Source organism: Squalius cephalus, assembly GCF_949319135.1.
Source record: "Squalius cephalus genome assembly, chromosome: 10".
NCBI classification, from domain to species: domain Eukaryota; kingdom Metazoa; phylum Chordata; class Actinopteri; order Cypriniformes; family Leuciscidae; genus Squalius; species Squalius cephalus.
The window spans coordinates 10,181,330-10,301,598 of NC_137131.1; the positions used below are offsets into that span (position 1 = coordinate 10,181,330).

The following is a 120,269-nucleotide window of genomic DNA, read 5'->3' on the forward strand; positions in this document are numbered from 1 at the left end:
GTTTCGGACACCCAAATGAGTGTTCCCTCAGATAGTGCCCTATTTAAAGGTTTTTTTGGCTTTTAGTATGAATATGTTAGCCTTACTGTTAAGCTAGTGTGCTCGAAAACTATGACAAAATTCGCATTTAAAAGACCAAACCCAACGCTGAAAATGAAAATCAGGTTGATGTCAGAAACCAACATCAGATTGACATTAATCTCCAACGTTGGACAGACGTTGAAAATGAAAATCGGGTTGACGTCAGAAACTAACATCAGTCGGGTTCTGACGCCAAACCGACTTTATTTTCCAACCAAAATGCAACCCCTGCAACCAAAATCATCCCCTGCCTGACGTTACTACTTTCTACTCACTGACCTTGACAGAATTGTAGTGGAGTAAAAAGTACGATCTTTGTCTTTCAAATGTAGTGAAGTTAAACTAAAAAGTTTCCAGAAAAAAGACAGATACAGATACTCAGTACAGATACTCAAAAAGTGTACTTAAGTACAGTACTCAAGTAAATGTACTTTGTTACTGTCCAGTGTCCACCTCTGTATTTACCCTTGTCCTCTAGTCAACCTCCTCTAAGTTATTTGGACTTCTGAGTGCAGTACTGAGGGTGAGAGATTAATCTATAATTTCACATTTTTTCTGGATAATATATCCCATTTAATAAAGCAAACTGATTGGTTCACACACAAATTTCTACTTTATATAAGTTTAATTGTTCATTTAAATGATTTCATTAATCTACTGAAATTGGTCTATCCACCTTTTCAAATCTCACCAAGTGTGACTGCATTTTCTGAGTATGCACTCAGGCACACATTTTCTATAAACTGCTGTTTAGCATTTAATCAATACAAAATAAGGAGCTGCAATATTACACATGAATTAAATTAGTTTATGGTGTTAGTTGATCTGAGGGTCATGTGCTGCCTGAAGCTGGAATTGTTCAATGGTAGAATATGGATAATAATATAGATGTGGAATTCGTGTCAATTAATTTTTTCAATCAGACAGTAGTAAACAGTTTGGCTTTGGAATCTTCATCATGACAGCAGTCATGTCAATGCAAATATTCATGCTTGCTGAAAGTGTGCACAAATATTAGCAATATGAAAAGCATAATTTTACTTTTCCATTACATTTTTGACCTACACATACAGTATAATGTATATCATGTTATGATTAGATCAATGTGACCAGTCATAAAGTATTAAATAATAATAAAAACTACACTATTGTTTTTACAGCAGGTTGCCAAAGTCGTGCAGTTTTTACCACAAAATAATTATGTGTTCTGAAGTGCTCATCACAAGAAAGAAAATTCTCAAATACAGTTTTATTTTATACCCATCTCTGTACCAAATAGACAGAGACACAAAAACAGTGTACAAAAACAAACATCAATAGAAAAGTATGCTTATATCCAAATGTCAAAAAATTGATCAACGTTGTGACATAAATTGCAGAGAAACAACAATTTGTCAGAAAACAAAAGGGTAGAATACCAAACATGTACACTTTTCTATGTGCATGTCTTTATACAAAAGTGTCAATGCAACTCTGTTTGTATATGGTTTTTATAAGATAGGTCCTTTAAATGACAGATTTTTCCTACCCATCGCTGTTCACAATCAGTATTGGGAAGGCACTTTGCAACATACAAATATACAAATACACAAGCAAGAAAACAAAACCAAAAAAAAATGTTTCCAGTGATGTAATAAGCCAAAACACCATACAAGACGAACAAATAACAACAATAAAATAACTGAACAATTCCTTACAACTTCAAATTTGTAAAATAAATAAGGGCTTCAAATATTCAGATCACACTTATTGGGCAGACAATGATTTTTACTATTAGAAACGTTAAATTCCAATCAATTAACAGATGTTATGATCTGATATTAGCAGTGATTAGTCGGCTGCACAATAAAAGCATTAAGTCGAACAAGTAAACATGGTAATAAAATGTGTACTCGTTTTGCAAAAAAAGAAAATACTTTTTTTTTGTGTGTGTACATAATGTCATTGATAGCATAAATCATGAGTGACCGCTTGCAACACCTCTGCATTATTATTCAAACTGCCATTCCAAATACTCCAAATAAGTTCACGGTACATTATACTAATAATCTGCAGGGTAAAATAAGGAAAGGTAACCAACATTAACACTGCATTTAGAGTAAGAGGAACAGGCAAACACCAAACACACACCCAAATACTTGCATAATAATAAAGACACAACAAAAGTATGGATTTGTCAGTATCGACTTAAAACAATTCTCTTAAAACATACTCTTCCAAAAAAAAAAAACAAAAAAAAAAACATTCATTCAACAAGGCCAAGGGAAGTACCTACCTATATACAAGAATCCTGTTCACATAAACTAACATAAATGGCCATACATATATACATATTTGTATGTATATATATATATATATATATATGAATGTTACACGTCATGTATAGTGACTTTTAAGTTAAGCAGGAATGTACTGAACAACTTAGAAAATCTCTGATATATTAAAAAAAAAAAAAAAGATTAGAAAGCCCTCTGTTTATATTACATTCTAGAGATAAAAGACATTGGAGAGACTGCAGCATTCACACGTGTACACACACATATACGTCATCACTCTCACGCTGTCCTCCTGTCGGCTGCATGATTCAAGAAGAAAATAGCACGTTGCAACAAAACTCAATATATACCTTTTCGTAAAGGAGACTTGGACACCGGTATCAATAAGTTAATAAAATATATTCTTTGCTTCTTGCTATATCTTACAGTGAAACCTGAAATTGGTCCCTGTTGGACATTTAAAACTGACATACTTTTTGTGACCCAAAACAAATCGGTCTCAGAACTATCTCAATGATAAAACAAAGAAACAAACCACAAAAAAAAAAAAAAACAATTAATGAGATAACAGCCATTATTGGCCTGAAGTTTTAAAGGATTTAAATATTTATCAAAGTAATTCATAAAGGAAAAGACTAAAACGTTTAAGTTGCTGTAGGTTTTCTGTCATTGGACTAGAACAGTTGCACAGATGACTCCATCTCAGTGTTTTCTGATTGTAAAAACTTGCTCACTGTGTAAGTCTGGACACGAATAACCTAGAGGTACATTCTGAAAACGTTTAGGGCATCAGTTTGTCTTTTAAAGTGAACATCATCCTCAAACCACCCATCTGGAAGCAGAAAAGCATACATGTCAAAAGTAAGATTTTTTTGTTTTCCAGGATAGACCTATGAAATTGAGGATTTGTCAACAGTGGAATAAACAGATTAGCTGCTTCACACCAAGATGGAATCGAAATGGCATCCATAATAGCAAAGTCAAATTAATAACAAACATAACAGTGAGAAATGCAAAAAAAAGAAAAAGAAAACAAAAGTAGTCTACATATGGCGTCAAGGAGAATGAAACAACAGACTAAACTCGCAGTTATCAAAAGTTTGGTTGTCCAATAAGGTTATAAGAAATGGTTGTATTTCAAAGGGGTCATTTCTCCCCTAAACCCATTCCACTGCTGCCCATCTCAGAGTCCACTAGTGAAGAGGCAAAGGCTGACTGGACGATCTGAAAACCAAAAGATTCAAGAAGTGACATGTTCTGTTGGGGGGAAAAGGGCGAGCCGAGATCACCGAGACCGGAGCCGGCCGCAGCGCGTTTCTTGTGAACCCGGTGATGGTGCTTGTTGAGGTAAGACTTTGTGCGGAAAGTCTGGCCGCATTCGCCACAGGCAAACTTCTTTTCGTGGTCTGTTTTTTGAATGTCTTTGGATCCCCCCGGCGAGGTCACGATGTCTTCAGGTTGGCCGTTGAAGATGAAAGACGTCACCTCCATTTCTTCTCCCTCAACTTTGTGTTCAGCCTTGAGGTCCGTTCCGTTGGAAAGGTCACCGAAAACCGCATCTGATCCATCAGAATCCTGATGAGGGCATTTCCCAGCATTCTCCTGTCCGTCTGAGGTAAACACAGAGTGGGGAAGGGGATATCAGGGAAGGAGGGGGACAGAGAGAAATATAGGAAGAGAGAAGGAGCCTCACATTAAGCAAAATGTCTACAAATAAAAAGATTTCCTTTATACCTGAACCCTCATGACCACAAAAACTACATGTGAGAACTTGTTTGTGTTCAAAGCTACTTGCTATCTGTTGGCCATCTATTACTGATCATTATATTGCAGCTTTTGTGCTTTTATACTTTCTGTAATAAGGAAAATTGCATCCTATTTTGCACAATAATATCTTAATATGTCAGATTACTCAGTTCACCGAGTACCTCTACGCTGTACAGCAGTGGCACAAATGCTTAGTTTACGAGCAAAAAGGACAAATTCCTTTTGTTTTCAAGATGTAAATATGAAAAACGCCATTTGAACGCATACTGAATTTTATAGTGTCAATTTATATTGATCTTAAAGGGATAGTTCATTCCAAACCTGTATGAATTTCTTTCTTATTTGGAACACAAAGGAAGATATTTTTCAAAACTCTGGTAACCAAACAACATTGGAGCCCATTGACCTCCACATTTCTCAAAAATATATTATTTTATGTTCCACAAAAGAAAGTAAGTCATACAGTTTGGAATAACGTGGGGGTGAGTATGTAAGGGTTAATGCCCGATGAGGTGTCCATTGTCAGGTATTAATGGACGACGGCGAGGCGTGAACCGTCTGACGCGCAGCGGAGGTCCATTAATACCTGACAATGGACACCTCGAAGGGCATTAACCTGCTTATACCATGGTCACTTGCCAAATAACACATTTTTAAAACATTAGTTTATATTTTAATTAGTTTTACAATCGAAATCTAAAGTTTTTACAAACAATAACTTGGTTTCCCTGGTTACGCCTGACGGTTTATTTACTAGGTGTCCTCTATCACTTTTTAATGGACACCCTGCAGCCAATCAGAATATTCACCCAGACCATGGTATAAATGATGACAGAATCTTCTTTTTTGAGTGAAATATCCCATTAAAAATTGTGAGAATTCACTACCACAAATTAGACATGCACATTTAGAGTCCTAAATCTCTACTCTGCTCTGAATGATCAGTGCTCACTGCTCAGCTTTTCTTACATGCATGTAAATGAAATTTAGCCTTAACAAGCTAACTCGTTCTCCTGGCTACTAACAACAGAGTGACACTTGAGAGCATGAGACCTTAGAGATCATTTCTGATTGGCAGAGAAGCACCCTATTTGGGGGGGAAATTAGTCATTACAGAGTCTTATGACCAACCAGGCTCCAGGCAAGTCCATTCCACTATTTTGATTTACAAATCAAATTCCAGTCGGATACAGGACATTTTATATACATAAAAGGACACCCGGGACACTAAGATTAAATACAGTCCAGTTCTTCTAAAGTATCAATTATAGACAAAAGAGGTCAGAAGTGGGTGCTGTTAAGGCAAATGGATGAAAATTAAGCAGCGCTGAGGCCCACCAGACAAAAAAGCATGAGCAAAATACAGACCAAGCCAATTATTAGGTAAGAACTGAAATCAGACCAATATTTTAATAATAAGGTCAATGGTGCTTTGGAGATATTTGCACCAGGCTTATCAGTTACAACATCCAGACATCCACAGTTCTTTGGCTCACCACATTGCCACCCTCCTAACAGCTCGTACTGACCTGTAAGAGGTCCATGAAGTGGAAACCCTGGTGCTCCAGAAGAGCGGCACTCCCAGAAATAGGGAGTTGGACCTGGTTTGCCCAGGAGCAGCTCAGGCTGCAGGCCCAGGGCCGGAGGCACAGGCTGGGGTAGAACTGGCCCAGTTAGCCCCCGAAAAGACCCCTCTGTCTCAGGAAAGGTAACCAGGAGTCGGCGACTGGTGCAAAGGTCTACACCGCCAGTAACCGCCCCAAGAGGTAAAGGTAGAGGAAAAGACAGAGGCCAATGGGGACAATTCGTAGTCAATACAGTCAGATGACCACTAGCTTCACATCAGTTCAGAAACTATGAAAATTGTTTGTTCAAAGCTAAAATGACAAAAATAAATTTTAAATAAATTTGAATGAATCTTTTTCTTTCATTACATGCCAAGCCAGCAGCTCAATGACACTGTTGGGAGTCATACTATAATGACAATTCTGTACTGATGTAAAGTTAATGACGCCTTTCTGATGTATTTCTGCATTACTTTTCGCATATTATCTGCCAAAACCTTAAAGCTTGTATTACAAGATCAAAATAATTTTTCTTCCACCTATTTTAGTCGATCTACATAGTAGTTAGCATCTATAACCCACTTAAAACAAAACATTTAATGTACAAATTCTAGGACACTTAGTCCTTTAAAAAAAAAAAAAAAAGCTGACACCATATTGTCCCCCATCATGTCCAATAAGGATATTACCCAATCACAAGCTGCTAGATTTTATGGCAATAAATGTTTGAAAAAGGTCCATTAAATCCACAGAAACAATGCACAGCGTGTACATGTGCACTTATATGTGGACATGCATGAATGAAGGCTCAAAAAACGCTTGCATTATGCCAGCACTTGATGGAGATGATAGTAAGCGACACACAGAATGGGACACGTGGCCATGCTAAATTGGTCAGCCGCAATGTAAGTGACTAGCAGACAAATCTGATTGATAGAGCTGCAACTATTATTTCATTTATGCCCTAAATCAACTAGGCCTATCTCTCTAACTGCAGTTTATTTAAACTAACACTACCACAGAAACTTCAAATAAATCTATTTAGGTTTCTTTTCATATTTTGCCTGTAAATCAAATATTGGCCTGGTTTCACAGACAGGGCTTAGATTAAGCCAGGATTAGGCCTTAGTTCAATTAAGACATTTAAGTAGCTTTTATAGACGTGCCTTAAAAAAAACATTACTGGTGAGCATCTTGAGACAAAACAATGACACTTGACATATTTTCAGATATGTCAGTGCAAGTTGCTTTCAGTTAAAACAGCTCAAACATGCAATTTAGTCTGGGACCAGCTTAAGCCTCGTCTGTGAAACCTTTAAAGAAGCTTAAATCACTTGAATAACAAACTTTGAATTTACGTCCGGCAGCCTCTATTATCATAAAAAACCTTGATGTCTGCAAAACAACAAGGACTGCATACATATACAATACTCCATCAGATATCATTACATCTGCGCATTTTGGTTGCCGTTTTACAAAACTCACTTGAGATAAAGAAACTCTTCCTTAACTTTCCTCATAAAAAGTGAAAGCACAACCCATACTTTCAGCAACAAACATCCTTTCTCATCCACTGAGAGAAAAGTCCTGAAAGATGGTGCAAGATAAATCAGAAAGGCCAAATTTTGGACAACACATCCCTGATTCGCTGCAAAGTAATGTTGCAATAAAGATGAAAGATGTGCAGCGCTACAATCTGTGTTTTGCGGGTGAGTTTTTATGCAAGCAGATGCAGCATCTGATAAGCAGCAGTGAAAAAGACAGCAAGTGAGCGAGCAACAATTTGACGCTGTGGGGAGAGGCTAGCTTGCCTTCCACTGCGCACTGGCGTCCTGAGTGGTAGGGGGCGCCGTTGTGCATCTGTGGTCTGTTGGTGCGTGGTTCAGGGAACTGATGTGCTGCAGAGGAAGGGAGCATGGACGAGCTGTGGTGCGTTTTTACGTGCACCTTTAAGTAGGAGGCAGTAGAAAAACCTGAGACCATCGGAAGAACAAGTAAAAAAATAAAATAAAATAAATAAAATAAAAAAACAGAACAATACTCAGTCTGATTAATCAGATTTTCAGAAGAAAAATATAAAGTATAAGCCACAAACCTTTTCAGTACTACTATGTAAAACTTGAGCTTTTTCCCCAGTTTTCTGTATTTATAATTAAGCCAATCAGTTTTTGAGAGCCTAAACTAACTTACGAAGGATGGTGTCAGTGGCAATAAAAACATGGATCATTAGCTGGGTATTATGTACACACAAGTTTTTATTAAATTAGTTATTTTCAATGCATAGTTGACCAGTACCTTTGTTGCATATTCCACAGTAGTTATGAGGTCCTTCACTGTGTTTTTTCAAGTGGTCGGTCATGTAGGCAGCACGGAGGAATTTCCCACACACTTGACATGGTATCTTATCTTCATGGCATGCCAGGTGCGACCTCAGGCGATCTCGTGTTGCGAAGGATGCGTTGCAAATCTGAGACATTTCAAGATATGGTTTATAAGCATTTTCCGAGAGATAATTTTTGTTCGAGTGTTGTCGCAAACATAAGGGTGATTTAAAGGAGGAATTTACTAAATTCTACCATCATTCACTCCCGTGCCATTCTAAACCGGAGTTTCTTTGTTGCATTTAATACAGAAGGTGATTTTTTTAAGAACATCTTGGCCACTCTTGTCCATATAATGAATGCGAATGAGACCTTGGCTGTCAAGCTCCAAAAAAGGTATTTTGATTACAGTACAGCTTTGTGTGAAGAACAAACTCAAATTTTAAAGTCACCATGAAACCAAAATGGACTTTTGCAGTTTATTATAAATGATTTATCCATAATCCATGTGATTTTGTAATCTTTGATTTAATTTTTTTTTACTTCCACTCCCCCTCGCAATGACATCTCTACTCTGAAGATGTGCAGCAGCACAAAGACTGGCCTATAATCCATCACTTAAATGAGATCACAGCAATTTGCAAATTACAACAAATCCAATCAATGCTTGATGGACAAAATCATTCCCCTCCCTGCTCATTCGAGAAGCCATTTCACTCGGATATATGTCACAGTAGGATAGGAAAATTATCACAATTTTGGTTTCATGTTGACTTTAGGTCATTATTCACTAATTCACTGCAGCAAGTTGCTAACCACTGTGCCCATCAGTGTGTTTACATGCACTTTAAAAGCGATAGTTCACCCAAAAATTTAAATTCTTTCATTAATTGTTCAAGACTTTTATTTATCGTCAGAACACACACACACAAAAAATATTTTCACAAGGAGATCTTAAACCGAATTCATATGAATTGAGTCCAGATTTTCTGAAGAGACACAAAAGCTTTTAACGATGACCAGATTTAATTTAGTCTTTTATTCACATATAAACATTCATCAACACACACATCAGTTGTGGTAAACGGAAGCTCAATCACGCTTGCTTGACGTGGAAACCAATGAGGTTCATTCTCTTGTGTGTTACGCAGCACGTTTGAGCTTCCGCAAGAACCAATGAGGTTCATTCTCGTGTGTTACACATCACGTTTGAGCTTCCGCAAGAACCAATGAGGTTCATTCTCGTGTGTTACACATCACGTTTGAGCTTCCGCAAGAACCAATGAGGTTCATTCTCGTGTGTTACACATCACGTTTGAGCTTCCGCAAGAACCAATGAGGTTTGTTCCCGCGCTTCAAGCAAGTACGGGTGAACTTATGTTCCCTGAACAATTTTAATATGCAAATAAAAGCCTAAATTCAATCTGTTCATCATATAAAGCGATGCCTTGTGTTTCTCACACAAAATGTTAAGCTTTCATTTAGCTTCATAAGTTGTATGGACCATATTTAAGATGTTTTATGGTGCTTTCTGTTGTTTTGAAGCATGACAGTCGCAGTCCACAGTCATTTGTTATGGAAAAGAGTTGCTGGAATATGATTCAGAAATTCACCTTTTGTGTCCCATGGATTAAACAAAACCTTACAGATTCAGAACAACATAAGAATGAGAAAATAATAGTATTTCTTACCTGACACTTGTGAGGTCTCTCTGTGGTGTGCACCTGTTTAATATGTCCATTCAGATGGTCTGGCCTGCAAAAACATCACACAAACCATTTATGATGCCAAATACATTTAAACGAATGATATAATAAATGTACCTATAAAAGACTGCAGTCACCTGGAGAAGCCCTTCCCGCAGCTTTGACAGACATACGGCTTACCCACCGAGCCGTCGTGAGAGCGCACATGGTAAGACATCCTATCCTTGCGTTTGAAGCGCAGCCCGCACACCGGGCACGCATACGGTTTCTCGCCCGAATGTGACAGCTTGTGCCGGTTCAGGTGGTAGACGTCTCGGAAGACCTTCCCGCATAAATCACACGCGACGTGTCGTCTCGTCCTCTCGCGCTTACGGTTGTCCGACGGCAGTCCGTTTTCCTGAAACCTCGCCTGGGAATGATTGATCATCGTCGGGCCGTCCACTGCGACCAGCTCCGCTCCGCTGCTCACACCGCCGGTGAACGTCCCGTGCTGAGTCTCGTGGTTTCTCAACTGCACGTCGTCGGGAAAAATCTTGCCACAAACCCCGCACGAGAAAAGGCCCCCGTCTTCGTTTTGAGCAGTGCTGTTATTGTAGGAGATCGGCTCTGTTGTGGGCTCTTTTTTGGGTCTTCCTCTGCTTCGCTTGGAGCCGTCGCTGTTGAGGTGGCTGCTGGGAAACTCCAACGGGGAAACCGCTAAGTGATCGGCCGCTTGTGCTCCGGGCTGCGAGCTGTTACTCGGCTGCGTCGGATCAGCACCGTCGCTGTCATTGTTGTCGGTAAACACGGCGCCGTTGGACACGCTTCCGTTTGACATGTCCACGGGCAGGGGGTATGACAGCTGCTCCGCGGCCCTGAACAGGCTGTGCTCGCCTCCTCGAGGCGGAGGCACGAGGATTTGCACGTTGGATTGTTTGATGACCTCCTGACAGATCTCGATGACAGATCGCATGAGCAGAAACTTCGCCGCGGTCATCAGCTCCGGGAAGCACTCCAGGCGCACCACGATCTTGGAGGTGTACGCGAAGTCCAGGATGTCTCGGAAAACTTTGGGACTGATCGTGTGCATCTCCAGCTCCTTGCCTTGGCCGTCGTCTTCCGTCTGACAACTGAACACCGACTCGAAATACTCGCTGCACGCCGCCAACACCGCCTTGTGCGCGGGGAAGCTCTCCTCTCCGACGCGCAAGATAACATCACAAAACCTGCCTCCATCTTTTCTCTGGCTGTTGAGGTTGTGTAGCATCTCGGCGCTGTGTTTGCTCACCTGGTACGTGTAGGAGGAATTCCACGGCTGTTCTGTCTTCTCCATACCGCCTTCATTCAACAACCGAGCCTAACGCACACGACGGAAGAGGTAGACGAACACAAACGGATGGCAAACACCCAATAAACAGAAGCATTCAGCAGCGACCACCACTCCTCGCCTTTTTAGCATCTAACATGTTAGCAGGGGGAAAAATGGCAGCCCCCCAGCTTCCTGTGAACTTTGACCTTTGTTTGAAGGGAGGGGGGTGTCGTCCGCGTTTAATATTTTCGGTTTTAACTGTTTAATCCATTACTTTAATTCAAAGAGAAAGCGCCAGTACTATTCACACACCGAAACTGAAGTTTGCTGGATGCATGTTGTCCGTCTTCCTGGTTCGCAGCGTTATGAATTCATATCCTTGTTTTCCAGTGAGCCCCCTCCCCCAAATGTACGCCAGACACTGAATACATGACAGCAGACTGCCTCTTTCTCTCTTTTAGACACTGTAACCACTCAGAAAAAATATAGCCTACTGTAAACAAACGAAATTCAAGTGACCAGGGAACTCTTTTGAACGGACACTAGCCCTAGAGAGCTGCTCTCCTGACTGGTAATGAACAGATCAATCATAAAGACACAATAGAGAAATTAAATTGTTGTGGATTGTAACACTGGCTTTAATCTATGCGTTTGGCAATCAAATCCTTTAGGGAAACATGACATTTAAAAAATGCTTTACATTTTTGACCAAAAGCATACACTGCTCCTTGGGTGGACTTCTTCCTCTTTAAATAGAGCATGTTTATTCAGTTATTCTGATTTTTTTTTTTTTTTTTCAACTCATACTTGCAATAATTTTTTTCTTCATTTTTAAGTTTATTCTCACGCTATTGTATCGATGCAATTTGTCTATTTCTGGCTGCCTTTTAGTTTCAGTTAATGCATCACCCAACTGAAAAGCCCCATACAGGACAAAACAATATTGTGCAGGAAAGAAAAACAACACCTGGCCAAGCGTCCATGAGATAGACTACTGAAGTATGGCAAGGGGAGTGTGGCTTGAACCAAATGTGCAAAGATTAAATTTTACAATGTTCACCGTAAAACATTTGGAATTTAGAAAATATACTTGGCAAGATTAGACAAACATGACTGTCCAGTTACACTGAAATATAATGAACTGGGGCATAACAGCAGAGAACACTGCAATAGACCTATCAATTAAATGCAGAGGTTTCCCCCCCCTCCTACTCAACCATCTGAAAAGTACACTTTTGCCAGGCAGACAATTTATACCTTGAAATCAATGAGTCATAAATGCATTTATGTGAATGATTTTTTTTTATTTAATTTTTTATATTTATTAACTATTTGTGCTTAAATTAATAGCACATTACTTAATTGCCAACCCCTGCCACCCTAAAACAAATGTGATTCAGAGCAGTGCTTCTCATACATTGACTAAGAAGACCAGCTAGAGGAAGGATGGGAGGGTTTTTTCTTAAAAAAAAAAAAAAAAAAAAGAAAGAAAAAGGAAACAAAGGCACAACTAGCATTCACTTCTTGGGGTGGAAGTGTCCCCACTTGCAGAACATTCTGTCTTAAATATTCCAGCAAAAGTTTTAAGGGCATGCCTCTCTGAATCAGGGATGCATTAAATCGCTACAGACGTGGACCTCTTTCCAATAAAGCAGCCATCATCAGTGCCACCATTTCCCACCAAATCAACCTTCGAGGGGAATCATTGTGCAGACATTGTGACTGGACAAAGAAAAAGCAACTTTTTGGTTCCTCAACAGCAGGACAACCATCCCCACAAAGTCAGAAACAGGAAACGAAAAAAACAAAAAATCTATGTACAAGGTGGAAAAAGAAAATCAATTCCCATAATCTGTACAATCCAGGCCTATACATTATTTACTTAACTGCAAAAACTGAATTCAAAACAAACTATGAGAAACTACTTTATGACAAAAGCGGAAGGAAAAAAAAAAACATGTCTTTTCCCTTTTTTGCTCTCAACTTTAGGCCTTTTCAAAAAAAATAAAAATAAATTCAGTAACTGCAAGGGCTTCAGACAGAGCACAGAAAAATAGACAGGGCTCTGACATATGTACATAATGGTAGAAATGAAAGTTTATATCTCTCCATCTAGAGGGTAGTGGGGAAGGGATGTCTTGCTTCGCTCTTGCTGACTTGTCACAGGATGTCATCACTGGTGAAACTCGAGCTCGTCAACACTGATTACTTTAGTAGAAGGCATGGAAGGGAGGGGCTGTTGGAGCACATCAGAACCAAACCACTTGGCCAGGCCCAGAGGAGGGCTACCACCTCTTCGCTGGGAATGGTTTGTCCGATGGGGACCGTGACTCTGTGACGGGAAGCCTCCTGATGGAGCCACATGCAGATCTGTGAAGAAAATAAAAAACAATTTGCTTCTGGCTGATATCATGCTGAAATGGTTTCAGCAATTGTGTAAATCTCATTTTGTTACAATTAGATTGTATTAAGTCACATTTTCATCCAACCTTATATCTAGATTTATGTAATCGATCTTTAAATTCTAGTAATATTTCAAAAACTTAAAACGTTTTACTCTATTTTGATTAATTAAATGCAGCATTGGTGAGTGAGCATAAGAGACATTTAAAAACAAATCTCCAAACCAAATCTCAAACATCTGAACGGTAGTGTTTATCATTCTAACAGTCATTCTAAAACACTGGTGCTATACTTACTGGGTCTCTGCTGTTGTTGAAGCTGTTGCTGCATGACTGCTAACTGCACGTGTGTTCCTGCGGCTCTAGGGGCCATAAGCGGATGTCCTGCAGGACCAAGGGGATACAGAGGCTGCCCTAAGAGGGCTGGGGGCAGACCCTGAAGCTGAGACAGGTCTACAGCCTGAGGGAACATGCCTGTTCATGCAGAGAAAGAACAAAAGCTCACTACCTACTGTTTAACAACAAAGAAAGGTATGAACAAAGAAAAACAAGTGTAATTCCTCATGTCCAGCAAAGATAATTGATTTTCTAGGCCTTTTAGAAATCTACTGAAGTCACACGAACCAACCTGCTTGTAATAATGTGGGTCCGAGCTGTTGAGGCTGGATACCCTGAGCCAGCATCCTCTGCATCACACCGGGATGAAGCTGGGGTGGAGGTCTGACCAATGGGACGTGGGGAAGCAGAGGGACTGGATACATCTGGGGTCTGGAGAAGGGAGAAGAGGGCCCTGGGGATAACATAGTAGGAGTGTGGCGGCCAGTTGTCGAAGGAGGCCTGGGTCGGTCTGGGTCTTTACTATGACGATTCTGAGCAGGATTGGGGGTGGAGCATGCCTTTACCCCACCGGTCTGAGGACCACTGGTGTCCACATCTTCCAGAAAGGAACTGGGGGATGGAGGCCCATCTATAAATGAAAGGAGATAGTTTTAGGGAATTAAAAATATAAAAATGAGACAGCTACCTTTTTTTCTAGGGGTGCATGATATATCGTTTTAGCATTGATGTGGATGCGTGCGTTGCCACAATCACATCGCAGCATGCGCAATGTCAAGTATAGGGATCGTAATTGATCTGCACCACAGTTTGAAATTCTCAGATTAACCATTGTTTATGATTTGCACATGTTTTAGGTCCTGTCAGTTAAAACACTGAAATGATTTTAAACCATTTGAGCCCACAAAGACGCGAAGTAACTCAATTCAGAACTCAGTTTTTTGCGAGCCGAAAACACAAAATTCTGTTCTCTTTGTGTATTTGTGCTTGAATGGAAACATGCATGCAAAATTGTCAAGATGCCCACCTTGGCGAGTATCCTCGTAAACAGTCGCTTATGGGCTTACGTGAACGCAAACAATCGAGAAAAAGATATGGTTGTGTATTGTTATATTGGATCCATGCATTCGGTCTTAAAGTGACAGCAGCCTAATATACCCACTGCTGTCTGAGTCATTAAATGTTAATCAAACAACAATAAACAGAGAAAAATCACTTTTGTAGCTTTAATAGACTAATTATAATTTATACAGTGAAGACTATGCAGTGTCATTTTACATTTGATTCAATTTCTGTCCCTGGATATTGTTAGACTTAACTGAAAAACATGGGCTAAAGCATTATTTAATTTGCATCTTTGTTCTATTGTCTTTATCTATGCTTGTAATTTGTTGATTTTCTATTAGAGAATTATTACTTTTTTCCAATTAGAGGCCTTCGTCTGGTGAAACATTTTCATATCACAATCTATATAATCAGAGAAAAACAAAATATTGCAAAGTCCGTTTTTTCCCCAATACCATGCAGCCCTATTTTCTTTTCCACCCTTCTCTGGTCTCTTGGTGTATGTACATCATTTCATACCCTCCTGAGAGTTATGGGAGTTCACGGTCTCCTCCTTGCTTCCTGGTCTACTCCCAGGATCATCTCGACTTTTCTCTTTTGACTCGTACATTTTTTTGATCACGGACGTGGGAGTGAAGGATGGAGACAACTGCAGCAGAGGGGAAAAAAATAAAAATGACTATTCAGTTTTCTCATCGGTCATATGGTCAAAAGAGGGAAATTTAAAGTACTTCATGACATTAAGTGGCTCTATAAAGCTATAAGTTGATAAATACATCAGATGTATGATCAAATGCCTCCATGACAGTTAAATTAAATGCCATTGATTTGACTGACCACACTAGTAACTGTATTGCCAGGTGAGGTCCGGCCAGGAAGGTGAGGCCCAGGTGAACGGTTCATCCTGGTTTGTCTACAAAACAGAAGATACAGATTCAGATAAAACACACTGTACACACCATTATCAGCCACTTCCATTCATTATGCTATTCATTTGGATGGAGTAGTTACACAGTCATTTGTGTTAATAAATGCATAAAAGCAGGATTCATATCTGGGTATGGTATCTTTTTTTAAATTTATTTACAGCTCTTAAAACTACAAAATCAGGAACGTCTGATACAAGATAAAAACAAAGTACTAAAAGACATCTCAGTAATTCAAGAGTTTGACAGCATTAGAAGGGCTTGCTTTGGTGCAACCAGCCTGTGACCTGCTATGGTCTCGGATAATCGAAATTACCTGTTACGAAACTTATCTTGAGCCTGTTTGTTGTAGGCTTGTTGGTACTGTGAGCGATTAAGAATTGCCAGATCCTGCTGAAACAAAGCTTCCAGATTGGCCTGGTCCACTCCCATTGGCAAAGCTCTCATCTAAAAATAAGGAATTCATCTGATTAACAAATCATGCAAAACCAAGGCCATACTATATTACATGTTATGGTCATCCCATGTTAACAGCCTTTACTCTCAGAGTAATCATTACAGGAAACCCCAAAATATAGCTTCAGAAAATCATTAAATATACATTTAACAATGTCATGAAGTGTGATTTATGAATTTTAATATTCAGATATGAATGTTTGTGTAATGAATATTAACTACTAGATTTATTTAAAAATAATAAATAAAAACATACTTAAGACTTCTTGAATTTTAACATGCATTGATTATTAAAAGCAAACAAACATTTTAAATATATCCCCAAAGTATTTGAATTTTACCTGTGGTGTATTCCTGGCCCGATGCAAGTCTGGAATTTGATCTAACATAGTTTGTGGACCAGCAGGAAATCCTGAGATTCAACAACAAAAAACATTTAAAAAAAAAAAAAAAAGGTGAGGGGAGGCATGCATGTAATTTGTTTAAATGTTATGCCATGTTTCACATTCAACATCCCTTTGTTGGATTAAATTCAATAACATTTAACTCATCTCACCTGTCGGTGGTGGCATGCCTGGGAAAAAGTCCTGCATAGGGGCTCTCTGTGGGAAGAGTGGGGGAGAAGCGCGATGGTGTATGAGGCCAGACACAGAAGCGGGAACAGGCCCATGAGGAGCAACCAACAATTCCTAAAGCACAAAAGCACAATATCTTGCATTATTTGTCAACACTCTTTGTGTGTACTTTACTAAGACAGTGTTTTAATAACATTTATATATTACTCTTATTGCATAAGCGAAGTAACCTGCTTCAGCTCCACTGTTAGTGAAAGCTGACATTGCTTCAATCCTGCAGTGTTGAAGCAAAATTATGTCAATCAAATAGATCAAACTGACTGGCCCCTTTGTGTGCATGAAGTTCTGGTTATGCATTACTGACAATAGTTTACTTAATTTGTTACAGTAGTTTACAGATAGTCATATCAGGTCACTGGGCTTACTGATGTCATGACAAGTATAAATTATTTCTATTAAACAATGTCTTCAACAATGAAAAGGGTAAGGGACTTTAAATCACCTGAAAGATGTTTTTCTGCTGAGAGGCAGGTACCTGTGCCTCTGATAAGGACACAAGAGCAGGATCCACTGACTGCTAAAAACAAAAGCAGGGAACAAGTGATAACAGTAAGTTAACAGTTGCAGTCTGAAACAGACAAAAATGGATCAAATAGCATGCATGCCATTTGGTCCATGTTTTGTTAGCTAGCCTTACACAAACTGATGGCGTCTACATCATACCAGGGACGGCTTGAGCACAAAGTGTTAAAAACAGCATGTAACTACTCCCCCCCCAAAAAAAGTTCACGGTCAGAGCGGGATACGCCAAGTCATGCATGCAAAAGTTCACTGCCTAGTCAGCTACAACTGCCAAACACAAATTTATGCCCATCACTAGTATAAACAAAGACTTCATTTACTACCCCAGACCAACTAGCAAGTAAAAAGCACTGGCATGAGTTGCATGCAAAACCCATTAAAGGCAGATAATACTTTTGTAACAAGCTGTGCGACCAATGCATGCGTTTCAGTCTCGCATGCAGCAAGCACTTACAAAACTTTGCAAACGACGGCTGCATACTTACATAGCTCCCGCTGGCTTTGGGGTGAGTGGGCAGGGTTCCACTTGCCTTCATGGTGCTCACTAACTTATTAAATGCAGACATGTCAGGGTCTCGCGGTCGTGATGCAGCCCCGGTCCCTCCCGTGAAAGCCTCTTCCAGGTGCTCCGCCATGAAGGGAGTACCCCCACCTCTGCTGGACTGCCTTTGAGGTAATGAAGCCGGTTCAGTCTGCACCTTCAGACCCTTCAGACCCACCTCCACCTCCTCCAGAGACAACACCACCCCTGAGTTTGCTATAAAAAGGGCAGACAGATGTATTAAGAATCATTTGTTTGTTTATTATGAGGGGAAATTTGACATTCTGCGTTAATGGGCAGCAGGCCACAGACACGGTGTATTAAACTACTGTGTTAAACACTTTATACAATATTCTAGCAAAAATAGTAAACTATGCAGGATGCTACTCACTGCTCTCCTTTAGGTGAGCCTTGTTGACATTCAGACTGGACAGTAAAGGTTTCAGGTCAACATTGGCTTTATGCAGCAGTTCCAGTATGTCCACCTTCTCCTTGCGTTCCACTGAAGAAATGGGGGTGAAGTACAAAGTACCCTGATTCAGAGATCCAGTATGTGGATCGAGACCTGACACACAAAACAATTGTTATAACAAAATATCCCAGTAGACAAATGTTTAACATTTTATATTATATATATTTATTCATTAGAGTTAGCATTTAAACTACCGTTCAAAGATTTTTTTTTTAACAATTTAATACATTTATTCAACAAGGATGCATTAAATGGATCAAAACTTTTGCACTTTCTATTAAAAAAAATCTTGAACAAAATGAATCACCTTCCACAAAAAAATGAATATATAATAATCATAATCACAATCATTATTATTATTATTATTATTTTGGGTTCCCCGAAATTTTCAATTTCATTACGGCGGGAATGAAAGTCTTTAAAGGACAAAGTCTATGGCCATGACACAACTATAAAATTAGTTTAACACAAGACCTTTATTACACATTTGTCAACTGGTTCTCTGTACCAATTTCAATAACATAGCAAAAATTATTGTAACCACTTACAATGTTTTGTTTATCTTTGAAAAAAAAAGCAAAAAAAAAAAACAATTATTAATACTATAAGTAAATAAATTAAAATACTTGAAGGCAACCTGCAGATATTTTATACATGTAGCTTTTAAATATATATTTTTTAAGTAAACGTTGCTTTAAACAGTTACCATTAAACAAGTGAAATTTGTTAATAATAAAATTAACAAAGAAACATTACACATAATAGAACAAGTGGCAGGTCAATTAATCTGCATTCACACAATGCACAGATCTATTTTGACAGACTTTTTGTCCCATCTGTTGCTATGGTTATCACTGTCAATCAACACAATTTTGGATTCAATCTCGCATTTAAACAGCTTTGCAGTGTGCATTTAGAAGGGGTGCGACGGATCGCAGTTGAGCCGGGTTCCTTACGGATCAGGCCCCACGGTTTGCCACGCATGTAATTGGCGAATTAATTGCTCAGTTTAACCATTATTGAGTGAAAGTTTATCATTTGCACGTTTTACGCACTCAAGCAATTTTAAACCATTCAAGTGCAAAAAGCAAAAGAGAACGATCACGCACCGTTATCTGAGCGTACAGCTGCACACACCAAGCGTGCGCACAGAGGTTTCATCAATTTTGTGTTTGCTTGCGCTTGAACGGACTCATACACACAAAATTGTTAAAAGCCCCGTTTCAGCAAGTATTCTCGTAAACAGTCGGTTATGTCTTAAGTGAACGTAAACAGTTGAGAAAGAAATAGGATGTGTTATTATATTGGATCCATTCATTAGGTCTTAGTGACAGCAGCCTATAAGTATCTGCTACTGTCTTTGTCATTAAAGTTAAAGGGGACATATGAAAATCAGACTGAAGTGCTATAATAGGGTCCTCGGTGCATCTACCAACCCTGAAAATGTGAAAAGTAGCAACCCAGTAACTTTGTTTCGGTAAGCCTTTCTCTGCAAGCATATAAAAAATAAAGTCAATCCGATTTCGCTCCCCTTCTGACGTAGTAAGGGGATTTTATAATAATAATATTACCACCCCTTAATCTGCACGTTTCCACCCATGGCGCCACCATTTGTTTAGACGACAGTGTAACCAGTTCTAACGTAATGGCAAAAGTTTGAGCAAAGCATGCAAACTGTTCTGTTGTTGGCTGCACAGAACACTATTTGACCCACAGCTGTCTTATAAAGACCTCAGGGAACTGTCAACTTGTGTAAAAGTTAAATATGGCAGTACATGCAAGTCGATAAGATTAATCAATGTAACTCAACTACATCCATGCATCAACTAACCATTCAGAAACGTCCAGGGGCCGTCTAAAAGCTGCTACCTCTTCCTGAGTCTCTCTGTAAGGCTGCACTCCGCTACGTGTTATTTCAGAGATTTGACTAATATTATGTAAGTTTTGACTACGTTTTTTTTTAAATCGCTGGAGCATCCGAAGCTCGTGTAAAGGATCGGCCCTGTTCTGAACGGAGGAGGGGAGCAGCAGCTCATTTACATTTAAAGGGACTAGTGTTGTCAAAGTACCGGTACTTCGGTACCAAGTCGGTAATGAAAATGTGACTATACCAGCATTTCTGTAGTACCGGGTAATATTCGGTACCCACTAATAGGCAGCTGCTTTAAGTCGCTTCGGTGTTTTTATCTAAGCACAGGGCTCCAGACTAACTTTTTTACTTGGAGCACTGTGTGTGTGTGTCTGTGTGTGTATTTTTTTATATATTATATTAATTATATTTATATATATATATATATATATATATATATATATATATATATATATATATATATATATATATATATATATATAGTGTCTGTGTATATTAAACTGCAAAAAGACTATTTAAATATTAATCCAGAGCCACTCTGAGAGTCACTTCATGAGCATTTTACCATTTAATTTGAGGAAAAACTTTCATCATATCAATCATACACACACAGAAACTCAAAGGTCTTCACGGCAACCCGTCAAAATAAAAGTTTGGTTTAACTTGAAGAAATTGACAGAAATAATTATATTAGGCTACTGTACAGTAGATTTAGCTACGTCTCCATGGGATTTTTTTTATAAGCAATATTTACGTTTAAACAGCATGTGGCCTTTAATGCTTATATGCATTTACTTATGATTACCGTCAGAAATAAAGTCATTGAATTAAATGTAATATTTTTTTCAAATAGTTAAATAAAATAGAAAAATAGTTCCAACAGATTTTGCTGTGGTACCGAAATTGGTACCGAGAATCGTAAAATTTTAATGGTATCGGTACCGACTACCGATATCGTCCATCGACTTTTGGTATCGTGACATCCCTAAAAGGGATTCACACGAAAACTGCGCAATTTGTCACACCCAAAAAGGGGCAACTTTGACAAGCTATAATAAATGATCTGGAGGGTATTTTGAGCTGAAATTTCAGACACATTCTGGGAACACCATAGATTTATAATACATCTTGTGAAAAGGGGCATAATGTCACCTTTAACCAAACAAAACCGCTTTAATAAAGATCTATATGAATTTACAGTGAACACTTTCTCTCAGGAGAAATCGTGTGGAAATCGTTGATGCACGTATGGCCGTGACTCGCATTGTGAGAGGAATTATGAGCAGAGTACGTTACGAGTACCTCCCGACAATTTTCAAATGAGTTTAGTCAAAATTGAATAGTCTCCCCAAATTTTTTAGTGTATAGGCTGTCCCCTATTGCCAAATCAAACAACCACATCACATAGCCAAGATCTATGAATATTATTATAGCCCAGTGGCTGCAACCCTACATTTTCACTTTATCTGAAGCTATAGCAGCAACATTTAGAGCTCCAGTCTCAGTGGTTAATGTGAAAGCTCATGTGACTGCCGCTGGTTTGCCACGATTATCGGGTTTACTGACTCGCAATGTGTGCAATTGCACACGACCTCCCGAGTGTCCGAACTCATACAGTGTATGCCCGCCTTAAAGGAGAAGTTCACTTTTAAAATGAAAATTCTGTCATCATATACTCACCCTCATGTTGTTTCAAACCTGTATGAATTTCTTTCTTCTGCTGAACAGAAAGGAAGATATTTAGAAGATTATCAGTAACCAGACAGTTTTTGGGTCCCAATGACTTCCATAGTATATTTTTTTCCTACTATGGAAGTCAATGGGACCCAAAAACTGTCTGGTTACTGATAATCTTCTAAATATCTTCTTTTCTGCTCAGCAGATGAAAAATTCATACAGGTTTGAAACAACATGAGGGTGAGTATATGACAGAATTTTCATTTTAAAAGTGAACTTCTCCTTTAACACTGCAAAAACATTAAAGGGGTCATGAACTGGATTGTTTTATTATTTTATAATGTTGCCTGGGGTGCCCTTATAATGTTAGTATGATTTTTACATCAAAAATTGTCATAATTTATAAATTTTTACTATTACAGCTATCGAGATTAACAAATCGTGAAAAGTATCGTTTAAAGCATTATATTTAAATCTATTTCCATCACATGAAAGGTTGCAGCATGATGAGCACTGAGCAGATGACAGACAGTCTGTTGATCGCGTGAATAAAGATCTTATCATTGCAACGCAATTTTTGCACTCTCACAAATGCTTACACCAAATCACAATGCAAACACGATGGGAGTACACAGTAAGAGCTTCGTTGTGTAGTGTAACAGTGTCATTATGTCATCACGAGTTTGGTAAGTGTCCAGATAAGCTCTCACGGCTCGCGCTGTGCTGTTTGATTGACAGCTTGGGCGATTGAATAGGGATCGTTCTTTGATCGCTTTCTGTAGGCTATATAATTTAATAACAGATTAAAAAAAGATTATTTAACTACGAGAAATTATGTGAAGTTGATCGTTTAGTCACTGATGCATAAACAGAATTGAACGATTTTAAGAGAAATATCTGAACTTGAATAATTACACCGAAATCACTGATCGCAGATCAGGCATTAGAGTACACATGGTTACTTACATGTTGCTGGCAGATCCGTGTCGGGAAATTGTGATTGACTGATTTAATAAAGTTTGACCATGCTGGAATCCGAAGGAAGCTTATGCAGACTGTCTTCTTCCACAAACAGGCACGCACAATATTTAGTAAACAGCATGTTTATTGCTTGTAAGTAGCTCGATCCGGTTTAGCAATTATCATGTCGTCCTATGTTATTTAGCATGTTTGGGCGAATCGGTGGGCGGGGCTAAACAGGCCGTGTTGAAGTAGGCGTTGATCTTTTGTGGAGGCAGTGTTTTATCCTCTTTGACGTCATAGTTCCCCACTTTGAAAAACGAGTCATTTGCTGAGCCTGATGTCTATAAAAGCTTTTATTGGACTAACAAGGTAGTTTTCAGTTCTGAAACTTACAGGATATTATTATAGTATGATGATCTCTTATATGTCAAAAGCTCAAGGAAACTTTGATTTCTCAGTTCATCACCCCTTTAACATTTGACGCTCTTCACAAAATGCTCACAAATACAAATGGGAGTCACCCGTAAAGCAGTCGCCTATCAACAGGTACCAGATCAACCTGGTACTTTGCACTACTTTGGTACCAAAGTACCAGAGTAATAAATGAATACAATGGTTATTGTTTATTGGTGAGCAACCTTACACCAGGTGAAGAGAATGGATTAGGAAAGAGTTACCTGCTAGTCTCTCCAACTCCTCGTGCGGTGTGGAGCGTAGACTGCTGGAGCGGCTGCCAGAGGGACTCCTGTTACTGGAGAACCAGCGGCTGAAACGACTGGCCATGACCGGACCCTCAGCAAGAACATCTTCAATCATCTGTAGGAAAGAAAGAGGAGTACTTGTTTGTACTGTATTCTAAAACAGAAGCAAGAAACAGCCATGGGGACTAAATGACACTTACGTGAAGAGTGTCTGCAGACTGCTTAGCGCAAAGGGGGTGGAAAATGGGCATTGTGGAGCAGTTTCATTTACAGGATCCCCCTCCCAAAAATTCCTAAATTAATTGGCACAACCGAGATGTGCAGCCAATCCCACACCTCCCACTCAAGAGTATCAATATAATCCTTACAAGTCTGATGGGCATAAATTTGCATTTCATTGAGCTTTCTGTATAACCAACATAAAACCAACAAATAGCTTGACGCCACACAACCGCAAAAAGACAATTTCACATTTCTAACACCAAAGTCGTCAGGCGTAACATATGAACCTTAAACAGTCCTGCTGAACCATTCTGCAAATCAGCAAAAAAACACCTAACGCTACATTAATTTATGTAGTAGGTGCTTTTATACAAAGTTACTGACAAGCGAGGAGAGATTTACAAACGATACATTACATACAATCACATTAGGAGAAATCAGAAGTGCTACAATACAACTCTGGCCAGAAAATTACTACTAAAGAGATATAAAATGTAAAAGAGCACAGTAAGGAGCAGAGTAAAAAGCTTAGATTAAGTATAGAGTATAGTATAGACTAGTAAAAAGTGCCCAGAAAAGACCTAATAAACACATCATCTGATGGACCACACATTTCTCAAAGCCCCAAAAAACCTTGCGTGATTTGTTGTCTATTATTTCTCCCTTTAAGACAAGCCAGCTATTTTGTGTCCATCACCCTTAGAAGCATGCAGTGCTCCCCATATCTTACCGAAGCCAGGCCAGGCATGGTCTTTTCAAGATTGAAGAACTCATTGAAATCAAATTCTCCAGGGGTTTGCTCAGGAAGAACCTCGGCATGTGGAACCTCTTGATCAGCTCCAGACTCTTGAACTACTTCAGGGTCCTCAGAGAGACCGCCATTACATTCAACTGTAGGCGTGGAAGATTAAAAAAATAATAATAATAATTAGCACGCTGATAGATGCACAGAAGCATTTCTTAAACATTTGCCATAACATTTTACTGCACATGCCTCCTTTAAAAGACTCTGGCTTCTTCCTGGAACGTTTGGACCTCCGTTTGTCATCCTCCAAAATTTTGTCATCAAAGCCAATGAGCTCAATGGTCTCAGACTGACTAGTGGGTCCACCAGAGAACCACTCTGGCTCCTCTTCTGCATACGAGTCATTTCTTCTTCTCTCACTGAACACTCTTTTGTCTCCAAAGTCTCTCTGTAGTGGAACACAGGAAAAAAAGCTTTATTCTTTGAACACTGCAATAACAGCAATCATTTCTTTTGCATCTAACCCATAGCACAATACCCTAAATCTCTTGTCCTTATAGTCACGCTCTCTGTCTCGCTCCCTCTCCTTGTCAACTCGTGTGTCCCTCTCAAATACGCGTGAGGCCATGATGCGGCCGCTCCCTATGCGACGTGCTCCCCCCAAACGGAGTGACTCATTCTCTTTGTTCTCCAGAGGGCTGATGGGGCGGCGAGGGAGGGCAGTGGGTGCCACTTGACAACCACCGCCAAAACTACGACGCTGAGGACTAAGAACCACTTCCAGATCATCATCTTTTACACGTTCCCGAGGATCTGGGGAAGGCAAAGTTAATTCAGGTGTGGAAAAAACAAGGTTTAGATAGTCAAATAACTATATAATAATTAGGGATGTCCCGATCCGATCACATGATCGGAAATCGGGCCCGATCACGTGTTTTCAGACTCGATCGGAATCGGACGTTACCTCCCGATCAGGACTCGGATATATATATTCTCATTATTTTTTAACACATCAATATTTATGCGGTGGCACAGAGTTACGCCGGTTTCACACTCCACGCGTTAGTAAGCAGCGCAGGAGCAGTGCGTATGGTGAGCAGGAGCAGGACACGTGCGTTTTGCTTTCACACTGGCAGCGTTTGTCACGCGCGGCTGAACCGCGGGTTGTGTAGCCTACAGACAGAGTAGGCTACTCCATAATGGATAAGTTGGCATTGCTTTTTTTCGTTTTCAAATACATTTAAGAGAAAAGACTTGTCAAGCTTATTTTATTAATAATTTCATTTATAGAACTTTTGTTTCATCTTTGATTTTATTGTTATGGCAACAAGTTTGTTTTTGGACATTTGTTTTCTTTTTAAATTGCTGTTGGTCATTTGATTGACTGTTTAAAACACAATAGATATCATCAATGCACTTTTTGGATAAAACTGCGGTGTATTTTGGCCATGATCAATGTATTGTCACTTTAATTCAGCAAAAGCGGCGCAGCAAAAATAGACTCGGCGCCGAAACGATCGCGGCACTGCTGCTCTGCTCTACTACGCACTGCCGCGCCGCCTCTGCGCGCGGTGTGAATGCTCCAAAGCCTGGTTTAATCTGTTAACATGGGCGGCGAAAAAAAATACGCGCTGCACGCTCTGCTAACAGTGCAGTGTGAAACCGGCGTAAGAGTTAGGAGTGTAGTTCCTAAAAGCACATTACTGGCTTTGCAAACACTGTAGCACTTTTATTTTTTATTTGTTTACATGCCTGCCTGGTATTTTAAGTTGAGGTGCTATTTGTTTATATATTAGACTTTTTTATATTTACTGTTGCACTAAAGTCCAAAAGTGAAGAATTTATGTATTACTTGATTGTTCAAGCTACCTCACAGAAGTGCTCTGTTTGTTAACAGAGTTGTTGAATGTTAAAATAAGGTGAATTAAATAAAAAATAAGGAACATCCTGGATCTGTTTTTTCGCTCTTCTTTATTCTTTTTTTATGTATTAAGTATCGGATCGGGACTCGGTATCGGCAGATACTCAAAATCAAATGACTCGGACTCGGAGGCAAAAAAACCTGATCGGGACATCCCTAATAATAATCATCATATTTTTAAAAAGACCAAGTTCTTGTCCAATTACCTGCAATTCTGCGTTTCAGTGGAACTCTATCCTCTGCATATTCTTTCTTGTATCCTTCTGCTGGACAGCTGTTTTCTGAAGAGGGATATAGCGAGGCATGCCACTTTTCAGGGTCCCAGACCCCATCACTGGAAAGGAGACAGTACAGTTAGCACATACAAGGCTTAGATTTTAAATATAAGCTCATTTAAAACAGCATTAGTCAGTTCAGGCAGTGTGACTTCTCTTACGACAACCATCAAATCAAAAAGCAATAGAAGTGCACAAGCGGATGACGCAACTAGTGAGACAAACCACCACTTGCTCCAAACACATCTTCATTTTTTTGACATTGACAACGGACATGCCATAGTGTGACATTGCTTACAGCGGGGATCATATTTGTATAGTCTAACAATAGGGATGTGCGACACTATTTGATTTATCGCTTAAAGATACTGCTGCTGCTATTAGACTTGGAAATACTAGTCATTTATTTATTTATTTATCACATTAAATTGTTTTGCTCTATATTTTTACAAAGGCTACGTTTAAATAACCATCATGTTAATGTTACATTTTAAAATTAATATATTATTTTGAAAAAGATTGATTTTGCATGCATTCGTTTTCTCTGTGACACTCCCCGCGGGTTCAGAGAAATATCCACTCGTAAGATGAGCAAGGTCATGTCAAACTAGCATATAACAATTACGCTTACTTAAGGCTTGTTATATTACAGGTTATGAGGGACAATACAATATGAAATTTTATTTCGGATTTAAGAAGAAACAACATGGAATGAAACTTACTTGAACAGTTGCTATATCAACGTCCTAACAATGGGAATACGCTTAATGTATAGTTGTCAGTACAGGTCAAGCTTTTTTGTGATTATCACCCACCATGTGTACAGACATTTCATACACAAGCAGCGCGTTCAAACCTGGACATGCAAGTGGTTGCCGTGGTAACAAACCTTAACATGCTGACTTATGTTGTCTAACTTATTTGAGGAAATCTGTTTATAAGGTTATTAGGTTTGAACTTATTGGTGCTGTATTGCCTATTGATTCAGTTGTTTTGAATAAATAGGTCTATACTGCTAACGTTGCTTAAGTGAACGCTTAAGTTTAATATACATATGATAATGCAAGGCAAACACATCGCATGTATTTTATCTATTTTTAGTGGTATTCAGTGGGGGGGGGGGGGACTAGTCTGTTGCAAATATTTCAGTTTAAATTATTATAAAATTAGTCATTACACACATCCCTATCTGACAAGCACCAGTTGTGAAGGACTATTATAAATCATACAGTGTGAACCCGGCTTAAGAGTATTCAAATTAATACTGGAAGGCAGCTACAGTTTGTAAAGTGCTAAAGAACTACTGACAAAAGTAGGACACGACAATACTAGTTGTCGATGCCTAAAACTTGACAATGAAAAGCTTAATGTTTAAACCCTCAAGGTGAATGTTGATACAGGAGTCCACTAGATGGCATGCAGTTGTGATGCATTATGCAGTAGATGAAGAGTGTGGAAAGAGCGATACAAAAACCATGCTGTTCCAAGAACAGTAAACAAAGGAGCAGATTCTTCATTTTTGCTTTGGTTCTTGTTCTAAACTTTGCATGCTATGGCAGATCCGCTACTTTTCTAACCTTCCTAGTGAATGGCTGCATCCAAAAATCTCATACTTCCTTACTATATAGTAGGCGAAAAACAGTATGTAACAATAGTATGTCCGAATTAACAGTTCTCAGTAGTCAAAAAGTACCCGAATGACCTACTATTTCCGGCGAGATTTTGAAGTGCATACGATGGACACTTTACTATCCAATGAGTCCACGGGAGAGGATTTGTGAATGACAGTGAAGTGATGTAACTGACGCTGGTAGGTCACATGACAACATGACAGATGTAGTACATCCAGATTACATTCATACTACATAGAACATATTTTTAGCGGTTGTGAAGTAATTACTGGTTCAAAATAAGTACCTACTCAAGACAGTATGTGATTTCGGACTCCTATAAACGACAACTCTGCACATGTGTCGAACTCTTTCATCCACGGTTGAGCAGAGGTGTAAAGTCCAGGTTCAGAAAGTAAAAGTCCTCCTCAGTATTTTGTTCCAATCACCTGGATTTGCTAATTAGCACATTTTTTTCAGACAGGAGAACTAATTAGTGAAATCAGCTGGCTGAGTTCATGAGTGGAATAAACATATGGCAGGACTTTTTCTTTCTGACCCCTGGACTTTACACCTCTGCAGTTGAGTATTCGTTGAAAGTATGGCTGGGACAATAAATCGATGCATCGCGAATCGAGAAATGATTCTGGATCAATTCTGAAATTCCGACTGCATCGCGATTCCCTCTCAAATTGATTCTGATCGTAGTTTTTAACACCAGATGGCACTCCGTGCTTTAGAAACAGCCGTACTCTGCATGCTTCTAATTCCTTATACACCACTTGAACCTTCTATAAAATAATCATTCATAAAGTTCAAAAAGGTTGAAGCGAATTACGAGGGTGTTTGCAGTGGGCTGTTTACATTAATCTCGCATCATAAAAGCATTCTGAGGTGGAAGTACATTCTCAGACTCAGCCTAACATACGAACGCTCTTCTTCGTGAGCATCTGAGCATGTGGTTAAAAACTAGCCTAGAGCGCGATCTGCTGTTAAAAACTAAACTCAGAATTGATTCGAGAGAGAATCGCGATGCATTCGAAAAATCTCAGAATCGATTTGCGATGCATCGATTTATTGTCCTAGCGCTAGTTGAAAGCTGTCAAAGCTCTGACAGAGCGCAGAAAATGAAGTATACCCGGGCCTTTAGGTATACTGGAGGATATGCAAAAGGAGCCAAAAATCCCCCTGATGTCCTTTTCTTATGATCTTTTGCAAGATAATATGGTGCCACATTCATAATTATTCAAACTGAAGTTGCATACAAACAATAAATAAAAAGTTCACCTGTCATATTTCTCTGAAAGACACTCTGGCCTCTCATTGGAAATCGGCAATTCTTTGATTTCCATAAGCTCTTCCTGCAAAAACAAACAGTTGATTATCAGCATGACAAAACATTTCCCAACTAAAAAAAATGTGATCATTTCATTTGTGAAATCTGGTTCATTTGTCAGAGTTTGGTTCAATTGGATGATATGAACGCTGCTTTTCAAACTCAGGTACGCTTCATGTGAACTCCAGTACGGCTCACTGCTGATATGCATGGAATCGTACTAAACCACAGTAGTGAACCGCTATTGCGTTTCCTTTTTATTTTTTGACTTTGTATAGTTTAATCAAAATGTGATTACTGGAACTTCCAGGGAAAATGACACTTTTCTCTGGTGATGTATGCCAGACTTCTCCAATCATTTAGTCTGTTTAAACACAGCACCTGCAAGTTAGCTCACATTCATCTGCCTCCACTTTTGAGTGAAACGCCCACATCTCAAAATCCATTCAACATAAAAGCAAGTCCCCGACCAACATTTTTCTCTTTTCTGATAATCACTCAGCTGTACGTCACAATACGGAAGTAAATGTCGGTCTCTATTTCCGTTTCTTTGTGACTTTAAAGCTTAGTTTCGTTATATGGTAGAACATTTAGAGCTCTAAAAGTATGTGTTCAAAAGTATATCACACTATAATATCAAAAGATAGTCAGATTTGTTCCTCATTAGATGTCTCCTTTAAAGGATTGTTCTTACCTTGGTATATCTATAGGCGGAGGTCACCACTGAGTCCCTCACCGTGTCTTCACCATTTTCATCCTTCTCCATGACTCAGGTGGGTGGTCAAACTGAAGTGAAACCCCAATATCAGACACTCTGGGCACCTGTGAATGAGAATCTTCAGCATTAATTAAACTGCCATGTCAGGGTAATGCACCTTTATTTGGATGATACCAAATGTATACTAAAAAGGTGGCACAGAAGTGCCATGTAGTAGGAGTCTTTACATAGACTGTTTAAAAAAGTATTTACACTTGAATTACAACTATATACTACATACTTTAATATTAGGGGCTGAAGTATAGTACATACTTTAATATTAGGGGCTGAAGTGGGTCAGAACAGACATAATTTAGTGGCTTTTATGTGGTACTGTCTTTACACTGAATTTAAGCAGGCACAGACCAGCCTTAAAGGAGAAGTTCACTTTTAAAATGAAAATTCTGTCATCATATACTCACCCTCATGTTGTTTCAAAGCTGTATGAATTTCTTTCTTATGCTGAACAGAAAGGAAGATATTTAGAAGAATATCAGTAACCAGACAGTTTTTGGGTCCCAATGACTTCCATAGTATATTTTTTTCCTACTATGGAAGTCATTGGGACCCAAAAACTGTCTGGTTACTGATATTCTTCTAAATATCTTCCTTTCTGTTCAGCATAAGAAAGAAATTCATACAGCTTTGAAACAACATGAGGGTGAGTATATGATGACAGAATTTTCATTTTAAAAGTGAACTTCTCCTTTAACTTGGCTGGTAAAGATGCCTTAATCCTCAAAATACTATAACATACATTAAAACTAGCTATGCAGATCAAAATCAGTGAGTAATTAAGTGTAGCCTAATTATACAAACAGGCTGCAAGCATCTTAGAAAGGACTATATACACATCTCTTAAAGTCTAGGGAAACATCAGATTTGAATCTATTTTAAGGCAAATTCAATGTTGTCGGGAATTAAAATGACCAGGTAAATGTCTGGCTCCTCTGTAATCTGAGTAGCTGTTGTATTAGCAAGTGACGAGGCATACAGCACACCAACTACAGAATACTAATCAGCCTAACGCAGGTAAATTAAGATACAATCTCTCACACGAAGAACGAGCCTGTTGTGAAAACCCAAGCAGCTTTCTCAATATATTGATGAACTCACCTGATATTAGAAACGGTGCCACAACACCTCCACTCTCCCCGCCTGGATACCTCAGTTAGCTTCTGGCTACCTGTCCTATACCAAACTACAAGAGATGCTGCAGTCAGTCCAGATTTCAGGCAGGACGCAGATGAATATTCCTGCTTAAAAATAAAGCTTCTCTGTCGACAATCTTGACAGGAGGTTCGGGTATCGCTTGTCAATCCAGATTTAACAGTTAATTGACAGATAGGGGCATTTCATTAGCAAACTGGCTAAACCCAACAAGCCGACGCAGAGGATTTACTTCAGTTCTTACGGACAAACGGCTCTATTTGTACCTTTACCGTTTTTTTATTTAAATGTTGGCTTGGTTCTACTTTGTGTTTCTTCGTGCGAGCGAATTTTTTTTTTTTTTAAATCGTGATTGTTTGTTTATTTATAGGCTAGTGAGTCGGGTTAGCAGGCTAGGAAACTTATTAACAATCATAAAGCTGCACGACGCACATAAAAATGCGCGTCAATACACTAAAGCTCACATATATTAGGACCAATTCCGACAGATAACAGGGTTCTACCACTTCATTAAAGCTTCTAGTCAGACTCCAACAAACAATGTACCTCGGGGTACTTTCTCTGAGCTCTCTCTTTCGTCTCTGTTCAGTCGCAGAGCGGCGAATTTCTTCAGATCTCTGACTGGTTCTGAGAGAGGCCCCAATCAAGGATTATATAGTGTCTAATCACGCCTTCTTTAAAGTTTCAAGTAACCAACACTTACATTTGATTATAATTTCAAAAAAAAAAACACAGAACACAAGATTGTGTGGTTAGACGTGTGTATTTTATACAACAGGGTAAACAAGAGTCATTATACAATTTTAGAGCAAGAATACATTTCAGGCAATCAACGTGGCCACCCATTGTAAATTGTAGTCACGTGACAGGATTTAAACGGTTCTTTTGCGTTGCTTGATTTGTTTTTTATTCGAATTTGACTGATGTTAAAAGTGTTAAAATAAAGTTAAACGTGTTTTCTGCTATTTATCCAACAATTTGTGTTAAGTTTGTCACACACAAATAATACGTAGGTAGCGAAGTTTTCCCATAGGCCTACTAAAACAGTGTTTAAATAAAGTACAAATGACATTAAAGAAAAATGTTAGTTTTGTTAGCAAAAATAAATGTAATATAAATGTAACGTTAATATAATAAAACAGAACAAATAAATAAAAAATATGATATATATACAATGAGAAAAAATATTAAATAAGAAAAGTGCAAAATAGAAACATTTCCTTAGATACAAAATGTTACCAACATAAAAATTTGAGTGAAAAGTGTAAAAGTGGTCATACTTACACTGTCGAGGTAAAAGTGTGTTACTGAATACATTTCCAAGGTTACATGGAAACCTCCATAAGTAAAACAGTTAAGCCCTATGTTATCTACTTGTAGGCCATATTAGTGCCACTGTATTAGACTGAAAACTTTTATGTTCTGTGATGTTATTAAGACATGAACATAACCCAAATACATAGTTCCGACGTACACATTGACACGTTCTTTTTGGGTTTTATTATAATGATAAGAATCTAATCAAAGCAAGTTTTTGTATAAATCTTAATACAAGTGGTAAGTCTTATATCCATAAATGTAAATACATAAAGTATTAACATCTTCAAAAAATAATTGAATTTGTTTAAATACAGTCTCAATGGCTATTCATTAAAAAAAACATAAAAACATCTCGTTTTACCATGTTTAATAATCTTTCTTAATATGCTTTCACCTTTATTTCTGTGCTCTCTTTTTTCTTCTTTTTCATTTCTTAGGACATATTTAAAACAGGCTAGTTTTATATCATTTCTCTTGTGAGCTCTTATGTCATAACTTGTTTATTGTTTAAAAGACTGTTTGTATGTTTCTGTATCCTCGTTTGATAAAATTGCAATAATTAATAAATAAATAAATAACACTCTTAAGAAATCTCACAAACAACTTTAACAGCAATGCACATCAATGCTTCAATTCACAAAATAGGCCTACTCTGTACAAGTGAGGCATAAAAAATCAATTGTATCTAAGGCCACATTAATTATTTTAATATAACTGCATTATTTTAATACAACTATATTAATATTGTAACTTTATTACAACAAGGTTGACAAGAGACATTCTTATTATTTGCAATATAACCGTAGCATTAAAGGGTTCAAAGTGCCCCTTTTAAAGAAAGTCTTTTATTATGACATTATTATACCGGAAGAATATTCCTTCAACACAGAGGAGCGGCAGTTATGGTTTGTTGTTGGTTGTTGTCAGTACGATAGCACTTAGATGACAGATTTTTAACGAGCTGTAGTAGCTTTAAAGCCTTAAGTGAAACATGTAAACCCTTAAAAGCTACTTTAATAACTTTATTTCTACCAGTTATAGCTCAAGCACCGGCTGCTAGACAGTGCGCTGATTGACTGAAACTCATGTATGCTCCAATAAACCATTAAAGATGCAAACGACAAGACCAAAAGCTGGGAAACAGTTGTCTTCTGCTGTTGAAAAGAACCGGGCACGTAAAACACACATACGCAAAATCACGTACCGGGTCGGATATAATTGGAACCGAGGTGGTAGACTTAAAGAGCTACGGATAAGGTAGGACTTCATTCATTTACAGTTGAAGTACAGTCCTCTATTAGTTGACAGTTGAAGTGATTATTGCATTGATTGTTTTAGGCACCTTGCTCGAAAGTTCCTTCACTTGTGGATTCAGAAGACATTTGGACGAATAACAACATCACAAGCCAGGTATGTGTTTAATTAGTGCACTAAAAAGTCAGTCTGTACTTATTTAATAAAATTTGTATTTTCTGTTTAGATCTCATTATTGTAAGGTGATCTTGAGGAAGACCTTAGGAGCTTGGAAAGATGAGTGGTGGCACGTAAGAAAGGAATGGACCCTAAATATAAGGGCAGATTGCCATTATACGTAAGTTTAGTCTCATATGCTCACAAGGATGTATTTATTTGATCAAAAATACAGTAAAAGCAATAATATTGTGAAATGTTTTCTATTTTAATATGTTCTAAAATGTTATTTATTCTTTTGATGGCAAAGCTGAATCTGTATCTGCTTTTTCTCCAGTCTTTAGACTTGCATGGGGCTTCAGAATTCATTCTATTATGTTGATGTGTTGCTTACAGGGATAGTACGCCTAAAAATTCCCTCGATTTGTTCCAAACCTGTATTAATTTGTTTCTTCTGCTGAACACAAAATAAGAGATTTTTAAGAATATAGTTAACCAAACAGTTGATGGACCCCATTGCTATATATAGAATGGAAAAAAATACTATTAAAGTCAATGGGGTTTTTGAAGAGAGGCGTCTATTCTTACCTAAGCTTAAGCTACACCATACATATATGTCCTACATCGGGTCAGAGGTCAGCCTTCCGCCTGAACTCGACTCTAATGAACGTGCGTACGGCCATTGCCTGAAGCCAATGATTATAGTTTTTTTTTTTTAAGGTTTAAATATAGATATTTTTCTTACAAAAACTGGCATTTATTAACCCAATGGAGTCGTATGGATTACTTTTTATGATGGATGGATGGATGCGCTTTTTGGAGTTTTTCAGAAACGTGGGCACTATTCAATGCCATTACAAAGCTGGGAAAAGCCAGGATATTATTTAACATCAGTTTTAAATGGTATAATTTTCATTTTTGGTTTCACTATTCCTTTAATATTTTGTGGAAACTGCGATTTAAAAAAAATGCAGGACTCTGATCTTTTTTTAAATTATTAATGTCTTTTCTTTCATTTTTTTTATTATTTTAATGCATTTTTGCTGAATAAAAGTATTAATTTCTTTCTCTTTTGAACGGTAGTGTGTACCCCATCCCATACTGCAATGGGGTGTTTTGTTTTGTCTTCAATGTTTGTTCTGTAGTCAGAGAGGAAAACACTTTGCTTAAGGGCTAGGACCTCAATGATCACCACCTGTAATATTTATGTCTTTTTTCTTTTTTGCCTATTGTAGGTATATGCTGTACAGCAAAACATTTCAAGCCTGGCAGGATTATGTTGCTGTTCAGAGAGAAGAAAAGAAGAAACTGCAACTTGCAATCAGATTTGGTAAATAGACTGCTATTCTATTAATATTTGAGTTGAACAAACAGCTGTAACTGAATATTTGTACTGCAGAGACGGAGCACAAACTGCGGTGTGTGTGGAATGGCTGGGAGCTGTACCTGGACATGTGTCGCATGAAACACAGGATGCAAGAAGCGGCAGTACAGCGCGAGAGACTCGCTGTGCTGAAGTGAGCATTGCTCTCATTTGGTGTTAGACCAACAATGCAGATCCACATATATAAAGTGAAGCAGACCGATACATAATATACAGTGTTACAATCCTGGTGTAGGGTTGGATTGTAACATAAATGACAGACTTGAATATGACAGCAACATTTAGAGAAAAAGTATACAATCACAAATAAATCAATATGTTTTACATAATACTTTATGATAATTAATAAATAAACAACATTATTTGAAAAGTTTGGGGTTGGTAAGATTTTATTGTTTTATGCTTTAGTCTCTTGTGCTGCATTTATTTGATCAAAATACAGTAAAGACAGTAATATTGTGGAAAAGTATTACAATTTAAAATAACTTTTCTATTTTAATACATTTCAAAATAGAATTTAATCCTGTGATAGCAGAACCCATGACTTCAGTCTTCAGTGCCACAAATGATCCTTCAGAAATCATTCTAAAATGCTGATTTTATGCTAAAGAAAAATGTATTATTATTATTAATGTTGTTAACAGTTGTGCTGCTTAATATTTTTGTAGAAACCAGTGTGCATTTTTTTCAAGATTTTTTATGATGAATAGAAGCATTTATTTGGAATAGAAGTCTTGTAAAATTATAGATGTATTATTTACTCACTTTTGATTAATTTAATGCATTCTTGCTAAGCAAAAGTATAAATTTCTTTTTAAAAAATTCTAACTTTTGACAAATAATTTATATAAGATATTAAGATGCATGTGTAACAGTTAAGTAATGCTTATGTATAGTGGCTTGTAAGTAAAATGCTAATGTGAAATATTTTTGTGCATGTGTTGGTTATTAAAGGTGGGTTTGGAGTGTGTGGAACATGGCACTACAGCACAGGGATGTGGCGTACCATCAGGAAGATCTTGCCTTGCGACACTGGGCTCACACTGCACAAAGCAGAGTGAGTATGAGCATGTGTGAATATAAATGTCTAGTTTGAGTGATCTCTAAAATGGCTGTTCTTCACAGGCATGGCTGCACTGGAGAGGCAGGATGAAACATGCCTGTGTTCTGAAAGAGAAGGAGTCCAAAGCTCATCGTCACTATTGTCTTCAGCTGTCGAGACATACACTTCATGGATGGATAAGACACACAGAGAACAGACAGGCTAAGAACAAGACAACAGGTGGCATTCATTTTTTTATATTTATTATATGCACTACTGTTCAAAATGTTGGGGTCGGAACGATTATTTTAAAAGAAATGAATGCTTTTATTCAGCAATGACTAATTTATCAAAAGTGAGAATATAGACATTAACAGTGTTACAAAATATTTTTATTTCAAATAAATACTGTTCTTTCTATTCATCAAAGATTTTTGAAAAAGGAATGCATCACAGTTTCCACAAAACTATTAAATATCACAACTGTCTTCAGCATTGATGATAATAATAAGAAATGTTACTTGAGCACTAAATCAGCATATTAGAATGATTTCTGAAGGATCATGTGACACTGAAGACTGGATTAATGATGCTGAAAATTCAGCTTTGCCATCACCGGAATAAATCACATTTTAAAATATATTAAAATGGAAATATTGTAATAATATTTCACAATATTACTATTTTTACTGCATTTTTGATCAAATAAATGCAGGCTTGAGAATTCTTTCAAAAATGTTCAAATGTTTTTACAAACCCCAAACCTTTTATTATTATTTTTTTTGTTGCTATAACTTTTTATATATAATTGTATGCATTAGTTTATCTTGAATCACATTTAATTTGTCTTCTGTGTTGCAGCTGTTGCTCAGGATGTATGGCGTGTCTCTGTGCTGGAGAAGTTTTGGTGTCAGTGGTATAATGTGCTGCAATCCAGGCAGGCTGAGAAAGACAGAGGACAGAGAGCAGACCAACTGGCCCAGCACGGCTCCCAACGGCTGGCGTTCTCCAACTGGAGACACTGTATCTTTGCTTACACCATTAAACAGACAGTTCGCATTTACTTTTATACTCCTAGAAGAAATGAAATATGTCGATGAAAGCATGATGTAGTGCAGTTGTTTTCCTGATCTGTTATGTAGATGTCAGTATGTGCTCACAGAAGGCTAAAAGGGAAAAGGCTGCCATGCATCACAGACAACTCTATCTTCTGGTTAGTGGTGTACTTGTTCTTAGAGGTTTTAACATGTTTTTGTTTTTTTATGTGTTATGTAGCTTTCTTTTTTTTAATTCTTGTTTTTTTATGATGGTCTTGTATTTCTTCACAGCGGTTGGGTTTAAAAGGCCTTACTCTAAACGTCACTCACAGTAAAACTCATCGTCTCAACAAGAACCTTAGTGTCCAGCATCATCATCATCACATTGTAAGAACAACACAAATAGAGAACATATACACAACACATGACAGAACTGTCCTTACACGTAATATATTTGTGGAAATAATTTTCCTTGATAATTTTTTCTTTAAATTAAAGACTTTATTGGACCATGAAAACTAAATTTCCATACTAAAATCAGACCGTGATAACAGCAATTATTAACACCTTGTCTACCAGTCATCTATCGGTAATGATTATGAATGTTACGTTGTGCCGAGTTTAATTGTCAGAAATGGATACTGATGTTTTGCAGTTGCTGGAAAGGTGTTGGAAAGTCTGGCAGTTGCGCTTGGATCAGGCTGAGGACAGAAGTCTGCAACCCCAGATGAGTGTTGCACAAACTCATCACAAGTTAGTCACATAAATGAGTTTCATTTTTTCACAGTTCTGCTCGTGCTTTTTAATTTGAAGCATGTTATATACTCAGCAAAAAAAAGAAAGATCCTCCCACTTTCAACTGCTTTTTTCCCAGCTAATTTCTCATGTGTAAACATTTGTATGAACATTTAACAACTGAGACATAATCGGAACAAATTTCACAGACATTTGACAAACAGGAATGGAATTACGAGTCCCTGAACAAAGCGAGGGTGAATATCAAAAGTAGCAGTCAGTATGTGGATTTTACAAAAATTATCTTTAAAACACAGTATCCTATAAAAGGGATGTTTCTTTATTTGCTGAGTTTATATATTTTAGGTCATTAATAAACATGAGTTTGTCTGTGAGGCTTTTAAACGGTTGTTATTAATCAATAGGTTCTCTGTGCTGAGATTTTGCCTTGATCGTTGGAGAAAACGTCTTAAAGAGCACACACAAATGCAGGTAGCCACCACACTTTCTGACACTCTCATTATCTTAGGTCATAGGTCTTATCATGGGTCACCTGCAATTATTAATGGACTGTGCTTTTTTTTCATTGTTCCATGGACTGCACCATTTTTGCCTTAAAAATGCTTCTAATATTTTATCACACAATCTGTATATGTACAAATGTATAGGAGTTGGAACTACGTGCGGATGCCTGCTTTGCTCGTCGTATCTTCCCACGATGTGTAAACACTTGGATGGAGTTCACAGCGCAACACACAGAGAAACGAGAGCGGAAAGAAAGAGCTGAACAGCATGACAGGTGGGTTTCTGTAGCTAAGTAGTGTATGCATTTTTTTTTTGCAGTGTGTACCTAAATAAGGTTAAAGGTGTTAAGATTATTTTCAGGTTAGGTAAAGTTGAGTCTGGCCTAAATTATAAGCTTTTTAAATTACTTACAATTTGGTCAGAATACTTCTCTGTGGTATGTTCTTATTTAAAGTCTTAACACTATAAATCAAAGCCTTGGTAGGCAGTTTTTTGTAATCAATTAAATTTCAGTCAGCTCTGGGCTTCTTGTCTTCCGCTTGGGGTTTGTTGTCCTCAGCTCTGGGCTTCTAGGCGTCGGGGATACTGACGTATCAGTATTCAAAGAGGCAATCAACTTTTCAGTCTTTTATACTCCTGTTGTTTGCCGCCAAAGTTAGGTTCTAATCTTCTTGATTGGTGTAAATTGTAACTTTCCCAAAATTTCCAAGATCCTTCTCAAGGCCTCTCAGGTGCAAGCTGTCTGCCCTTTCAGCTCCTTGAACTCCAGTTATCTTAACCAAGATGGACGATTTCCTTTTAAGGTTCTAGGAGTAGAACCACAGTCTTTTGTGTCTTTGAGCGCACACACACATACACTCACACACTTCTGCTCCTCCTTTTCATGGGTAGGCACACACATACATAACTAACAATTACTATATATCTCTGCCAAAACAGTTTAAGTATTTCTTAGAAACAAAAATAAATAACAAAATTGTAAGCGATGCATTATATTCAATACTTTGGCTAAATATATGTAGCAAAAAGGCATCTACAATAAACAAGGAGGCAGTGTAATTGCATTTCCTTGATATTATATAACAATGTAGATATCCATGTCTGTGTTGTATTGTACTGAAAATATTTTCATGTTTTTATCCTCTATATAGGCAACAAACTTGCAGTTGGGCGTTTTATACATGGTGGAGAAGTTTGGAGGAACGAGGAGATCAGAGACTTGCTGAAAGAACGGTATGCTGACAACCATGAATGTACATTGGCGTTAAAAGTTTTGGGTCCGCAAGATTTCCGTTGTCTCTTTTACCAAGTAATCAGTATATTTCTTGCAGGCTGTGTTGCATGCCGAGCATGTGTGTTGTGCCCGTGCCTGGTCTAAGTGGTCCTGCAGTGCTGTACAATGTAGAAAGGAGAGATTCAAACAAGCAGCGGCTGACTCACTTTACAAACGCACTCTTCTACGGAAGGCCCTGAACCAATGGAGAAACCTCGTTGCCAACATACAAACCAGGTGTGAATCAGATAATGTAGCTGAATAAACTGAATAAAGTATTTTGATTTTGAAGTTTCAGCTTTGTTGTGTTTTGTTGATCAGTCAGAGACGTTTGGAGCAGGCACAGGGTCATGATGGGCAGCGGTGTCTGAGAAGAGCCATGGCAGACTGGCATCAGGTACGAGTTGCACAACTGGCTCTATTCACTAAGGGAAACAGCTGACAATGTGTTTTAATCATCATATGATGCAGATGTTGTTGTTGTTATTGGTTTGAAATATTATATCTGAAGTAAATATGAGCTTGTTTAACAGTATGTAGATCACAAAAGACAGAAAAGAGAGAAACTTGCACAAATGGACAAACACCACCACAGCAAATTGCTCAAACATGCTCTAGAAGCTTGGAAGGTATGAATATCATGTTTGTTTTGACAAAGTATACAGTATATCTACAAATATTGCTGTAATATACTAGTGTATTTTATTTTGTTTACTGTATATACAAAGCTTGCAGCTCTGAAGATGATAAACTCGTTGTTTTTACATGCATGCATGTAGTCGTACCATTTGCAGACTCAATCGATTAACAAAAATGTGGAGTGCCGTTACCAGGAGCATCAGCAACATCTGGTCAGGTACTATGATATATTTACTAAAATTGTTGTAGTGTTTATTTAAAGAAATGTAATCTAATCTATCTTTTTTATTATTTGTTTCTGCAGGAAAATGTTCTGTTTATGGAGAATAAACGTGACACGGCTGATGGAAGAGAGACAAAAGGAAAACAGAGCAAAATGTTTTTCTCAAAAGCACATTCTATCTCAGGTGCTTATAACATCAAAATTAGTTATATAACTGAAGTACAAAATTAACACCTATTGTTTATCAGTGCAATTTGGACATTTTACAATATATTTTACATTTTATATGTCTAATAGGTGTTGCTGGCATGGCGACAGAGAACGGTATCTGCTCATCGTCAACGTCATCAACAGCAGGAAGCCCTGAAACAAGCTCAAATACACCTGGAGAAATGTACTTTGGTTATATAAATACCACTGTTAGTAGTCTGTGCAATGATGAAATTATTCAGTAAATTATTCAGTGTTGTTTTTGTGCTGTTAGTAAGCATACAAGTGGCTTTGAGAAGATGGAGAGAGCGAAGCATGGAGGTAAAAGATGAGAGACTGGCGAATGACAGAGCCAACAGACACTACAGCAGAACGCTGGGAAAAAGAACCCTCAACACATGGACCAGCAATATTCACCATCACAAAACATATCAGGTGCCAGTTCAAGTAGTCAAGTAGTAATGTGTATATGTATATATATATATATATATATATATATATATATATATATATATATATATGTGTGTGTGTGTGTGTGTGTATATATATATATATATATATATATATATATATATATATATATATATATATATATATATATATATATATATATATATATATATATATATAATAGGGCTGTCAAACGATTAATCGCGATTAATCGCATCCAAAATAAAAGTTTGTTTTTACATAATATACTGTATGTGTGTAATTAAGTATAATTATTTTCTATATATAAATACACACACACATGCATGTATATATTTAAGAAATATTTGCATGTATATACTGTGTATATATATTTATATTATATATAATTTATATTATATATAAATATTTTACATATAAATAACACATTTTTCTTAAATATATATGCATGTGTGTGTATTTATATATAGAAAATAATTATACTCCATACACACACATATATTATGTAAACACAAACTTTTATTTTGGATGCGATTAATCGTGATTAATCGTTTGACAGCCCTAATAATATATACACACACACACACACACACACACACACACACACACACACATATATATATATGTATATGTGTGTGTATATATATATATATATATATATATATATATATATATGTATATGTGTGTATATATGTATGTGTGTATATATATAATATAATATAATATAATATTTTATATATATATATGTGTGTGTGTGTAGATATATATGTGTATATATAAACACAAATGTATGCTTTTTAGGTAATGAAGAAAAGGAGCTTTGAGCTTCACAGGTTGAGGATTTATCAGCGCTTTTTTATCTGCTGGAGAACACAAGTGAGTTTTGATTTAGCAAAGTGTTCAATCATATTCGAAGGCTATTTCACTCAGATATACATTACAATAGGGAAGAAAAGATGATCACAACATCCATTTCATGTCCACTCGGTACAGTCTTTTGTTTAAATATAGATGTTGTTGTGGTGTTAAAGCTTTCTTATAGCCTCACCTACTGTACAGTAGTTCAAGCTGCTGACATTGCATCATTTTTTTTTTACTGTCTCTTTGAAGATTCTATATTGTATTTTTGTCTGATTTTGAATGATTATGACACACAGCTGCAGAGCAGAAGAAGAGAGGCGGAGCAAACTGAGACTGCCCTTTGGCATTGGTCCCTCAACCTACAGGCCAAAGTAATGCCAGATCTTGCACTGTTTATCACTGACAATTCGGGTTGCCTGCACCTTCATAGTCTCATACAGTTTGGTCTATATGTTTTAGGTGTTTTGCGTGTGGCGACTGTGGATCGCAGAACGTCAGAGAAAACAGAAGCGTTTGACTGAGGCAGCTCAGTTTTACAGAGATGAACTGTTGAGAGAGGGTGTCACGCACATCCTCTCGCACACAGCGCACATGAGTGCTTTCTCAACTAATATTGCCCAGCACAGCTATGAACAGGTGCTGTTTCTATAGTTACTGCATATTTGTGCATTTCATTCTACAGTCTATAAAGTATATGTGTGTATTTGTTTACATTAATATAAGGATTTCCTCATCAAATACAGAGCTGTCGTCAGCTTCAGGACGTGGTAAGGCGGTGTGCCGTTCGATGGAAGCAGCGGGCACTGTGCAAGCCTGTCAAGGGTAAAACAGTGCCGTCCAAAGTCAGCCATCCCAAAAAGTGTGTGTCTTTTTTTCTGCCAGAAGACCACACCCCCATTCCTACCGCCTCTCCAATCAGGAGCCAAGCAGCAGAGCAGAAAGATTCCATCATAAATCACCTGTGAGTCAAAGTCATTCTTATTGCAAATGTTAATCCTAAGCTTATTTTTTGTTAGTTGTTAAAGTAGCTAGTAGAATTAGGTTTTTTGGGCGAGGTTGTTAAAAATAATATAGTATATATTAGTCAGAACCAGTATTATTTTAGTATCTATCAGATACTATTATAGTTTTTATTAATATTTTGAATTATTAGTTAATTATTAGTTAAAGAATAATTAGTTATGACACATCTTATTTCTAATTGATCTTCTTTTATTCAAATTTTATTCTGATTTTGAAACTTATTCTGATTTTGAAACTTATTCTGATGGACATGTCTAGAGTAAATCTGATCCTCCTGTTTTGTCAGCAGTTGGTCGGTTCGAGCATCTAGATTGCAACCAAGAAGACCAGATGACCTGCTGCAGTCTCCAGCCAAACCTCTGCCACATGACTTCAAGATCAGCAGGTGTAGTACTCGCACAAACGTTGTGACATAATCAAACACAATTTTTTTGTTCACATACTAATGAGCATCTACCTTTCTCCATGGTGCTTCAGTAGTCAGAGGGTGTCTGTACGAGAGACTGCATTTCCCTCAGTGTCCTCCAGCAGTCCTTCCTTTCCTTCTCCGTTACTCTTAGTCCCTTTGACCCAAAACCCACTGGAATCACCTGCAATGGTACCACAACCTAGGATCCTCCCAGTCAAACCTGGTCCTCCAGGATATTTTGCTGCTACCGGCCAGGACATACTACTTCCTCCATCTTCATTTACTGTCTCAGTATCACATGGCAAGGTAATCATGATGCTGTAAGAACACTTGTTTGTTCTAAGGCTAGGACAAAAATAGGTTTTATCTTTTTCCCCCCGCCAGTTTTTATTTACTCTGTTACTTATTCTTGTTTTTGTTTCGTCATCTTGCCTCCTATTAGAAAAATTGTAATCTGGTATAATTGTGAATTTCCTATTTTTTCTGTTTTACAGCAAAAAAGCTTAAGGAATCAGGAGCCCCTACTGCATTCTACTCATTTCACTTCCCACCTTCTCCCAAAACAAGGTAAAAAAAAACTTAATCTTTCATAGTATGAAGTAGTGCTGCACGATTAATAATTAAAAGACCGTGACCTCGATTCAAACACCCGCACAATCTTACTCCTAAATGACAACAATTCGACTTTTAAACCTTTGACAAGTACGATCAAAGCGAGCATTCAAATCTCAATTGGCACTGCTGAGCCTGAGGAAGCAGATGTCATGAAACCGCTTCACAAACATTCTTTTCAACCACACAGTGTTATTTTTTTCTGTTACAATAATTCAAATTAAGATGAACGTTTATATATATATATATATATATATACAGTGCAATGCATAAGTTAATACACCCATGCTAAAGTTGACTAAAAAGAGGAATAAAAAATCATATTTTGGAAATTGAACTTAATGCCTTAATTTAAAAAATTAGGAAAAATCCAACCTTTTAGGACACCAATTTTCTTTGTGAATGAATAATGTATCCTATGTTAAATTCCCATAGAGGCAGGCAGATTTTTATTTTTAAGTATTTTTTTTTAATTAATTTATAGGATACTATGCATCCTGATAAAGTTCCCTTGGCCTTTGGAATTAAAATAGCCCCACATCATCACATAGCATTCACCATACCTAGAGATTGGCATGGTTTTATTTCAGTTAGCCTAAAAGCTAGTTTGATTTGCATTGAGAGATGATCTTATGGAAAGTACTCCATGCCAATCTCTAGGTATGGTGAAGGCTATGTGATGATGTGGGGCTATTTTAATTCCAAAGGCCAAGGGAACTTTATCAGGATGCATAGTATCCTAAAAATTAATAAAAAAAAAATACTTAAAAATAAAAATCTGCCTGCCTCTATGGGAATTTAACATAGGGGTGTACACACTTATGCACCATGTATTTTGAGGAAGAACATTTATTTATTTACGATACATTATTCATTCACAAAGAAAATTGGTGTCCTAAAAGGTTGGATTTTTCCTAATTTTTTTAATTAAGGCATTAAGTTCAATTTACAAAATATGATTTTTTATTCCTCTTTTTAGTCAACTTTAGCATGGGTGTATTAACTTATGCATTGCACTGTATATGTATATATGTATATATATATATATATATATGTATGTATGTATGTATGTATGTATGTATGTATGTGTGTATGTATGTATGTGTGTATGTATGTATGTATGTATGTGTGTATGTGTGTATGTGTGTATATATGTGTGTGTTTATAATTTGGAAAGCATTCAGAATAGAGAAAAACACATTTTGAAAGTAACTTGACACTATAAAAAAAGATTGTATCAATTACATTGTTACACCAGTAGGTGGCGACAAGTGACTGTTAAAAATGGGTTTGTCATTGAATCATTCAAGAGATTCGTTAAAAAACGCAGATTCATCCAGTAATGAAACAAGTGAAGTTTGTGTGATTGAGTCATTGAATCATTCATTCAAACTGATAAAAAAAAAAAAAAAAATGATGAGTTCATTTATATATACCAAGTGATTTTTGCTTGTTTATGTTTTCATTTCCGTGACACATTTACACTTGTCATTTTGTCCGGGCTGTAGGTATGCATGAAAGATTACCTGAGCAGGAAGAGGAGAATGAGGAAGATGAGGCTGTGGATGTGGAGCAAACAGAAAAACTCACCAAAGAACTACTAGATATTAGACTGGAAATGCAACGATACCAGCAAGACAGAAAACAGTTACAGTATGTTAATCTGGCTTTCAATGGGATGAATATACAGTGTTTTGAATTATTATTCTAATTGTTAAAGTTGTTATAATTAATTATTTATTAGAATTATAAATACATTCTCAGACACACACATATATAATTGTAGATTTGCATACTATTTTTGTACATTTTTTGTTTGTTTTTCTGATGTGATCCTGCTGTAAAAGTCACAAATCTCCTAAAATTGAAACCACTACTTTGGGAAATGCATTTTATGACTGGAGCTGTTTTTTGTCTTTGAAAAAAAGTGAATTGACCCTCCAGCTGTAGTTTGACTGAATCAACATATTAAAGTGGGTTATTTATTCTAGCACACACAAACTTGGCTTTTGGAATGAATAGTTGTTTCTGCTGTGTTTGAGTGACTGAGGTGAACATATTTGGCTTCATGTTAAATTAGGGAAAGGAATGTTTTGCTTTTCTATTTTGTGTTCGAACAAAAGGGGTATAACAAATATCATCACCTTCATATAAAAACATTGCATCTAATGAGATGTTTTCACTAATATAGTGAAATCAGCCTGCGTTTGTGTGTGTTTAGGACATGGCGTAAGCTCCAAAAGATCTTGAGTAACTGGCTCGCAACAACAGGCATTGAGGGAGAAACTGAGGAAAGAGAAAGCGTCTTAAAGGAGTTAAGTGAGGTATCCATATATCTTTCTTTCTTTCTTGCACACACTCGTAAACAAATTCACATCTTTAAATATGTACAGTAAAGGATTAACAAATAACAAGTGGAGGCAACACTCTTGGTTCCTCAGACTGCACTATCGCACAGAGGACACTGGTGTGTCATATTTTTGGAGAATTTACGTAAATATAAATCGAAATTCTCAAAACCAGCTGTCAGTGTCACTAGATAAATATTACAGATTGCATAAACCCTTGCTTTTATGTATGATGTGCAATACTGGAAAGTGGAAAATATTAGACATTATTAAGATCTGATATTATAATAAATGTAACATTTATTATCTTTGTGCTTGTCATTACATCCCTAGGTCTAATGGATTTTGTGCATTATAAAATATCTTTATAAATATTCTAGTTTTTGCTCTGATGAGACCGTAGATATTTGTTAATCTCTGGTTTTGTTCATTTTAATTTTCAAAATAATTTTAGTAATTTTTTAATATTATGTTTCTTTGCAGCTTGAGAGTCGCATTTCTTCTCTATCTTTGAGATTAAACAAGCAGAAACCCACCATGATGTGCCATGCTGCCAGAGTTAACACCATCCAAAGCCAATTACTACCGCCCATGGTTAATACAAAAACACCTACCAAGTTTGGAATATAGACTAAGGCTATATTGTGCAACCTGTTATCCCAGTAATAATTCTAAACAATATTGTATTTTTGTAGTCCTTGAGTCAATTTAAAACCTGTTTTTTATTTCAGTATTTATTTATTCAAATACACTGTACTTCATTTTTAATAAAGCATTAAATCACATATTTTGATGTTTTGAAATTGCTTATTAGGGCCCGAGCACCGATGGTGTGAGGACCCTCTTGGAATTGCTCTGTTTATTATTATTATTATTATTCTTCTCCGCATTGAATTGCATTTTTGAGGGCCTAAACATGCGCGAAAACTCACGAAACTTTGCACACGCGTCAGAACTGGCGAAAATTTACATCTGATATAGGTTTCAGAATTGGACGGGGCAAAATGGCTCGATAGCGCCACCTATAAAAGTTCAACGGAGTGCGCCTCCTGCAACGTTCCACGTACGTGCACGAAATTCGGTACATACGTGTAATGACCTAATACCTACAAAAAAGTCTCTTGGAGCATAGCCCTAAACACAACAGGAAGTCAGCCATTTTGAACTTCCTCTCAGATTTTTGTGCAGTTTTTGCCATTTTCAGGCCTCGTACTTTAACGAACTCCTCCTACAGTTTTAATCTGATCATCTTCAAATTTGGTGAGTGTAATCTTAAGGCCTTTGCGACGTTAAATTGCGAAGATCTTGAGTTTTCGTCGAAGGGCGGGTCCTCGGCGGCCTTACAAATTTCGATGTTTCGCCATGAAACAGGAAGTTGCTGTAACTCAGGCATGGAATGTCCAATCTCCCCCAAACTTCACACGTTTGATAAGAGTTCTGTCCTGAACACATGGCCATGCTCATATTCAGTTATAGTCATAGCGCCACCTGCTGGCAACAGGAAGTGACATGTTTAACACTGTTATGGACTCCTAATAACATATAAAAAAGTGCCAGCAAGTGCGAAACATGCTAACAACATACTAGAAGCATGCTAAAACATGCTAGCAAACTCTTAGCTAAGTGCTAAAGCATGCTATTATTGCAATTAAATAGGAATTTGCTGTAACTCAGGCATGGAATGTCCAATCTGCCCCAAACTTCACACTTTTGATAAGCGTTCTGTCCTGAACACATCTACATGATAATATTCAGTTATAGTAATAGCGCCACCTACTGGCAACAGGAAGTGTCATGTTTAACACGTTGATGCCATTCTAGCAACATGTTAAAAATGCCATTGAGGTCTAAACATGCTAGAAACATGTTAAAACATGCTAGCAATACTTAGCTAAGTGCTAAAGCATGCTAATTCAATGAAACAGGATGTTGTTGTTACTCAAGAAGGCAATGTCCAATCTGCGCCAAACTTCACACTTTTAATAAACGTTCTGTCCTGAACACATGACCATGCTCATATTCAGTTACAGTCATAGTGCCACCTGCTGGCAACAGGAAGTGACATGTTAAACACTGTTGTGGACATATAAAAACATATAAAAAAAGTGCCAGCAAGTGCTAAACATGCTAACAACATACTAGAAACATGCTAAAACATGCTAGCAAACACTTAGCTAAGTGCTAAAGCATGCTATTGCTGCAATTAAATAGGAATTTGCTGTAACACAGGCATGGAATGTCCAATCTGCCCCAAACTTCACACGTTTGATAAGAGTCATGGCCTGAACACATCTACATGAGAATATTCAGTTATAGTAATAGCGCCACCTGCTGTCAACAGGAAGTGACATGTTTAACACTGTTGTGGTCTCCTAATAACATATATAAAAGAGCCAGCAAGTGCTAAACAGGTTAGCAACATACTAGAAACATGCTAGCAAACACTTAGCTAAGTGATAAAGCATGCTATTACTGCAATTAAATAGGAATTTGCTGTAACTCAGGCATGGAACGTCCAATCTGCCCCAAACTTCACATGTTTGATAAGAATCATGGCCTGAACGCATGCCTATGCTCAAATTCAGTTATAGTAATAGCGCCACCTACTGGCAACAGGAAGTGACATGTTTAACACGTTGATGCCGTTCTAGCAACATGTTAAAAATGCCATTGAGTTCTAAACATGCTAGAAACATATTAAAACATGCTAGCAATACTTAGCTAAGTGCTAAAGCATGCTAATTCAATGAAACAGGACTTTGTTGTTACTCAAGAAGGCAATGTACAATCTACCCCAAACGTCACACGTTTGATAAGAGTTATCTCTTGAACACATGTCCATGCTCATATTTAGTTATAGTCATAGCGCCACCTGCTGGCAACAGGAAGTGACGTTTAACACTGTTCTTGACTCCTAATAACATATAAAAAAATGCCAGTAGGTGCTAAACATCCTACCAACATACTAGAGACATGCTAAAACATAATAGCAAACACTTAGCTAAGTGCTAAAGAATGATATTACTGCAATTAAATATGAATTTGCTGTAACTCAGGCATGGAATGTCCAATCTGCCCCAAACTTCACACTTTTGATAAGCGTTCTGTCCTGAACACATGACCATGCTTATATTCAGTTACAGTCATAGCGCCACCTGCTGGCAACAGGAAGTGACATGTTTAACACTGTTGTGGACTCCTAATAACATATAAAAAAGTGCCAGCAAGTGTTAAACATGCTAACAACATACTAGAAACATGCTAAAACATGCTAGCAAACTCTTAGCCAAGTGCTAAAGCATGCTATTATTGCAATTAAATAGGAATTTGCTGTAACTCAGGCATGGAATGTCCAATCTGCCCCAAACTTCACACTTTTGATAAGAGTCATGGCCTGAACACATCTACATGAGAATGTTCAGTTATAGTAATAGCGCCACCAACTGGCAACAGGAAGTGACATGTTTAACACGTTGATGCCGTTCTAGCAACATGTTAAAACATGCTAACAATGCTTAGCTAAGTTCTAAAGAATGCTAATTCAATGAAACATGACTTTGTTGTTACTCAAGAAGGCAATGTCCAATTTGCACCAAACTTCACATGTTTGATAAGAGTTCTGTCCTGAACACACATCCATGCTCATATTCAGTTATAGTCATAACGCCACCTACTGGCAACAGAAACTGACATGGTTAACACAGTAATGCAGTACTAACCACATAATTATTGTGTACTAAGCATGCTAGAAACAGACTGAACATGCTAGCAACACTTAGCTGAGTCATGAAGCATGCTATTATCACCATTATACAAAACATTTTGTAACTGACTTTGACATACTCTTACTATATATACCTCCTTAAATGTACATTTCCCAACCATGCTCTGCCTTCCTAAAGCCACCGAGTGTTGATGGCACGGGTGCGAGGGCCCTTTCATCGCTGCTTGCAGCTTTAATTTAACTTGAGATCCTATGGATTACCTGAATTAAAATGATGTTGGCCTTTTGTGACATTGGAATGCTCCCAGCTAAAAAGGAACGCTTTAAAAAATACATTTTGAACGTCTAGAGAACAGTAGAACGTTCAGAAATAACGTTTAGCTAACTTAATAAAGTTAGCAAAACGTTCTTGGAACAAACTTTTGTTAGTTTGGTTGGATCCTATCTTGGCATCTTCATTTGCACGTAAGCTACACCTGGACTCCGTTGCTGCTTCAATGTAAGTCCAGTAGCATTTAATACCATTAATAGCATTTAACACGATGCCAAACAAAATGCGCTTTCAGGAAATGCCATCAAACGCCAGGCAAGAAAATATGCCTGGACGAGAATGTTCCACGTGACACAAGAGTTCCAGTAATATTTTCCATATGTGCACATTTATTATAAGAACTATTCGCTTTGGAAACACCCGCTTGCCCAATACGTATTTTTTCAGACTCGCGCAAAACAATTAGATCTTCTCTAGGCGAAATGCCCGTTCAACTGAAACTTCTGTACAGGACTCGATGTAACGTTAGACAGTTACTGTGATTTATTTTTCCTAGAAGAGATTTCTGATACTATGATGAAGCGAGTGGGAGTTATTGTTGTCATTCTGCTGCTGTGCACCATCACCAGCTGGGGTAAGTGCGAGCTTGCCAAAATTAAGAAAAGCAGCAAAATAATTATTTAAAAATTCTCAGAGTTTTGAACGTATTTCAGGATTAGGGAGTAAACAGAAATGTCTGCTGCTCTGCCAGACCTTTCAGTAGCAATAAGTGGTTGCAAAATGTTGCTTCCAATTAACAGTAACATACCGCGCTAAATATATATATCTATTAATGATATATTATTAATATATTATGTTATTAAATTAGCGTGCGAGGTAGGCTACCGATATTATTGTGTCAATCAATAATAAATTAATAAATCCTCTAAATTTTAAGTTATTTAAGCCTAAGTAATGACATAATTTCATATTGTTTAACAAAAGTTTCATATTTCCAAATAAATAGATTATGAGCCACAAATAAATTGCAAATGTCATTGTATTTATGAATTTTTGTGAAACTCCTAACATGATGGCTTGTGATCTCATTCTATTTTTGTGTGTGTGTGTGTGTGTGTGTGTGTGTGTGTGTGTGTGTGTGTGTGTGAATGTTTCATTTCTGTGAATCTCTCACAATCTATGTATTTGGAAATATGAATTCTAATACTAATCATGACGGAAAGTTGCTTGAAATGTTCTGTAAGTGTATGCCTGTATACCTGCATTCAGGTAAGAAGATGCGCTGGTGTACAGTATCAGAGCCGGAGCAGAGAAAGTGTGCAGAGCTGGCTAAAGCACTGGTCGCTGTCCTTCCACCTGCAGCGGTCACAGCCTTCGCACGTCTCTCGTGTGTGAAAGCTTATGGGACAGCTGACTGCATTAATAAGATACGGGTGGGTGACGTATGATACTGCATAAGCTCTATTTTAATTTAAAAAATCAACCCCTGAGACATAAAAGTAGATGGTTTACATTCTGCCACTATCTTTTATCAGGATAATAAAGCTGACCTAGTGACTCTGGATGCTGGAGAGGTGTACTCTGCAGTAAAACAGTTCGGTCTCACAGTAGTTGCAAAGGAAATCTACAGAGATGGTATACAAAATCCTAATGTAGTTTCATAGGCATCACACTCTGCTAGCACTATGTAAACATCTTCCTTTTCCACTTTGTCTCCTCCATCTGTTAGGTGGCTGTATTCTTGCAGTTGCGGTGGTCAGGAACAATAGTTCTTTTAATATGCGCTCTTTGAAGGGCAGTAGGAGCTGTCATAGTGGAGCTCGCTGGACTGCAGGTTGGAGTCTCCCTTTGGGACATCTCCTTTCTCGAAACCTCCTGCCCTGGGGAGAGGATGAGCCCCTCAGTCAGGGTAAGACAACCGCAAATCATAAGTTGTATATAAGCAGTGTTATTGTTGACTAAATTTAAAACTATTACAAAATATTTCATTAATTAAAATGATTCATTATTGTTAATCGAAATAAAATAATATATACACTCACCAGCCACTTTATAGGGACACCTTGCTAGTACTGGGTTGGACCCCCTTTTGCCTTCAGAACTGTCTTAATTCTTTGTGGCATAGAATCAACAAGGTTCTGAAAACATTCCTCAGAGATTTTGGTCCATATTGACATCATCCACCAAGTCCCAAAGGTGCTCTATTGGATTGAGATCTAGTAACTGTGGAGGCCATTTGAGTAAAGGCCATTTGGAGGCCAAATTTGTGACATGGCACTTTGTCCTGCTGGAAGTAGCCATCAGAAAATGGGTATACGGTGGTCATAAAGGGACGGACATGGTCAGCAACAATACTCAGGTAGGCTGTGACATATAAACAATGCTCAGTTGGAACTAAGAAAATATCCCCCACACCATGACACCTCCAGCACCAACCTGAACCTTTGATACAAGACAGAATGGATCCATGCTTTGATGTTGTTTACTCCTAATTCTGAGCCTACCATTTGAATGTTGCCGCAGAAATGAGAATCTCACTCAAACCAGGCAACGTTTTTCCAGTCTTCTATTGTCCAATTTTGGTGATCCTGTGCAAACTGTAGCCTCAGTTTCGTGTTCTTGGCTGACAGGAGTGGCACCCGGTGTGGTCTTCTGCTGCTGTAGCCCAACTACATCAAGTTTCGATGTGTTGTGTGTTTAGGGATGCTCTTCTGCAGACCTCAGTTGTAACGCGTGGTTATTTGAGTTACTGTTGCCTTTCTAGCTCAAACCAGTCTGGTTCTCCTCTGACCTTTGACATCAAGGCATTTTCACCCACAAAACTGCTGCTCACTGGATGTTTTCTCTTTCTATCAGACCATTCTCTATAAACCCTAGAGATAGTTGTGTGTGAAAATCGTAGATTAGCAGTTTCTGAAATACTTAGACCAGCTCATCACTAACAATCATGCCATGTTGAAGTGAAGTGACATGTAAAGGCCAAGTATGATAACCCATACTCGGAATTTGTCCTCTGCATTTAATCTATCCAAGTTAGTGCAGTAGTGGGCAGCCATTTTTGGTGTGGCGCAGAGGGAGTGATTTGGGGTTAGGTGCCTTGCTCAAGGGCACCTCAGTCGTTTCCTGTTGGTATTGAGAATCGAACCCACAACATTGGGGTTACCAGTCTGACTCACTAACCATTAGCCCAAAGTTACTTAAATCACCTTTCTTTCCCATTCTGATGCCCAGTTTGAACTTCAATCATCTTGACCATGTCTACATGCATTGAGTTGCTGCCTTGTGATTGGCTGATTGGATATTTGCGTTAATGGGCAGTTGAACAAGTATACTTAATAAAGTGGCCGGTGAGTGTAAATATTACATGAAAACCTTAAACGTCAAAATCTAATATGTTAGAATATAAAAATAACACTAAACAACACATAACAGTCTATAAAAGATCAATCCAGAAAATTCTGATTAAGTTTTAAGTTATTTCCCAGATTTTTGTTGTTGTTGTTGTTGGTATATTTCCAGTCACTCTGTAATTTGGTCATAACCTAGGGAGTATTCCATCATGTTCTCCCAAACCAAATAAAGTCTTCAAAAATATGTATGATTGTGTCGAGTTCCCAGTGCTCATATTTTGACTGTTTTGTCAGCGGTTAGCGCTTTCTTCAATGCCAGCTGTGTGCCTGGAGCAACTACAATGGCAGCCAGCCTTTGTTCCTTGTGCCAAGGTCAAAGATCATACATTCGTCAGAAAAATTTCCATTGTGAGACATCTCACAGTGAACCATTCTACCACAACCAAGGAGCACTCAGGTTAAAATAATCCTATTTACGTCTGAATCAGTGAGTCACTGCCAAGTTACCTTTAGGATCTTAAAGTCCAACTGTTTTTCTTTCAGATGTTTGCAGTCACGGGCAGGAGATGTTGCCTTTGTGGATCACACAGCTCTGGACAGCATAGATGGTTAACACAATGAACTCTTACACAACTTTTTATTTGAACAAATTGTACATTCATGGTGTAACATTTATGTTTATATGGGTGCACTAGTGATTAAATCCTATATGATGAAGACCTCTCTTTCTTGTTTCTATTTGATCACTTTACTCAACAGAAAGTGAGAAAGATGAGTTCAGACTGCTTTGTACAGATGGTACTCATGCTCCGCTCAGCAGTTTTAAAAGGTGTAACCTTGGACGAGGCCCTGGAGCGGGTGTGGTCACAAGAATGAACACGCGTAAAATTGCCCGGAAGTTATTGGTCGCTGCCCAGGTATGCTTTGTGTTGAAGGCTAAAACTGACATTTAAAAATTGTCTGATCCGACCATCCGATCCATCCAACAAACCAGAAATGTCTCAATCTCCTTTTATTTATTTGCTGAGCAAAGAGGGTGTTCAGACTTGGTCCTGGAGGGCCACTGTCCTGCAGAGTTTAGCTCCAACTTGCTGGAAGTTTCAAGTATGCCTATTAAGACCTTGATTAGCTGGTTCAGGTGTGTTTAACTGGGGTTGGAGCTAAACTTTGCAGGACAGTGGCCCTCCAGGAGCAGGATTGGACACCCCTGGCAAAGAGATGCAAAGTGTAATGTATGCAGGACACATAATGGTAAAATTAAAACATAAGGTATTTCAGTAACTACAAACTCAAACCTGACACAAATCCAGAGTCTTGTAGTACATGGAAAAACTGATCTTAAATGGGTACAAAATGAAAATTCTGTTATCATTTACTCATCCTCATGTCATTCCAAATATGTATGCAATATAAAAGAAGATACTTAAATGATTGTCCCAGAGAGTTCATTTTTGGGTGAACTATCCCTTTAACAGATTGCCAGTGTCAAGTTGACCTCAGGTTCCTGGCGATGTTCCTTAATAATGTTATTATTATCTTGGCTGATAGGATTTCAGTATCTTATGAGAGAGAAAAACATCTTTGCTTCTTTGTTTTCTTTTAAAGATGTCGTTTGGTTGGAGGGGAAGGGAGCGTCAGCGCTTCCAGCTGTTTGAATCCGCTACCTATGGTTGGAGTGACCTTCTCTTCAAAGATGTGACTGAGAAATTATTAGTTCTGATGGAAGACATGGATATGAGCCAGGTTCTTGGACTGGACTATGTGGCCTTGCTCAAGGGCCTTGGACATGAAGGTGAAAGATTGCTTCCCCTCTGTACCATGTAATCTTGGAAATGATAAGCTTAGACTTTAATTTGTGCGTGTGTGTGGTTAGGTAGCTCGCTGGAGGACAGTGTGGTGAGGTGGTGCTGTATAAGTCATGCTGAACAGAAGAAATGCGAGCAGTGGGCTCTTAACATAAAATCCGATCCTCTGGTGTGTGTAAAAGCCTCATCTATGAGTGACTGCATTGAGAAGATCAAGGTCTAGTAAGACAATTTTTCAGCAGTTGTGATTTATGTTTAAACAAATATCTATAACAAACATCATTTTATTTTAGATACAAAATATTGCAGAATACAGTTTCATCACCAAAAATATTTATGGCCTGTACATTTTCTGAGTTTACCCCTCATTTACAGATATATGTAAATTTGGTTTTGTAAGTGATTTTCAGTGTTATTTTACTAGTATTATTATTATAGTATATATTTTCATTTCATTTAAGTTTTATTATTTTTGCAATGAGCTCATTTTTCATTTTTTTATATATATTTCTATTTAGCTTTAAAAACAATATTTCAGTTTTAGTTATTTTAGTACTTCTACTCAAACCTATTTTATTTCAGCTATTTGCCAAGGCAACATTTCCTAATTTCAGTAGTTTTTCATCTAATATTTATATTTTATTTTATTTCACATTTAATTCAATTAAAGAAAATGTTTTTTTTTTAAGTTTTAGTGTTCGATATCTATACCAACATTGCCGATCGTCTCAGTATCAGTGCCTAAAACTGAATCATTTGTTCATTTTCACAGAGGGATGAGGTGGATGCTGTTTCTCTGGATGCCACTCATGCCTTCATAGCTGGGAAATGTGGCCTTGTCCCTGTGGTGACTGAATATTATGGTATGTAAAACATCCAGAGTCATACTCACTCATGTCTTCAAGTTCATCTCACCCTGATTTGTTTTTCTCTTTGTTGGTTCATTTGAAATTTAGGAGAGAAATGTGAGATTCCTGAAGGAGCAGGTGGCCATTTTGAAAGTGATGGTAATAAGAAGTAAAACAAGCTTAACATAAATGATACATCCATATTATTATGTCTTTATAAAATATATTTGTCTCTTCAGAATTACCATCGGTGTATGGTGTGGCAGTTGTTCGTCGGACAAGCCGGAGTTTATATTTTGGAAGCCTGGGCGGTAGACGCTCTTGCCACGGTCACATGTACAGCCCTGCTGGCTGGGTTTTACCTGTAAGACACATGCTTAGCACAGAGCACAACAGCAGCGCCCCATGTGAGCCGAATAATGGTACTACATTTTCCTTTCTATTGCATGGTATCTTTATCAAACCGTTCAAATATAATATTTTAGTGACTTACATTTAAAGAGGACATATTATGCCCTTTTACAAAGTCTTTGATTTTTGTGGTCTTGTACTTCAATGTACAAAAAACACATTTATTATTTTCCACATATTTTATATTGTTGCAGCACCTCTCTTCCCAGACTTTCAGTAACGCTCTGTTTAGTTCCTCTCTCTAGGAAGCACCTCTTTCTGAAAGAGCAATGTGCTCTGATTGGCCAGCTGGATCAGTGCCCTGAGCAGGAATTATTTAAATTAGGAATATTGTGGTGTGTACTTTCCTGGAAGAAATCTCAAGACTACAATCTAGTCATTTCAGGGAGTTCAGAAACAGTGCTCACTGATACAGAAGATAACTCCCTTCGGAGTGGACTTTGTGCTCAAATAGCAACATTACACACTAAAAAAGTTGAAAATGTAAAAAAGCGTAATAGGTCCTATTTAATGTTACTCTCTGTTTTCAGTGTATGCTGAGGTGTTTTGGAAAGGTTGTTTGCCTGGAAGTCAAGGCAATCTATGTAAGGTGTGTATGGGTGGGACTGAAGAAGCTGCCACCAAACGGTGTGCTGACAACCATAATGAGCGTTACTATGGCAATATGGGTGCATTAAGGTGAGGAACAGTTCCAATAAAATCGTGTACAGGAAAATATGTCTGATCACCCATTGCTAGTGTATTATAGTGCAACCATACAGCTTTGCAGGCTTCAAAATGTCTTTTACTCCAGATGCTTGGTTGGAGACCCCAGTGGGAAGAGTTTTGGAGATGTGGCCTTTATGGAACACCACAATCTGGAGAGCAACATTGAACGTAAGATGTACACAATGAGAAATGTCATTGGGATGAATCTCATTGATATTAATGTGTGATATGTTTGATGGACAGGTCTAAACACCAGTGGCTGGGCCGAGGGTTGGCTCCCTTTGGACTTTGAGCTGCTTTGCAGCGATGGCAGTCGGGCTCCTCTGACAGAATGGAAGACCTGTAACTTAGGGGCAGTCCCTCCAAATATTGTTATGACACGTCCTGTTCTTACAGCTCGCATTTATGACCTCTTAATGAAGTCGCAGGTCTGCACACTGAAATTATAATCATCTGATTGATTCGGGAGTCTTTTAGAATCCGAATACTGATGTGTTTTTGCGCTATAGGAAACCATAGCAGCTCGTCCAGATACTGGGTTCCACCTGTTTGAGTCTCAGCAGTATGGAGAGAGTGACCTGCTCTTTAAAGATGCCACAAAGTGCCTCGTTCACACAAGTCACGTGGACTATCGCACCATTCTGGGAGACGAGTTCTATTCACAGGCTGAAAGCATCTTTAACTGCACACACTCAAGTAAGAAAAAAAAAAAAAAAACATTATTATTTTATGCATTGCATACCAATTATTTGTTTGCATTTATAGTATTACAATCACTGGATTTTTAAAAGAGTTTGATTTTATAAAAATGCACATAGGTAAAATGTCTCTTATTTCAATAATTATTCATGGATATTTTAATTGCACTTTAATTTTTTTTACAGAAATCTTACAGTTCTGCAATCAAGATGTGTGCAGCATATTCTAAACAACCTAGATGAAATGGCATTTATGACAATGTTAAAAAGAAGCATGGGTCATATATGATTTCTTTTGTATCATTCCTGACATACAATAAAATACTCTTTGAAGATATATTTTATATCTGTGAGTGCAATACTAGAGTTTATCAATTTCGTCAAAGAACACAGATGGAGATATTTCAGCGTGCCAAAAAGCGAGGACGTTCACTAAACCACATTTACCATCATGCACTTGTGTAACAACACGGAAGTTATTTTTTGACGACCGCTGCAGCTACTGTACTAATGTTTACGAAATAGAAGACTTTTGGTGCTGAGGATTTTATTAATACAGGTACGTTATTAAATTAAATTAGTTGTACATCTGAAATATGTGTTAAAATATAGTTTCGCACGTGGCATAATGTCATTCCATGTTTATTATTGTCCTAGCTTACTTGACATTTAAATCAAGTAACGTCAAGTGTTATACAACGAGTTGGTCACATACATTCCACCGACTTTTTCAAGTTTTACTCAAACAAACAGCCTTAAGACGTAACAAAATCTGTGATTTAACTGATTTGGCTATTTTAATCGTTACCTTAATAACGTAGCCTAATAATTGACTTTATAATCAAAAACCATTGAATGTAATGGACAATATGTTCAGAAGTGTTATAATGGTGAATTAATTCCATACACTTTTAAGGCCGTGCACTTTAAGTTTCATACAACTATTAGGCTACTGTTAATTTACAGACCAATCTTTGCTCCAGTAATGGAAGCATGAATATTATTTTTAAATTATTTGTCATTTTTTAAGCATATATATTCAAATTTATTAATTAATTATGCACAACTTAATTAGTACATATTCTATATTTCAGACCATAACATTTAATGGTAAAATTGATTGAATGGTTGACAAACTATTGTGCAGAGTATTGTGTTGTTGATAAAGAGTTGTTTGTTTTTATCGGCGGTTGTATGAACAGGTCTGTAGATGCTGTTGCCATGGAGATCCCTGCCTCCACATGTGGCAGTGGGAAGATGTGCTTCTACAATACAAGCTAGTGTACAACGATTTGTTCCTGCCAGTGGCTCAATTGACTCCAGTGCTTTGGAACAACTCCAGGCCTTTGTGTCACAGGCTTCGCGGCTGTTTGTAATTAGCGGTGCCGGACTGTCCACTGAATCTGGAATTCCAGACTATAGATCAGAGGGTGTGGGACTGTATGCACGGACTAACAGGCGGCCTATGCAGCACTCAGAGTTTGTGCGCAGTGCAAAATCGAGGCAGCGATACTGGGCCCGGAACTACATGGGGTGGCCGCAGTTCTCTTCACACCAGCCTAATTCAGCACATTTAGCATTACGGGACTGGGAGGAAAAGGGAAAATTGCACTGGCTTGTCACTCAGAATGTAGATGCCTTACACTTAAAGGCTGGACAACAGAGACTTACCGAACTTCATGGATCTACACACAGGTAACTAGATCTACACAAAGGTCTACACACAAACAGTCAAGTCACCTTTATTTCTCTAACGATTTATACAAGGCAGATTGCTTCAAAGCAGCTTCACAGTAATAAATAAGAAAATAACAGAATCAGTGATGCAAACTTCATCAAATATTAGACTAATTCAAATTCTGCTGTAAAGCAGCTATAAAATAAAATATTATTGATCTCAATAAATATATTGATAATGTTTTATTTATAAAGCACCTTTCCCAGGCTGAAGGTAATACAGGCATAATGTGATGTTGTATATGTTGAATAGTATTGGGCCAAGAACGGAACCCTGATGAACACCTTGAGTGAGAGGAGAAATGGAAGATTTGAAGTTGTGAATAGAAATAAATAATTGTCAATTAGTGAGATATGATGTAAACCATGAAAGAGCTTCATATTTAAAAATTCATCAATTATGAAACCAATTAAATTTCAGCTGTAAAGCATCTCTACAAACAACAATAGTGTTATCATCCAGCTCAATTTAGTTCAAGTTTTTTTGATATCCGATAGTGTCAGTGTAGTTAAATCGATCACAGCACAGGACACAGCACACGCTTAAAGTCAGCATGAAACAGAAGTTGCAATAGTCTATTGTGACGTATATCCGAGTGAAACGGCTTTTCAAACAAGAAAATATGTAGGGTGGGACTTGATTTTTTTCATCAGGAATTGATTGAATTGTTGTCGTTTTCTATTGCTGCGATCTCATGTGAGTGACCGGTTGATCCTGAAACAAATTTTTAAAAAACATTTTAAAAAAAATGTAAAAAAAAACTTTTTTTGATTTCATGGTGACTTTAATGATCATTGATTACAGTGTTAAAAGGGATGTAGAGTTTATGAGGAAAAAAGCTATATGTTCTTGCAAATTTATGTTTCGCCTAGGGTTGTATGTTTGGACTGCGGCCAACTGACTCCACGTGCCGAGCTTCAGGAGCGTTTTGTAGCTCTGAACCCTGGCTGGGAAGCAAGTGCAGGTGCTGTGGCCCCAGATGGAGATGTGTTTCTGGAGGATGAGCAGGTGTTGAACTTCAGAGTGCCTGCATGTGATGCCTGTGGCGGTGTACTCAAACCTGAGGTGACCTTCTTTGGTGATGTAGTGAACCGGACTACAGTTCACTTTGTGTATAACAAGCTGGCTGAGTCTGATGCAGTGCTTGTGGCTGGATCTTCTCTTCAGGTGAGTAATGTTTCATCAATATCAAAAAAATTACTATGCACCTAGAACAGGGTTACTCATTCCTACTAACCCCCAGGATTATAATAGTTAACTAAAACTATAAAAATGTACATTACTTGAAATAAAATAAACATTAACTCAAATAAAATAAATATAAAATATATATAAACATCTATATTTTTTATAAATATAAAATATTTGTAAAAAATCAGCTTGTTGCAAAGGTAACATTTCTCACAATTTAGTTTAACTTGATTTACTAAAATAACTAAAACTTAAATAAAAAATAATAAACTGGCATATTAATATACAGACATATTAAAAAATAAAAAAAGACAAAAATGGGGTCACTGAACCACCCCATGCCCTTAAATGAATGCACTTACACACACACTAAAAAAAAAATCCTTACTTGTCTTAGCATTTTACCTCTTCTCTAGCTTCCTTCCTAATCTAGTTGTCCAATAAACTTTACATTGTATATTATAAATATTGTTGGATAAATTGCTTGACAAGTTGATTTTGTTCCTCTTTTGCGAGTTGCTTTGGATCTGCTAAATGCATAAATGACAAAAACATGCAACAAAATTACTAAAACTTTAAAATAAAATAAAAATGGAAATGATATAAATGAAAGCTAATTCAAAATGTTAATAAAAAACTATAATAGTATCTCAATGATCCTAAAATAACAATGATCCCCACTACTAGTTCCAAACCTACTCCAGTGCATCTTGTTCTAATTTTCAAATAAACAAATTAAGAAGTTCTTAAGTACTTGGTTCAGGTGTGCTTGACAAGAGTTTGACCTAGTTAATGAGTATCCCTGACCTATAGATAAGGCAAATACTTTTCTCTTCCTTGACTTTTGTGAAAGTGGAGGTATCTGGTTTCCTTTTTCAGGTTTTTTCTGGGTACCGCTTTCTACTCGCCGCTAGTGAAAGAAAACTTCCAATAGCGATGGTGAATATAGGACCTACAAGAGCTGATCATCTCACTGACATCAGGGTGAGTGCTCGTTGTGGAGAAGTGCTGCCTGCCATTCAACTCAACTGAGAAACGGACTCTTCCTTGAAGCTCTTCTGAACCTCAACACTCCATCCACAGCTCATCACAAGATTACTGGAACATAGTTTTGGTTTGGTTCTAGGCTGCATAATACAACAGATCTCTACCTCAAATGACTACATTTAACATATTCACACATTCTTGGTTAGTTAGCTAGAGTTTAAAGTGCAATACAGAATAAAGCATCAGTACAAATGAGTTGTTTAAATGATATCTTTAAAATGATAAAGTGGGTTTATACAGGGACATCTGCATTTCCCATATAGAATGCACTCTGAAAAGTTACCCAGCTCCTCAAGAATCAGTGTGGGAAACATTAATGGTAATGATGACATTCTAAATAAGCCATATGGATACAACTTTTTGTTTTTATTTAATAATGGTAGTTTTGTTAAATGTATTAATCACTATTATTTATATATTTTGATTACATAAATGAATATGTGAATGTATCAGGATGTTTTTAAAATGTTAATCATTTGTTTTGCCTGACAATAAACCTCAAATCAAACCAATTGTATTATAGCACTTTACACAAAACACATTTCAAAACGATAATGTGAAGGTTTATAATATCTTAATATCTTCATGCCTATCGTCACATTCTCCAGATTAAAGCTGTGCAATAATATAGTTTACAATTTATGATGATATAAACAATCAAGCAGTTGAGAATTGGTATAGTAGTGTATATATAGTATACTGTGTGTATGCAGATAAGTTGGAATTTGAAAAGGACATTTATTTTTTACTTTTTTTTATACATAACTGTGTGTACTGTATATTAGCACTGATAGTACCTGTATCCAGTTGCACTCGACCAAGGGTCTGAAGCCCACTAGGGGGCCTCAGCAAACTTCCAGGGAGGCCCCCATAAATTAAAAAAAGAAAAAAGAAAAAACCCTATGGCCCGGTTTCACAGACAGGACTTAGATTGAGCCAGGATTAGGCCTTAGTTTAGTTAGGGTATTTAAGTAGCTTTTATAAACGTGCCTTAGAAAGAAAATAAAAAACATTACTGGTGTGCATCTTGAGACAAAACAATGACACTGACATATTTTAAGATATATCAGTGCAAGATGCTTTCAGTCAAACATGCATTTTAGTCCGGGACTCTGTGAAACTGAGGGTAAAAATAAAGATTCAAATATTAAACTGATATTTTTTAGTTTTTTTATTAAAACAGAAATACACATCAGCTCCGACTATATATATATATATATTGTTTTGAACAAATAGCTTTGGAGTCAGAAAGATTGAGATCCACTGCCTTATTTTATTGTTACCAACACAATGCACACATTATTATATGTTGTTTGGTATGAAATCCACGGAAAACAGAAATGATACTGAAAATATGCGGTGCATGGAAAAAGAAATTAAACAAATAAAACATGAATGTAATGTTTCTGATAAAATACATATTTACAATTGACAAAATGACAATAATAAAAAGAAAGAAATCAGGTTTATTCAAAGGGTCACAGAGGGCAAAGTGACGGCATCCCTAGAAAAGCAGAGATCAGTCAGAACTGTCTGTTTGTTAAATCTCTCTCTCAAATGATCCATCCACTGTTGCATATGACTTTGTACTTCTGACCACAGCTCCTCAGGAACACTAAATGAATAAAGACAACAGCGATGATTTATGTCATGTATTTGCCATGTGATCCAAACAGTGCACACCACCAGTGGTGTCATACAAAGACAGTTCCCAAATCCATTAGTTTGGTCAAACCAGTAGGAGGCTGGATAACCTAACAGGATTCCAAAGAGAGTACACAAGTTCCAGTCACTATACAACTCCTCTCCCATCAGAATCACAGAGTCTATCTCATTCATGAAGACTCCTGAAAGACTTTTGATCATATCCTCAGTTCTCTTTTCCAAGCCAGCCAAGACAGGCTGCTTTCTTGAGGGACATACGTCAATCAGAAGGAGACTTTTGCTTTTGAGTAGTTCATCCAAGTGGGACTGAACAGTGGCAGGGTTAAAAATGAATGTGTTGTCATCTATGGACAGTATCCGTAGTGAATTGGTTACAACTCCAGACTCCTGCAGTGAACTGAGGTACAGGTGAAGCTGTTCTGGAGATGCTGCGTTACTGTCGTACAACAGCGCAGGTTTGACTCCCAGATCCACAGCCATTATTTGAACAGTAACGTCAAGACATGTAGACGGAGATAAACGTTTCTTACGAGGACACAATAACTTCTGTGCGGCCGAAATTAGCATTTCTCTGGCAACCATTGCGCCCCTTTCTATGGACACATAATTAAAAAATATATATTTGTTGACAGCAGGACACACAAAATTGTTCAGCACTTAATTAAAGAAGGCTCACATTCAAGCATTGGTCAGGTCCATAGTAGAGGTGTTGTTGAAAGACACATTTTTATCGACTCGGTGTTAACGAATCGAGTAAATGGTTATTTGAATTGATCATAACCTGCAAAAAGAGCACTGAACGAATATTTTTTGTTGAAGGTGATTCAAAAGATTAGAATCACTTGGATGAATCAAAACCCCATCAACATCCTGTAAAAAGTTTGAACAAGTTAAAAGTGCTTCAAAATAAATACAATTATGAAACAAATTGAACTTGAACATAGATTTAGTCTCGGGTCAGTGTTTTATTAACATTTTGAATATTTGTAAAATAACGCGAGTCGTCTATTTCCAAATAAAGCCTTAGTTAGAAACGTCACCGAAATACACGGACTTTTATTTTGAAATGTTTGTGAAACGGAAGTATATTTTTATTTGACAACTTGTACAGTTGTGAAATACCATAGTACCAAATGGCAAATACTACTAGTGCAGAATCATAGTAAATAATATCTGTACAATGAAGCGAATGCAGCGCTTATTTTTTACCGGTGAATTTCGGTGATTTTGTTGTTAGTGATTTTAAATAACGTTAGTTGTGTTAAAAAAGTAAAGTTCACAATGGGCTCAGAGGATGTGCTCAAGAGTGCTTCAACACTGGCTTCTTATAATGTCCTGCTTCAGGTACGATTAACCAACGTGTACGCACATACAGACACTAAATACACCTTTATTAGAGACATATAATAAAGTAATAATCCTCTTGAAATGCTTTATATTTCAGGTGATGTTTCGAGTGTTGACATTTCTCTTGAATGCATTTACTTTGCGGTTCGTGTCCAAGGAGCTGATGGGCGTGGTAAATGTCAGGTGGGTTTACGGTTACAAAATATAAACTCGAATATTCGTTTGAATGGGCCACAAACCGCAACGTTTGCTTTTGTTACAGGTTGATGCTGCTCTATTCTACACTGGTGTTTCTGTCTAGGGAGGCGTTCCGGAGGGCGTGTCTAAGCGGCGAAGGGGCGGGGCGTAACTGGAGACAGGTCATCAACTTGTTATGGCTCACGTAAGTACAAGAAATGAAATGTTGATAAAAACTATAATAAAAATAAATGAATACTTTATGATTAATCTTTTAGTGCTCCCTGGCTGCCAAATAGTTCATTAAGGCCCCTTTCTGTTCATTTTCATCCTTTTGTTGAAGCCATCTGCTTGTCTTATTTTTTTTAAATAATCATGTTTAACAGCTATATTGTTTGTTGCAAAAATTCCACCAATTAGAGATTCACAGACAGCAAATTGCATAAGGAATATTTCCCCTAAAAATTAAAATGTTGTTTTTTTTCTCTTTCTTTGACTTTCTTCTCAAACTGGCAGATTTCCTCTGGGGTGTGTGTGGGGTGTGTTATTGGTGTGTGTGTGGTGTTGGGTGCTCCAGGCACCTGATCCAGAGTCCATCCCGCATTATGTTCCCGCTGTTGGATTGTTCTGCCTTTCTGCACTCACAGAGCTGCTGGCCGAACCTCTTTGGGTTCTTGCACACGCGCACATGTTCGTCCGTTTGAAGGTGTCGGAATCTGCCTTTCACACTTTAAATTGCACTTCAGAATCACTGTAGATTGAATAAGATTAAACCATCTGATCAAATGATGCATATTCACAGGTGATTACGGAAAGCTTAGCCATGATTGCTAAATGTCTTGTTACGGTAGTGTTGGTGGTCTCAGCGCCTCAATGGGGGCTCTATATCTTCTCTGCAGCCCAGGTATGTACAGTATGTTTGAACGTATACAACATCTATAGCTTTCGGTTGCAATACCTTTCAGTTTGTAATCTCAATTATGTGTGTTTTTCATTTGACAGTGCGTCTATGCAGGGTTTTTGCTCCTTTGTTATGTATTATACTTCGTCCATTTCCTTGGCTCAGAGGAAGCAGACAAGAAATTGTTCCCTGTTCGTCACATAACAGATCTTCTGCCATCTAGAGTGGATCACGAGGTGTGACTTCTTTTACAACACAAGGTCTGCTGTAGACTTTTCTTTCAGTGTAACAACTTTGCTGTATATTTGTTTTTAGCCACTGCTTAACTGGAAGTTGACCACACTAACCTGGAGCTTTTTCAAACAGTCATTTCTCAAACAGATACTTACAGAAGGTAAGTGCCCATCATGCTCAGTTACGTAGTTCTAGTAGTAGTAATTGTTTAAATGATGTTGATAAATATTTCATTTTGATTTTATAGGCGAGCGTTATGTGATGACTTTTTTGAATGTGCTTAACTTTGGAGACCAGGGTGAGTTTGTACATTCATAAACACAAGCTACACTGCCTGGCCAAAAAATGTTGTGATGCTATTTCTATCAAGATGTGCATACATTTTTGGTCAAGAAAGATCTTTTATTGAGACTTTCCCAATAAAAGACATTCAATGAATTTAAGGTCTGGACTCAGAGGTGCCAATTCAAGTTTGAAAATGATTATTCATGCTCCCTCCAACCATTCTTTCACAATTTTAGCCTGATAAATCTTGCCATTGTCACCCTGGAATATGGCCATGATATGTCTTCCTATATGGTTGTTTAAGAAATGAAAAGATACACACTCCATCAGATGAACTCCAGATGAACTGTTGCCAAACATATAACATGCTAGAAACATAATAATCACTGCAATAATTATCCAATCATAAACTCTTAAGCATTTGCCTATTTAAATCCAAACAGCGACTTTCTTTTTTGGCCGGACAGTTATATTTTATTAAATATTATACTATTATACACATCATATTTTCCTTTACTTGTATTATTATTATTAATTTATTTTTTTAACAGGGGTTTATGATATAATAAACAATCTGGGCTCAATGGTGGCTAGATTTCTTTTCTTGCCCATTGAGGAGAGTTTCTATGTGTTCTTCGCTAATGTCCTGGAGCGTGGACGAGATGTACGACATCAAAAACAAGTCAGTATCTGTTTATGGTCATAACTTTATTTAGTGCAGCCAGCCAGATGTGGGTTGGGTAATTGTAAAACGCTGATTGGTTCACAGGAGGAAGTTTCCATGGCAGCTGAGGTACTGGAATGTCTTTTGAAGCTGGTGCTTTTGATTGGTCTGGTCATCTCAGTTTTTGGTTATGCATATTCTCATCTAGCACTTGACATCTATGGTGGGGAGCTTCTGAGCAGCGGAGCCGGTAAATCACAAATATGCTCATACTGGATAACTGATTTGACTAACTTTTCAGTTCATATAAATACATTTTTATTTGCGTGTGTGCCATAAAAGTTAAAATGGTTTGTTTGTGTATTTTGCAGGGCCAGCTCTCCTACGGTGTTATAGCTGTTATGTTCTGCTGTTAGCTATTAATGGAGTAACAGAGTGTTTTGTTTTTGCTGCCATGAGCAAAGAAGAGGTTGACAGGTGAACAACACATAATTACTATATATACACTACTGTTCAAAAATTGGAGGTCTATAATTTTTATTTTTTTTTACTGTTGTCAAAAGAAGTCTCTTCTGCTCTTCTACCAAGGCTGCATTTATTTGACCAAAATTGTGTAAATATTGTGAAATTTTATTACAATTTAAAATAACTGTTTTATATTTTAATATGGTTTAAGATGCAATTTATTCCTGTGATGGCAAAGCTGAATTTTCAGCATCATTCAGTGTCACATGATCCCTCAGAAATCATTCTAATATGCAGATTTGCTGCTCAAGAAACGCTTCTTATCACAGTTGAAACCAGTTGTGCTGCTTAATATTTTTATGTAAACCATGATTAAAAAAGAAATTCTGGATTTTTTGATGGATACATTTATTTGAACTTCTTTTTTCTATTCAAGAACCGCATTTATATTTATTTAAGATTTTAAAAAAGTCCATCTTCACGTTCACTTTTGATCAATTTAATGCATCCTTCCAGAATAAGTCAAGTCAAGTCATCTTTATTTTTATTTTATACAATACAAATCATTTCAAAGCAGCCTCAGTGGTAAATAGAAAAAATAATGATCAATGATGCAAACAAGACAATTGTGTCCTTTTTTTAACTTACTGATCCCAAACTTTTGAACCGGAGTGTAGAATATATATATATATATTAAATATATAAAAAAAAAAAAAAAAATTTAAATAAATAAAAATTTATATATATTTAAAAATTTAATTTTCTAAGAAATTGATTAAACAAGATTCTTTCTCTCTCTCTCTCTTTAGATATAATCTAGTGATGCTGGGCCTGTCGGTCTCTTTTCTGCTGCTTTCGTATTGGCTAACCTGGATGTTAGGAGGCATTGGCTTCATTTTGGCAAATTGCTGTAACATGGCTTTACGAATCACTCACAGTATTGTTTACATACATCGCTATTTCCTGCAAAGCGAATGTGCGCCGCTGTGGGGGCTCCGCCCACATTCTGCTGTCATAATTGCCCTTGGAGTGAGCTCTATCATCACAGGCTTCTCAGAGGTATCGTAGCCAGCGACTTTAAATATAGATACAGTTATGATGAACTAATTCAAATCTGATTTGAAACCATTTTGTCTTTCAGAGCATGTTCTGCTGTGATGGTGGCTGGTTGCTAAGGCTGGTTCATGTTGCCGTGGGGGCAGTTTGTCTCCTGAGTGTGGTCATCGCAGTATTTCTAACAGAAACAAAACTTGTGCAGTTTGTCAAAACTCAGTTGCTACCCAAATACAGCAAGAAACTTACATGAGCTTTTACTTTGAAAACACCTAAACCTTCCCGAGGTGAGGTTGACACTAACATGTTATGGACCAGATTTTGCCTCGAGTTTTTAAAACTGTGTGTAATATTCTACAAACATATTTTGTTTTCTTAAAACAATGGGAATATTTACTCCAGAAGACTCAGTACCTCTATGTTCAGTTTTTGCTTATGACATCAAAAGAAGTTTACTTAGATGCTGACAGTTTGAAGGTTCTTGTCCATACCTTATAGAACATTTTATTGTTTGATTACAGAACAAACACACAGAATATTGTAATGTAATGCAAATATATCAAAGGCTCCAATGTGCCTGTCATTCCTTCATCTCCAAGAAATACATTACGATTCTTCGTCTTTTGAACATTAATGCTTGTTTTAATGAGCATACCAAAGGTGTACATTGACCAAATATTTTGTAACATTGTACCTTTTACATTACATACTAGATATACTATAGCTGTGTAAATCAGTGGTGAACTTTGAATAGATGGTGTTTATGTATAAAATGGTTCAGGTTACGATTGTCTTTGAAAGACTGGGAAAATATAGTCTACTCTTCTAATATTTGGGTACAAATAAAACCATTGAATGTACAGTTTTGCGACTTTGATTTACATACAATACCATTATCTAAGGTCACAATTTTTTTTTATTAAAGAAATTAATACTTTTATTCAGCAAAGATTTATAAAATGGTAGCACTTTATAAGGTCCCATTTGTTAACATTAGTAAAATGCATTAGCTAACATGAAATATCAATGAAATAATGCAATATACATTTTACAAGTGTTTATTAATCTTCGTTAATGTTAGTAAAAATATAATTGTTCATGTTAGTTCACAGTGTATTAATTAATGTTAACAAATACAACTTAATGTATTAGTAAGTGTTAAAATTACCATTGACTATCCTCAAAGTATTCATTGTTAGTTCATGTTAACTAATATAGTTAACTAATGTTGACAAAAGAAAACTCATTGTAGCGTTACTCATTAAAAAAATCAGATGTGACAGTAAATATGTTTCCATTATAAGAAAAGATTTCTATTGAAATAAATGTTCTTTTGAAATGAACTTTCTGGGGAATCCTGGGGAAGAAAAGGTATTACAGTTTCTACAAAAACATTAGGCAGCACAAATGTTTCCGACATTGATAATAGTAAGAAATGTTTCTTGAAAACTAAATCAGTATATTAGAATGATTTCTGAAGGATCATTTGACACTGAAGACTGGAGGAATGATGCTGCATGTATGTTTTACAAACCAGTGAAAACGACATTAGGACAGCAGTAGGTATAAAGACTTAATGGACATTATAAGCAAGTCCTAATTACCTCTCCTTAAAAAGTATGTCATTCTAATGGAATACACAAGAGAGACAAATTAACATTCACAAACAAGCACTTAGCAACCCTCAAAACCCCACCAAACACAACAGTGTACAAATAAACACTTGCACTCCAACATGAGCAATAAAGCAGATACAAGACACAAACCATAAACTGTTTTCATTTCTGAGCTGCTGGAACTAATTGAACGCACTGAAGATGTCATCCTTAAATAACCATGTGTTTGTTTATCCCTACATGAACAGTGACTGATTAAATGGGAGGAGGAACCGTGTGACTCATGCTTTGGCCAAAGGAATTATGGTCCATTTGGGATTGGACTCGGCAAGGGAAGGCTGTGCGTGCGTGTATAAATGCACATCCAACAAGTATAAAACAGAGAAACTTAAGCAAGACTTTAAGACATCACAACTGATTTTGAGAGTTGACCATGTCTCAAGTAAGAGAAAGAAGAGACACTGAGAAGAAATAAATATCCTTTTGCTTATTCATTTTCTGTTTCTCTTCAGCAGGGTGGGGAAGAGGAAGTTAAGAGGCCCGAGGTGAAAGCGGAGGATTTGATTGGAGCCAGGGATAAGCTAGCATTTGGAACAGAGGTGAAGAGCAAGACCTTTGAGGTGATGCAGGAATGCGGTGAGTCGAGTAGCAACTGTTAGATCTGCAGAAACTGTAATAATTCAGTTGGAAGGTAGTGTGATGAAATGTGATTGAATCCTAGTGTCCCTATTTTTTTATTTTGGGCCAAGAGGATAAAGAAAAGCTGTGTGCGAGTGTGTGCGTGTGTGCTTGCATTTTATAGTGTTTCCACTCCATATATAGCAGGAAGTCAGAACACAAACACAAAGAGAGGACACTCCTAGTCACTCTTGTTGTGCAATGTTTATTGTGCCTTATGTGTTTATATTGATTTGTTTATATTTTTATTCCTGAAGATAGTTTTTTGCATTTTTATTAGCCTTTTATAATCTCGACTTTAAGATTCCAGTTGTAATATTTTCAGAGGTGGAAAGTAACAAAGTACATTTACTTGAGTACTGTAGCCTACTTAAGTAAATTTTTTGAGTATCTGTACTTTACTTGAGTATTATTTTTTCTGGAAACGTTTTACTTTTTCCTCCACTACATTTCTGTCAAGGTCCTTGAGTAGAAAGTAGTTACGTCAGTCAGGGGATGATTTTGGTTGCATTTTGGTTGGAAATGAATGTTGGGTTGACGTCAGAACCCGACTGATGTTGGTTTCTGACGTCAACCTGATTTTAATTTTTAACCACAATACAACGTCTGTCCAACATTGGAGATTAATGTCAATCTGATGTTGGTTTCTGACGTCAACCTGATTTTAATTTTTAACCACAATACAACGTCTGTCCAACATTGGAGATTAATGTCAATCTGATGTTGGTTTCTGACATCAACCTGATTTTCATTTTCAGCATTAGGTTTGGTCTTCTAAATGCGATTTTTGTCATTGTTTTGGAGCACACTAGCTTATAGATAACAGTGAGGCTAACATATTCATACTAAAAGCCAAAAAACTTTAAATAGGGCACTATCTGAGGGAACAGCCAGTTGGGTGTCCAGAACCATTGTGGACGTTATTGAGTGCACTTATTTAATCTCACATTCAATCCCACACTACTGGAACTGTGTTCAAGAAATACATTTGATATTGATATGAGATTCAGAGGCATAAGGTACTGTAAGTATTACATACAAAAATAATAAAACAATGCATTGACATTTACGTTTGATACTTAAATACTTTTAAAAATGAGTACTTCTGTACTTTTACTTAAGTAAAAATCGGTATTTACAACTTTTACTTGTAATGGAGTAATATTTGACCAGTAGTATCTGTCCTTTCACTAAAGTAAGGAAGTTGTGTACTTTGTCCACCTCTGAACATTTTACAATGTATTAATTTATCTCTATTGTAGAAACAGACTATCAATAATGTTACCTTGAATATGAAAATGTTGCCAGTATGACATTATCGAAGACTTAAAAGATTGGGTAACACTTCACAATAAGGTGCAATTAGTTAATGCATTAACTAACAATAAGCACTTTTGTAACACTTTTTATGTAACTTTGTTAACATTAGTTAATAACAACCCAACTGTTAGATCATATTAGCTCAGGTCCATTAAATATTAACATTGTTCATATTAACTAATGTTCACAAATGAACATTATTGTAAAGTGTAACCAAAGATTGTGTATACCAGGGTTCCTCAGACTCAGTCCTGGAGGGCCGCTGTCCTGCAGAGTTTAGCTCCAACACTGATCAAACACACCTGAGCAAGCTAATCAATGTCTTCAGGATCACAAGAAACTCACAGCTAGGTGTGTTTGATCAGGGTTGGAGCTAAACTGTGCCGGACAGTGGCCCTTCAGGACCGAGTTTGAGGAACCCTGGTGTATACCATTAATAAACACTTTGATTCTTTACATGTTAAGTTCATATTTTACAATATATTTAATGTTTTATTCACTTCTTAGTTATTAGTTCAAATTTGATGTGTCCTGTCAGTTCAAACATGAATATTTTACATAAATGGAGCAATTTGTATTGAGGTAAATGAAATTCAAATGTGTAGGATGTTGAATGTAGTTTGTATTATTGTGTATTCTGAGTATCTGTCTCTTTGTATCTTTGTTAGAACAAGCTGGGAAGGTCGCGCCATCCATCTTCAGCAAAGTCCGCTCAGGATCTGAGACTGCCTTTAACAAACCCAGCAAAAGAAAGTAACTGTGGGACCATACACTCTATTTTGTTTCACTGAATCCTACAGCTAAAAACATGTTAAGGTGCATTTCTAAATTAATCTAAAGCATTAACATTGAAATAACAGTAGATTTTATTTGAAGTTATTTAACTAACATGTCAGTTGTCACAACAGCACAGCTAAACAATATTAGTAGTTTTGAGAGTGTCATATTAGTCATTTTTTTATCCAACCTCCAAATTTGATTTTGTGTGGAAATTAAGTATGTCATAATAAAACAAATTAAATTCAAACCCATTTATATTTCACATTACTATCAAAAAAATATTTATTTTCAAAAAAAAAAAAAAAACAAGGACAATGGAGAACTTATCCTACAGGAGAATAACAAAAGTGGGGGATAAAATCCGGTTGAAACAATGTTATTAACGAAGAGACTGTTTTCTTTCCTGTTCTCATTTGATACAAACAGCAACTGACACAATTAGGTAGAACAATACAGTAGCCATGGTACATCAAGCCATGGCTTGGTACATCTGTCATACTGTTATAATATCATGACAAATGTGAAATAATCAACCAGTAAATCAAACCATAGCAGGGCGTACAGAGAAAGCGAGAGAGTTATTTCATAAACTTGGTGTGCTGATCTTGTAGGATCTTTGCAGAGGACTTTGCATCATAGAAGAGTTCATTAATTTCTTCCACATGTTCTTTTTCGACTACTTCCCTCCCCTGAACTCGTGCCAACAGATTGGCAGGTGTCAGCAGCTGCACTGCATATCTGCATATCATTTACACAAAGACACACACGTTAGCCAACATTACATAACCAAACTGTGTAAATTATAAATTCATAATAATGAATAAGTGAGAATGCAGGTAGCAAGGCACAAGTAAATATGAGACAGTTTAATCAAATCTATATTAGTAGGATATAACGTTATGAGTGGTGTGTATGTTTTCTTAGTAACAAGTATTACCTGAGTGTAGTCTTAGTACCGATCTCTCCGAGGTGAGATAAAGAATCCTCGCTGATGTTGAGGCCCTCTGTCTGAGCTCGGATCTTTATGATCTATAGAAACATGCAAATTAAACAAATTAATGTATACTTCATCATTTATATATCTTCGTTTTTAAGGAGCTTATTTTGACAAAAATGTGTATGCACACCTGTTTCATTTCTTGAGGAGTGTACAGCATAGTTCTGATAATCATGACTCGATCCAGGAGATCCAGTGGAATTCCGTGAGGAGAGCTGATGTCCTCTGTCCCCCTAAAACAGAATTATGCATATCTGTAAACTTGTCAATCAACTCCATAACCAATCAAATGGATCATTCTAACAGTTGGTCATTAACGTCATTGTTAGTGCACTCGTCTCGCTTGCAGGGGGATCGGGGTTCGAGTCCGACTCGGAGCAGGGCTGTTAGAATTGGAGTGTGAGTTTTGGAGGCGGAGCAATTAAGAAGGGGTGTGTTTGTTTGGGTTGATTTCAAATATCAACATTGGCCAACAGCATATTTCAAAAACGACTTACCCCACCTTTAACTAATGAGACCTTATTGTAAAGTAATAACTATTGTTCTTTATAATTCTTGCACTTTAATCTGTTTGAAACATTGACATTAATCTTAAGGGTTAAGACTGTCGGTTGTCAGGCAGGAAAATAATCTAAATGAACAAAATGCTCTCATTACAATTCTCCACCAGATTTACATATAAACTCAAAAACTTGAGTACATGAGCTAAGACCTGATGTGAGATTTGATCGTAACCACCGCTCGCGTGGCAAGTAACGATTGTACACCCACATTTCTGTTGTACGTTCGTTTTATAAATGAGGTAGAATAACTTTTTGTTGTGCACTTTGATCTTTGCAGACCTTTTACATTCACATTACATACAGTATTAAAGGTAATATTTGAAAAAGCCAAATTTTAACTAATTGAACTTTATTGTGAAAGTGTTACCTAAATAAATATCCTACAATTTTACAAAACTGCGACAAAGCTATTTTACTTTACACATAACCTACATTTCCCACCAAAAACCCACCTGATGAGGCAGTTTCCTCGATTGGATGCAAACACTACGATGGGAGCGATGGAGCTCTCCAGGGCTCGGTGCAGGTAGGTAAAACACTCAATGTCCAGCATGTGAACTTCATCAATAAACAGAACACCAGGAACCAGCTCTGCCACGCCCTGTTCAATGTATTTATTCACAACCTTATTGATCTCTGCTCGCAGTTTATCTGTATACAGAATACACAAACACAAAGAAATGGTTAAACATGGCCTCATTAAAAACTCTACTAGGATTATCAGTATATAAATATATTAACCATTTTACCTGTGATTTCTGTCTTTTTGGGTTTCATCAGTTGACCCATCATAGAAAGTAAGTCCTGGCCTCCCTAGAAAACACAATACACTGATATTATTAGAATCATGGAGATCCACTTGAAGCTGGATAACATGATGTTTGTGTGCATGTACCTGAGGTCTTGCATTAGCAACATCCAGGTCATGAAGTGTAACATCCTGAATGATCTCTTTCTTCTTGTGAACATCGCCTTTCGGTAGTGGTACATACTCTTCCGCCTCCAAATCAAACTCTGTTGCAAACGTGTCACATCGTCCCTGCCTCTGCAAACCAAAAACAGAAATACTTATGAATAAACTCAATAAGAGCCTTGAGAGATGCTTGTCACTTATTTACAAGGGAAGTGTATAGCCCTTTATGTAATGTGGGATTTCATTTAATATTTTATATATATATATATATATATATATATATATATATATATATATATATATATATATATATATATATATGTTTATTTAAAAACTATATATGTGTACAATACTGTTTAAGTAGTGTTTGGGATCAGTAAGATTTTTTTTTTATGTTTTTGAAAGAAATCTCACCATGCTGGTCACACTTCAGTTTAGGGTCCAATTCTCACAATTAACTAGTAAGGTAGTTAAGTTTAGGTATTGGGTAGGATTAAGGGATGTAGAATATGGTCATGCAGAATAAGGCATTAATATGCGCTATATAACTATTAATAAACAACTAATATCCTAGTAATATGCATGCTGATAAGCAACTAGTTAATAGTAAGAATTGGACTCTAAAATGAAGTGTTACCACTCACCAATGCTGCAATTATTTGATCAAATATTATTATAAAGTGATATAGATTTTCTATTTTAATATATCTTAAAATGTAATTTATTCCTGTGATGGTAAATCTGAATTTTCAGCATCATTACTCCAGTCTTCAGTGTCACATGATCCTTCAGAAATCATTCTATTATGCTGATTTGGTGCTCAAGAAACTTTTTATTATTATTATTTGCAAACGGTTGTGCCGCTTAATGTTTTTGTGGAAACTGTGATCATTTTTTTCAGGAATCTTTGGTGAATAGAAAGTTCAAAAGAACAGATTTAACATTATAAAAATCTATACTTTCACTTTTTATCAATTTAATAAATCCTTGCTGAATAAAAGTATTACTTTCTTTCAAAAATATGTAAGACAATCTTGTCTTTTATACCACTGCCAGACTAGTACCTGCCCACCTGCACTGACAAAAGATTACTTCAACATGCCAAGCGCAGATATGGGCCGGAGAGAGAATGGTTAAGCAAATCCGTCCATACCTTGACTGCCCCACTGTTAGCCTCGATGTAGATAACATCACCGACCTCCACTCTCTCCTTCTGCAGACTTTCATAGATACTGGGATCCAGCTGCATAAGCATATCAAACACAATGAGATATAACATAACTTTAAACAGATGTAAAACAGATGCTGCTTTTTGACATGAAAGCAGCACTCTTTCACTTCCTTACCTTCAACTGTTTGGTGCCCTTTGCCGTCTTTAAACCAATAATGACATGACTGATAGTTTTGCCATAGCCCCCCATTGGGTTCTCCGTCTCACAGGGAGTCAGTTCAGTGACCTCTCCTTCATACACCTCTTTAGTCTCCTTGATACGCAGACCTGAATGCACAAACAAAATAAGAAATTTAGATACAAAAAAAGAAAAGGAAAATGTAAACAAAGCTAACTAATTACTAGAGGATCTATCAATACATTCTTAAACACCAACAGAATTTGTTATATTAAATACTTGAGTCTATTCACCTGCCCATGCCAGTATATATCTGTCAACGTTTTAATAATGTGTGTGTGCATGCATGCCTATCTTACTAGATCACACAGTCCACATTGTTTCAGATGCATACTGTCGGTCTAATGTCAGACTATACCTTTCCATCCACCTAGTTTTATGCAAATTTTGGGATATCGCATTAAAAAAAACTCTGGATGGAAACACAAAGATACCAAAGATGCGCATGAATAAAAAAAAATGTGCATAAAAAAACGTATGTACTCAGCTCAATTTTTTATTCGATAAGTAGAAATGTCCATAAACTATGATGGAAACACATTTACTGAATAAATGCTTCAATGAGCAACAAAAAAAAAAAAAACTTGCGTGACTGCCTCAAATGAGGATGCAATCGGATAGCTGGACCTCCAGCGGATCAGTTTCATTGCACAGCATCTCAAACATTGTTTCAGTTATTATGAAATGCCTGTCCCAAAAGTCTGTCATCAAAATATTTTGGTAAAATGGCCTCCCAGAATTGTATCACATGATTACATTTACAAACATCAGGCATCCGAGCACAAGAGAACACAACAGTGTTTATTGCATTTCATCTGTGCGCATGTCATTTATGATGTATGATAAAAAAGCCACAGTGGCTTTGCAGCAACTTCGGATTGCAGCAAATTCCATTTTTATTAGATATTTTGCGCCAATTTCCCAGGAAGTGACGATTTTGTTCTCTTGAACACATGGGATGGAAACAGTGCTTTATTCACAAATGTTTTATGCGATATTCCAACAAGTTAAATTTGCGTCATAGTATGGAAACATAGCTAGTGTGTGTGAAGAGTTACTAACAAGTTAAAATGTATTTGAATGCATTTCACTGTTTTTTAAATCACATTTTACCTTAACTACTAAAAGTATCTCCTAAAAGAAATTAATAAATGTATTGTATGATGTTTTTATAGGTAATGGTACACAGGTATGTTGTCTACTCTTGAAGTAGACAAATATAGGTTCTTTGCACAAGAGCTCACCTATGGCTCTTCTGAAGTTCTCCATCAGCACTTCAGTCTTCTTGATTTCTGATGAATACACTTCACTGCCCACCATAGGACAGAACGGCACTTTATTTCCCAGTTCCTGCGCCATGGCCAATGCTAGAGCAGTCTGTGGGGTACAGAAATAAAATGTATAAACCATAAACACTTTCACATACAACAGCTGTGAAGCTCTCAGTCCTTACCTTGCCTGTTCCAGGTGGTCCTGCCAGTAAAATAGCTCTGCCAGCCATTTTTTTGCAACGAATCAGCTCTACAATGATGCCACAAGCCTAATAAAAATGTAAGAATTATTATTATTATTTATGATATCTTTACAGCTAAACAGGATGTCCTTTATACATTTTTAATGTCAAGTGAATGGCAGGAATTTTTTACAAACATTAATAATCTCCAGGATCTGTTATGATCACAACAATATAATCTCAGTGAATGTGAAATATGTATTTTATATGGCTCTTCCTGACACATACCATTTATCAGATATTTTGTATTCGTTCATCACAAATAATCAGTTAAATACAAATAATTAAATTCATTAATCAGCGTAATTAAATGTACTGAATCCCCATTCACAAACTGGAAAATGCTGAAATTGATCTCTAGGTTAACGTTACCTCTCTAGCGGTCTCCTGCCCCACTAGTCCGGACGCGGACTGTTTAGCATTACCGGCCTCATCCAGCCCGAGACCCTTCACATGGCTGTGAGATGCGATGCGCTGCGTCTTCGTTGTGCTTTTCACCTCTTCAATCTTCATGTTTCTTATTTGTTTATTAAACGCTCTAAAACGTGAGTAAAACAACTTCAAGCCTATCTCATGAAAGGCCGTTGAAATCAAACACAAGAGACCCGCGTTTCCATGTGGGTAACCAAGGCGATTTGAGGAAGTACCGCCCCTGAAACGGTTTTCAGCCGTTCTTTGTTTCGATTGGTGAATTTGTGGAATATATGCTTAATCATTGGTGTAGACAACTGCGAACACGCCCCTATTTTCCTTTTGTGCTCCGTTTGAAATGTTGTACTGGAACAAAGATAAGCGCTGTAGGTTCCACAAATCTCTTTTTCTGTATGAAGTGTAAATAAACTCCTGATTATACATTAAACATGTTGTAAATAATTTAAACCATTTTACTAGTTAATAAATAATTTGATCCACGAGTTATGTTTCTTTTCTAAATAATAATGCTGTGAAGTGGAACCGAGTGTTCCATATGAGTTGAACTGTTTTGTCCGAGATTGTTTTTTGGTAGCGCAGGAAGAACAAATGTCAAATTTCAGAAAAGTTTGCTGAATGCAGAAATGTACTTAGCATGTAATTTAATCTCTCATATCATAACTAATACGTGAATATTATTATTAAATTCCACCAAATTAGATCAATTTGGTTTACTGACAGTTTAATATTGAGCTGGTTAGGTTGAACCAACAGCGTTGCTGTCAGCAGTTCAAAGTCTGCGCATTCAGGCTCTGTTACCCAACAATTCCAGTAATGGCAGATTCCAGTCTTCCTAAAACGCTGAACTTTAACGTCGGTGTCCTCGGCCATGTGGACAGCGGAAAAACCTCTCTCGCCCGGGCGCTGAGCAGCACCGCATCCACAGCAGCCTTCGACAAGAACCCCCAGTCCAAAGAGCGCGGCATCACGCTGGATCTCGGCTTCAGTGCGTTCACGGTGCCCTTACCGGAGCACCTGAGACAGTCCTGCGGGGACAGACTATACGACAGTCTGCAGTTCACACTGGTGGACTGCCCTGGACATGCCTCCCTCATACGCACTATCATCGGGGGTAAGTGGATAACAACGACTTGGTTTATATTAGTTGGGCAAGGGTTACACTAATTAAACCCACAATACCAAACTGCATGTTTACAAGTATGCGTGGATCAATATGTAATTCATGCAAAACAAAGCAATGCACCACACGTCTTTTAATTTCTAGTATGACTATAATTATTAGAAGAAAAGCAACCTGTCAGGGCATTTTAAACTTGGTCCAGCACTACCACTTTTGACCAATAGGTGGTGTGTGTGTGTTATTTTGAAGAGATCACATTAACCCTGTAGAGACTGACATATAACAATAAATCAGTAAAATCAATTTTAAATAGGCTAGAACAGAAAACCTTCAGAAACAAATATATAAAAGAAAACCAAATATACTGTGTGTCATATACATCTTTAATGGTATAGTGAGAATATAGAGTTCATACTTGAGGAGGATGAGGCCCAAACTGAGCAAAAATATGTATATTGGTACAGGTTGCAGATGCTGTTATTTATATGTTAAGTAAGAATAAATTCGGGTAGACCTCACCAGACTACATGCATATAAATAAATATAACAGTACTTGCATATAAATGTTAATTAACACCATCTCTCCCAATCATATGTGTAAGTAGTTTTATGATCAAAGCTCTGTAGTTTTAATTGTGGGGGACCAACACATAATGCAATTCTGTACAATGATGATTGAGAGATAAATAAATGTTCCTCAAAAATCTTATTTGATACTTTTTTTAAAGAATAAAATCATGTTAAAATGTATGTAAGATTAATCAAGTAAAACTAAGTTTCTTTAGTCCAGTAAATGTCAGTTTTGAAATATTAATAACAATCTAAAAGTTATTCTTATATTTTCTTTGTAGAAATTTCCCAGCAAAAAGACATGAACCACGACCTGAAGGCCTTTTACTTGATTATTAACTATCAATTAGATTGCAGAGGGCATCTAGTACATCAGGTACAACAGTTTTTCCAACAAAGTTATAATAATGTTGGAAATTTAGAGGCCCTAGAAATTCATGTATCAAAAATGATACCATACACTTTATAGGGTTAAAACAAGCTCTCAAATCAAAAGACAATATGGTTTTAATGACAGACTTGTAATATCTACATAGATTAAATAGCATGAGAACAACTTTTACAGTTACACCAAAGAACAACATAATTTTTCTGGTCATGATCAGATTCTGTCATTTAATGCATTTCAAAATTATACAACAGAATTAAGTGATTAATCACATCTATTTGCTAACCTAGGTAGTCGTGGGTACACAATACATGCTTTCGATATTCCTCTATACTAAAAAAAGTAGCTTACACGACTTGTTTTCTTGCATACACAATCTCATAAGTAATATGAGGGATTTATGAAGGAATATATGATTTGGAGAAACAATGTATAGAGGGACCAAACAAACTCAAGAGATCTCAAGTGTAGTGGGAAAGTCTAGTGTAATTGCATTGATGGCGTGTGTGTATGTGTGTGTGTGTGCATTTATGTCACATGTGGTTGATTAAGGCGGAAGGGGGCTGTTCAGGGCTCCAGCTTGACTTCCTCTCTCCCCCAGAGGGGATCTCTCAGGAAAGAATGAGTGCCAGAGAGAGGGAGAGAAAAAGAGGGAAAGGAAAGGCAATAGCCTGGTCTCCTGCCTCTATTATTTTTGGTCTCTTTTTCTGTCTTGCAGTGATGACTTCATTCTGTTATGTTTGTCATTGTTGAACTTATATGTTTTACTCTCATCTGTGTACTTGCATTCAGGTGCTCAGATCATTGATCTGATGATATTGGTGGTTGACGTTGTGAAAGGTATGCAGACACAAACAGCAGAGTGCCTTTTGATTGGTCAGCTGACCTGCTCCCGCATGATCGTCATACTCAACAAAACAGACATGTTGCCTAGTGACAAGAAACAGGCGGCTATTGACAAAATGACCAAGAGGATGCACAAAACTCTCGAGAACACAAGGTAGACACCGTCAACTTAAGCACGTTTCACTATATATTCTATATATTATACATTTTGCCAGCTCTACTCTTCTAAATGCAACTAAGGCATGATGATATTAAGATATTATAAACATTATTTATGTAAATCTGCTTTAAAAACAATGTATATTGTGAAAAGTGCTATACAAATAAAACTGACTTGATTTATTTTTTGCTTGTCAGATTTAAAGATTGTCCTATAATTGCTGTGGCAGCAAAGCCAGGTGGTCCTGAGGCCCCGGATACAGACGAGCCACAGGGGATAAATGAACTCATAGATGTGAGTTAGTGGGGGTGTTGTCACAGCACAGATTAAAAATCCAAAAATCGGAGACCACTTTTACATTTTGTAAATCGTTTTATAAATTAAAAATGCCTATATAAATAAAAGTTATGATGTAAAAGAAGTTAAAGGATATATATAGAAAACTGAATCAAATATATGCAAATTTGTGACACTGACCATGATGACAGATAACAGATTTCTTTTTTTCCATTGATACATGCTAGATTTTTGTTTTTGGAACATTGTCAAATCATGCTGGATAACATTTTTAGCACAAACTAGTTTATACTAGCTTGAGTGGATGTTAGCATTATAGTTAAAGGGTGATTTTATGCCTCAGGCTTTTTGTTATTACTGTATTTTTGAAAGGTATGTACCATATTTCTGAGGTTGTCTCTGATTATGTGTTTAGTTATTGAAGGCCCAGGCCTTCCTTCCTCGTAGAGATCCGTCAGGTTCCCTCCTCATGGCTGTAGATCACTGCTTCTCCATCCGTGGCCAGGGAACAGTCATTACTGGCACCATCTTACAAGGGTCACTCAGTGTCAATGAGACTGTGGAGATACCAGCGTTAAAGGTACTTATCTACACACTACAATACATACATTACAGTTCAAAAGTTTTGGGATGAGTGAGGGTTTTTTTTTTAAAGAAAGATTTCTATTTCAAATAATTGCTGTTCTTTTGTAAGTTCTAAATAGTATGATCTGAACTTACTATTCATCAAAGTATCACAGTTTTTACAAGCACAACCATTTTCAACATTAATAATAAGAAGAAATGTTTCTTGAGCAGCAAATCAGCATATCAGAATGATTTCTGAAGGATCATGTGACACGGAAGACTGAAGACTGAAAATTCAGCTTTGCCATTATAGGAATAAATGACATTTCAAAATATATTACAACAGAGAAATATTTCACAATATTACTGTTTTTACTGTCAGGCTTGGACTTCTTTCAAAAACATGAAAAAATCTTACCGACCCCAAACTTTTGAACACTTGTATATGTACACATGCATTGCAAACTGCACAAATTGCATTATAAAAGATTCTTATCTTTTTTTTTTTAATTCTCTGACTGTTTCCAAATGATAAATTTCACATAGGTGAACAAATATTTTGCAACATTGTGTATTGACATGATCAGCTCCTTATTTCTTTCTCTTTTTTTTATTCCTTAGGTAACTCGCAAGGTCAAATCTGTGCAGATGTTTCGTAAGCCAGTTCCTAGTGCTATGCAAGGGGATCGGGTTGGCGTGTGTGTGACACAGTTTGACCCAAAACTGTTAGAACGGGGTGTAATATGCACACCAGGTTCATTGCAAACTCTTTACGCTGCTATTATATCCGTCCAAAAGATTGAATACTATCGTGGAGCACTTAGCAGCCGTGCAAAGTTTCACATCACCGTTGGACATGAAACCGTTATGGCGCGTATCTCATTCTTCAATCGAGTGCTTCCTGGCAAAGAAAATGGAGAGTGTAGACCCACCTCTCAAGAGCAAAGTGCAAGCTCTTTCTCATTTGATTGGGAGTTTCACCACCTGGATGAGTTTTTGACTGGTCAGGCGGAAGGAGGGAGAGGGGAACCACAGCAATGGGCTTTACTTGAGTTTGAACGACCGGTCACATGTCCACCACTTTGCTTAGTGATTGGGTCACGACTGGACTCGGATATCCATGGTAACACATGCAGGCTTGCCTTTCACGGAAAGCTTTTGGAAGGGTTTGAGGACAAAAACTACACAGAGACAGCACTGCCTCGACTCAAAATCAGCAAAGATAAGGAGAAAGAAGGATCAGTGGAACGGGTAACTACAAATATTTATATATTGATAATGTATAAATGTAAAATTACACATACACAGACTACCGTTCAAGGTTTGAGATCAGTAAGTTTTTAATAAAGAAATGAACACTTTTGTTAAGAAAAGATTCATTAAATTGCTGCTAAAAGCTGTTATTTTAAATTTTCTATTCATCAAAGAATCCTGAAAATCACAGTTTCCACAAAAATATCAAGCAGCACAACTGTTCAGCATTGATAATCATTATAACAATAAATATTACTTGAGCGTCAAATCAGCATATTAGAATGATTTCACTGATTTCATCATGTGACAGTGAAGACTGGAGTAATGATGCTGAAAATTCAGCTTTGCCATCACAGAAATAAATTACATCTTAAAATATATTAAAAATAGAAAACAGTTATTTTAAATTGTAATTATTTCACAATATTACAGTTTTTACTGTATTTTTCATCAAATAAATGCAGCCTTGGTGAGCATAAGAGACTTCTTTGATAAATATTATAAATCTTTACCGACCACAGACTTTTGAATGGTAATGTATATAATATACATGATTTCATAGTATAATTGATTTCACTATATTTGGGGTCAGATATTGTTTGATTTTGTTCCTACACAATTCTTACTAATTTTATTCATTTATTTGACTTTTTACAGTCTTTTGAGTACCTTGTGTACTCTGGCTCATCAGTTTTTTATCTTTGGTCAGGTGACAGATGACTACACTGTGATTGGTCGAAACCTGTTTAAGAAGGAGACGAACCTTCAGCTGTTTGTGGGTTTAAAAGTTACGCTGTCGACGGGAGAAATGGGGTCCATTGAAGGTGGCTTCGGCCAGAGTGGCAAGATCAAAATCCGAATACCAGGTAAGCAAAGACAAATACACTCTTATTTACTCTCCCTAACTTTTTCTTGGCCTCTTTTTTTCCTCCTTCCTCTATGTTTCTTGTCAGGGGACTTAATTTTTTTACATCCATGCACTCATTCATTCATTCAAGACAGCATATACACAAAAGCTGCTCTCATATAAAGTTACACACAGCAAAAATGCACGCTATATCTTAAATATATGTGCAAAAAAACATACATCCTTTTCCTGACCCTCAAGGCTCTCTTGTGTTGGTAGACCTCAGCCACACAAATATACATGCGCACACACACACACACCTCTCTTCAGGCTCAATGAATTTAGTAGAATGAATGTATCTATAACCACACTGGAAAGGATGTTTAGTTTTTTGTACTGTACTTTACCTCCAATTTTTGTCTAGTTTGAAAAAAAAAAAGAATTTATAAGTCATTTCTGTTAGTTGAAATAAAGTTAAAATAAAATATAAATATTATTTGAAAAATTAAAACTAAACGAAAATTAGAAATGTTGCCTTGGGATTAAACTGAAATACATTTAAGTCGAAGCACTAAAATTAATAACTGGAAATAAATAAAAATGAAAACGAACTAAAACTGAAATAAAAAACAAATTAAACCTAAATGGCAATATTTAAAAATAATAATAAAAAGACAAAAAACAATCTTTTCACAATTTTTAAAAAAAATAAAACTAAAATAAAAACTAAAATAACACTGAAATAAGTCAATCCAGATTGACGCAGCAGTTAATTCCTGTTTAAAACTTTAATGGTCATATGATCAATGTATCCATCCAAAACATGAGGATCTAGTATCTTTGTATGTCCCTTGTCTATGAATGCCTGTTCTTTCTTTCTTTCTCTTCTGTTAGAGGGGCTGAAAGAAGAAACCAAGCAGCTTCTGTGCTCTTCATCTAAGAAGAAGGGGAAGGGTGGGGCCAAAAATGAATCCTCCAAATCTGAGGAAACCAAGCTTGACGCTCAGCCAGTTACCATACACTTAAACTTCAAACGCTACATATATGATCCCCACAAAAAGATGGTGCAGTCCTGACCCTCAGTCCGATCATTCCCGATAAGAGCTGAAAAGCGGACAGGAAAAACAGACACTACTAAAGTCTGGGATATGGAGCGGGAAACTTCTTGTACATGTTTTTTTGTGTGCAGAGTTTCTATTCTGTTATTTGGCATTTTTATTATTCCTTCAAATATGGAATAATAAAAATGAACTAAAAAGAAAACATGGAACATTCCTTCAAAACACATCATTACCTTACTAAATAAGTGCTGTTATATGACTGATAATAAATAACTCTATTAGCTAAACTGCTTTAGTTGCAATGAACTATTTTTTTGTGATTAACTTTTTGTTTGCAAGAGTGTGTGTAACGTGTTTATGCATCTTTGAGCTTGGCATATTGAGAGTGGTTGGGATGTTGCTTAAGGGCAGAAAGCATTGTGAGTATAGGCAAATATTTCAGTTGTTTCCACACACCCCGACCTCCAGTTACTCTAAATGTATAAATATAAATTTTTAATTTCCACTGTTTGTTTGTTTGTGCAAATGTAGGCCTGCTTGTGAATGCGTGTTTCTGAGTCCCCCCCCCCCCCCCCCCCCACAAAAAAAACCGAAAAAAACCCCTATATTTAACCTTTTAGCTTTTTTATGACCACAATAAGTCTTATCATTGTTTACCGATTTGCTTCACAGATTTGCATAGATTCCATTTACATTGCAGCAACTCGGAGGAATCTGTAGTCAAATTCATTCTTAATTTGCGAGTATACAAAAAGCAACTGTACTAAAATATTAAATGCCACCTGTGTTGATATACTTCCCTGTTTTTACCTGACATTGCAGGTAAGAACAAAGCCTTTATTTGTTATTCATTATAATTGCTAATAACTGGACTTTTAAAGAAGTGCATTCATAGGTTACTGCCTATCACTCTCATTCTCTTACGCACAATTTCTTTGACTAGCAAATGTGCTGTCATTTATTCCAACAGGAAGATGTGTTGATCTAACTGAATAAAAGTTTTTATATATACAGTAGGCCTATTTGTATGGATCCTTTGGCCATACATTAACCTCTAAAGGAAGGATTTTATTCCAAAATGTGGAACACAAAAGATGTTTTGCAGAATGTCAAGGTTGCTCTTTTCCACACCGCGGTCCAAAAAAGTAGTCTATACAATTTACTATAGCTTATTCTCTGAAAATGTTCCCCTCCATATTGGCTTTTAAATCACATTCATATTTAAACCTGCCAGTCACTCTGCAAAACCTTTATTTTCTGTGTTGCACTGAAGAAAGAAAAAACAACAGGTCACAAACATCATGACAGAGAGTAAATGATAGAATTTAGAATTTACATTTTTAGGTGAATTAATCCTTTATTGTCCAACTATTAATTTTATGTTCCATTCCTGATGATGGATGTAGACATTTAACATTTTAAAAGACAAACAAATGTGTCATATCTCCCTTTCTTTTATTTGTCTTTCAGCTCTGAGAAAATTGGTTGCAGTTTCAGCAATTCAGTCTCTTTATGATATTCTTAGAAGATTTTGTGATTATAAACTACCATTCAAAAGTTTGAGGTCAGTAAGATTTTTTAAAGAAATGTATTATTTTATTCAGCAAGAATGGATCAAATTTATCAAAAGTGACAGTGAAGACATTTTTAAAAATTCTGAAAAGAATCATAAAAAATGATCATGGTTTCCACAAATATATTAAGCACCACAACTGTTTTCAACTAGTAATAAGAAATGTTCCTTGAGCAGCAAATCAGAATTTTTCTGAATAGAATGATTTCTGAAGGATTATGTGACACTGAAGACTGGAGTAATGATGCTGAAAATTCAGCTTTGCTATACTGGATAAGTAATAAAAAAAAAAAAAAAAATAAATAAAAAATAAATAAATATATATATATATATATATATATATATATATATATATATATATATATATATATATATATATATATATATATATACATACTAAAATAGAAAACAGATTTTAAATTGTAATAATATTTAAGAATTTTACTGTATTTTTTTTATCAAATAAATGTAGCCGTGGTAAGCACAAGATAATTATTTAAAAAAAAACATTCAAACTTTTGAACTGTATGCCAGAACAATTGCCCGATGCAGTCTGCTGACTGATTTCTCCTTTGTAAGGATCAGAAGTGTGTTGTGTGTGTGTTTTACTGTGCATTAATATTAATGAGGCCAAGTTCAATTTCTCTGATTAATTACAGCAGGAAAGAGACAGAACACTTAGTTAAACACTGCAGGCACTAGAACTCTGTGAGTCTAACACAACATGGCTTTCATGCCATGTTCGGCCTGATCATTGACTCAAGAGAAATTTAAACACACACACATGCTGTCTTTTACTGTCTTTTCCCCTTCAGTGACTCAGATAGGAATCTAAGTCTTTTATTTTGTGTGTGAGTGCATGCATGTACAAGCCTTTGATATGACAGCTTGAGTCTGTTAACCTCTCTAATCAGGGTCCTTCATCAGAAAGGTCTTTCAGAGTGCCTGTTTAAAATTCATAAATTGAAAGAGAAGGGAGAAGAGGGACTGAAAAAGGGGAATAGAGAAAAAAGGAAATAAAAACATAAGATTTTCCCATGAGGTTGAAGCTGCAGATTGTCTCCTTCCTGATCCCTGGACCTGCACTGATCTTGAGATGAGCCCAAAGAGAGGTAAAGTCACGCTCGGTGTTTGAGTTACCACTACCATTAACATTATCGGCTTCATCAGCACGGGCAGTTGGCATTTGTGTTTGTACGTTTTTAATTATATTCTTTGATCTCATGGATTGTTTCCTTACAGAGTATTTTCTCTCCCTCCTAAAGCGCGCTAATGTCTGTGTGGACACTGCAATACCACTTGTTTACACATAGAGGGCAGTAGTATCCCCAGAGTCAGGCAAAATAGTCATTCATTTAAGGTTTAGTTCATCCAAAAATAAATTCTGTCATAATTTACTCACTCTCATGTCGTTCCAAACCGTATGACTTTCGTTCATCTTCGTATCACAAATGAAGATATTTTTAATCAATCTGTTTTAATTTCTGTCCCTCCATGCTTCAGTCCCATTTTGATGCTTCAAAAAGATCATAAAGAGATCGTAAAACTAATCCATATGAATTGAGCAGTTTAGTCCAAATAAAAGAGACATGATCGCTATATGATGAACGGATTGAATTTTGACTTTTATTCACAGATAATCACTGATCAGTGATCAGCGAACATAAACAGAAGCTCATCCGTACTTGCTTGACGCGTGAGAACAAACCTCATTGGTTCATGCTGAAGCTCAAACGTGCTGCGTAACACACGAGAATGAACCTCATTGGTTCTCGCACGTCAACTAAGCATGCTTGAGCTTCCGTTTACCAACTGATGTGTGTGTTGATGAATGTGAGAGTGAGTAAGTGATGACAGAATTGAAATGTTTGGGTGAACAAACCCTTTAATTACAGTTTCTCATACTTTTTAAAAAACAAAACAAAACTACCCCTAACTCTGCCACCTAACTCGTTCCACAATTGGCGTTTGTGCCACGGCCATGGATACTGTAAAAGTTGCAGTGTACTGAACAGAAGTGAGCTATCACTACGCGACCAGATTAGTGATACTTCGGTGAGAACTTAGGACAGTAAGTAACCAACTAGCTACCACCTAGTAACGCTATAGAAACCACCCAGAGCACTATAGCAACATCATAATCAAGAGTTTTGTGCTGGGAAGCAGTTTTGTTCTGAAAAAATAAACACATGGGTACAAATTCTCAAGTGCAGTCTTCATATTGCCCAGCTGTTAACTGATCGATCATTATATTACATGATATATTATTCAAATTATTATATTGTAATAGTGTGTGTGTGTGTGTGTGTGTGTTTTAGTGATCTAAACCTGATCAAATCTCCCAAAACCACCTTTTGAGGATGTTCTCATTTGTAAAAAACAGTATAAAAATAAAGTAAATAATGTTTTTTTTTTTTTATATGTAAAAATGTTGAAAGTTTTCTGTAATCGATAGGGTCTGGGTTAGGTTAAAGTATTCATAATTAGCTATTATATAAAAACAATAGATGTCTATGCAATTTCCAGCTAAAGTCGTATGGTACAATTTTTGAATTCACAAATTTTGATGTTGAGCTCACAGGTGATTTTCTTTTTCTTTTTCTTTTTTTTATCATAGATGCTCGTATGGTTGCGGCTCGCATTGTGTGATAGAAATTGCGAAAATTAAAATGTGTGTATGTAAATATATATACAGTATATGTATATGTATATATGCCTATTTATTTCTTATTTGGGTGGTTAATTATGCAATTAAAATCTTAGATGCCATGAAATCAATCTGTTTAGTCTTGATTTGTAATGGCACACAGTTGTCAAAATGCATCAGTTGTTTTCTACATAGAGGTTTTAAGATCTCAGAGAATCAATCAGTTCTACAATTGAGCAAAAAACATCAATCCATCTATAAATCAATGGACTACTGCTAGAGACCTCTGTACTAATCACATCATTTCCTTTAACTGGGCTTTTAGCTGGATCTAGTGTCCCTGGATTTCATAGATTTACTGAAGTCTCTGGGTGAACCAAAAGTTTAGTGCGTTTTACAGACCTGTACAATTCCATACACACTCAGAGTTACAGGGAGGGAATATATATAGGGAATTACATTTTTATTGAAATATTACTGACCGCGGACATGACATTTGAGGTTCACTTTTGCAGGAATTATGTTACATCAACATATTTTATTTAGGCCTTATTAAAGCCTGCAATGGAAGTGATTTGAGGCTGAGGAACCGTAAGCTGCTCACTTGCTCACACATACATATATCACGTTTCCCTGTGAGCTGAAGTCTGTTGTCTTCACAGAGTCATAAAGTAACACACTCTTATAGTATAAGGGTCCACGTCCACACAAAAACCAGTCATGTAACACATTCATTCAAGAGGTGCTTTGCTCCGGTACATTATCCCACTTTCCATCCTTTCTTCTTATATCTTGACGCCCCTTTGTTCTATCTCACCTATTCTGTCTGGGCCTTTATGTCCATACAATCCTTAATCCACACCCCCTTTCTCTTGTTTTCTTTTTCTTTGTTCTGCTCTTTTCTTCCAGGTCAGCAGCATTGTCATCTACTGAAGAATTTAACTTAGTCTCACAGGTATATTATGCATTATTTGTATGTCTAAAATAAATCATTCAATGCTTCTGAGTCTAAAAAGACATTTAAAAGAATATGAGTAGATGCAAAAGTCATTTTATAGATGTGTTCCGCCAATAAGTGTTAAAGGCTAAAGATTGTGACCTTTGCCCTTTGAGGTTTGAATGCAATTGTTTAGGAGTACATCAAACTGTCATTTTTAGTTTTGTGATCAATTTGTCGACACAAGTGAAAGAAACTTCAATATGCTGGGGTCATTCTGTTTTGAACAGTTCAGGTTACGCTCCTTCACTGTCCGACTCATTGGACCAATTAGCAGGGCGGTAAAAGCCTCCCACATCCCTTACTGAAGAGACTAATAAAATTAGCAGGCCCTCCATCTTATCTTTGAACGATAAACAGCCAACTATTAGATTACAGCTATTAAATTAGATACAGTCTCTAAAATAACCAATTACCTGAATGTAAGTGTGGGATGGGTAAAATGAGGTAAACTAGTGTGTGTGCACGGAGTGGGATGGTTCCATTTGCGTATCCGAAAAAACGTGTTCTGTTTAATCGCTTGAATTAGTTTGATAACATTATACATTACAATAATGGAGCAGAATAACCATCAACCTCCCTATTCAAACCTCTTTGCCCCTGTTTCACCTTACACATTATTTTTATTAAAAAAATATATTTTTTTATTTTTATTAATTGTAAAATTTTACAAAACATTTTTGTACATTTAGTGTACACTAAAAACCTTATTAAAAACACTTATTACATGGCTTAGTTGAATTCCAATGTAGAATGCGGTCTGTTATTTCTTGATAACAGACCGTTGCCATGAAAAACAGAGCGTTGCTATGGATGCGGAACGGACTATTTTCTTTAGCGGAAGCAATGCAATCGTTTTTAAATCAATAAACTCCTTTTTAAATCAATATTTTGTGTCAAATTATTTATTTATTTTGTAGGTACCCATGTAATAATCGGGATATATGTGTGAGCAAGTGAGCAGCTTACGTTTCAATATGTTTGCTACAGTTGATGTTCTAATGACCCAACTGTCACTCAATACGTTACATCTCTCAGGTTTCTGTAGCAATGTGAGTCCTATTCTACCCATAAGCCTCTGGGCTTTTTAAATCACAACAATAAAAACACAATAGCAACTCACTAAAAGAGCCGGCTTTGTCTAGTCCAAAAAGTTCTTTCTTTCTTTCTTTCTTTCTTTCTTTCTTTCTTACTCGACTCTGTTTCATTCTGTCTCTGCACATTTTACAAATATTTGTCAGTCAGCCAACTTATCTTAAATCTATAGTCGGCCAGCTCTCTGCATGCTCTTTTTTTCTTTCTCTTTTGCCTTTTTTCTTTCCCTTTACTGCTCTATCCATGATGTTTTTGTGTACTTGTTTCATCTTATCTTTCTAATTGGCTTCGTGTTTGTTTGTTATCTATCATGTTCATTTCTCATTCTTTTTTAATTGTAGAGTTCCTCTTTGAGAAAATGATTCATCTTTAGCATCACAATAAGGATTTGAAATGGGTGAAATACAAATAAATCTATCTATATCAATTTTGATCATGAATGGGCATTGACTGAATTTTGTATCAAATTAATAAGTAATGTATTTCTATACACAGTAAATGTATTTCATTAGACGTAAACATTTACAGTGATAACTTAGTGTGGGATAGAATTCTATAGTAAGTTCAGTTTTTATTAGGCCTCGCATCATTTGACCACAGGCTCTTGATTTAACGGGTATGTCTTTATTTCCTGCTATTGAGTCAGATAACTTTGAACAGTGTATTTAGACTAAATCCCCTCCTGCCTCCGGCCTACTTTCCTGCCTCTAAGGTTTCTCTCAGGACAAAACCACTAGGACAGGGAAAATAAAAGAGTGGAGAAAGAGAGGAGGGAAAGAGAAGCAAGCAGATCTGTTACCCTGTTCCAGGAGGATGACAGTAAAACACTCATATATAACCACACAAGCTGTCCCTGGAGAGGGGAACTGAGCACTCGCAGTTGGTTTGTCATTTAAAATAAGTGATTGTTCTGAGTCAGAGGATGAATTAATTTACCTGCTAAACAGGAAGATACGGAGGAGAAAAGAAAAGAAAGGGGTTGAATGCTGCTTGGCCTGTGTTAAATGGGAGGGTTCTGCTGTGTCCTAGTTTCAGACAGAATGTTTGCAAACAGCTACATCTGTTAGGTCAGATTGCTAATGTTGTTAACATACACAACCGTTCAAAAGTTTTAGATTGGTAAGATGTTTTTAAAAGAAGTCTTTTCTGCTCACCAGGGGCTGCATTTATTTGATCAAAATACAGTAATATTGTAAAAATGTATTACAATTTCAAATGACTGTTTTCTATATTGATATATTTTAAAACGTATTTATTCCTGTGATGGCAAAGCTGAATTTTCAGCATCAATACTCCAGTCTTCAGTGTCACATGATCCTTCAGAAATCATTCTAATTCATATATGCTGATTTACTGCTCAAGAAACATTTGTGATTAATGTTGAAAACACTTGTGGTGCTTAATGTTCAAGTGATAATTTTTTTTCAGGATTCTTTGATGAACAGAAAGTTCAAAAGAACATCAAATGTATTTTTTTGCAACTATGTAAAAGGCTTTAGTGTCACTTTTGATCAATTTAATACATCCTTGCTGAATGTAAGTATTCATTTCTTTCAAACAGCAACAAAAAAATCTTTCTGAACCCATACATTTGAACGGTATTGTATATATCCTGGTCTGATATCTCATGAGTCCTTTAGCCTGACAATAGTATGGATAAGTTATAGAGAAACAGAGATTTCGGGTATTGATTCGGAGGGACATGAGAGACATGGTGTGATGAGATAGGAAGATATATGAAAGAATGATATCTGGCCAATATGACTGAAGAATCTGAGATACAATCTCTTTTAGAGTTGGCCGCATATCCCATGGATATTTACTCTGGCCTAGAAAATAAATAATGCAAACCTTTGCGAATTTTTTGGTGCCTTATGAAACTGAACTTAAAAAACAGTAGTCAGGTTTTTTCAATCTTATTAAATAATAAATTAGAATTAGTTAATTTGAAATTTACCACATCAAACACATTTTAGGTTACACAAGAAAAATATTACATTGAATGAGAGAATTTTACAGTTGATTTAAAGTGTTGTATACATAAAACATTTGTCATATATTTTTTTATTTAGATGAATAAATAAAACCTATATAAGATACACAATGCATATATAGTATATAAAATGCATATATAAAATACAGTCTATAAATCAATATATGATATAATATGTAGTATATTTGATATAATATATTCTGTTTACTCCTTAATTATTTCTACTTACTTACCGTAGTAGTCCTAGATGTGCTCCGTTGTCTTGGAATGTTTCATATTATTCATAGTTAGTCTGATAACTTTTGTAACATATTGGAATCTGGGGATAAATGACAAGGCTGGTCTTGACCAGGCCTCAAAAACTTTCTCTGCTCTCTCATCTCTCCATTTTCTCCTTCTGTTCATTCACTGCTTTTAGTCCAGTCAGCATGCTGATAAGCTCTTGTCTCGGTGTGTAAAGCCACACGTGTCTCTTGGATTGTTTATATATGTTTGTACAATAGCATCTCTACAACAGTATTTAATAATGTTTTTGCGAATAAGGGAAGGACTCACATACAAAACAACATTGTGTTTAAATCTTTTATTAACTAAAATTTTAAAATAAGTACACATTAAAAAAAGTGTGTGTTCTGAGTGTTACTGTTAATGCATGTGTACAGAAAAGATGAAGTGTAATTTTTGCTATTGGTGTTGATATGTATAAAGCTTGAAAATAAGTTAAAGAAATAATTATATAATTACAAATGGTTTAGAAAATGTTGTATTTATATTATTACTACTTCCTTCTTCACAGTTACATAAGACACAGTGCAGTGGTATAGATGACATAATCAGGCATAAAAGTTATACTTGTGATTATATTTGAATAAATAGGGGATATTTTATTATTAATGAGTACTGGCCAATTAATTAAACTCTTGGTGTACTTCTACAATCAGATTCTATGTTGGCTTAAAGCAAATGTCAAAAATCCACAAAATAAAGTGCAACTATTTAAATCAAGCCCGAATAGAATTGTATTATTTGCATAAAGAACAAGAAACATAAATGAAATGTCCTTGACCTGAACATTAAAACTGAAGGATGTGGAATGGTGTGTTCACAGGTGTGTCTCAGCCTATAGCAGTGACTAAGCTGCTGTGACTGAATGCAGGACGTAATTGAATGGGAGGAGTCATGTTGAAGGGGTGGGGCATGTTGGCCATGTGGCTGAAGGTGGATTGTTTGTCGTGCACACAACTGTCAAATTGCTGAAATTGAAATTGCTGCTCTCCTCTCCTCTTCTTAGGTTTGCCTGACATTTTCCTATTGCGTGTCTGAATCCCGTCTTTCTTCATAGTTAGTGGACGGTTCACCTGAATGCACAAACATACACACTATACATTTATACAAAAGTAAAAGTGGTGCAGGGATGATGTCAAAAACCAGAATACGAATTCACCACTGGTTCACTAAAGATTTTTCTATGAGATTTTATAAGGATTTTTAATGTATGAGTAAAATAAGGTCTGTGGTAAACATAACTTGAAGACACTTGAACGTTTTGCTCTAAAATGTAAATTACACACACCCATATTGAAAACGTTAATTTAGTTAATATTTATAATAGTTGTTTCTAATAAGAATGTCTGAAGTGTGAGTGGTTTACATTGTAGAACAAATTAGACTTGCACCACTCTATTACAACATTTATACAATAATTAGACTATTTAATTTTTTTTAAATAGTAGGATGATAGACTACCAGCATATTTAAAATGAAAAAGAGTCCACTTTAGGTGCAAACTAGTTCATTTATAATGCAAACAATGGATGTTAACCTCTTACAAATAGAAATTCAACATATATGTATGTTTTAATTTTGGTGTTTTCTGTCTATACAAAGTGCTAAAGCTAGACAGATTCACATTTACTCACATTGTGTAGTTTATAGTATAGGCCGCAGGCATTACAGACGGGTTCTCCATTGGCATTACGTCTCCAAAGTGTGGTGGTCCCTGTCTGGCAGTTGGCACAACAGGTGCCTGCTCGTCTAGATGCTGACTGAAACGTAAAAAAAACACATAAAATGAAAGATGGTTGATGAGAAGAAATTGATTAATGACAAAACGTAAAGCTTGTGAATAAAAATAAAAATCTGGTCGAACAGGAAGGACAAAAAAAAAAACCTGATTCAAGCCCAATAAGGTAAGGCCTGAAGCTTTGCATAATTTGGTCACTCTGGTATTAAAGGTGTGATCTGTTCACTGATGCAGTAAATGTTTATATACAGGAAGTGCTTGTTTGTCTCATAAATGAAACATTGAATTTCAAAAAGTATATTCTGACTGTATAGGGGACAAGGGACAAGGTGGAAAAAAAAAATGAGATGGGAGGAAAAATAATAAGTCAATGCTTTTGTGCTCCCCCGAGAAACTTTGCATTTCAAACGTTTTTTTTAGCGAGCGAACGCAAAGTTTCTCAGGGGAATGCAAAACTTTTGCCAGAGAAAGCAAAAGCATTTAAATATTGTTTTTCCTCCCATGTCATCACCATGTCCCTTTAGGGGCTCCGTATGACCGTGAAATGATACGTATTATAATATTATAAAATTACTTTTGATTTAAGCTTGACAAAAATAATAAAAATGTAATATATAATAATTTTAAAATATTTTAAAAATGCATCTGAAATAATTAAAATTATTTATTAAGTTCATATTTTTCTCCTTTGCAGAGTATCTTGTTACACACATTATAAGCATTAAAAACATACTGAAAGACTGGTGAATGGAGCCGTAGTTAAACCCTATAGCAATAATATGAAGATTGCTGGTCCAAATCCTGTGTGGAATGTCAGAAAATGTAGACCTGATAGCAACATGCTGTTCTGTTCTGTCCTGTTCCTTTTGGACATATCCACACAGAAAACACTCTCTTACGAGCTTAATGTGACAACTTTGTTACTGGCACAACTGACAAACCAAAACATGTATTGGGTCTATCTTTACACTATTCTTTCCTCAGGACTCTATGAGCCATTTTAGCAAACTGAAGAACAGACGTGTGCATTGCTTATTAACTTACTACAAAAACGTTTTAAATAAATGTTTAGACATGGAGAAATCAAATTTGATGATGATAAAATAAGTTTTGTAATTGAAACTGAATTAAGAAACATTATGATGCTGGCTTGGTCAAACTCTCAAACTCACACGTTAAACAGAAGTACGTCCTCAAATACCATAAATTCACATAACTATACAGGTATAGTAGATTCTCAACATGCCAAAAGAAAATACAGCAAGAAAACAACCGCAAAAGGAAGCGTTTTTGGGTCTCACAAAGTTATCGGTACCGGGCAGACATCCTGCCAAGGAAACAAATGGACCGAGCTGTCTCTGCAGGCGCTCTTCAAATATACGACCTGTAGCTGGTGCAGAAGCACATCACACACTGACTCAAGAAAGAGACCTGAAGCTAGTCAGCCTAATTTACAGCTAATATGCTCTGAATGGAGGGTCACACAAAATATGTCGACGCAGTCACTTTTGAGCTGATTTATTACATTTCCCTTCATTGTCAGTGACGGCAGTTTTGCAGCCGCTTTGTGCTTAACCATTGCACTGGGCTTTCATGAATATGAAATTGTAAACTGTGTTCACTTATGTGCTCACCATAAAAATATATTTGGTGGACAGGAATTTATAACATTACAATCATGTGATATAAGGAATTAAGGTAAGATGATAGGCCTGCCAGGAATATAAGAACTATTTGATTTCTGGTCAAGTTTACACTTGCTAATGAATTCTAATTCATTACTTGCTATTTAAACCTGTCAGTAAGGCCATGGAAACTCAATAGTCCATCACACACTCTCACACACAGGCCTTTCGCTCTTTTTCTCTCTTCATTGTCAGTGCACATTTTCTGACTTGACATCATATTACATGGGAAAAATATTATCGAAAGTGAAACACTACTCTGAAACATATGACAGTTTTCCCTGTAGTGCTCTACAAATTAGTAGTACATACATGAACAATTTTCTTTTTTCATTAACATTTAAACATTATAAATGTACATCTGCATGAGCAAAACATAAAGGGGTTTGTCAGAACAATCCTATAGCTCAAACAAAGTCATGGGTTTGATACCTAGGAAAACTGCACAGCTTGTACACAATCTAAGTTGTTTTTGGAGAGGTTTCAGTTTTCTATTAGAGCAGTGTCTTCTAACATGTTTGAACATGTAAAGGTGTGTATATATATGTGTGCAGGACTAACCAGTCTGCGCTTGGGTCTGATGAGTGGTCGGTTCTGGCCGTTCATCTTGTGATAGAGTCCACATGCGTTACACAGATAATGACCTGTTCCATCCCTCCGCCACAGAGGAGTTGATGTAGCTCCACAATTCACACATTCACGCCCTGCCGGCACACATTATAGCACAGAGATGCAAAAAATGAGGAGAGAGGAAATTAAAAAAAATGTAAACAACTTATTCATGCTGACAGTATTTATTACACATAGAGATAGACTGATACTTAGTTTAATATTTGTTTTACAGTAATTCAAACTTTTTTTCTACTTTTGAGTTATCGGTTCTCCCGATCAGGTGCACCGATAAGTGCAGCCATTTAGTGGGGGTCTAAAGAATAGCACCCCAACAGGAAGCAACAGTATTCAAGGTAAAACAACGTACTTATTTAATGCATTAGTTGGATAAATTAAAAGTTAATTATAACTTTTTAAATTACAACTATTTATTGTCGAAGCATGTTAGGCTTAACCATTTGACATGGCCCAAAACAGCCCTAGAAGAATACAGTACATTTGTGACCTGACCATTTAGCAAAACAACTTAAATTACTATTATTATTAATTTTTATGACATTATTAATAATAAAAAATACTAATAGGGCAAATTATGTTTCTTAGTCTAATTAATAATTATTACTGAGTCAATTAAGCAGAAATATAACTAATTAAAATCGGTTGTGTATGTGCAATTGGACCCTTTATATATATATATATATATATAATTTTTTTTTTTTTTTTTTTTTTTTTTTTGTGTGTGTGTGTGTGTGTGAACAAAGTTCAAATTATGGCAAGACATTGCAATGTCCATGCTACATATAATTTATTGCAATGCCAATTGGTATTTACCTGTTCCTTAAAATAATAAAAGTAGCCTTATTCGTTAGGCTTATATTGTTACACGAACTCAATACGTTTGGTTCATTTACCGGCAACATATGTTTAAAGCTAGACAATTAACCAGTTATAAGTTCCACTGTTAATATGAACTTTGAACTTACCTGAGAAAGCGCGGGTTTTGCTTTTGCATTTGGACGTCATGTGGCTCGCGCTGCTGCCGAGAAGGCCTCTGGAGTGAAACACGCCGCCGGGGGGGTACTCGTGCGCTCCAGCCAAAGCGTAATCGGAATATGAAGGTATATGAGTTGTAGTTTGCGCGAGGTTGCTACGGATTGGACTGGAGCACTCCATCTTCATCCCGTCGACAAGATGGAGATGGTACTTCCCAGCGTCCCTCACAGCAGCACACGCAGGGTCAGGGGACGCATCTTTGGGTGGAGTAGGGGGTAGGCAGTAGAGCTGAGGGCTGCAGTGTTGCGTCATTGACAGGCACTGCACTGCACCTGGGGCAGGAGTACCGGTGCTCGTGAATAGGCTGTTTGAGTTCTCGGCGCCTGCTGAATGCAAAACCGCTTTGCCCAGGTGGCTGACGGCCCATGAGCTGTGGTGCTGCTGGGCCGCCGAGAAAGTCGATTTACTGTTGTCCAGTAATGAAAGACCTTGAGTGGGGATAAGGTGAGGTCGACACATTGAGCCACCAGTAAGCCGTGCTTCCAAAAGAAAAAAAGGAGGGAAAAAAACATTAAAAAGAACAATTGTAGGCTATACACGTGCATTGCTAAAGTCAACTCAATTTGAACTTCTCACCGCATTTAACCACACTTTAAAGCTATAAAAAAAAGAGTGCAGTGTTGTATTACACCAGCCTGATGAGTACACAAATGAGGAAACTCCTAAATGTTTTAAATCGCACCTATCAAAAGTGACTGACAAATTAGGCTAAATATTGTGGGAGGTCAGATATCTCAGCGGAGACGCGAAAATATTATTGTATAAATTGAAGTTAGAATTAATTATCAAAATATTTGAAAACTTAAGAATTCATTGCCCTCGATGTTAGATGTTATTTTAACTTCCGCGAAACGAAATGTTTCATTATTCAAAACGCATTCGCTATTTTTTGCTAGACTTTTAAACACAGCCTAGATATATAGCTTATAATATAATATAGCTAATTGTAAAACATATTAAATAATGATATAACAATATAATAATAATATATTAAATAATTTATTTGTAGGCCTAAAATTTCCACAATTAATGTGTTGTGCGTATAAACTATGCGTATAATCTTGGCTAAATTTATGTAAAGATTCGTCAAACTAACCTAAGATACAATTTGAACTTCCGTTCATTAAAATAAATATCACATGGCAGAATTGCACAATCACAAAATTATTTAATAATAATAGCATTAATAATTTACTATTGAAATATGACTATTCTTTCGCAGATGAATCTTCCAGAGACTGATTATGGTGGTAATTGTTTGACAATGCAATTAGTAGCCTTGTGACCCAATAAATGTGACCGACAGTTTTAGAAGAAAAAAAGTGAGCAAGTGAAAAGTATTTCGTTCAAACTCAAAATAGTGCCAAAAACATAAGAAGCTAAACACGCAAAAAATGGCAAGAGAGTTCCAGGCCTACTCACCATGCGTTTGATTGTAAGACATTCGTGCACGAGTATGAGAGTGGGACCCGTGTGTGTGGTAATAGGGGTTTCCTTGAGAGTCTAAATGACTGAGAAATACATCTACCTCGTCTGGTGGTAATAATGGGGCACCTTGCTCCATATATCCCGAACAATGATGTCCTAAACCAGAGTGCGGAGACACTGAATCTGAGGTACCCATTAAGGCTGAATGATGAGCGTGCATCATCCACCGGGGTTCCGAATGGAGCTCCATCATGTAATGATGCTTTCCCGTAGGACACGGATGCAAATGCTCCTGTGCTTTAAAAAAGTTATTCCAAGTTTATCCAGCGTGTTTTTCCCAAGTGTTGATTTCTTGAATCTTAAATATAAGTCTAAATGATTTAGTACATATGGCAGCGTAAACGTAAATGATGTAATGAAATATTAAGTCAGGACAGGAGTTCGCGTGTCTGTCGTGTGACTTGATCGGTTTTAGAGTCACTGGCAGCGGTGTACACGCTTTCAAAGGGATGCGCGCGGAGCGATGCCCTCAAAGATAGTGATCTCGCGCGTGCAAATACCACACAAATGCCACGGCTGATTACATCATCTGTGTTGGCATGAACTGATTTAGCTCCTTAGAAAACGTTTAAACAAATCCTGCTCGGTGGGAGAAAAGCTGAGGTTGGAAAAAAAAATAGTCCAAGAAGAGTATCGGACCTTATTATCTCGTCACTCTAACTCCATGACACGCGCCTACAGCTCAAAGGTACTCGTGCCTATACGGTGATGAGCTTCGGGATGATCACCACAGGTAGTCACACTAGCGACTAGTGAAAACCAACGTGCAAAATAGTTGTATATGAGGCCGAGGGCGGACTCCTCCCGCCAGCATAAATGCTTTTCTAGCCAATTAGAGTTTGCCCTTTTTCCAGCTTGACACCTGAAACTCCAATTTACAACACGCGTCTCTTTTCGTTAGCGTATGCGAATGGGTGTCATTTGTTCTTTACACCTTTGGAAAACGATTTATGCGGAAAACATTTTTATTTATTTATATTATTTAGGCTATATAAGATTTAGCCTATGTAATATATATATATATATATATATATATATATATATATATATATATATATATATATATATATCAGATAATAGCCTACAGATTGTAGCCTATTGTTTTTCCTATTAAATTCAATGCATTTGGCCGAATAAAATCAGAGTTTATGAAACTGAAGATAAAGTATAGTATATAGCCTACTTATATATAGTATAGCACCTGAAAAATACTTTGCGCCTCCAGGTGAAGTGAGTTTTTTTTTTTTTTTTTTTTTTTTCTACGAAGCAATGCAACGTCCTCCGTCGACTTCTCCTTAGCTTTAATTATTCAGGGAATAAGTTTCTGGCCAGCGCGCGCGTATTGTCTGTCTCGGCAGATACGTCTCGTGCGCGGTCAATGACAACACGAAACCGCTGACCACCCACCCTGACTCTCATAAGATCTCTCCATCACTTGATGAGAGAGAGAGAAAGTGAGAGGGAGTCAGGCAGGGTAAATGAGACGGAGGGAGATAGAGATATAAATAGATGGCATGCCTTCACATCGCTTGCCGCTGCCATTCAAAATCAGACCAGTGTCATTTTCAAGGTTTAAATATACATTCAACAAGAAAACCTGCTGATTTATAGCTAATATAAGTTCTGTTTTCTAACATTTATCAACATCACACTAACATTTTAATAAAAAAATTATAATTTCGTTCTGTACATTTCCACCGTGATGAAAAAGTGACTAAAAGAACTTACAATTTTCACATAAATTCCATTTTGTTGTGATTTTGTACAACAATCCTTTCTCTTCTGCTTAAGTATTTAAAGTAATCAAATTGCTGGTGAATGCAATAAAAAGCAGCATTTAATAAAACTGGTGATTTCCAGTATACATTTATTATATAGTCAACTCATAGTCAAAAGGATGACCAATGTGCAATTTTTGGTTGTGTTCCTTTGAAGAAATGGCAGCATCTGATATCTGAGTATCTGAGTATATGCTTGAGTTGAAACAACACTTAAGATTTCATAAAACCTTAAAAAGGTACAAAAGCTGGGGCGGGACTCTTTCAAAAGGTGCACCATACCTAAAAAGTGCATATTAGTATAGCTCAAAAGTACACATTGGTACCAAAAGTTTACATATTATTAATAATCAACAATATTATTGATGTGACTGACGCTGTTGTAGAGAACTGAACTGAGTTGGACGATCTCATAATTGTTTGCAGAACTGCTTTATAAATTAATTTTACTAATTTAATAATTGATTTTCTTTACAACGTAACTGAATCAACACCGAAAGGCATGTTTATCACTGTAAAGCTGTTTTGAAACAATCTGTATTGTATGAAGCACTAATAAATAGAGGTGACTTGACTTGATGTTAGAACCTTTTTAAAGGGTACCATCCCAGTGACAGCTTTTGTAACTTTTTAACTGAGAGTGTATGATAAACATTTGGACCTAGAACTCTCTCTTATTCTTTCTGCCTCTCTCTCTCTCTCTCTCTCTCTCTCTCTCTCTCTCTCTCTCTCTCTCTCTCTCTCTCTCTCTCTCTTTCTTTCTGCTTGACAGAGTGAGCTCAACAATGTAGCCCATGATCCCTTAATTGCCTTTTCATTTCCTCCGCAAAAGAGAATAAGGAAGGCAGTATTAACAGCCTACTGCAGTAACAACCTGCCAATCATATTTTCCTTTTATCAGAAGGGAATATTAAACTACCCACAATATATGCACATTAACAGTTATTTATAGTCATCCTTTTACTTTCACTGAGATTATGAGTGCCAAGTTTGATCTTTGTCAATTCCTTGTTTTTGTTTTACACAAATCACACTTGTATTGTTAATACTTTTTTTGTTCTGTAAATAAATATTATTGATATTAGATTGGATATTAGATTAGATATTGATTACATGACACACCAAATATGCTGTCAGTCTTTTATGAAACCACAGTTAAGCATATAATCAAATTACAGCTGTAATTATGAAATCCATACATTCTTCTATTATAATTATTTACTATTTCAGACATGATTTTGAATTATTGATATCTGAAAGCATACAGTTTATACCTTTTCTGTGGAAATCATAAAAACTCTCAGTGTGTGTGTAAATTTTGTGCACCTGTTTGTGAATGTGTGTGAAGATGTTGTAGTGTGAATAACCCTCTCCCCCTCCCATACCCAGAATGCCTTGCAGGCCTGGTTTTCACCACATCAGGATACAGGGCTGCTGCCTGAATTCCGGTATGAAACGGAGCGCTGGTGCACCGCAAAGTGTGTGTCATACACATGCACATCCCTCTTCAGACAGATGGACAGGTGCTGTAACGGACACTTGCTTTTGCTCACGTCTTACATTCGTTAAGTGCAGCCACTCCCAATGCAACCAATTAATTTCATGTCACACACACATTGTGCAGGCAATTACCAGAGCAACATCACACATAACAGAGCTGATGCTTCAGATTTCAGTCAGGACACATTTGAAATTAGCATACTTACATCTTACAAACCTAAGTATGTATTCCTGTGTGAATTTTTTTAAAGATGGTGTGTATCTTGGGATGCCAGCAAAGTAGCAGCTCTTCCTGAAGGCCCATTGAAGGTAAATTAGCCAAAGCTAGGTTTAAGCATCTTTTTATTAATGGTTAGGAAGTCCTAGTATTGAGTTCCTGTTCAAATCATGTGTTCATGAGCAATGCATTCTAAGATATTTCAAAAGTGATGTCACTTTGCAACTTTATTCTGACATTTTATTGAATGTGTATACCATTAAATCAGAGAATGTGTCTCACTGATTTCTAAAGATTTAAAAGTGACAGTTCGCAAGATCGTGAGCAAAGGAACTGCTATCTGTTAACATAGTGCCATATTAAACAACTGTATCAGTGTGTTTTGATTGTGTAAATGAATGGCAGTAGGACATAAGAAACATAATTAATATGAAAGAAAGCTAAACAAAAAAGGTATTTTAGTGAGCGATGGGGACAAGAGCGACTCAAATCTTGAGCTATATTTTTATACATAATTCGTTACATGTATATAGCGCTTTACATATGAAAGGGGGGATCTCCTCAACCACCACCAATGTGCAGCATCCACCTGGATGGTGCGACGGCAGCCATATTGTGCCAGAACACCCACCACACACCAGCTTATTGGTGGAGAGGAGACCGAGTGAATAATGTTAATTGGGTGAAACTCAATGGTTGTTCCCCAGTCGTTATTATGTTAAGCCATAATGGACTTCTTTTAAGAATCTGCTGAGATGGCACTGAGCACCTTCACCATGTTTCAATCAAATAAAAAGTGCTGGTGGTCAGATTTTGGTCATTTTTAACTCAAAGCTGCCATCTTCTGGCCATTCTCTGCATTCAGAATTATGGCACTTTGCACTAAGAGAACATGCTTAGCGACTACTTCAGGCCCTATTTTTAATAATTTACCTGCCTGATTAGCATGAATAATTACAAATATAGATATGTATTATCTTATTTAGATATAAAAAAATTATTATATCAAAGATTGCATCATATTAAGTAGCTTTTCAACTTTTGCAAGGTCTGCTTTTGAAACAAATATATAGATATTGAAAGCTCCCTGGGGACAAATGCACACAAGCTTTTCTCCACTATGTGCAGAATACAAAAATGTGTGGTAAGAGATTAAGTGTATGCGTGCATGAGTGTTTTCAGCTTTAAGGGGATGTGCTGGGTAACTGTTGCCCGCTTTGGGTTTCCGGACTGGGTGCCTGCAGACTGTCAGTTCCCCCTCTCCCTCTCCCTTTATCTCTCTCTCCATCACTCCTTTTATCTCCTTATCATACCAGCCAGGCACTCAGCCAGGATACTGTGGTAACAGCCAATCTGGCTTCTGCTTCACCATAGTGATCTTAATGGTGAAAACGAGAAGAGCAGAGAAGCCTTCATTGACAGTTACTTGTTCTGTTCTGTTGTTCTTGTTCTGTTCTTGTTACTTGTTATTTGTTCTGATTTTGATCCGACTGGTTCATTTACCAGCCAAACAAACAAGGTGACAAACGATGGGCTGAACATCCACAAATGAGAGGCCTGTACCAATGCCATTCGCTTGTGAGATTGTCTGCATTTTTAGGTGAACATCAAATCCTCGTGGTCCTTACACACTTTAAATGTAAATATAAAGCTGTATTTCTAGTTTGTATAATAAAGACTGACCGTTGAGAGCTAAACTATCCCCAAACCCCTGTGCAAAATGATTTTCCGAGGTCCCGTGTTCTCTGTCTTAGTAGACACGGGCCTGACAAAACTCGTGCCACTTAATGGATGAAAACTACCCATTTCCGCCATACGAGAAAATAATCGTGCTTTGGTTAATCATAACTATGACATGAAAAGTTGAAATTATGACATACTGAGTCATATTTATGAGATGAGTTGCAAAGTCAATCAGTAGTTCCATAATTCAATCAATCATAATTCAATACTCTGTCAGTAATTCATTTAATGTCAATCATGACATGTATTATGGCATAAAAAATCTTTAGAATTTTTTTTTCTAATGTGGCTAAATGGGCTTCCATAGAAACAGTCTTTAAACTGCAATGTACTACAACTACAGCATGACTTTGTGTGTTTGAATGTGTATGTTAGTGAGTGTATGTGAAATATCATATCTGGTTGGTAGTCAGCAGATCATAGGCAAAAAGGTATTAATAGATACTGAGAGCGTGTTGAACAGACTGGCATCACTTTGTGAATTCGGCTAAAAGAGGCAGATTCAACAGATTCCCACCCCCCCGTTCGCCCTCTGTAACACACACACTTTCTGTTATTTCGGCTGTCTTGTTAATGCCATGTGCATGTGAGTTTATTTGTCTACATTTTGTAACCTATGATGCCATCGCACTCTCAACACTCTGACCGCAGTGGCTTACAAGAAACCCTTTACATTTTTTTTTGCCCCCAAACTCAATGCGTCCACACTTTACTGTTATCCCTTTTAGTCAAATATGTAATAAGGATTTATGGCTTTGAACGTGTCAGTGGCGGGATAGTTTTGGTATGGCATTCGTTCATCTGGAGGCTGAACAGAGAACTTTAACGGGTAGAAATGAGCTGAGCATATAAAACACGGCCCTTTGATACCCATTTATGCTGGTTTGCAGTTTGCATTAATTTCAGCTGATAAGTGGAAACATTGCTGTGCATAATTTTTGTAAGTGCAGCACAATCGCAAGGGACACCTTAAACCCTTTGAACTTTGACCTCTGTGCATTGTGAATGATTATAGCTATAAAGATAATATACGGTCAGCCGGTCATTATCGCAAAATAAACTCTGACAGGTGTTGGCATGAAACTTGAGCAGTAGGAAATCGGTTGACTGGGACAATGGACAATTAGGTTACACTTGATTTCGATAGTCCACTTTAGACATCCAACCAGCTATAACTTCGCAACTACATGTCAACTAACTCTCATACATTTGCAACTACACTATCAGCCAACCCTCATTAGAGTATTAGTAGACTGCTAGGTTAGGGTTAGTAGAATGTCTGTTGATGGACCATCAAAATAAAGTGTTAGCAGATATTAAGCAGGCAGTCTACTAATACTCTCATGACTGGTATTTGACATGTAGTTGCAAAGTTACTTATAGTTAGTAGAATGTATAAAGTGGACTATCGAAATTAGGTGTTACCGAAAAGTGTATGGTATTTGACAACAGAAAAATTTTGAGGAACAAATTCCAGAGAGCCTTAAGTTAAAGTCACAATAAAAGGGAAGTAGCATGACATATATCTGAGAAAACAGACTATCAATATGTGGAAAAAACTGTAGGGTCCATTGGTTGTTGGTTGGATGAAGGCAGATCGGCTGAATGCAAGCTTACTGTTGATTGTAAGAAAGGAGGTGGGATTTAAGCAGACTAAATAAGCACACAATAAGATCAATAACATGCATTTAGAAAATAGATTTTCATTTCATGCCAACTTTTAATAAAGACTATGTTTTAATTCAAATGAAAATATTTTTTTGTATTTGCTAGCATATGATAGTGCAACAGTAACTGAAAATTGATAATATAGGCTACACTGAGAAAAGGAGACTGCTTAAAATTTGGCATTTGACATTTATTTTAAAATAAATGTTTATAAATGTGTTTGTATATCTAAATATCTCAAGTTCAATATATTGACAGGTCCAGGTTATAAAATTACAAAGGAAAGGAAATATTTGAAAGGAATTATTTATTGAAAGGAAATACACAGTGCAGGAGTATGATTACGTGTCAACATCTCATTTAAAAAAGAGAAATTCTTAGCTCCGCCTTGGTCTCATTTTCATTTCAACACTCTTAAATGAGTATCTTTCCCCTGTGCGATAGTCAGTCAGGATATACCAGGTGCCCCAGTAGATGCCATCCGTGATGCCGCTGTAACGCCCGTGATAGTAGCGTCCATTGAGGTTAGCGGCCAAACAGGAATCAAACCACCATCCTGCACCATAGTAACGGGCACAGTTACCAGCAGTGTAGCGGTCATTATCCTGGTCATGTGTACTGAAAGCTCTGCCATCGTGATTGTACTGTTTGCTATAACTGAATGCATTGCCAGCATCGCCATGGTAATCTCGAGCAATTAGGCGGAACCTTATGGAGAGAATATCACAAATGCATCATTATAAGAATTTGAATTGATTTCCATAATTTTGATACAAATGTTTCGTCAGCAGCTTTTGACACTAGATTTTAGATATCTATGTCTGTGCGTGCAATGTGCATATACCTCTGGTTTTCTCCTGCCACTTTAAAGGTGTTGTAGTTAGCATGACGTGTCTGTTCGTGCCAGTCTTGGAGAGTGATGCGGAGCGTGTGATGCCCACTTGCGGTTAACACGGACAGAACTGCATTCCCTAACCAGTGCTCTGTCTGCGGGGAGCCAAATCCATCACGGTACTCATGCCAGGTTCGGTTAAAGTCAATTTGTCCATCAAACCGCCGCTGGAACACTGTCCATCCCCCACCAGCTGAAACCATGTCACACACAGCCTGGAAAAGAACACATGTAGTGCTGCCCCTCAAAAGTATTACACTTTACAAATGAACACTTATAGGGATGCTGTCCAATGTTTTTCGTACCCCAGTGATCTGGGGTAATGTCATTTTGAATTTTTATTTTTGGGTGAGCTATCCCTTTACTTCACACTGGACATGGATTAGATTTCAAAATATATAAGTGGAATAGATGTAATGTGATGTAAATGTATTTGGGTTTCTGCCGATTTTAATGTTTGTACCTCTAATGCTGGTCGCTTTGGATCTGGCTGTATGGTGTAGATCCCATTCTCTTTAATTCCTAATTGGTAGATCTCATGACAGTCTTGAGGGTAAAGCCCTGCAGAAGGAGGCACTGCCATACAGCCCCAAACAAAACATCTGTCAACATTTGTGCTATAAATGTTCTAGTAGTATGCCGGACAACATAGGGTGTTTGTTCTGTGTCTGTCTGTGTATAGCTCACCTGTAGGAGTCCTTGGTTTGAGACCATTAGGTTTAGAATGTGTGATACTTTTCAGCAACAGCAGCAAATCTTTCTCCCCATTTTTGCCCACTACACTTTCTATGATCGAGAAAGAGAGAGATAGTGTGTGTCCCTTAGACAAAAAAAGAAAAAACTAGCATAAAATTTGGTTAGAACACACAATTATAATGATTATTCCTGACGGTTATTTTTCCAATGCCCCTGTAGGACATTCAATTTCATAAAAAGAAATTTAAGATTTAAAACTCCCTCTGTAATTTCATTTAACGATCAAATGCAAAGCAATATGATTCCATAATGAAATAAGATCATAAACTAAAAAATAATAATGATCTGATACAGTACATGTTTTAAAGTAATTAAAGAATATATTATTATTTAATTGATTATTTGCTAGTTGACTATTTTAGGGTGGTTAGAGTTTGTTGTGGGGTTATACAAAGGTTAGAGAAAGGTTGTGAGAGGGTCAAATAAAGGCTGTCAAGGGTCAGTTTTCTTACATTCCTAAGAACACCTATGTTTGCTGAGTGTAAATTGGGTGTTAACTTAATTGAGAGAACTCCAGGAATGAAAGAATCAATAAATAATGAAAAGAGCGAGAGTTGTTATAGTTCATAAAACATATTGGAAGCACACATTAATGTGCTTTATTTAAGCTAGTCCTATCATTTAAGAAGGAACTGTAAGTGTTTAGGGGGTTGTGAGTGGCATATGTTGTGGAATATAATAACCAAGTCTGGTGGCCATCTGTCTGAGTCTCTGACTATGGCAGTGGAGGTCACATTCTGTCAGCACTGCTGCCATAAGAGCCAGAAAGGCTACTAGTGAATCAGACCCATCTCCTTGACTCACAGCCACTGATTCATGTTGTAACATACAGCGCTGCAGCTGGATGAGACGTTCAGATGTATCAGACACCTGCAGGGCACATATACACATACACAGACAGTTAAAAACAAGTAAGTGTATCTTTAATCTCAGTCATAATATTTAACATTGTATATGAAGTCTCCATATGCTAACACTTTATCTGTAAGTGTCAATATCAACAAAGACAGAGTAGTTAATGTTATCTCATGCTTGTTTTCTAATTCATTAAATATTTTCTGACATTGACCAAAATGACACAGATGCATTTTTCTCCTTTTGGGTAAATAAACAAGGTGACTATTAAAATTTTAATATTCTGGGACTCCAAGACACTGAGTGAAATTATTATTTGATTTGGTAATGCTTCATAATTTATCAACTTATTTATAAGGCTGTCTTAAATGCAAAGTATTTAGGGCGATTACTGAAAAGGTATGGATTACATATCCTAATATATATATATTTACCCCACAAAACTGACAAAACTCAGTTAATTAGTTAACATGAACTCACGATGAATGCAATACAATACTTCCACAGCATTTGATAATGGTTAATATTAATTTCAACATTTACTAGTACATTTTTAAAATTGAAAGTTGTATCTGTTAATATTAATTAATGCACTGTGAACTAACATGAAAAAACAATAAAAACTTTTTATTATAAGATTAATAAATGCTGTAAAAATATAGTGCTCATTGGTAGTTCATTTTAGCTAATGCATTAACCAATGCTACTAAATGAGACCCTGTAAAGTGTTACCAAAAATATAATAATGCGCTCTCAAATCTCTCACCGGAGATCATGTTTACGTATAGGTATTAGGTAATGCTTACCTGTGTGTTTTTGCGGCTCTCTGGGGTCTTTCTGAGTCTTGCGTCCTGAGGGTGATGTATTTTAGGGGGTGATGCTGTTGCACTGCAGCTTCCCTCACATTTGCTGTTGGGGGGTCCGGCCACCAGGATGTCCCTCTGACACAGCACACATACACACATCATGTACGCTCCCAGCAAAAACAGCATCACAACACGCACACACATGCTTCTCAGGCCGCCTCAGGAGTCCAAAGAGATAGTATGCACCTGTTCCCTCTCTTTTTCTCTATCTCTTCTACTGCTTTCTACTACTTAATTTCAATGGGATTTTCCCTAGCAATGCTCCTGTGTCACTGACTTTTCTTCTCTCTTCAGATCTGAAGTTATAAGCAGTATCATCTGCAGACTATCAAGTCCTACACATTGTCTTTCTTTCTCGCTATGTGCTTGTCAGGGTCTCCTTTCCTGTTTTTCTCTTTTATTTGATCTTCTCTCCTCTATCCCTCCCTCTTTCTCTCCTGCACGCTCCCTTCTGTTTGTGAGGCTCTTTTGGCTCAGATTCCTAGATAACTGAGGCTCTTTGCTGTCTGACATGCACCGGCAAACCCACCCCCTAAAACACACAAACACACACTCTTACCTATCCGTTTTACACACACGTGCAAACACTCACCGTCTAACTGGTCGTATGAATTTTCCCCATCAAATCCATCTAGAATTAACAAATAATCACACACACTCATTCAATCACATTCAAAAAGAAAGATAAACATCCTCGTCAGGTTTTAACTCGGCCTCTTCACTGTGTGTGTCCTGTTTTGGAGTGTGTAAAGTTTACTGAGTTTGTTAAGGGTCATAAAAACTTGGAATTCCTCTTTTAACACTCTTATTCAATAAAGACAGACATCTGCACACTAATATATGTAATACATGTTGACCTTTAACCTTTCTCTGTCTGCAAGAAGAATGTGAGACCTATTTTACAGAGAGGTGTTTGCTCTTTGTGTGCATATGTGCAACAGGAAGTGGCTATAACAATTGTGTAACTGTAAATGTGCTAACATATGACAGTCAATGCATGGCTTTTGTTCAGCTCTTTGGGGTGGGTAATGAACAGATGAAAAATCACTATGATGGGGGATTTCTCATCAAAGTGTAATTCAATGGGGTGCAGTGTTCGGAAGATGTGAACATCTTGTATACAATCACAACACAAACTATTATCAGTAGATAGACTGCCATCTAGTGCTAAATGTATGTGATGACGGCATGTAGAGGAGATTTCCAATGATTTGGAAAATATTGAAAGTATTTTCTTTTCTTTTGTTTTTAGTAAACTGTGGTGTTGCAGAATAATGAACTCTCACAAATTGATATGTTGGCCACAAAGGATGCCTACTTATTCATATGTGCCTTTTGATAAATTATTACCTTAATTAGTTAGTTATTATATATTAATAAATAGTTTAGTTAGTTAATTTAGAGAATAGTTCATTTCTGACCTACACAACAAAAATCACACACTTTTTTTTTAAAACGATTGAACACCAGTGAATTTAGGATTTGAGAACTTTTTATATATATTTACTAAGATATCTAAAGACATTTGAACAGTTACCCCAACTTAGTTTAAACAAATAAGCTGAAATAAATAGCCCTATATCTTAGAACACACTGATGTGGATTTACCAGAATGATTAATATTGCTTGCATATTTTTGCTTACATAGGCTTGAAAATAAAATGTATGCTATCCATTTTTGTTTATAAGTTCCCAGATAGCCTAAGTGAATTCCATTTATAGATGTAATAATAATTATAAAGATATTCCTTTGATTTTGTTTATATTAACCAAACCTTTGTCTAGTAGGACTAAACAAATGTAGGCTACACTGTGGCAACCCCTGAAGTTAGTAAAAGGCAAACTCATACCAAACTAGGGGTGGATCCCACAACATTCAGAAAAATGCCCCATTGTTAAGACTCGCTTTTAAACAAAACTTTAAATTATTATCATTTACTCTTTTTTTTTTTTTTTTTTGATGCCCTAATATGTACCAAGCTTTGTCCAGATTGTCAAAATGCCCTAGAAAGTTTTAAAATTTAGCCTAGTTGCTCTAGTAAGGAGAAGTCAGACACATTAAAATTATTTCAACACCTTTGATATAATAAACAATTGAAAACATTAATTGTGATGACTTGTGTAAAACAGCATATCAAATACACTACGTTTCATGTCTTTATTTGTGCAAAAATCCAAGTTTCACAAATAGGCACAGAAGAATACAATGTAAAGTCACCAGGAAAGAGCATAGCAAAGAAAAAGTTTGCCAATACACAGCCACGCGAGGGCGTTTTATGTGTTAGTTGAGGTAATTTAAACTGCTTCTATCTATAGGTAATTTTGTAATCGCGGACTATGTAGTATCATTCTAGAATCTTTACTTTCTAAATTTTCATAGCAAGTTTAATGCACGAACGGACTGCATATCCATAAAAAGCTTTTCGTTCGCAAAGTAGGTGCCCCTACCCCAAATCGCACGGCATTATGTGGGCAAGATCTTTTCTTTGCTTTCTCGCCCCAACGTTTTGCGTTTATTTTATCAATTTTAAACACTTGTGGAAAGAGCAGCTTTTACACTTCCATCATGAGTCATTTAAAATCATAATGTATGTCAAATTAACAAGATAATAGCTCTCAAAGTCGTGGAAGAAAACACAACTCCACATGCGCCTCGCCCGAGTGTGTTGTTGTTTTCAATCACGTCCGCGTATTGCAGTTAAATCTGATGATTCAAACCTCTGAGATCGATGATGCTCGCGTCTCTGAGCTGATATTCTCGCGTTCTCGGAAAAACAACATCAACAACACATTTTCGCATTAATTTTGATCATGTCTACTGAGGTCGAAGAATCAGCACCCGCCCAAGTCCCTACTCCAGCAGTAACCAAAACAAAGAAGGCATCGGGAAATAAGGCAAAGCCTGTCGTAAGTGCTTCTCCAGCTAAAAAGAAGAAAAAGAAGAGTAAGGGGCCCGGCAAGTACAGCCAGCTCGTCACTGATGCGATCCGAACCCTGGGCGAGAAAAACGGCTCATCGCTTTTCAAGATATACAATGAAGCGAAGAAAGTGAGCTGGTTTGATCAGCAGAACGGTCGCATGTATCTGCGCTATTCCATCCGCGCGCTCCTGCTCAACGACACGCTCGTGCAGGTCAAGGGACTGGGGGCCAACGGCTCATTCAAGCTCAATAAAAAGAAATTTGAGAAAAAGCCAAAGAAAAGTGCCGCCAAGGCGACCAAGAAGACGGAAAAGCCTGCCAAGTCTACGACGTCCAAAAAAGCCGTGCCCAAGAAAGTGAGTGCAAAGAAGAGCGCCAAGAAAAGCTCAGTTAAAAAGAAGACGACGAAGAAGACTGATGTTAAGAAAGTCGCTGCCAAACCGAAGAAAGCAGCTGCAAAAAAGCCAAAAGTCGCGGCGAAGAAGGCAACCAAGGCAAAGAAAACAAAATAGACTTTATCTGGAATTGGATAATTATATTTTTGTATATAGCTTCTTGGCAAGAGGAGTTTTTTAATAATCATTTGGACTATATTCTTTAAAAATATCGCTGTTGTTGACTTTAGGTTATGCTGTAGCTTATTTGGGGTTTGATGCAGTTTTTCTAGAAACTGCTTCTTAGAGACACACCCACTTTAGTTTCTGTGAGACGCCATGCTTTTGTCTGATGTACTAAACAGGATGCTTGGTACTAACTAGACGACAAGAAACGCTTTGTAAATATAAGTTAGCACAGTGTTTTTGTTTGTTTTTATTTGCTCTGCATATGCATTGTTTCTGGACTACAAAAGCAAATATGTCCAAATAAACCTCTGTTTTTAAAATACAAATGACTTCAACCTTCTTGATGCATGGAAAATGGTGATGCCTTAAACAACAGACATACGCAGATTTATAAATAATTAAATTTCATTTTATTGCCATGAGCAGTTTTGCTGTATAAACAGTATAAAGAGTGGCAATACAAAATAAATTGAAATCATCAGGGCAAAAATATTTTATAAAAAGGGAAAAGTTCTATAATGTAATTTTATAATTATTTTTTACCCTCGTGAAGAATATGATCCAAAATTATTAGGGGGTAATGCAGTGAAGATAAAAGAGTACTGTATACAAATAAAAAAGTTGTTGGTGCTGCCACCACTAACCCTGGGCAGAGCTTCCTCTTCTGCAACTTGTAGTGTATATATATATATATATATATATATATATATATATATATATATATATATATATATATATATACATATATGTAATTTGTCTACAAGTAAGCACGTTAATTTGTGTGGAACTGCATGAGAAATTTGAGTTTCAACAACAATGATATCGTATCTATTTCGCTTCACTGTAAACTACAATCAATCAACTTTTATTCCAGGCACAGAGGTCCATAGAGACAACACAGTACAGATATATACATAAATACAAAACAATACAAAACATTTAAGAATGATGCAGATGAGGCATCATTAAAACATATACAGGCTTCGGGTCCAATGTTTCCAAAAGCAAGATGTGTACCTTGTGTCACTCTTAGAAACATCAGCTATGGACACAATGATCATATATTCTTAGACCCTGTCAGTCTGCACATGAATCTATACATAAAATTTATTAAAACAGCGTATTCAGGTATGCATCTCAATGTCAAACTAATATGCATCATGAGTAATGCCAGATAATGAAGCACTTAAAGGCATAATTTCAACAGCAGGCCGAAAAAAAACCCCGTTAGTATTACATACTCGTCACCCCTATTTAGTGAAAAGTTGGTATCTTCCGATGAGTGGCTTTATTCGCGGAAGTCGCCCGGTGTTTGTAGCACTTCCGTCTTCTCCAACTGGTACACAGAAATGGTAAGATTTCAATTTAGCACTTCGAAAAAAAGAGACATTTTATTTTGCATATAGCATTTTTTATTAAATGATTAATAACATCGTCGTCTCGCGAACCCCTGATTGCATGTGTTTGTTTCTGCATTGAAATGAAGGCACGTAACGATAGTGCTAAATCACTAGCTAACATCCCCACCCATATCCCCCAGTCGCGGGTTGACTGATAGTTATTTGACGTTTCACATTTAGTATGTTGTAACATTCCCTGCGCTTTGTAATCTAGGGTTTGTGTATCATGGGCAAGCCAACTCAAATTGATCTCTTTTCATACTGTATATTAACAGCGAGCGAATCATTAGTATGCAGCCCTTTATTATCAAATATATCAGTGTTTTCTCGTTCTGCTATTCTTCAGTATTGTTACATTTTTGTATAAACGCGTGTACAAGTGCACATCAATCGATCTGGTTGCCGTTTACTCCTGTGTTATTGGCTCTGTTCAAAATGACAAGTACATGTAATATAAATGCTCATCACAGCTATTCAGTATTACAACATTTGCTACATATCAATATTAACTTGCCTTAGAAATATTAATTATGTGTACAGACAACTGTATGTTTCAGTATCTAGTTCAATGTGTGTCTAGTATCTAGTCAGTGTTTTAAAAATGTATAATTTTTCATGCAGAAGGGTATGCACTTCCTCCATGACTTGCGTTTAAGTTCAGGAAGTGACAGTCTTCAGGCAGTCTATAAAGTGTTTGCAGGTTGACTGATGTAGAGCATAGTTTGTTTTTCTTCGGAGGGCTTGTGGAGGAGGACAGGATCCCAAGAATTCCCCTGCAGGTTCAGGCGTGTGTGGAACAATTAAAGTAGAAGTTGTGAGCCATTTGCGATGTGCTTGCTTGCTGTGAGGTTGCAGACACGGTTCATCATCCTCATGAGTCCTGAGTACTGATTTAGTTTGATTTGTTTTGTCAGACGGCGACTCTGCGTCCGTACCTGAATGCGGTGCGTGCTACACTGCAGGCAGCTCTCTGTCTGGAAAACTTCTCCTCACAGGTGGTTGAAAGACACAACAAACCTGAGGTTGAAGTCCGGTAAGTGTATGTGACTGTTGTTTGCATGTGTGTTTTATTTGTCTGTAAAAGTTACATGGTTCATATAGGTGAGTGGCCTACATGATCTCATCTTAAAGTGTGATATGAGCCATTAGGTTATAGATAGTTTGAAAGAGCATACTAGCATAAGGTTGCGGTATACAGCACGTGTGTGTATGCTTTACCATTTTTGTCTAATCATCTCACCAGGAGCAGTAAAGAGCTTTTGCTTCAGCCTGTTGTGATCAGTAGGAATGATAAAGAGAAGGTTCTGATAGAAGGGTCCATCAACTCTGTGCGAGTCAGCATTGCTGTCAAACAGGCAAGTACATTTGCTGTTTTGCTCTACACCCATTCTTGCTGTCCTTTCTGAGATATCTGAGAGTCTTTAAATATGTATACATATTGAATACTGAAAATGCAACTAATAATACAAAAAGAGAAGTATTGTGGTGATGGTGATGAGACAAGCGAGGGAGGTTGGTTTCACTCTGACTTCTTGAAATCAACACATATAGTCCACTGAACGCAGCTAGTCGGCCACTAGGGGGCCGCTGCAAACTTCCATTGGGGGCCACAGGATTTAAGTGAATAAATTGTTATTGATATTTTCAAAATAATTGAACTAATCTAAATTAAAATACTAAAAAGCACAAACAATCAACATGTAATCATGGTTGATTAATGTATCAATACTTCCAATTTATGTTAATAAAAAAGCAGTTTTGTCATTATTACACCAGAAGTATCTTATTCCGTATGGTTGTGTTGAAACCCACAGGTGTAGGCCATTATATGAGCTATGCATGCTATATATTATTATATATTGATGAGTTGTTTATATCTTTAATGGTCTGTGATTGGATGATGCACCTCAACTGGTCCATTGAAGGCTGATGAGATCGAGAAGATCCTGTGTCACAAGTTCATGCGCTTCATGATGATGAGAGCCGAGAACTTCTTCATCCTGCGGAGAAAAGCTGTGGAGGTGAGGGAGAGCAAAGAGCAGAGGAAGAGACATACTAACACTATTTCAATTGTTAAAAAGCCTGGTGTTTGCAATGCATGTGTCATTTTGCTTCACGGTTTTCACTGATTGTTTACAGTGCAAAAAATAGCATCTTGCTAACAAACATCTAAAATTCTCTGTTGTGAAATGTTCACATTTAATATAACATTTAACACCTTCCTTTTTTTTTTGTCAGGGATATGACATCAGTTTCCTCATTACTAACTTCCACACAGAACAAATGTACAAGCATAAGTTAGTGGACTTCGTCATCAATTTTATGGAGGAGATCGATAAGGAAATCAGTGAGATGAAACTGTCAGTCAACGCCAGGGCTCGCATAGTTGCAGAGGAGTTCCTCAAAAATGTGAGTTCTTCTGTAATACGATTGAATAGAATGAGAACTTCACCGTCACACCAATAACCTCTCTTACTCTGTATTCCTTTGGTGCTCAACAGTTTTAGGAAGTGATCAGTACACCCTCTGCTGGCTGCAATACCTGTGTCACCTTGGTCGCTGGAAAAACCGATGGAGAGTTTTGGGGCCAGTGGGGAAGTAGTAACGGTGTGATTTGATTCCTGGACCACCGCCAGAGGTGGAACAACTGAATTCAGATGGTGCCGTCTGTCAGGAATGAATTCAGAGTATTGCAGTATTGTAACTCTAGCGCAGAGTGATGGAGTCCACAGACAGGCACGGTACTCCTTTTGTTCTGGTTTACTTCTTTGTTTGACTATTTTTGCCCTTCTCTTTTCTTTTTTTTTTTAACATTTGCTAATGGCCTAATTATTTTTTTTTGTTGTTCTCACACTCTGCAATTCCATTAGTGTATTCTGTCTCTTTTCATCTTATTCCAGATCCCTTTGTTATTATTTAGTAGTAGAAAAGCGCTCGCAATGTTGC

At 36.8% G+C, this 120,269-nt stretch overlaps 13 protein-coding genes across 27 annotated transcripts; 7 read left to right on the forward strand and 6 right to left on the reverse strand.

Annotated features, from left to right (window-relative positions):
• Window positions 1-3,366: 3,366 nt before the first annotated feature.
• patz1 (POZ/BTB and AT hook containing zinc finger 1) lies at window positions 3,367-12,462 on the reverse strand. 3 transcript variants are annotated; one of them, XM_079884577.1, is made up of 6 exons: window positions 9,854-12,462; window positions 9,702-9,765; window positions 7,985-8,156; window positions 7,501-7,662; window positions 5,654-5,863; window positions 3,367-3,967 (listed from the first exon to the last, which is right to left on the reverse strand). In XM_079884577.1, exons 1-6 carry the CDS (start codon window positions 11,026-11,028, stop codon window positions 3,504-3,506), a joined length of 2,247 nt encoding a protein of 748 aa, XP_079740703.1. In that variant the 5' UTR covers window positions 11,029-12,462; the 3' UTR covers window positions 3,367-3,503. The 3 variants fall into 3 exon arrangements, with proteins under 3 accessions (XP_079740703.1, XP_079740704.1, XP_079740705.1); XM_079884578.1 differs by lacking the exon at window positions 5,654-5,863; XM_079884579.1 differs by lacking the exons at window positions 5,654-5,863; window positions 7,501-7,662 and having other exon boundaries at window positions 3,368-3,967.
• Window positions 12,463-12,471: 9 nt separating this feature from the next.
• On the reverse strand, window positions 12,472-32,235 carry eif4enif1 (eukaryotic translation initiation factor 4E nuclear import factor 1). Of its 3 annotated transcripts, none has more exons than XM_079884568.1 (20): window positions 32,153-32,235; window positions 31,553-31,637; window positions 30,374-30,501; window positions 29,631-29,704; window positions 26,665-26,792; window positions 25,076-25,350; window positions 24,787-24,985; window positions 24,523-24,683; window positions 23,547-23,685; window positions 18,279-18,452; window positions 17,832-18,103; window positions 17,267-17,338; window positions 16,746-16,878; window positions 16,531-16,601; window positions 16,050-16,180; window positions 15,645-15,720; window positions 15,327-15,456; window positions 14,035-14,373; window positions 13,704-13,880; window positions 12,472-13,374 (listed from the first exon to the last, which is right to left on the reverse strand). In XM_079884568.1, exons 3-20 carry the CDS (start codon window positions 30,443-30,445, stop codon window positions 13,178-13,180), a joined length of 2,820 nt encoding a protein of 939 aa, XP_079740694.1. In that variant the 5' UTR covers window positions 30,446-30,501; window positions 31,553-31,637; window positions 32,153-32,235; the 3' UTR covers window positions 12,472-13,177. The 3 variants fall into 3 exon arrangements, with proteins under 3 accessions (XP_079740694.1, XP_079740692.1, XP_079740693.1); XM_079884566.1 differs by having other exon boundaries at window positions 17,267-17,341; XM_079884567.1 differs by lacking the exon at window positions 31,553-31,637 and having other exon boundaries at window positions 17,267-17,341; window positions 32,153-32,232.
• Window positions 32,236-33,777: 1,542 nt separating this feature from the next.
• On the forward strand, window positions 33,778-47,874 carry sfi1 (SFI1 centrin binding protein). 6 transcript variants are annotated; one of them, XM_079884551.1, is made up of 32 exons: window positions 33,778-33,831; window positions 33,962-34,183; window positions 34,265-34,336; window positions 34,407-34,517; window positions 35,572-35,666; window positions 35,736-35,853; window positions 36,675-36,777; window positions 36,846-37,002; window positions 37,624-37,785; window positions 37,905-37,975; window positions 38,091-38,186; window positions 38,455-38,552; window positions 38,960-39,026; window positions 39,203-39,333; window positions 40,211-40,292; window positions 40,391-40,569; window positions 40,654-40,729; window positions 40,866-40,961; window positions 41,112-41,188; window positions 41,276-41,378; window positions 41,492-41,588; window positions 41,679-41,839; window positions 42,635-42,709; window positions 42,991-43,065; window positions 43,154-43,330; window positions 43,438-43,655; window positions 44,004-44,102; window positions 44,195-44,432; window positions 44,621-44,693; window positions 46,247-46,391; window positions 46,960-47,062; window positions 47,570-47,874. In XM_079884551.1, the coding sequence occupies exons 2-32, from the start codon at window positions 34,038-34,040 to the stop codon at window positions 47,714-47,716; spliced, it is 3,648 nt and encodes a 1,215-aa protein (XP_079740677.1). In that variant the 5' UTR covers window positions 33,778-33,831; window positions 33,962-34,037; the 3' UTR covers window positions 47,717-47,874. The 6 variants fall into 6 exon arrangements, with proteins under 6 accessions (XP_079740677.1, XP_079740678.1, XP_079740682.1 ...); XM_079884552.1 differs by having other exon boundaries at window positions 44,007-44,102; window positions 47,570-47,872; XM_079884556.1 differs by having other exon boundaries at window positions 44,007-44,102; window positions 46,960-47,052; window positions 47,570-47,872.
• A 3,383-nt stretch (window positions 47,875-51,257) lies between these two features.
• sxph (saxiphilin) lies at window positions 51,258-59,238 on the forward strand. Of its 2 annotated transcripts, none has more exons than XM_079884581.1 (17): window positions 51,258-51,309; window positions 52,351-52,514; window positions 52,617-52,716; window positions 52,811-52,990; window positions 54,726-54,888; window positions 54,975-55,039; window positions 55,191-55,348; window positions 56,037-56,223; window positions 56,305-56,453; window positions 57,009-57,099; window positions 57,193-57,243; window positions 57,324-57,506; window positions 58,026-58,173; window positions 58,289-58,371; window positions 58,447-58,631; window positions 58,713-58,899; window positions 59,088-59,238. In XM_079884581.1, the coding sequence occupies exons 2-17, from the start codon at window positions 52,359-52,361 to the stop codon at window positions 59,129-59,131; spliced, it is 2,130 nt and encodes a 709-aa protein (XP_079740707.1). In that variant the 5' UTR covers window positions 51,258-51,309; window positions 52,351-52,358; the 3' UTR covers window positions 59,132-59,238. The 2 variants fall into 2 exon arrangements, with proteins under 2 accessions (XP_079740707.1, XP_079740706.1); XM_079884580.1 differs by lacking the exon at window positions 51,258-51,309 and adding an exon at window positions 51,500-51,715.
• A 116-nt stretch (window positions 59,239-59,354) lies between these two features.
• Window positions 59,355-63,194, forward strand: sirt4 (sirtuin 4). Its single transcript, XM_079884651.1, has 4 exons — window positions 59,355-59,460; window positions 60,104-60,596; window positions 61,512-61,806; window positions 62,710-63,194. Exons 2-4 carry the CDS (start codon window positions 60,112-60,114, stop codon window positions 62,860-62,862), a joined length of 933 nt encoding a protein of 310 aa, XP_079740777.1. The 5' UTR covers window positions 59,355-59,460; window positions 60,104-60,111; the 3' UTR covers window positions 62,863-63,194.
• A 944-nt stretch (window positions 63,195-64,138) lies between these two features.
• On the reverse strand, window positions 64,139-65,294 carry cUnh1orf74 (chromosome Un C1orf74 homolog). Of its 2 annotated transcripts, none has more exons than XM_079884660.1 (2): window positions 65,219-65,294; window positions 64,139-65,135 (listed from the first exon to the last, which is right to left on the reverse strand). In XM_079884660.1, the coding sequence occupies exon 2, from the start codon at window positions 65,122-65,124 to the stop codon at window positions 64,348-64,350; it is 777 nt and encodes a 258-aa protein (XP_079740786.1). In that variant the 5' UTR covers window positions 65,125-65,135; window positions 65,219-65,294; the 3' UTR covers window positions 64,139-64,347. The 2 variants fall into 2 exon arrangements, with proteins under 2 accessions (XP_079740786.1, XP_079740785.1); XM_079884659.1 differs by having other exon boundaries at window positions 64,139-65,131; window positions 65,219-65,283.
• Window positions 65,295-65,614: 320 nt separating this feature from the next.
• On the forward strand, window positions 65,615-74,103 carry rft1 (RFT1 homolog). 3 transcript variants are annotated; one of them, XM_079884601.1, is made up of 14 exons: window positions 65,615-65,886; window positions 65,987-66,072; window positions 66,152-66,271; window positions 66,583-66,772; window positions 66,869-66,970; window positions 67,069-67,203; window positions 67,283-67,361; window positions 67,449-67,499; window positions 68,038-68,168; window positions 68,256-68,400; window positions 68,522-68,627; window positions 69,425-69,674; window positions 71,797-71,920; window positions 73,951-74,103. In XM_079884601.1, the coding sequence occupies exons 1-14, from the start codon at window positions 65,824-65,826 to the stop codon at window positions 74,037-74,039; spliced, it is 1,671 nt and encodes a 556-aa protein (XP_079740727.1). In that variant the 5' UTR covers window positions 65,615-65,823; the 3' UTR covers window positions 74,040-74,103. The 3 variants fall into 3 exon arrangements, with proteins under 3 accessions (XP_079740727.1, XP_079740726.1, XP_079740725.1); XM_079884600.1 differs by lacking the exons at window positions 71,797-71,920; window positions 73,951-74,103 and adding exons at window positions 69,757-69,960; window positions 71,533-71,601; XM_079884599.1 differs by lacking the exons at window positions 71,797-71,920; window positions 73,951-74,103 and adding an exon at window positions 69,757-70,527.
• Window positions 74,104-74,125: 22 nt separating this feature from the next.
• On the reverse strand, window positions 74,126-80,987 carry ruvbl1 (RuvB-like AAA ATPase 1). The gene is made up of 11 exons (XM_079884624.1): window positions 79,830-80,987; window positions 79,398-79,484; window positions 79,189-79,321; window positions 77,882-78,033; window positions 77,689-77,778; window positions 76,518-76,667; window positions 76,372-76,435; window positions 76,075-76,273; window positions 75,190-75,292; window positions 75,000-75,091; window positions 74,126-74,800 (listed from the first exon to the last, which is right to left on the reverse strand). Exons 1-11 carry the CDS (start codon window positions 79,968-79,970, stop codon window positions 74,641-74,643), a joined length of 1,371 nt encoding a protein of 456 aa, XP_079740750.1. The 5' UTR covers window positions 79,971-80,987; the 3' UTR covers window positions 74,126-74,640.
• Window positions 80,703-88,014, forward strand: eefsec (eukaryotic elongation factor, selenocysteine-tRNA-specific; the record flags this gene model as incomplete). Its single annotated transcript, XM_079884597.1, has 7 exons — window positions 80,703-81,000; window positions 82,760-82,967; window positions 83,171-83,267; window positions 83,686-83,850; window positions 84,459-85,088; window positions 85,801-85,957; window positions 86,833-88,014. 7 exons carry the CDS (start codon window positions 80,703-80,705, stop codon window positions 87,012-87,014), a joined length of 1,737 nt encoding a protein of 578 aa, XP_079740723.1. The 3' UTR covers window positions 87,015-88,014.
• A 7,866-nt stretch (window positions 88,015-95,880) lies between these two features.
• Window positions 95,881-102,919, reverse strand: gata2b (GATA binding protein 2b). 2 transcript variants are annotated; one of them, XM_079884640.1, is made up of 5 exons: window positions 102,100-102,919; window positions 100,608-101,156; window positions 99,574-99,716; window positions 97,224-97,349; window positions 95,881-96,662 (listed from the first exon to the last, which is right to left on the reverse strand). In XM_079884640.1, the coding sequence occupies exons 1-5, from the start codon at window positions 102,356-102,358 to the stop codon at window positions 96,420-96,422; spliced, it is 1,320 nt and encodes a 439-aa protein (XP_079740766.1). In that variant the 5' UTR covers window positions 102,359-102,919; the 3' UTR covers window positions 95,881-96,419. The 2 variants fall into 2 exon arrangements, with proteins under 2 accessions (XP_079740766.1, XP_079740767.1); XM_079884641.1 differs by having other exon boundaries at window positions 96,583-96,662; window positions 97,224-97,345; window positions 102,100-102,419.
• A 6,502-nt stretch (window positions 102,920-109,421) lies between these two features.
• Window positions 109,422-112,649, reverse strand: LOC307166342 (fibroleukin). The gene is made up of 6 exons (XM_079884642.1): window positions 112,381-112,649; window positions 111,403-111,589; window positions 110,651-110,749; window positions 110,427-110,539; window positions 109,916-110,178; window positions 109,422-109,779 (listed from the first exon to the last, which is right to left on the reverse strand). Exons 1-6 carry the CDS (start codon window positions 112,582-112,584, stop codon window positions 109,449-109,451), a joined length of 1,197 nt encoding a protein of 398 aa, XP_079740768.1. The 5' UTR covers window positions 112,585-112,649; the 3' UTR covers window positions 109,422-109,448.
• Window positions 112,650-114,591: 1,942 nt separating this feature from the next.
• Window positions 114,592-116,415, forward strand: h1-10 (H1.10 linker histone). Its single transcript, XM_079884664.1, has one exon. The coding sequence runs from the start codon at window positions 115,252-115,254 to the stop codon at window positions 115,870-115,872; it is 621 nt and encodes a 206-aa protein (XP_079740790.1). The 5' UTR covers window positions 114,592-115,251; the 3' UTR covers window positions 115,873-116,415.
• Window positions 116,416-117,196: 781 nt separating this feature from the next.
• arpc4 (actin related protein 2/3 complex, subunit 4) lies at window positions 117,197-119,989 on the forward strand. Its single transcript, XM_079884674.1, has 6 exons — window positions 117,197-117,275; window positions 118,238-118,356; window positions 118,567-118,678; window positions 119,249-119,344; window positions 119,562-119,732; window positions 119,825-119,989. Exons 1-6 carry the CDS (start codon window positions 117,273-117,275, stop codon window positions 119,828-119,830), a joined length of 507 nt encoding a protein of 168 aa, XP_079740800.1. The 5' UTR covers window positions 117,197-117,272; the 3' UTR covers window positions 119,831-119,989.
• Window positions 119,990-120,269: the final 280 nt, after the last annotated feature.

Bases quoted from the DNA above. Each gene is read 5' to 3' on its own strand.
- patz1 (XM_079884577.1), bottom strand. From the start codon at position 11,028: ATGGAGAAGACAGAACAGCCGTGGAATTCCTCCTACACGTACCAGGTG. The intron at 9,766-9,853 runs GTGACTGCAGTC...ATGTTTTTGCAG, and splicing joins TGCGGGAAGGGCTTCTCCAG to GCCAGACCATCTGAATGGAC. The intron at 7,663-7,984 runs GTACTGGTCAAC...CGATGGTCTCAG, and splicing joins CTGTGGAATATGCAACAAAG to GTTTTTCTACTGCCTCCTAC.
- eif4enif1 (XM_079884566.1), bottom strand. From the start codon at position 30,445: ATGGAGAAGGATGAAAATGGTGAAGACACGGTGAGGGACTCAGTGGTG. The intron at 25,351-26,664 runs GTAATTGGACAA...TGCCTTCCCCAG, and splicing joins ACTGAAACGCAGAATTGCAG to ATCCTCGGGAACGTGTAAAA. The intron at 16,879-17,266 runs GTGATTTAAAGT...TTTGTGCTTTAG, and splicing joins AGCAGAAAAACATCTTTCAG to GAATTGTTGGTTGCTCCTCA.
- sfi1 (XM_079884551.1), top strand. From the start codon at position 34,038: ATGCAAACGACAAGACCAAAAGCTGGGAAACAGTTGTCTTCTGCTGTT. The intron at 37,976-38,090 runs GTTAGTGGTGTA...ATTTCTTCACAG, and splicing joins ACAGACAACTCTATCTTCTG to CGGTTGGGTTTAAAAGGCCT. The intron at 39,027-39,202 runs GTAGCCACCACA...ACAAATGTATAG, and splicing joins AAGAGCACACACAAATGCAG to GAGTTGGAACTACGTGCGGA.
- sxph (XM_079884580.1), top strand. From the start codon at position 51,655: ATGATGAAGCGAGTGGGAGTTATTGTTGTCATTCTGCTGCTGTGCACC. The intron at 52,991-54,725 runs GTAAGACAACCG...CTGTTTTGTCAG, and splicing joins GGATGAGCCCCTCAGTCAGG to CGGTTAGCGCTTTCTTCAAT. The intron at 57,100-57,192 runs GTATGTAAAACA...TTTGAAATTTAG, and splicing joins TGTGGTGACTGAATATTATG to GAGAGAAATGTGAGATTCCT.
- sirt4 (XM_079884651.1), top strand. From the start codon at position 60,112: ATGCTGTTGCCATGGAGATCCCTGCCTCCACATGTGGCAGTGGGAAGA. The intron at 60,597-61,511 runs GTAACTAGATCT...TGTTTCGCCTAG, and splicing joins CTTCATGGATCTACACACAG to GGTTGTATGTTTGGACTGCG. The intron at 61,807-62,709 runs GTGAGTAATGTT...TTCCTTTTTCAG, and splicing joins TGGCTGGATCTTCTCTTCAG to GTTTTTTCTGGGTACCGCTT.
- rft1 (XM_079884601.1), top strand. From the start codon at position 65,824: ATGGGCTCAGAGGATGTGCTCAAGAGTGCTTCAACACTGGCTTCTTAT. The intron at 66,971-67,068 runs GTATGTACAGTA...TTCATTTGACAG, and splicing joins ATATCTTCTCTGCAGCCCAG to TGCGTCTATGCAGGGTTTTT. The intron at 68,628-69,424 runs GTGAACAACACA...CTCTCTCTTTAG, and splicing joins AGCAAAGAAGAGGTTGACAG to ATATAATCTAGTGATGCTGG.
- ruvbl1 (XM_079884624.1), bottom strand. From the start codon at position 79,970: ATGAAGATTGAAGAGGTGAAAAGCACAACGAAGACGCAGCGCATCGCA. The intron at 76,274-76,371 runs GTAAAATGGTTA...TTCTGTATACAG, and splicing joins CAAAAAGACAGAAATCACAG to ATAAACTGCGAGCAGAGATC. The intron at 75,293-76,074 runs GTGGGTTTTTGG...ATTCTGTTTTAG, and splicing joins CGAGGAAACTGCCTCATCAG to GGGGACAGAGGACATCAGCT.
- gata2b (XM_079884640.1), bottom strand. From the start codon at position 102,358: ATGATGGAGCTCCATTCGGAACCCCGGTGGATGATGCACGCTCATCAT. The intron at 99,717-100,607 runs GTAAGTTCAAAG...GTGTGCCGGCAG, and splicing joins CAAAACCCGCGCTTTCTCAG to GGCGTGAATGTGTGAATTGT. The intron at 96,663-97,223 runs GTGAGTAAATGT...TTGTGCATTCAG, and splicing joins TATACTATAAACTACACAAT to GTGAACCGTCCACTAACTAT.
- LOC307166342 (XM_079884642.1), bottom strand. From the start codon at position 112,584: ATGTGTGTGCGTGTTGTGATGCTGTTTTTGCTGGGAGCGTACATGATG. The intron at 110,750-111,402 runs GTTATTATATTC...TCTCGATCATAG, and splicing joins ACAGATGGCCACCAGACTTG to AAAGTGTAGTGGGCAAAAAT. The intron at 110,179-110,426 runs GTACAAACATTA...GTTCTTTTCCAG, and splicing joins CAAAGCGACCAGCATTAGAG to GCTGTGTGTGACATGGTTTC.
- h1-10 (XM_079884664.1), top strand. From the start codon at position 115,252: ATGTCTACTGAGGTCGAAGAATCAGCACCCGCCCAAGTCCCTACTCCA.
- arpc4 (XM_079884674.1), top strand. The intron at 118,357-118,566 runs GTAAGTGTATGT...TCATCTCACCAG, and splicing joins AAACCTGAGGTTGAAGTCCG to GAGCAGTAAAGAGCTTTTGC. The intron at 119,345-119,561 runs GTGAGGGAGAGC...TTTTTTTGTCAG, and splicing joins TGCGGAGAAAAGCTGTGGAG to GGATATGACATCAGTTTCCT.